At 35.5% G+C, this 131,943-nt stretch overlaps 10 protein-coding genes, 2 long non-coding RNA genes and 1 pseudogene across 30 annotated transcripts; 11 read left to right on the top strand and 2 right to left on the bottom strand.

Annotated features, from left to right (window-relative positions):
- Positions 1 to 35,372: 35,372 nt before the first annotated feature.
- On the top strand, positions 35,373 to 38,063 carry LOC132629246 (uncharacterized). Of its 2 annotated transcripts, none has more exons than XM_060344957.1 (2): positions 35,373 to 37,578; positions 37,697 to 38,063. In XM_060344957.1, exons 1-2 carry the CDS (start codon positions 36,787 to 36,789, stop codon positions 37,715 to 37,717), a joined length of 813 nt encoding a protein of 270 aa, XP_060200940.1. In that variant the 5' UTR covers positions 35,373 to 36,786; the 3' UTR covers positions 37,718 to 38,063. The 2 variants fall into 2 exon arrangements, with proteins under 2 accessions (XP_060200940.1, XP_060200939.1); XM_060344956.1 differs by having other exon boundaries at positions 37,676 to 38,063.
- Positions 38,064 to 44,584: 6,521 nt separating this feature from the next.
- On the bottom strand, positions 44,585 to 46,658 carry LOC132629245 (uncharacterized). The gene is made up of 2 exons (XM_060344955.1): positions 45,931 to 46,658; positions 44,585 to 44,894 (listed from the first exon to the last, which is right to left on the bottom strand). Exons 1-2 carry the CDS (start codon positions 46,058 to 46,060, stop codon positions 44,692 to 44,694), a joined length of 333 nt encoding a protein of 110 aa, XP_060200938.1. The 5' UTR covers positions 46,061 to 46,658; the 3' UTR covers positions 44,585 to 44,691.
- Positions 46,659 to 47,824: 1,166 nt separating this feature from the next.
- On the top strand, positions 47,825 to 51,065 carry LOC132629244 (uncharacterized). Its single transcript, XM_060344954.1, has 3 exons — positions 47,825 to 48,763; positions 49,511 to 50,065; positions 50,703 to 51,065. The coding sequence occupies exons 1-3, from the start codon at positions 47,918 to 47,920 to the stop codon at positions 50,802 to 50,804; spliced, it is 1,503 nt and encodes a 500-aa protein (XP_060200937.1). The 5' UTR covers positions 47,825 to 47,917; the 3' UTR covers positions 50,805 to 51,065.
- A 1,208-nt stretch (positions 51,066 to 52,273) lies between these two features.
- Positions 52,274 to 58,698, top strand: LOC132625960 (protein NEN1-like). Of its 3 annotated transcripts, XM_060340637.1 has the most exons (7): positions 52,274 to 52,819; positions 53,820 to 53,977; positions 54,589 to 54,638; positions 54,941 to 55,004; positions 55,197 to 55,543; positions 56,788 to 57,041; positions 58,560 to 58,698. In XM_060340637.1, exons 1-6 carry the CDS (start codon positions 52,531 to 52,533, stop codon positions 57,026 to 57,028), a joined length of 1,149 nt encoding a protein of 382 aa, XP_060196620.1. In that variant the 5' UTR covers positions 52,274 to 52,530; the 3' UTR covers positions 57,029 to 57,041; positions 58,560 to 58,698. The 3 variants fall into 3 exon arrangements, with proteins under 3 accessions (XP_060196620.1, XP_060196621.1, XP_060196619.1); XM_060340638.1 differs by lacking the exon at positions 58,560 to 58,698 and having other exon boundaries at positions 52,275 to 52,819; positions 54,592 to 54,638; positions 56,788 to 57,343; XM_060340636.1 differs by lacking the exon at positions 58,560 to 58,698 and having other exon boundaries at positions 52,275 to 52,819; positions 56,788 to 57,343.
- Positions 57,477 to 63,742, top strand: LOC132625961 (uncharacterized). Of its 5 annotated transcripts, none has more exons than XM_060340643.1 (8): positions 57,477 to 58,830; positions 59,566 to 59,790; positions 60,142 to 60,226; positions 61,045 to 61,196; positions 61,840 to 61,974; positions 62,156 to 62,187; positions 62,279 to 62,385; positions 63,247 to 63,742. In XM_060340643.1, the coding sequence occupies exons 1-4, from the start codon at positions 58,525 to 58,527 to the stop codon at positions 61,122 to 61,124; spliced, it is 696 nt and encodes a 231-aa protein (XP_060196626.1). In that variant the 5' UTR covers positions 57,477 to 58,524; the 3' UTR covers positions 61,125 to 61,196; positions 61,840 to 61,974; positions 62,156 to 62,187; positions 62,279 to 62,385; positions 63,247 to 63,742. The 5 variants fall into 5 exon arrangements, with proteins under 5 accessions (XP_060196626.1, XP_060196625.1, XP_060196624.1 ...); XM_060340642.1 differs by having other exon boundaries at positions 62,147 to 62,187; XM_060340641.1 differs by having other exon boundaries at positions 61,840 to 62,187.
- A 4,712-nt stretch (positions 63,743 to 68,454) lies between these two features.
- LOC132625957 (protein NEN1-like) lies at positions 68,455 to 73,608 on the top strand. 3 transcript variants are annotated; one of them, XM_060340635.1, is made up of 7 exons: positions 68,455 to 69,012; positions 69,975 to 70,132; positions 70,436 to 70,485; positions 70,789 to 70,852; positions 71,048 to 71,118; positions 71,203 to 71,400; positions 72,902 to 73,608. In XM_060340635.1, the coding sequence occupies exons 1-7, from the start codon at positions 68,718 to 68,720 to the stop codon at positions 73,113 to 73,115; spliced, it is 1,050 nt and encodes a 349-aa protein (XP_060196618.1). In that variant the 5' UTR covers positions 68,455 to 68,717; the 3' UTR covers positions 73,116 to 73,608. The 3 variants fall into 3 exon arrangements, with proteins under 3 accessions (XP_060196618.1, XP_060196616.1, XP_060196617.1); XM_060340633.1 differs by having other exon boundaries at positions 68,460 to 69,012; positions 71,048 to 71,400; XM_060340634.1 differs by having other exon boundaries at positions 68,462 to 69,012; positions 70,439 to 70,485; positions 71,048 to 71,400.
- Positions 73,609 to 74,921: 1,313 nt separating this feature from the next.
- LOC132625958 (uncharacterized) lies at positions 74,922 to 76,274 on the top strand. The gene is made up of 2 exons (XR_009577057.1): positions 74,922 to 75,231; positions 75,980 to 76,274. It is a non-coding gene; the product is annotated as an uncharacterized LOC132625958 (long non-coding RNA).
- Positions 76,275 to 78,373: 2,099 nt separating this feature from the next.
- On the bottom strand, positions 78,374 to 81,243 carry LOC132629243 (uncharacterized). 2 transcript variants are annotated; one of them, XR_009578154.1, is made up of 3 exons: positions 81,158 to 81,243; positions 80,918 to 81,024; positions 78,374 to 78,744 (listed from the first exon to the last, which is right to left on the bottom strand). XR_009578154.1 is itself a non-coding variant. In XM_060344953.1 (2 exons), exons 1-2 carry the CDS (start codon positions 79,903 to 79,905, stop codon positions 78,542 to 78,544), a joined length of 333 nt encoding a protein of 110 aa, XP_060200936.1. In that variant the 5' UTR covers positions 79,906 to 80,122; the 3' UTR covers positions 78,384 to 78,541. The 2 variants fall into 2 exon arrangements, 1 of the variants encoding a protein (XP_060200936.1); XM_060344953.1 differs by lacking the exons at positions 80,918 to 81,024; positions 81,158 to 81,243 and adding an exon at positions 79,776 to 80,122 and having other exon boundaries at positions 78,384 to 78,744.
- A 469-nt stretch (positions 81,244 to 81,712) lies between these two features.
- On the top strand, positions 81,713 to 84,856 carry LOC132629242 (uncharacterized). Its single transcript, XM_060344952.1, has 3 exons — positions 81,713 to 82,585; positions 83,334 to 83,888; positions 84,526 to 84,856. Exons 1-3 carry the CDS (start codon positions 81,740 to 81,742, stop codon positions 84,625 to 84,627), a joined length of 1,503 nt encoding a protein of 500 aa, XP_060200935.1. The 5' UTR covers positions 81,713 to 81,739; the 3' UTR covers positions 84,628 to 84,856.
- Positions 84,857 to 86,363: 1,507 nt separating this feature from the next.
- Positions 86,364 to 91,266, top strand: LOC132625954 (protein NEN2-like; annotated as a pseudogene).
- Positions 91,267 to 91,549: 283 nt separating this feature from the next.
- LOC132625956 (uncharacterized) lies at positions 91,550 to 100,385 on the top strand. Of its 7 annotated transcripts, XR_009577051.1 has the most exons (7): positions 92,767 to 92,907; positions 94,219 to 94,303; positions 94,906 to 94,991; positions 95,122 to 95,273; positions 95,917 to 96,264; positions 96,356 to 96,462; positions 97,324 to 97,819. XR_009577051.1 is itself a non-coding variant. In XM_060340632.1 (4 exons), exons 1-4 carry the CDS (start codon positions 92,602 to 92,604, stop codon positions 99,765 to 99,767), a joined length of 966 nt encoding a protein of 321 aa, XP_060196615.1. In that variant the 5' UTR covers positions 91,550 to 92,601; the 3' UTR covers positions 99,768 to 100,385. The 7 variants fall into 7 exon arrangements, 1 of the variants encoding a protein (XP_060196615.1); XR_009577055.1 differs by lacking the exon at positions 94,906 to 94,991; XR_009577053.1 differs by lacking the exon at positions 94,219 to 94,303 and having other exon boundaries at positions 92,768 to 92,907.
- A 2,140-nt stretch (positions 100,386 to 102,525) lies between these two features.
- LOC132625955 (protein NEN1-like) lies at positions 102,526 to 107,675 on the top strand. Of its 3 annotated transcripts, XM_060340631.1 has the most exons (7): positions 102,526 to 103,083; positions 104,046 to 104,203; positions 104,507 to 104,556; positions 104,860 to 104,923; positions 105,119 to 105,189; positions 105,274 to 105,471; positions 106,972 to 107,675. In XM_060340631.1, exons 1-7 carry the CDS (start codon positions 102,789 to 102,791, stop codon positions 107,183 to 107,185), a joined length of 1,050 nt encoding a protein of 349 aa, XP_060196614.1. In that variant the 5' UTR covers positions 102,526 to 102,788; the 3' UTR covers positions 107,186 to 107,675. The 3 variants fall into 3 exon arrangements, with proteins under 3 accessions (XP_060196614.1, XP_060196611.1, XP_060196612.1); XM_060340628.1 differs by having other exon boundaries at positions 102,531 to 103,083; positions 105,119 to 105,471; XM_060340629.1 differs by having other exon boundaries at positions 102,533 to 103,083; positions 104,510 to 104,556; positions 105,119 to 105,471.
- A 14,701-nt stretch (positions 107,676 to 122,376) lies between these two features.
- LOC132625953 (uncharacterized) lies at positions 122,377 to 124,820 on the top strand. The gene is made up of 2 exons (XR_009577050.1): positions 122,377 to 124,284; positions 124,364 to 124,820. It is a non-coding gene; the product is annotated as an uncharacterized LOC132625953 (long non-coding RNA).
- The last annotated feature ends 7,123 nt before the right edge of the window (positions 124,821 to 131,943 follow it).

The following is a 131,943-nucleotide window of genomic DNA, read 5'->3' as shown; positions in this document are numbered from 1 at the left end:
TGAATCAAAATCCACCATGACTCTGCAGACCCTGAGAATAAGAAAGTGGCAAATTCCACACCACGAGTTTCCTTCATCCCCAACGTAGTCAATATCTTTTCACAACGATCAATGAACTTCTGAGGTTCAATAGAAGTTGGTGAAGCATCAAACTCTAGTGGCTTAAGATCCATGAAATTCTTAAACTCCTTGTATTGCCCTGCAGACTGGACAACCTGTTGAGGGGCCAACTGAGGTGTCTGATTAGCTGCAACATTCAACTAAACTTGAGCTTGTGCTTGTGAAGTAGCCTGAGGACCTGGAACTCCACTATGATTGGGTGCCAATGCTTCTAACACATTCAACAATCTGGTCACCACATCTGCAGGCAAAGCAATCATAGGTGCAGCAGCTGGTGCTGGTGGAGTGTTCTGAACCACTTGTTCCTGCACTTGCTCTGACGTAACTCGGGGCTGACCCCCATTCACAACTTCGGGCTGAGGAGTGGCCTGAGTCCTAGTCTGAGCCCTAGTCTGATGAGTACCAGCTTATCTACCACCGCGAGTAGCACTTTGTCCAGCACCACGTTTAGCAGATGAAGATGCGCGTTTCATAGCCATTTGCGAAATAAATATTACAAGGCTAGACTTGATTCAACTCACCCACAAACGAGGAATGAAAGAAGGGAAAACTTCCTAGATGTTCAGTAGCCTCAAGTTCATAAGTATGGGCGCCTACATACCCATAAACAAGACTCTACTAAACACTACTCCATGACCCGGGACTTAAAGCCTAGGCTCTGATACCAACTTTGTCACGTCCCAAAATATCCCCTGGACGTGATTGGCGCCCAGCACACACCACCGGCCAGGTGAACCATATGGTCATATCTTAACCATTTACGAAAGCACTAAAAGAAAATAAGTGCAGGTCCAAAAACGTTATTAATGATAAAAATGCAAAATAGTCGCCAACCAAATCCATAATCAATTTATGAAAACCAACCAACGCTAAGATAAAAAGAATCTCTAGCCCACATCCCACGCTAAGCCCATGGAGCATCTAACAGAGTTACATGAGTTTGATTATCGGGCATGCAAATCCAAAATAAAAGAAATAACTAGAAATAAACTAGATAAAGCTGAAATGGCTGCCTCCACGAACAATGCGGTGGCTCACCTCAGCAACAGAATCCACTCACGAAATCTTCAATTACCAGCCTCGTTCTCAACGACAGTATCTGCATGGAAATGCAGGTAAGGAGTGAGTTATACATAAATATAACCCAGTAATATCCTCGACCCGCCACTTTAAATACCCCTGGAACAAATGTTAGAAAATACAAACACACAACAAGCACAAAATATTACGCACATGAATATATCATTATATAATAGCAACCAAGTCCCAAACCACTGTTTATCAAGTATATTATATATCTCAACACAATTTACACTAAGGACCCATCATAAATGGCAGTTAAAGAATTAATCAACGCCACGAATCCACGACAACATACACAATGTGCCAAATATGTCGGGAAGCATACACAATGCTAAGGGAAGCATACACAATGCCTCAATAATCAATATAATCAAGAAGCATACACAATGCTAAGGGAAGCATACACAATACCCCAATATCATGGCCCACAGCTATATCATATCACAAAACAATTTATAAAGAGTGTTTTAGATTATTTGAAAATAAAGTATATGCGGCTGGCCTTAAGGACCACCGATTCTGCCAAGCACACGCTCGCCCCAACACATGGACCAGGTAGACAAAACATATTTTTAAAACGGATTTTGAAAAGCAAGTACCCAAAGCTTAAAATCTCACTTACCTCAAATTCACAATTCAAGCACACTTCCCAATAATTCAAAACTGCGTTCTTGAGTCTCCGGATTGCCAAACTACACAAGAACAGATTTAGGTTGGTCCAAACCCTTAGGGTAAACCACTTCTATATTTTTAGAGGTTTAACCGGTTAAAGTCAAATTTTAAAGGATGAAAATGCCCTCTGGTCAATGTGTTCAAAACCCAACAAGACATATGTTTTCGAGAAGGCCTTAACGAGAGGATTCCAACGATATATAGAAATCTAAAATCCGACAATATTTGCCCTTTCAAATCAATGATTTGATTGAAGAACCTTAGAGCTAAACTTTCTCAATTCCTCAAAATATCCCCATGTTTTCACCATGAAGATTCACCCATAATTATGTAATAAACTTAAATAAAAGATTAGAGTCATTACCTTGATGATTTGGGATGAAAGGTCTTATTTTTATACCCTCTTTTCCCTTCTTTTTCTCTCTTTCTTTTCTTTTCTTCTACTGGTTTTTCCCTTCTCTGTTGCTCGTCCTTTTCTTTTTGTTTCTTTCAGGTAGGTGTCACGTCTGATGGCTTAGACCATCAGACTTTTAAAGCCCCTATTTTTTTCCTTTTCCTTTTAGGGCTTGGCCCACTAAATTTCCTCTTTTCAATTTTCTTTTTTTAATACTAATTTCGAATTTCTTTTCTTTTTAATTCCTTTTAGCTAAAATTACCAAATAAACCCTTATTTAAAAATTGGATTATTACATTTTCCACCACTTAAAATAACGTTCGTCCTCGAACAGATCTAGATCATACCTGTCGCGCCAAATAAATGAGGATATTTATCTCGCATATCCGCTTCGGACTCCCAAGTAGTCTCCTCGGTTGGGTGATTACGCCATAACACTTTGACTGAAGCTACCTTCTTCGACCTCAATTGTCGTACTTGCCTATCAAGAATAGATATGGGACCCTCCTCATAAGTCAAATTCTCATCAAGCTCCACATCGTCTGGCTGAATCTTATGTCACGACCCGACTAGGGGGTCGCGACGAGCACCCGGTGCTAGCCCACCCGGGCACCCCCCTTAGCTTACTCTTAGGTGAGCCACATAATTATACATGCATTTCCATTCATTCGTCAAACTAGTCCCATTGGATGACGTTACCATTATATCATAATTGGCGTCTATGCCACATCAATGTACATGGGCCAACGTGGCCGACAAAATGATATACAAAACATAGGCCGACAAGGCCAGACATATCTAAACATATACATGTGACTACGAGCCTCTAAGTGAGTATGACATATCACATGAGCGGGACAGGACCCCGCTATGCCAATAAATATGTACACAAAAGAATGAATACCCAAAAGATATGGCTCCGAAGGAAGTGGAGCTCTGCTATGTAATCTCTGAATAAGCAGCTATGGATCAAGTCTGTCTCCCCGTGCACCTGCGGGCATGACGCAGCGTCCACAAACAAAATGATGTCAGTACGAAGAATGTACTGAGTATGTAAAGCATGATCAACATCGATATATAAGCATAATGAACAACATATGAAATAGCATAGGAGGGGGAGACAATAATACCATCATCATGACACTTACTTTCCTTTCACAGGAACTTTCCATTTCTCATACGTATTTGTATACATACATCCTCATCCGTGTTCCATAATAGTACTCGTACCATACTTGTGCTCGTATTCGTATACATGTCCTTATTCGTATTCATGTACATAGTCTTATCACATTCATATTCATTTTATATACATAGTCATTTCATATACTTATCCTTTAAATAGCATACCCGACCTCTTAGGATCGGTGTTTCATACATTTTTGGCCAACCAAGGCTCAAGGTTACTCATACCTGGCCCTAACAAGGCTTCAGGGTTATCCGTACCATCTGCAGAGGTGTGCGCGCGTTTCGTAATCGTATACATAATTTATACATAGTCATATACATATAATCTACCCGGCGTTATAAGCTCGGGGTTCCATTATAGCCCTTCATAGGCACATATAAGTATAATAGCCCATAGGCACCTTTAGTATCATTATCATTATCATTACTATCATCATCATTATCGTTACTTCTATATCATGGGCTTACTCATCAATTGAGGTGCGTAGTACAATCGTAGTACATATCAAGGGTCGCAAGCTTATGAGCTCGGAATGTCAATCATTTGGAGACAACATACTCATATAGAGGATTTAAGAGTTTGGCCAAAGAACCATGCCTTATGAAAGAAGGGTTAGCCTTACATACCTTTTCGTCGAACTAGTCTACACTTGCACGTACTCCTTTGATGCTCATGTTTCTACCTTCATTAAGGTCACACTATCATTAGCATTAATAATTAGCACACATGGCTAAAGCTAGGGAAAATTGGACCACTATTCCTTCACATCGTAATTCAACTCTTAAACGTCAACAATGCATTCATAATATCATAACAATGGTCATTAGTCATTCACATTATCCACATTATCTAGATTCCTCAATTTGCCTCTAATTCACCCACATTCATGGTCATAACACCCAACTTCGTCCATTCGTCTAAAATGTCTAGTTCATGATCTTAATACCATTTATAACACATTCATATCACAACACAACAACATTCATAATTCAATTCAAACTATTTCTCAAAATGTCACTATTCATCCTTCATGACCTAGTTGACCATATTTTCTACAATCCATGTATTTTAATTCTCCAATACCTTAAACATCAGGTAAATATCATGAAGCTTACCTTAGAAGTTGTAGGAACAAGCCTTAGTTAATGATACTCCACCTTGAGTAAAACCCTAGTTTATCTCCATTTGGATTTCTTGACTTTGAATGATCTTTGATGTTTTTCCTTACTCTTGATTCACTTATTTAATGACGTTGATCCTCAAATATCCTTGAAAACTTGTGTAATAAATGTAGAGAGAAGTTTTAGAGAGAAGTGGTGTAATGTGGAAATGAAATAAAACAAGTGTTGGCCCCTTTAATTAATGAATTGTAAAATCTGTGTTGAGGTGAACAATGGTCGTCCATCATGGTTTACGGCCCGTATTGCAGTTTACGGACCGTCCCTCGCGATCGTCTTTAACCATTTCCAGAACCAGAAGCTTTGGCTGCTTGCATGGTGATTTACGACCATGGTTTACGAGTCGTAAATCACTTTACGGTTCGTCCTCCAGGTCGTATTTTACCATTTCTCGACTGGCAGAAAGTTGAAGCCTTGCATGGCAGTTTACGACCTCCCAGTTTACGGACCGTATACCATTTTACGGTCCGTATTTGCACTTTACGACCACTGGGCAGATTGCAAATCTGCAACTTTTCACATTTCTTAGACTTCTCATTCTAATCACCCACATTCATGCACATGCATTGCTCATCCCACTTTGCCTTATCTTAGCCAACTTTCTCGTCTCACGTCGGACTCCTTTGAATTCTCGCCTAAGGTCATCAAACGCCATTTCTTACTCATGGAACATCATGCACTCGTACTCATTACTAGTTCATTCACTTGCGTACCAACGAAAATTTTTCCGAGGTGTAACATTCTTCCCCGCTTAGGAACATTCGTCCTCGAATGTTAAAGTGTTCGGGAATTCTATAAAATTTTCGTCAGAGTTTCCCCTATAATATGGCACTACCATCCTGCCACAGCAACCCATAATATCGATGCCACACAGGGCCACAACACAATAGCATAAAAATTTGGCCATACACGACCCAAAAGCATAAAAGGAGAACATGCATACCTTATGATCTTGACGTTTCATCTTGGACTTCTTCCAAGGGCAGGATAGATGTGGGTATTTGGATCGCATACTTTCTTCTGCTTCCCATGTCATTTTTTCTCGTTTACTGCTTCTCCCCTTGGTGACGCAAACTTTCCAGGGTGTAACATCCTTCCCCCCTTTAAAAACATTCGTCCTCGAATGTTAAACTCTCGGGGATCTTGTGAAAATATCAGCATAGCTCCCTTTGTGCAATACTTTCAACCTGTCTTGCGGTAAACTAACAGCACAATGCCACACAGGGCCCCCAATTTCCAGTAGAAGAACAGAGATATCAAAACTCACCTCATATATCACACCTCAAGATGTACCTGGTCCTTTAGCGATCTGCCTTGTTATACCTTCTTGTTTATCTTCCCGTTTCATTCTTTAGCTTTCCATCTCAATCATACATGCAATACTCTTACCTTACCCGACATGCATCTTTCGTGCCATTGCTTACCTTTGTCCCGTTCAAAGATTTATGAATGAATTCATCATCACGAGATACATTTAATCAATTCCTCTACTTGTTCTTACACTGACTTACCTCTATGTCAACCGATCCATCATATATATATATATATATATATATATATATTCTGATAACGTAGCCTCAACGAAGTGACTTACCTCTGTGACTTCCCATGTCATCACTCACTTTCTCCCATCGATACTGCGCTTCTGCTGAGATCAAAGGTTAGTATAAGGAATCTCATTTCCTATGACTTGGCTCTATCGCACGATCTTAGATGTGAAAGAAGAGTAACCACCCTAGATGCCCCGTAGCCTCTTGTTTATAAATGTGGCGCACTTCACACCATAAACAGGACTCTACTGGACACGACTTTGCAAACAACCCCTAGGACGAACTGCTCTGATACCACTTTGTCACACCCTAGCAATGGTAGGGCATGACGGGCACCCGACTCTCATCAGAGTCGAGCGAACCCTTAGACATTCGCTCTATCAAAACCTGTCATTTCAAAAACTTTTAAAAACATGAAACTTTTCCAAATAGAGATCATTATCTTTATAATGATTATGAAAACTTTCAATCAATTAAGTACTTTAAACCAATTGAAATCATCTAAAATACATACTCTTTTAAAATCTACAAATGATTCGCCTGACATCATTTTGTCGACATCTCGACAAACATACCACAGGACACTGTCTGCAGAAGTCTCTAAGAAGTGAACTGAACATTATGAGTCAGGACAGGGCCCCAACATACCCATAATCACGTATATCTAGACATGACTCAGCACAGCTCCAGGATGAGGTGGAACTTGCCAATCCCAGCAGATGTCAGAACATCCTAGCTGTATACTCAACCTGCCAAACAATCTGGGGCTGCGGGCATGAACGCAGCGTCCCCAGGCAAAAGGACGTCAGTACGGACAATGTACTGAGTATGTAAGGTGGTAACAAATCATAACCATAACTTGATTTAGGAGAGGAGAAATCACAATCAAACTCAATACATGCAGCCTTCACTGGAAGAAACATAAATGTATACACGAGGTCTCAAAACAATCTTTAAGTAAATAATGCAATCCAACAAACATTCTTTAAGTAAATAAGGCAATCTAACACACATTCTTTAAGTAAATAATGCAATCTAGCACACGTGCCGCTTCCGACATGTTAACAAAATGGTCCCTTCGGACGGCCGCTTCCGGCATAGTAATGATGGCTCCTTCGGGCAGCCGCTTCCGGCTCAATAACAATGATGGCCCCTTCGGGCAGCCGCTTCCGGCTTAATAATGATGGCCCATTCGGGCAGCCGCTTCCGGCTTAATAATGATGATGGCCCTTTCGGGCAGCCGCTTCCGGCTTAATAATAATGATGGCCCCTTCGGGCAGCCGCTTCCGGCTTAATAATGATGATGGCCCCTTCGGGCAGCCGCTTCCGGCTTAATAATGATGGCTCCTTCGGGTAGCCGCTTCCGGCTTAATAATGATGATGGCCCCTTCGGGCAACCGCTTCCGTCTTAATAATAATGATGGCCCCTTCGGGCAGCCGTTTCGGGCTTAATAAAAATGATGGCCCCTTCGGGCAGCCGCTTCCGGCTTAATAATAATGATGGCCCCTTCGGGCAGCCGCTTCCGGCTTAATAATGATGATGGCCCCTTCGGGGTGGTTTTGAAAGTCTAAATAGTAAAATCTCACACCCCCTTCGGAGTGGTTTTGAAAGTTTAAATAGTAAAATCTCGCACCCCCTTCGGAGTGATTTTGAAAGTCTAACTTTATGTTTCTTTTAGTATAAAACTAATTTCCTCGAAATCATTAGTAAAACCATATACACAACTCAACTGGCACCTTATGGGTGTTCCCTTCGGAACAGAATAAGAGTACAATATCAATAAACCCTCACAAGGAACATTTAGACCTTACTCGTCTTGGAATGGAATCATATGGAGTACATATAGAATGAATAGCACAAGAATCATGAATCACATTAGGAACCTATGAATAGAGTTACCCCAAAGTTCATATCATTCATCACTTACATCTAAGACATGCCAAGAGAAAGAAGGGTTAGCCTTACATACCTTGAAGCTTATTTATCGCTCAACTTCTACTTCTCGATCTCGCAAATCTACAATTAAGGGAATTCATACTATCGTTAGGCTCGTTACCAAATGCTTATCCTACGCCTTTAAATTAACTCTTTCTAGGATCTGCCGAAATTTCGGCAGCACCTCCCCTGTTTATATGCCTAGCCCAAAATTACAATTCAGCAACCAATCAACAACAACAATAATACCAACATCAACAACACTATTATTCGTACCAACATATTCCATAAACATCCCACACGACGTTTTTCAACATACAACAACAATATGCAATTTCTTCCGTCCCAATCAAGGAGTATAGTCCCATCAACACACCAACAATGTTAGATAATGTTTTTATATGCATAAATCAGTCCATCCACAAGGCCACAACAGGTTCAAAACAGCCCATAAACACGACAACTACAATACAACACTTTGTGACCTTTTCTCAGTAACTATTTTTATTTTTAAGGCTTGCTAGACCTTCAAATAAACTCAACATAAAAGATGGGGTAAATAACATACCTTATACTTGAAAAAAACTCTGCCACGTCAACCTTTTCCAACACCAAGCTTAAGTAGAAGCAAGAACAATCACTTTTCACGGACTAGTTTGGCGTAATCTTGTCAATTTCTTGATTTATCGGGCTATAATGTTTGGGAGATGTTTTGAGAGAATTCTAGGAACTTTTGGAATGTTAATTTGCTGAAAAAAACAAGTTGATGGGGATATTTATAGCCCCCCTAGGTCGGTTCCACCGACCTTCCCATGTGGGGCCCGCGGATCCACTTAGACAGCTTAGGGTCTTGTTCTTAAAATGACCATAACTTTTGATTCTGACATCGTGTAAGGGCCCACGACCTATGGCTGGAAAACTCTTTCAATTATCTACAACTTTTATTTCTGGGAGTATTTCCAAATTACAAACTTATAATGCCGTTTTTGCCCCTCCAAGTCAGATCATCCGAAAACGTTTCCTTAAATCGTCCTTTTGGAGGGCTTATGTCCATATTTGGCTTATGGGTCCTTCTTAGGACTTGCTCAACTTCACATGTACTACCCGTATATCTCTTCATATGTCTTTTATAATATCCCGACATGTGGGACCCACCTTAACTTATGGTTACGAGGGCTATTATCAGGTAACTTGTTAACTGATTTATTCCATACGATCTCCAAATGTCACATGAATACTCTTATACGCAGATAATACAATCTTCATCCCTAATTCTTGTATAACTCTGCTCTCCCTTGAGCTCATACTAAGCCGCCGACAATCTTGGTGACTCAAACTTTCCAGGGTGTAACATTCTTCCCCCCTTTAAAAACATTCGTCCTCGAATGTTAAACTCTCGGGGATCTTGTGAAAATTTCAGCATAGCTCCCTTTGTTCAATACTTTCAACCTGTCTTGCGGTAAACTAACAGCACAATGCCACACAGGGCCCCCAATTTCTAGTAGAAGAACAGAGATATCAAAACTTACCTCATATATCACACCTCAAGATGTACCTGGTCCTTTAGCGATCTGCCTTGTTATACCTTCTTGTTTATCTTCCCGTTTCATTCTTTAGCTTTCCATCTCAATCATACATGCAATACTCTTACCTTACCCGACATGCATCTTTCGTGCCATTGCTTACCTTTGTCCAGTTCAAAGATTTATGAATGAATTCATCATCACGAGATACATTTAATCAATTCCTCTACTTGTTCTTACACTGACTTACCTCTATGTCAACCGATCCATCATATATATATTCTGATAACGTAGCCTCAACGAAGTGACTTACCTCTGTGACTTCCCATGTCATCACTCACTTTCTCCCGTCGATACTGCGCTTCTGCTGAGATCAAAGGTTAGTATAACGAATCTCATTTCCTATGACTTGGCTCTATCGCACGATCTTAGATGTGAAAGAAGAGTAACCACCCTAGATGCCCCGTAGCCTCCTGTTTATAAATGTGGCGCGCTTTACACCATAAACAGGACTCTACTGGACACGACTTTGTAGACAAACCCTAGGACGAACTGCTCTGATACCACTTTGTCACACCCTAGCAATGGTAGGGCATGACGTGCACCCGACTCTCATCAGAGTCGAGCGAGCCCTTAGACATTCGCTCTATCAAAACCTGTCATTTCAAAAACTTTTAAAAACATGAAACTTTTCCAAATAGAGATCATTATCTTCATAATGATTATGAAAACTTTCAATCAATTAAGTACTTTAAACCAATTGAAATCATCTAAAATACATACTCTTTTAAAATCTACAAATGATTCGCCTGACATCATTTTGTCGGCATCTCGACAAACATACCACAGGACACTGTCTGCAGAAGTCTCTAAGAAGTGAACTGAACATTATGAGTCAGGACAGGGCCCTAACATACCCATAATCACGCATATCTAGACATGACTCAACACAGCTCCAGGATGAGGTGGAACTTGCCAATCCCAGCAGATGTCAGAGCATCCTAGCTGTATACTCAACCTGCCAAACAATCTGGGGCTGCGGGCATGAACGCAGCGTCCCCAGGCAAAAGGACGTCAGTACGGACAATGTACAGAGTATGTAAGGTGGTAACAAATCATAACCATAACTTGATTTAGGAGAGGAGAAATCACAATCAAACTCAATACATGCAGCCTTCGCTGGAAGAAACATGAATGTATACACGAGGTCTCAAAACAATCTTTAAGTAAATAATGCAATCCAACAAACATTCTTTAAGTAAATAATGCAATCTAACACACATTATTTAAGTAAATAATGCAATCTAGCACACGTGCCGCTTCCGACATGTTAACAAAATGGTCCCTTCGGACGGCCGCTTCCGGCATAGTAATGAAGGCTCCTTCGGGCAGCCGCTTCCGGCTCAATAACAATGATGGCCCCTTCGGGCAGCCGCTTCCGGCTTAATAATGATGGCCCCTTCGGGTAGCCGCTTCCGGCTTAATAATGATGATGGCCCCTTCGGGCAACCGCTTCCGTCTTAATAATAATGATGGCCCCTTCGGGCAGCCGCTTCGGGCTTAATAAAAATGATGGCCCCTTCGGGCAGCCGCTTCCGGCTTAATAATAATGATGGCCCCTTCGGGCAGCCGCTTCCGGCTTAATAATGATGATGGCCCCTTCGGGGTGGTTTTGAAAGTCTAAATAGTAAAATCTCACACCCCCTTCGGAGTGGTTTTGAAAGTTTAAATAGTAAAATCTCGCACCCCCTTCGGAGTGATTTTGAAAGTCTAACTTTATGTTTCTTTTAGTATAAAACTAATTTCCTCGAAATCATTAGTAAAACCATATACACAACTCAACTGGCACCTTATGGGTGTTCCCTTCAGAACAGAATAAGAGTACAATATCAATAAACCCTCACAAGGAACATTTAGACCTTACTCGTCTTGGAATGGAATCATATGGAGTACATATAGAATGAATAGCACAAGAATCATGAATCACATTAGGAACCTATGAATAGAGTTACCCCAAAGTTCATATCATTCATCACTTACATCTAAGACATGCCAAGAGAAAGAAGGGTTAGCCTTACATACCTTGAAGCTTATTTATCGCTCAACTTCTACTTCTCGATCTCGCAAATCTACAATTAAGGGAATTCATACTATCGTTAGGCTCGTTACCAAATGCTTATCCTACGCCTTTAAATTAACTCTTTCTAGGATCTGCCGAAATTTCGGCAGCACCTCCCCTGTTTATATGCCTAGCCCAAAATTACAATTCAGCAACCAATCAACAACAACAATAATACCAACATCAACAACACTATTATTCGTACCAACATATTCCATAAACATCCCACACGACGTTTTTCAACATACAACAACAATATGCACTTTCTTCCGTCCCAATCAAGGAGTATAGTCCCAACAACACTCCAACAATGTTAGATACCGTTTTTATATGCATAAATCAGTTCATCCACACGGCCACAACATGTTCAAAACAGCCCATAAACACGACAACTACAATACAACACTTTATGACTTTTTCTCCATAACTATTTTTATTTTTAAGGCTTGCTAGACCTTCAAATAAACTCAACATAAAAGATGGGGTAAATAACATACCTTATACTTGAAAAAAACTCAGCCACGTCAACCTTTTCCAACACCAAGCTTAAGTAGAAGCAAGAACAATCACTTTTCACGGACTAGTTTGGCGTAATCTTGTCAATTTCTTGATTTATCGGGCTATAATGTTTGGTAGATGTTTTGAGAGAATTCTAGGAACTTTTGGAATGTTAAGTTGCTGAAAAAAACAAGTTGATGGGGGTATTTATAGCCCCCCTAGGTCGGTTCCACCGACCTTCCCATGTGGGGCCCGCGGATCCACTTAGGCAGCTTAGGGTCTTGTTCTTAAATTGGCCATAACTTTTGATTCCGACATCGTGTGAGGGCCCACGACCTATGGCTGGAAAGCTCTTTCAATTATCTACAACTTTTATTTCTGGGAGTTTTCCCAAATTACAAACTTATAATGCTGTTTTTTCCCCTCCAAGTCAGATCATCCGAAAACGTTTCCTTAAATCGTCTTTTTGGAGGGCTTATGTCCATATTTGGCTTATGGGTCCTTCTTAGGACTTGCTCAACTTCACATGCACTACCCGTATATCTATTCATATGTCTTTTATAAAATCCCGACATGTGGGCCCCACCTTAACTTATGGTTACGAGGGCTATTAACAGGTAACTTGTTAACTGATTTATTCCATACGATCTCCAAATGTCACGTGAATACTCTTATACGCCGATAATACAATCTTCATCCCTAATTCTTGTATAACTCTGCTCTCCCTTGAGCTCATACTAAGCCGCCGACAATCTTGGTGACGCAAATTTTCCGGGGTGTAACAGTTATTATAAGCAAACTCTGCCAAAGGTAACTCATCGTCCCAATGACCACCAAATCAATCGCGTGAGCTCTAAGCATGTCCTCTAAAATCTGAACAACTCGCTCAGACTGTCCATCAGTTTGTGGATGAAAAGCTGTACTCAACTCGACCTGTGAACCCAACGACTTCTGAAAAGACTTCCAAAACTCAGCAGTAAATTGTGCACCTCGATCAGATATTATATAAATAGGCACACCATGAAGTCGTACTATCTCACGGAGGTAAATATTTGCTAACTACTCTGCGATATGAGTAACTCGAACCGATATAAAATGAGCGGATTTTGTGAGTCTATCCACAATCACCCAGACTGAATCATGTTTCTTGAAAGTATTCGGCAAACGAACTATGAAATCCATCGTAATCCTTTCCCACTTCCACTCTGGGATAATCAAGTTTTGCATTACCCCACCGGGTTTTTGATGTTCATATTTAACCTGCTAACAATTTAAACAACTAGTCACATGTTTCAAAATATCAGCCTTCATACCTTTCCACCAATATAATCCACGCAAGTCTTGACACATGTTTCAAAATATCAGCCTTCATACCTTTCAACAATATTGTTATTTCGTCATCATCCTCATTAATCATCAAGATCCATACACAATTAATGCACCTGAAAATAAACTAAAATATTATCAGTATATTTTCGTGACAGAAAAAACAAAAAAAAATTCTAAATTAAACATCAATGAAAATATATCTAAGACAAAGAAAGTTCCCTTCTCTACGTTCTCTTGTTTTTATATGGAAGAGTTCTATAATGAACCAAAAGCAAATAGTATTAATTTGTAAGAATTGGAATAGTAGTCTAAAACTCCTTTGAATTCTTTGTCGTCCAAACTCCTCTGAATGAATTAGGAACAAGCGAATTTTAAGTAGCAATAAAACTACTTTATTTAGCCAAATATAAACTTAGAAAGTAGAAATTTTAAGGAAGTTATAACGGTGGTTTTCTTTTTACTTTTCCAAAAAATATTAGTCAAAGTGAAAAAGGATTCCAAAATAACGGTGAGTTTCCAAAGCAAAAAAGGACTTCTACGAGTTATTATTTTGCCAAAAATAATAGTGAATTTTCTACTTTTCCAAAAAAAGAAAATAGGTGAAATATTATAAAAATAATCAAATAATAATTGAAGGAAAATAGTAAATAACAATTTTATCTACTATAAAATCTTTTAATGATGGGTAAAAAGTTCAATTAATATTTTTAAAGTCCTTTCATGCAGATTATTCATATGTATGTGTATGAGCTATGCAAATTGGGAATTGAAGAATAAAATTTGTTCCACTGTTTGCTTTTAGTCATAACTGATAGTAGTGAATTACACGTTTTTCTTTCTTTAGAATTTTGGTTGAGGTTTTTCGTGGGCCACACCCGACCTTTTTAGTTGTCCAATGTATAAGTAAACGCTGCTTTAATTATGGCAATGGACTGATTAGTGGTTGAGAATTCTCTTCTGGGGACGAAAAAAAAATATGTTTTGCCCGGAGAAAGAGAGTATTTTTGTTCTTATTCACCAGGCTGCACTTTGACAACACCAGTATACGAATATTAAGGTACTTTCTTTACCGAGTACTGGAATCATTATCCTGAGACGAGTTATTGTTATATATGAATTAGACTAATTATTATGATATATATATATATATATATATATATATATATATATATATATATATATATATATATATATATATATATATATATATATATATATATGTATGGAGATTTAGCCTAAGCTTGAAATAAGGGAAAAATTGGAATTTGACCTATTAATTAGCATCAAGATTGAAATTTGTCTATATATTAATATTCCCGAGTTCATGGGTAATGTGTTCATGAAATCAATTTTGGATTTCGGACCGTTAACCCGAGAGGCGGTTTGAGTTGACGAAGAGTTGACTTTGACCCCGAGGTGTTCTAAATTATAAAATAGTTTTCCTAGACTAATCCGGATCTATTATTTATGTTTTTGAATAGATTGAGGCGATTGGATATTGTTTGAAGAGATTTTGGCCTTTCAAGAAAGTTTGACGTACCAGTTATAACACAAGTGAGGTTTAAACTCTGGGTTTACTTTCTTTTCATAAAAAGCATATGGTTTGTGTTGTATGTATGCATTTAAACCATTTAGTTTCTGTGAGTGAGCAAACATGATTTAAATTGGATAATTTTCTAGTGTCTAAAGTAATGACTGTATGGGTCCTTTAGCGTAATTTCACTTAAATAGATACTTGCTATATATGTAAAGTTTTGAATTGGTATTGATTGGATATTTGTTCCACTTTATCATATCTTCAGAGGGGCATACTCCGACAGGCTCTATTGGATTCAGTTGGAGGTAGATGCTAGAATTATAAGTGACCCGGGTAAGATGTGGGTAAACAATGCCCACTCCGGAAGACGGGGTAAGATATGGACAAATACATACTGTGTCTCGTGAGCATAGATTCAGATTCAGTGTACTTCATGCGTTGCTTGTTTATGCTTCATGATTTCAGCTTCAGCTTCAGTCTTTGTATATATTTAATATACTTGTACTGTTTAATTGCTTTTATGCATTATCAGAGATTTCTAAGACTTGCCCCAGGGGTAAGCTGAGAGTGCGTCGATGATCTTGCTAGGTCTTTTAGACTCATGCTTGTTGACGTTTGTATGTGTGCAGGTGGGGTTAACAACGATCAGGTAGCCGATACCTGATTATTCCAGCATTCTTCAGTCTAGTTCAGTCGAGGTGAGCTACCATTAGATCATGACGGCCTCTTCTTCTTTAGTTGACTTAATGGTATTCCGAGCTGCGTCTCGTACTTTCGTATTCAGACTAGTAGCTCCATGCCTTTGACATCTTATGGGGTTTATGGGCAGATTCAGTATTTGTATTTCGCTTCTGCACTTTTCTTTATATTATGAGACTTTGAATATTATTCGTTTTATCCGTTAATTATACGCATGATTAGCTTAAAGAGTTCGCCTTATAGGTAGAAGCTCATCGGATGCCCTGTCGCAGCCTGCGTATCAGATTTGGGCCGTGACAAATAGAGAAAACAATGAAGAGTTGCATTAATGTGTAGCTCGGTAAAATAATAGCAGGTTTAGGATTTAAACGTCTATTTACATTTATATTAAAATAGAAATTAACAGAAAAAATATTTCCGTATTTATAGCAAAATAAGATGTTGATGGGAAACTGACAACCAAAGGTCTAAAAATCAACTTCCTTAAAGGAATATTTGATCAAATTTTTAATTCCTTTAATACTTCTTTATTTGAATTCAATAGAAATATCAACTTGTACTTTTTGGTTATGTTTAATATAGAATAACATATAGAAAACAAATTATTTCGTAAATTTAGGAATTTACCTAACCGCGCGAAGCACGACATATTTACTAGCTGGTTATAATTACAAGCATTTGTTATGCATGTCAACCAAATATATACTTCTTGTTGTTTAAAATAAGTGTCCAGTTAGTTTTTTCAATTCCCTTGAGAAAACACTAAGGGCTTGTTTGGAAAGCCACCCAAGTAATTGGAATTGGGTGTAATTACACAGCTTGACCTGTTTGTTTGACCAAGTAATTACGTGGTTAGGTGAGAATTAGGTGTAATTGAGAGGGTGTAATTTCACTCTCTAATTCCCAAGAGGGGGTTGAGAATTGAGTGTAATTACACCCTGTAATTACAAGGTTACTTTTTAGTTTCTTTCTTTTTTGTTTTATTTTATTTTTTGTTATTTTAACTTCTTTTTTATTTTTACTTTTAATTTTTTTTTATTTTAAAAACATATATTCTCTTATATAATTTATCTTGCATTTCCTTTCTTCTCATTTACAACTTTTACTTCTTGTGATTCCATGTAATTGCTCGTATTTGTTTTTATTTTTTTATGTTATTCATTTGGCATAACTGTGTTATTATACTAAATTTTTAAACTACACCTCTTAGTATTAGAAAAAACAAGTCCTTGACAAACTTGGTATAGAATGAGTAGTGTTATTAAAGTAGAAGTTCGTTGTGAATGAGGTCATAGACTTATATTTTTCCTTTCTTTTGAATTATATTCACTTAAGTTACGTTGAAACTTACTTGTGTACTGTTGGAATTTGACATAAGAGTATTAAGTTAAACTTTTTTTTTTTTTTTGGATTTTGAATTTAGGTTATATTTTCGATTTTAATTTATTTGCTTTAGTACTATTTACTTGTTATTTCACATTGCATGCTATTTATTTTTCACTTGCAAATGATAAATTTTTGTCCAAACATTTGAATAATGTTATGGCATTATATTTATACCTATATATTTTTTTTCAAACATCCAATCCATGATGTTCTCACAAAAAAGTCTGCTTTTAATTTTTATAATTAATTAAAATTAAAATATTGTTAATTTAAAAAATATATATTAACTATTTTTTACAATATTAGTTATAAATATATGATTATTAATTAATATATTTTCAAGAAACAATGTGTTGTTAAATACATAATTTAATATTATTTATGAGGCACATGTTTCAAAAATTAATTTTAAAATTTGATAATTAAATTTTATTTTTAAATTAAACGGACTGTGTAATTATTCTTGTGCAACCAAACAATACGCTTGTAATTACGTTATGACAGACAAACAGGACATTGTAATTACAATACTGTGTAATTACTAGGCTGTGTAATTACTACCCTAGTAATTACACCAATTCCAATTACAAGGTGGCTTTCCAAACAGACCCTAACTCTTAGAAAAAAAAAATAGGCATTTTAACTAAATTACCCTAATTAATAAGACTCTTGCTTATTTAATGCCTTGAGTAAATATGAGCAAATCTGAAAAAATAAAGTTAATTCCATCTTAATTTTGTTAGTGGACACTTATTTTGAACTAAAATGAAAAGGCTAAGTGGATATTTATTTGGTACGGAGGGAGTAATAAACTTTTTTTTTCCTATTCCGTGTTAGCACTTTGGGAACGGACTTATTTAATTTGTGCTGGGAATTCACGTTGACTTCAACCCCAAAACTCAAATACGAGAATTCTAATAAAAAAACAGCATTTTAAAAGGCAGGTGATACACCCAAATTACACCTTTAATATTAGGAGTAAGCGGTCGTTGTCAAATATAGAATCCAACGAGATTGGGGTTGAATCCCACAGAGAATACAATGAGGAAATATACTTGCTAAGTATAACGCTCGGCTATTAGTCTATATTTCATGGGAGAGGGGAATATAATAATGATTGACTTGAAGTTGGATCATTAATGTCTAAGATTTGTTAAAAAGTGTAAACTATTGGTAAAGGGTCTAAGGTTCTGGTTCCAATGGAAAGTAATGCGCTTGGGTATAAAATCAACTTATTTATATGCGTAGATGTAATAGACCATGGGTTACTAAGTTCTTGCTAGAATGTTGCATATGAGAACACCCATTTAGTCTCAAATAGCTTTCCTATTCCTAGCTCAAGCTATTAGATGGGTGTAAAACCTCAAATTATTGCTATTAACTCTTTTCCTAACTTACACTTTCTTTTCCAAGGAAAATGTAGGTGAATAGGCACAAATAATGTTTGCAGCCATTAAAAGACATTAAAGCTTGAAGAGTTAATAGAAACCATCTTTGACATATAAAATGAAGTGTGAATATGAAACTCAATCACATAACTAACACATTTAGTCCCACAACCTTAGCTAAATGATTTAGCTACTCATCTTCATTAAAAGCAAAGCAAGAGAAAAATAAAAATTCAAAAGCTTATAATGATTAAATGGAAGAAGATGACAAAAGGAGAATAATCTTCTTAAAGGCACCATTAACCAATATTCAATGCTCTCTATATGCTAAAAGACATAATAAAGTGTTGTGTAAGGAATATTCAATAATGTTTCACAAAAACCAAGGACTAATATTTATAGAAGGAAGACAAAAAGTGAAAAAGTGGCTTTTAATAATGTCTTGCGGACCAAGTATGCGGTCGCATCTGGAGTATGCAACCGCATACTCTGCATAATCTCCGCAACTTCAATCTTCAAGATAGTCAATATGCGACCGCAAAATGAGTTTGCGAAGCTGCATAGTCTTCACATCCTTACGCATTTGGCTCCACCCACTGGTCATTCTAAGGCTGAGTATGTGACCGCATAACAGAGTTTGCGGTGCCGCACAGTCTTCACATCCTTGCACATTTAGCTCCACTCACTGGTTATACTGAGGATGGGCATGCGACCGTATACCAGAGTTTGCGGTGTCACATACTGAACGCATATTCAGCCTTTTTCCTTCTTTTTACGCCATTTTGTCCTTTTTGTGCCCTGGACTCAAAAATCTTAAAAACACACAACAACCTAATATAAATACAGAAAAATACTTGTAAATACTCTCAAAAAGGCATCAGTAGTGGATGTACAAAGCCTAAAATCCACAACTTATCAACACCCCTGACTTAACCTTTTGCTTGTCCTTAAGCAAACAACTCAAGAATCACGACTCAGAACTTGCCAACTGGCCTACATGAGATGTACATGACTATCGGTGGGTATCAATAATTAGAATACACACCTAATCATTCTACTATATCCACCCCTTCTTGTTATTTCAAAAATGCACTAACAATGACCTTATGATACTCAAAAGCTTCACATTGTATCTAGAGATTACTCTATTCACATTCACATTCCAATGACTCGCTTGAATGCTCTCATTGCTCATCTAATGTTACAAGACATGTGCCCTCACAAGAAAGAAAGTCCCTTTCACACAAATATCAATCAATATAGAGGGACAAAAGGAGAACACTCGCACTCAAAAAGAATCCCACGTGTCTCAAGTATCAAACCATATGCTTGCCCTTACTTTCTTTCCATACTAGTTCAAAAACAATAGATTGTAGATCACAAAAGACTTTCCGGGTTGTAATGACGGCTTTGGGTTGGGTAGGATACATATTTGGATACAAAAGTGACTTTCCCTTTCTTGGATACTACATTGGCTTGGTTGAGGCCTTTTCTTTGATTCAACATGATTTCAATCTCTTTCCTACCCTTTTCTCCTTAGTCACATCTTTATATTGCCTTCTTTATTGCCAGCCCCTATTTGCACTTATTGGAATGATTTCTCCTAAAAAAAAAACTCCTTTTTTGGTTTCCGTGCAAGGGCAACCTTTTAATTTCTATAAACCACCAATCCACCTCTCATTTCCGTCCAACCTTACTCACATGGCCTCTCACCCCAAACATAGGCTAAAATCCTATTGTTACATCCCGTGTTTTCATGTGTTGGAAAGCATGCGAGTTAAATGACATTAGTAACGGAAGCGAGGTTATCCCTCAATCTTATAGGTGGTTAGGGTGATGATACAAATGTATCGTAAGGATTAGAAGTTAAACCAATCAAAGAAAATAAGTTTCGTTGAGGTTCAAAATTTATTTGAATGAAATACGGTCCAAGCTATAATACCCTATATTTTTGGACTAGAGAAATTGGACCGTCCAACATGAGCAAATTTACCCGAGCCCGGAGGATATGGTCATATTCAAGCATGAAAATTAAGAACCCGGTGTATATAAGGAATGAAGTCCCGAAATGATTTAAGACGAAAAAGTGTGACGATGATGATTGCAAATAATATTTTGTGTGTACCAAAAGGGGGTATGGACTAGTGCTATGTCACATGATCAGGACAATGAGTATATGAAGTGTTTTAAAAATGATTGCTATTTAAGTGAATTGTGATCAAGGAATTAATTAGGTGTGCAATTGGTTAAATATTGTATTATAGTGGGAAAAATGAATTAATTGAAAGTTGAGTAGATAAGTGATAGGTGGCTGATCCACGTGGATCATTAGAATGGTAGCAACAAGTGACTCATGTATTATATATTTGGGTGGCACATTCAGAATATAGGTGTATTGTTGAACTTAATTAAGGAAGTGAACCCCACATTTCATTATGAGAAGATTCCTTTTCATATCTCATTAGAAGTGAGCTAATTCACTTACAAAGGTATTATGTAGTAACTTTTTTTCTCCTTGCGCGAGAGTTAAAGGAAATATAGAGCAACGTGAGATACCATTTTAAGGAAACAACGTATTATTTTACTCAAGGACAATATACGAGTTTTTCTTACCGCTTCAATCTCGTTGTCCCGTTTTGTCGTGTTGTTGGATCCGGACTTTCTTCAAAGCGAATTAAGGTGGAAGAAGAGTAGTTATTGGCATATAAGGTAAGAAATCCTCTCTCATAGACATATTTGAGTTATCCAAATCGTATCTACATTGCTAGATGAAAGGAATACGAAAGTTATATCGGAAATCGGATAAATTGTTGTTATCGTATGGGTTGTTTGGTAGCTGTTTTGGAACTTGTTATTTTGTGTTGTTTTTGTTAATATTGTTGAGAAATTTCGGAATGAAGATGGGGTTTAAAACTATTGTTTAATTGACAAGTCGAGCTTGCTGCTCGTCGCATTATTGTTTGAATTATTGAAACTATTTTTATATTGTTGTGGGGCTGGATCGATGGGATTAATTGTTGATGTTGTTAATATGGTTGTTGATATTGTTGTTGATGATTTGGCCGAGTTGAATTCTCGGGGTTTGTTGAATTTATAAAGGAAATGCTGTCCGAATTTCTATAAATGATGTGCTAGCTTAGGGTTGGATTCCTAAGTACCTATAGCTAATGTTTGGTATCTACTGACATTGTTGTAGATCTTAGGAAGCCCGAGACTTAGGTTTGGATTAGCCTAAGAAGCGGACAAGGTATGGTAAGGCTATTCCCTTTTCTTCTTTTGGCATGGTCTATATGAAACAAACGGACGACGAATGTATAAACTCCAAAGAAGCTCCTATTCTTAGGAATACTAGAATGGCTAATGTTCTTGATTTCCAGAAGCTATTTCATTACGTTCTGATACATGTCTATGATTCCTGAAGTCCTATTTTGATATAATCCATAGTGACATTCGAGAGTGCTTCCGGGTTATTCAAAGAGTTTCAGAAATAATCTTATGAGTCTCACTTGCATTCATTTGCTTCTATATATATGATTATTTCATCGAGTCCCTCACTAGAGGGCCGGGTACGGTATATATATTTACATTTCACTGAGTCTCTTACTAAAGGGCCGGGTGCGGTATATATTTACATTTCACCGAGTCCCTTACTAAAAGGCCGGGTATGGTATATATTTACATTTCACCGAGTCCCTTACTAAAGGACCGGGTACGGTATATATTTACATTACTAGTATTTGCCTTCGGGGCTATTTACATTATTGTTCTCTGCCTTCAGGGCTATTCATATTACAGGTTATTTCTCGTACTTTCATTATGACTTATATGTCATTTTTTATGATTACTGCTGCCTTACATATTCGATACACTGTTCGTACTGATGTCCCTTTTCCTGGGGGCGCTGTGTTTCATGCCACACAACCCTATATTGCTTTGCAGGAAAGTTATACAGGAGCTTGACTATAGGATGTCCCAGGCTATCCGCTGAATTGGTAAACTCCATTCTGTTCGGAGTGATGCCGCGTTGGAGTATTTCCTTATGAGTTGAGTCATACACATTATGGGTATGTTGGGGCCGTGTCCTAACTTAGGTTAGATATCATATCTTACGTTAGAGACTTTTGCAGACAGAGTCATATATGCGGTATGTCAGTCTAGTAAGCGGCTATATAAGTTGATGTATTATTATGCATTACTTTACAGATTTCATATGATTACAAATTTTACTTGATTTGAGAAAAACGAAAAGACTATTTTTGAAAAGCTTTCATTATGCATTTCATTTCATGATTTAGGAGTCCAGTGAGATTATGAGTATAACGAGAACCAGCGGGTTCACTCGGCTCTAAGTAAGGGTCGGGTGCCCATCATGCCCTATCAGGATTGGGGTGTGACAAAGTGGTATTAGAGCAGTTCGTCGTAGGGGTTGTCTGCAAAGTCGTGTCTAGTAGAGTCTTGTTTATAGTGTGTTGCACGCCATATCTATAAATAGGAGGCTACAGGGCATTTAGGATGGTTACTCTTCTTTCATATCTAAGATCGTGCGATAGAGCTAAGCGATATGAAATGAGATTCCTTATACTAACCCTTGATTTCAGCAGAAGAACGGTATCGACAGAAGAAAGTGAGTGATAATAGTGGAAGTTACAGAGGTAAGTCATTTCGTTGAGGCTACGTTATCAGAATATGTATTTATATGATAATGGATTGGTTGTCATAAGGTAAGTCAGTGTAAGTACAACAGAGGAATTGATTAAATGTATCTCTTGATGATAAGTTCAGTTATAAGTTTGTGAACTAAACAAATTGAATGAATCAGTACAAAGGTAAGCAACGGTACGAAAGATGTATGTCGGGTAAGGTATGAATATTGAAGTATGATTGAAATGTAAAGCTGAAGAATGAAAGGGAAAGTAAATAGGAAGGTATAACAGGTCAGAACACTAAAGGATCAGGTACATTTCGAGGTGTGATATATAAGGTAACAGCATGACTGAGACAGGGTTACGAAATACGAAGGGTTATAATGAATGTGAATACATCGGTAAGACAACTTATGTGGTAAGTGTAAGAAGGCTGATCAGAAAGAGTAATGGGTTAAGTATGCTTACTTCACGAGGTTTATTCTATTTTATAAGCAGACTTGCAAATGAGATCAAGAAGTGGCACTCTATAGAGTTGATTATGATCAGGATATAATGAGAACGTAGCAAGAACTTTAATACAAAGTAAGTAAAGTGTAGCGAGGAAACGACTAAAGATGTGAAATGTTCTATATGAATAAAGAGTGAATGCAAGTGTGAAACCAATAAGCGAGCCATGAGGCAGTAGATAAGAAAGCTTATAAGACCTTGTTAGGGGGAAAGTCCAGCATAGAGGTTTCGCAATGACAAAAATGATAGCAAGCAAAAGGAAAAAGGAAGTCAACTTGAAAAAGAAATCAGAGAAAAGTGATATGGCACAGTAGTAACAGTTTGTGATTTGGATAAACGAGATCACGAGTGATATCTTTACTGGATGTAAAAGACCAAGACTACAGAAAGATGAATAACGAAATAAAACGTTGTTAGGAAAAGGATCAGCATAAAAAGAATGAGAGGGGATGATCAGAATGAACAAAATAAGTTTTGGAAGCGAAGAATGGATTGTATAGAAGTAATATATTCTAAAGGACAAGGCCGTATTGAGTTAAAAATAGGGTTCCTTGTGGAATAAAGGATTGATTATAAAACGGGAGGTAATAAGATAAATTGAGGAGGAAAGAATATAAAGGAATAAGTATGGGTATAGAAAGAAAAGGAAATATGTGAAGTATGTGCGCTTAAGAAGTAGTCGTATTATTAGGAAAGGAAGATGCATCTCCTACGAATGTCCTATACCACGACAGAACGAGTAATGTATATAAAGGAACAAGTTGGAAAGAAATATGATTTTACCGTATGACGATAAAGTGATAAAGCAAGGCTATCATCAACGACAAATACGATATGATTGGTTTTGAAATCAATATTGAGTGCAACACAAGAGTAAAAGAGTATGAGGCATAAGGGGCATTAGCTGCGCATGAGACTTAGATCCCTGAAAACAAAGATGGCGAGTTTAAGGGAAAATGCATTTACGGTTACCATAAGTTGATTACGGGAAAGAGAGGAATAACTTGAGATGGGAAGCAAAGGGGAAGATGACGCTATAAGTGAACTCAGAGTTCGAAGAATGGGATAAGTGACATTACATGGATGGTACGGATAGCTAGACATACTACTATTTCGAGTATCCCTATGGGACAGAAGTTGTTAATTGGAGCGGATGTAGACATTGACTCATAATTAATGGTTGAGCTAAGTAAAATACATCCTTCTTTGGATTGCTATATTGGTTGTATTACTTGATTACAAAACTGCAAGATGAGTATGTTAACACTTCACACATGAATTACTGTAGCTATAAATTATGGGAAATGGCATAAATAAGATACAGTAGAATAAGGGAATTGAGGAAAGGGATACATGAATTCAATATTGGAAGTGAGGTAACGGATTTGAGAATGGTATAAGTAAGACCCTTAAGGGGGAAGCAAGTAAGGAAAATACAAGTGTAGAGATTGAAACAATGAATCCTAAGATGTGACAGATATAGACTTTAAAACAAAAAGTGAGAGTTATGCAGAAATGAGACTAATAGCTAGTAAATAAATGAACAAGAATCGAGCGGATATCTGAGACTGTACTAAAACTCATTCGTGAAGACCTCGAACAACATGACATTGAGAGCAAATAACTCAAGGAATATTGTAAAGGATAGCGATGCTATACTGGAATAGAGGCAAAGAAATTGACAGTAAAGTCGTTTGTTAATGATATTGCGATTTATAAATGACAAATAAGAAGGGACATAAAGTTTTCTATAGTAGAATATAAGATGTAATAATCAAGAGACAAATAAAGGAAAGAAAAGAGTATGATGAGATAAGTTATAACATATAGACAAAAGAGTTTTGGTATGTATGGGATACGTAAAATAGAACGAACCAAAGGAAGGGAAGTTTACGATTAAGCTTAGATGTTCATACACGAATCACACAAGAACGGTTATGTAACCTGCAAGTATTTACATGTCGAGAATGAAACCAATTGGGTACTTAAAAATAGGAGTAAGAGGTAAGCAAAAATAGTGTGTTTGTGATACTTCGGGTCAGTTGGGGGAAAATATATGATAAATTGAGTTGAAATGTTGAGTTGGAATTATCATTAAGGACAAATAGGACAATTACTATGAATATGATATAAGTGTATGTTATATGTTTCCTACGACAGCCCTAGGGTGTGTTAGATTACTTATGAATTCGATAGGATCATCGAATAAAGGGGGTTTTACCAGAAGAATATTACGCCTTGGAACTTTCATTTTTGTATCATTGTGGTTACAACGAATTTCCAATAGTTTACCAGAGGATTATGAAGTTCTAAAAAATTATGAAGCCTTTAATGAGTCGACGAGGGACACCTATGACAGGACATCTCGGATTGAATTTATCTAGACTCTACAGATGTGAATCAATACCATTATCATGGTCATATGGAAGAAAGGGAGTGGGAGAGATTTGCAAACCATGTAAGACTTAATACCATTATTGAGCAAGAAAAAGGATCGACGAGTCCAAGTATCAAGGAGGATCATATTAGGAAAGTGACTCACTTATGTCTCTTGAAAGGACATTCCTGAGGAATCAATGGAGTATTGCAACCGAGAGTTATTACTAAGAAGGAAACTCAGTTTCAACTATTCAAAGGGAATGTTATAGATAGTGCATGTCAGGATTAAAATGATGACTCCAAGAAGGAGGTACGCTGCAGACTATACGACCTAAATAAAGAGTGGGAGTAGACCTATAAGAATTAGAAGAGAGAATAAGAGGAACCAATGTGTGATGGTAAACCTAACCAAGGGAAAGATAGCTCCTGTTCTACAGTATTGCTAGAAAGATGACTCTAAAACAAGAAAAAATCGACCTACGCTTCAAACATAGAAGGATATAGTAAGTTGCAGTCAATTATGGAGGTAGCTAAATTATGACCACTTTCTTTGGAAATTCAATAATAACTGATGTCAGGTGGAAAATGGTATTAAATTAAGCAAGGAGAGGCACAACATGATAGGCGAGTTCTAGTAAGAATTGATTCGTTATAAGATCACCATAACCAGTATACTTATACAAGACTAGCTTAACATTCGAGGACGAATGTTCCTAAGGGGGGAAGGATGTTACATCCCGTGTTTTCATGCGTTGGAAAGCGTGTGACTTAAATGACATTAGTAACGGAAGAGAGGTTATCCCTCAATCTTATAGGTGGTTAGGGTGATGGTACAAATGTAACGTAAGGATTAGAAGTTAAACCAATCGAAGGAAATAAGTTTCGTTGAGGTTCAAAATTTATTTGAATGAAATACAGTCCAAGCTATAATACCCTATATTTTTGGACTATAGAAATTGGACCGTCCAACATGAGAAAATTTACCTGAGCCCGGAGGATATGGTCATATTCAAGCATGAAAATTAAGAACTCGATGTATATAAGGAATGAAGTCCCGAAATGATTTAAGACGAAAAAGTGTGACGACGATGATTGCAAACATTATTTTAAAAGGCAGTGTCAAGACTCGCCCCGGGGCTCGCCTCGGGACAGGGCAATGGCAAAACGCCCTGGGGCTAACGTGCGGGGCTTAGTTCCTCTGAGGCTTACGCCCTAAGCGCCCAACCGTACACCCTAAACACGCCTAACGCCCAACGCCCAGGGCTCGCCTAACAGTTCTTACACAAATTATATTTTAAATTCCTTAATTAAAATCATTCACCCTCATAATTGTTTAACAAAATAATGATACTTAATAGTTTTTCATTTATAGAAATAGAAGATTGGGTGTAACTCATATAACAAGTCGTAGTATTGGATATATACTATTTGAGAACATCGTGAGGGTGAATATCACTTAATTTTAAAAAAAAAAACATAGCGGAATTGTACATTTTCACTTGTCATTGGTCATAAGTCCTATGTATCAGAATTATCATATAATTTTATTTTTTGTTCATGCAGAAGTTATGTTTTAATTGTAATATTGATAAATTTTATTGATTATTTGCTTATAGGAAAATAAAATGAATAGTATGATAGTAATAGTGTTTTAAGAAACTATGTTTTTTTTTCGTGTTTGAAAGTTAAAATGTTAGAATTGATTTGCATTTCATAATAGCTTTTATTTCATTGTATTGTTTATACTTGTAAAATTATGTTATATATAATTACAAGTTATAAGCTGTGTATAATGGATTGCTTTGATCATTTTTTTGTGAGGATCAAGCGCGCGCGCGCGCACAGACACACACACACACACACACACACACACACACACACACACACACATATATATATATATATATATATATATATATATATATATATATATATATATATATATATATCATTTATTTACAGTTTTCTTTTATTTTTTTTATGTAATTTTACCTATTTATATTATTGTAATTTTACCCATGGGGCTTACGCCTCGTCGAGGCGTATGTAAAACGCCCCACCTTACGCCCCCGCCTTTTAAAACACTGATTGCAAATAATATTTTGTGTGTACCAAAAGGGGTATGGACTAGTGCTATGTCACATGATCATGACAATGAGTATATGAAGTGTATTAAAAATGATTGCTATTTAAGTGAATTGTGATCAAGAAATTAATTAGGTGTGCAATTGGTTAACTATTATATTATAGTGGGATAAATGATTTAATTGAAAGTTGAGTAGCTAAGTGATAGGTGGCTGATCCACGTGGATCATTAGAATGGCAGCAACAAGTGACTCATGTATTATATATTTGGGTGGCACATTCAGAATATAGGTGTATTGTTGAACCTAATTAAGGAAGTGGACCCCCACATTCCATTATGAGAAGATTCCTTTTCATATCTCATTAGAAGTGAGCTAATTCTTTTACAAAGGTATTATGTAGTAACTTTTTTTTCTCCTTGCGCGAGAGTTAAAGGAAATATACATCAACGTGAGATACAATTTTAAGGAAACAACGTATTAATTTACTCAAGGACAATATACGAGTTTTTCTTACCGCTTCAATCTCGTTGTCCCGTTTTGTCGTGTTGTTAGATCCGAACTTTCTTCAAAGTGAAGTAAGGTGGAAGAAGAGTAGTTCTTAGCATTTAAGGTAAGAAATCCTCTCTCCTAGACATATTTGAGTTATCCAAATCGTATCTACATTGCTAGATGAAAGGAATACGAAAATTATATCGGAAATCGGATAAATTGTTGTTATCGTATGGATTGTTTGGTGGCTGTTTTGGAGCTTGTTATTTTTGTGTTGTTGTTGTTAATATTGTTGAGAAATTTCGGAATGAAGATGGGGTTTAAAACTATTGTTTAATTGACAAGTCGAGCTTGCCGCTCGTCGCATTATTGTTTGAATTATTGAAATTATTTTTATATTGTTGAGGGGCTGGATCGATGGGATTAATTGTTGATGTTGTTAATATGGTTGTTGGTATTGTTGTTGATGATTTGGCCGAGTTGAATTCTCGGGTTTGTTGAATTTATAAAGGAAATGCTGTCCGAATTTCTATAAATGATGTGCTAGCTTAGGGTTGGATTCCTAAGTACCTATAACTAATGTTTGGTATCAACTGACATTGTTGTAGATCTTGGGAAGCCCGAGACTTAGGTTTGGATTAGCTTAAGAAGCGGACAAAGTATGTTAAGGCTATTCCTTTTTCTTGTTTTGGCATGGTCTATATGAAACAAACGTATGACGAACATATAAACTCCAAAGAAGCTCATATTCTTAGGAATACCAGAATGGCTAATGTTCTTGATTTCGAGAAGCTATTTCATTATGTTCTGATACATGTCTATGGTTCCTGAAGTCCTATTTTGATATAATCCATAGTGACATTCGAGGGTGCTTCCAGGTTATTCAAAGAGTTTCGGAAATAATCTTATGAGTCTCACTTGCATTCATTTGCTTATATATATATGATTATTTCACCGAGTCCCTCACTAGAGGGCAGGTACGGTATATATATTTATATTTCACCGAGTCCCTCACTAAAGGGTCGGGTATGGTATATATTTACATTTCACCGAGTCCCTTACTAAAGGGTCGGGTACGGTATATATTTACATTACTAGTCTTTGCCTTCGGGGCTATTTACATTATTGTTCTCTGCCTTCAGGGCTATTCATATTACAGGTTGTTTCTCGTACTTTCATTATGACTTATATGTCATTCCTTATGATTACTGCTGCCTTACATATTCGGTACACTGTTCGTACTGATGTCCCTTTTCCTGGGGGCGCTGTGTTTCATGCCACACAGCCCCATATTACTTTGCAGGAAAGTTATACATGAGCTTGACTATAGGATGTCCCAGGCTATCAGCTGGATTGGTAAACTCCATTCTGTTCGGAGTGATGTCGCGTTGGAGTATTTCCTTATGAGTTGAGTCATACACATTATGGGTATGTCGGGGCCCTGTCCCAAATTAGGTTGGATATCCTATCTTACGTTAGAGACTTTTGCAGACAGAGTCATGTATGCGGTATGTCAGTCTTGTAAGCGGCTATATAAGTCGATGTATCATTATGCATTACTTTACAGATTTCATATGATTGCAGATTTTACTTGATTTGAGAAAAACGAAAAGAATGTTTTTGAAAAGCTTTCATTATGCATTTCATTTCATGATTTAGGAGTCCAGTGAGATCATGAGTATAACGAGAACCAGCAGGTTCGCTCGGCTCTAAGTAAGGGTCGGGTGCCCATCATGCCTTATCAGAACTGGGGTGTGACACCTATGTTGGACTTTTAGAGTTCAGGGAAGGATGAGTTCAAAAGAGATACAAGTAAGAAATGGTATGACTTGTAACTTGAAAACAAGAAAGAGGCTTAAAGGCATAAAAGAGGTAACTCGTGATACATATATGCACAAGGTGTTTTATAAGGACATTCAAAGATTGCCTAAGGTCCTTTCTTCAACCAACGATTCAAGATTTGCTTAGATAGACAAATCGGGCAAGTTCTAGTTGACACAACCAATCACACAAGTTTATTACAAGACGTCACCACTCATGGCACATGCATTGTTCAAAATGAGTCAATAGCTTTTTGAGACAAGATCAATTCATGCATTTCCCAAATGAATATTCAAGAGTCACAAGATGAAGCATATGTTGTCACAATCATCATTTTTCATTAAAAGTAATTTTTTTCGGAGGGGAATGCAATATCATGTAATATTCTAACTGTATTGATACCAAATAAGTCATGCGCACATCCCGACCCTATAAGGCTTAGTTCCCTTAAGAAAGAGCTCAAATATCTATCATTGGAACAAACCGACTCAAAACTTCCTAAAAATACTGGGTTCAAAAGACCATTAGCATCCTCGGGAAAAGAACCATGGCTAAGAAAAGCCAAGGATATAGCTAATACTACAAACAAACGAAACCTGGGCAACAATCACTTTTGACTATTAACAAAATACTGAAACAAAATAAATGCATAGACAAAAACAACCAAAGTATCATATGCGCATCATCATCCCAACAATATCCATCAACAAAATACTAATACTACCCACCCCCAACTAAAAGCATTGCATAGTCCCCAATGCATCAAATATAATCAAAAGAGGTGAGATCTCCCTGTGACGAATCAAGCGTTGGATGGAGCTATAACAGGCTCTGTGGATGGAGTACCGGTCCCAATAGCGGTGGCAACCTCTGAAAAGTCTGGACCCAGGGGCTGTGAAGAAGTCACTCCATCTGCTGGTGGGACCGTCGTATCAGTGCCCTTTCCCTGACGGGACATAAAGTCCATGAGAGAATGCTCTCTAGCGACTTGCAGATCATGTTCAAGCTCCTCATCAGTGCGAGCCACACTATGCTCATGCTGATAAGCAGCTGCTAAGGTAGTCCGGAGCACATCCTCAGAAGCATCAGGAAGGTCCTCAAAGTCTTCCAGCTCCTCATACTCGTCATCTCCCACACCTTCTGGATCAGCTGTAGTCCTAGTGTGGTCAGATGAACTCGCGGCGGTCTCTGGCTCTGTTTGGCCTCTCCCGGCCTTTTCAGAACCCATCGCACCCTCAGTACCCATGGCCTCAAATAATGAAGTACGGGATGCAAAGAAGTCTATCCTCAGCTGAGCGAGATCACTCCTCATACCACGCATATGCTCAGTCTCACCGTCCTCGACTTTCTCCATCCTTTTCTCTAGGTCTACAACACGCTTTTCCAACTGCTTTTGGGACTTAGCTACTGCTTGCAAGATCATTTTTGGGATATTTTGAATGAATTTAGTAACCTTGGAGTCCACCGCGCGCACTGTGCGAGCCACGGTCCAAAAATCAGCCACGGAAGGAGGACGCGTTCCCTGAGGTGGTGAGGCAGCAATATTAGGCGGTGGGGTGCCACTGGCTGTGGATTCCACAGCAGTGCTGGTGGACACAGCCCCAGAACCTGTGCCTGATTGAGTAGGAATGGTACAAGCAGCAGGTCTCGCAAGGTCCTCTAGCTCGGCAGTTGGATCAACTACCTGAGCTCTCGCTCTATTCCTCTACATCTCCGAGGTCTCATCATCCTCTTCTCATAAAATATCTATGAACCCGGTAGTCTGGCACTCTCTGTGAACTCGTTTGAACACGACTACCTGAAACCGTCAGCACAAAGCAGTAATCAAGTAAGGGAATGGGATGGACCTTGAAGTCTGCCATGCTTTGTCCATAATGTGGTAGTACATGATCAGACCCACATTGATGTGTACCCCTGTTATGATACACGCTATCAAAATTGCCTTTTGAATGCCCACCAAAGTCTCATTCTGGGAAGGCCAGAATCTGCTGCTGATGAAGGATAACCAGAATTTTGCCTCAATGTTCAAGTTAGCCTTCGTAATCCCAACCTTCGGGTGTATCCATGGATAAGTGGTACTGGGAGCCGCAATAACCTCATCTAACCAAGCTCGCTGATCCTCTCATGAAATATGGGCACCACCACCCCGGAATTGTGTACCCAGGCAGCAGTACCTTCTTCTTTCCTATAGCCGCCCCCAAACTAGCATAGAACTCACGGATGATTTGTGGCACAAAGGTCCCGGGTGATTCTATGAAAACTATCCAGTTCCTTGTTCTGAGTTGTTCCATGATCCGGGGGAAGTTTTTAGCCAACCCCTTTAAGCTAATTTGCTTTTCTAGGTTGAAGGAGCGTTTGTTGTCATAACGTTCCTTCACCCTTAGGTCTTTGAACCGAAGGCCATCTTTATACTTAATTCTTGCCGCCAGTTGGCACACCAATCTTTCATTGAGTTCTGATGAAGTGCCTATGGCTGGGGTGACAGGCTAAGGTTCAAATGGCGTGGATAAGGGACCCTCAACTGAAGTTGATTGCCTTGGCACCTCAGAGGGCCGCCTCCTTTTTTTATTGGACCTGTTGCTGATGTCTGCTGGGTTTTTTCTGCGCAATTGACTTGCCACGCGTCATACTATACAAGAAACACCCATTAATAAAAAGAAAACGAAAATATTTTTGTGTTTTTGATTAAAGAAAAGCATAAGAAAACAATAAACAATCAACGATACAAGGGAAATTAAAGAAAAATAGGGATGAAACTGGGAGTTTGCAGCCGCAAAGAGAGTATGCGGTGAGATGCAGCGCCGCATCTTGGAAGATGCGACCCCGTACGCAATTTGCGGTCCTGCAACCACGCTGCAAGATAGAACAAATTGAGGCCCTCACTGCCAAATTTGGGCTCTGAGTATGCGGAGCAAGATGCGACTGCATCATGAAGATGCGATCACGAATCTAGACAGCATACTCAGGCTTTTCACCCTTATCACTATTGGCATATCTTGTAGATGTGACAGAGATGAACCTCCGCATACTCAATATGCGGTCGCATCTCCATCGTCATCCCTAACTTCTATTTTTCACATTTTAAGCACAATAACACCCAAATCTTCCCCTAAAGTATGATTAAACTACCCCACAAGTCTAAGAAACCCTTAACAACCCACAAGTTCAATAATTATCCAAGAAAAGCGACACCCCCATAGACACACGAGTTCCTACGCATATGGGATCTAAATCAAGAAATCAACACACAAACTAAGGTGTAAGGATATGCTATACGCTCTTATCATGATCAATCAACACATTTTCACATTAAAATTGAATAGAGCAAGTCATAACTTAGAGATTAGGAGGTGAAAGTGTGTGCACAAACAAATGGTCTCGAATTCCAACCAAAGAAAAAACTTGGGAGGTTTTATATTTTTATTAAATGGGGTTGGTTGGGCGTGAATTACGCTTGAAACCGATGATTAGTGAAAATAGGGGGGGGGGGGGAGTGTGATGTTTGAAATTAAAGAGGGAAAGTGAGACTGAGACGGTCAAAGGAGATTTTATACTTACGCAACTTGTGGTCAGTATATGGTCGCATTCTCAGTTTGCGGTCCCGCAAACTCTCCGCAATTTGTATTACCTGACGTGTCAATCATTTGGCGATGCGAGCCTACATGCGACCGCATGTGAGATATACGGAGCACCATCAGGCCTGCATATTCGACATTTTTGCACAGCTCACTGCCCAATCTTGGGCTGAAGTTTGCAGCTGTAAACTCAGGATGCGGTCCCGCATGTGGGCCGCAACTCCAGTCAACATAAAATTCTCATTTTTCTTGGGTGTTTCACTCCATTTCCTTGCAACATTGCATCCTACACACTTAAACAAAAGTTAAGAAAAGTAAAAATGCAAAATTAAAAACTTGGTTGCCTCCCAAGAAGCGCTTGATTTAATGTCGCGGCACGACGGTATCACCCCTTCATGACTCATTGGGGAAGATGACCTCAATAATCTTTGCTTTATTAGGAGAGCCCAAGTAATGCTTCACCCGTTGCCCATTCACCTTGATTCTATTACCACTTGGGCACACAAGTTCAATTGCTCTATGTGGGAACACTTGGGTGTCTTCAAAAGGTCCCGACCAAATTGACTTCAACTTTTCGGGAAACAACCGGAGTCTTGAATTGAACAACAACACACGATCTCCCGGAGTGAACTCTTTCTTCAAAATCTTCTTGTCATGATGATGCTTCATGCGGGCCTTGTAGAGGGAAGAGCTAACATATGCTCTAAAATGGAATTCATCCAGCTCATTTAGTTAATACAACCTCAACTTTGAGGCATCACCCCAATCTAAATTCAACCTCTTTAAGGCTCACAATGCCTTATGCTCAAACTCTACCGGGAGATAGCAAGCTTTTCCAAACACCAATTGGTAAGGAGACATACCTATTGGTGTCTTGTAAGCCCTCCGATACATCATCCAACTTCCTTGACCAATCGGTCCGATTAGCATTCACGATTTTGGAGAGGATGCTCTTGATCTCCCGATTTGACACCTCCACTTGCCCACTCGTTTGGGGATGATAAGGGGTGGAAACTTTGTGCTTAACTCCATATTTCTCACGAAGAGTCTTGAACCCATTAAGCACCTTTTGCCCTTTTTTTAATAAGATCTGGGCGCGTGTAAATGCGCCTCGCTTATGTGTAATTTTCTTCCATTTAAAATCCACGTGTTATTTTTGTTAAAAAAAAGGTGAATCAAATTAAAGGCCCTACCACTAAACCTAAATCCCCAAACGTTAACTTTACCCACTTTCTCTCTCCCCGACCCCTCTCTCTCTGCCTCTCTGACGGCGATATCTTCACGGTGTCGATAGTGGTTATCGACATCAATTAAAGGTGTTTCTTGAAGAATCTTTCATGTGTAACTGTCTTAACCCATATTATCTCTCTAGATTAGTTCTTAATCGTTTCAAAATGGTTGTTCAAGCTTGTTACGGTTTTAATTTAGATTTTTTGGGGTTTGTTTTTTAGAATATTCCGTCCCTATCTGTTACTATATTTGTTGAGCTTTATCGTAGTGGTTTGTAGGTGATGAGTGGGATTAAAAAGTTAGGGTTTTTAATTTTCAGATTGGGGGTTATGTATTTGAGAAGATATTCCCTGTACCATGTCCGTAAAATATGCTTTAAAAGTGTGCCTTTTATGGACTTTTTGCTGAAACTAGTTCATTTTTGATATTTTTTTCAGGTTTACCCTACTAATTGACCATGGAGGAGATCATATTTACCTACATTCACTACGGTGGGACATTTTTAGGAAATTCTGGCCCTTATTACCGTTCACTTTTTGTGCCAGCCATTAGGTATATCAAGAAAGACTACTATTTTCTAATGGAATTGCTTTATTATACTAGAGAATTGGGTTATTTAACAATTGGTGGGCTTTGTTTTTTTTTTTTACCAAGATGCAAATACTAGAGAATTCCATATCATTCAGTCTGACCAGCATCTACTGGACCTAATAAAAGACTTAAAAAATGAGGACCCCTTTCATGTATATGTTCTTTATTCATTGGACAGTGCCTTAGTTGACACTGATGGGTCCTATAGGTCTTTTACCAGGCCAGAAGTTTCTTTTAGTCAAACTAGGTCATTAAAAGAGGTTGGGGCTATTAATAACTTAGATGAAGAGAGTGTTGGGGCTGCTGCTAATAACCTAGATCAGGAGGGTGTTGGGGTTACTACTGAGTTTGCATATCATGAGGGTGATAGGGCTGCTACTGAGTTTGTAGATCAGGAGGGTGTTGGGGCTGCTAGTGATAACTTAGATGAAGAAGCATTTAATCTAGTAGATGTTAATGTAGAGGGTAATATATCTAATTTTGTGAATAGTGATTCAGATCTAGGAGAAATACCACCAGAAGATGGGTCATATGTAGATGAGGAGTTGAGAGCTATTAGACAAGAAAGAAGAAGTAAAAAAAAAAAAAAAAAAGAGGGCTGCTGCAACTCAAGAAATTGTAGTTGGAAAGGCTGTTGGAATAGATAGAGGGTTTGAGGATAGTAGGAAAAATAAGACTAATAAATATGCTGGGAAATTGGTTGGAGATGAGGAATATATTGATAGCTCTAACTGTTGGAGTGAAGATAGTGAGGAAGAGCTTGATGTGGATGTTGTTAGGGGGATAGATTTTCCTTCTAGAAGGAAAAACAAAAAGTTAGGTATGATGAAGATTGTGAGGTGGCTGTTTTTGAGTTTGAAATGGTCTTTGATGGTGTAACACAATTTAGAAAGGATCTAGCAGACTATGCTGTAGAATATAGGAGGCAGTTGAAGGTAAGACCAAATGAGAGCCATAGGGTGAGGGCTAAGTTTAAAAATACTAAGTGTAAGTGGCAGTTGACAGCTAAACTTGATAGGGACACATGTGATTTTATGGTGATTACCTATCATCCCATTCACAAGTGTATTCCTTTGAACAAAAATAAGATGTGCAATTCTAAGTTACTAGCAATGAAGTTTAAAGACATAATTGTTTCTCAACCTTATATAAGGATATGGGAAATTCAGGAATTGGTAAGGGACAAGCTTGGTCTTTATGTTGGCAAGACTATTTGCTACAAGGCAAAACAGAGGATTATAATAGAAAATATGGGTGACTGGAATATGAAATTTTCCAGATTATGTGACTATGCTGACCTGATCAAGCAAACCAATCCAGGAAGTAGTTGTTCGGTTAAAATTGATGAAGCGACTGAACCAGGGAAAAACTTGTTTGTATACTTCTATGTGTGCTTTCAAGCATTTACGCAAGGCTGGTTGGATGGATGCAAAAAAATAATAAGATTTGATGGTTGTTTTCTCAAAGGAGTTTGTAAGGGTGAGCTGTTGGTAGCTGTGGGAAAGAATGAGAACAACCAAATGTATCCTATTGCCCGGGCAGTGGTGGATCCAGAGACCAGACATAGCTGGAATTGGTTCATAAAGTACTTGATTGTTGATCTGAATTTGGTAAATGGTGAAAGGTTGACTGTAATGACAGATATGCAAAAGGTACCATTTCCCATCCATTTACTTAAAATTTCAGTTTATTACTAACTATTTCAGTATGTTGAACTGTTTCTTTTATACTTTACACATTTTTTTATAGGGACCGATTTCTGTTTTATAGTGCTTCACCAACCAATATTGATATTGGTTAAAAAGCTCGTGGACTGAAATGTCAAGGAAATGATGCAATGACCACATCACAACTATGCCAAATGAGAGCCAACAAGAGAAACCTAAAGGATGCATCAGTAGCAAGCAGATCTTCAGCAAAAGGAAGCTCCAAGAAGTTGTTAATCTAGGAAATTTGTTATGTTTTTTTTGTCTATGTAAACTGCTACATTTAGGGTCTTGAACTAGTGTCTTTAGTTTATGTAAACTGCAGCAGTGCTTTGAGCTGCAATCATTTTGTTTATCTAAACTTATGTATTACTTTGATAATGGGCAATTGTGCTAATGACATTTGCAGTAGTAATCTTGAATTTAACCAACAGTTGTGCATTTGTGGCAATGACATTTTTAGCAGCATTTTGGTAATGGGTAGTTGGGCCAATTGTTGTCAATATGTACAGATTTATATTTAGATTTAGATTTGTGAATATAGGCAGTTATGCCAATTAAGTCAAAAATCACAGTAAATTGAGTCAATGTGATTCAATGTATTCAACCACCAACTAATTGTGTAAAATGACGGTTGAAGTGAGTCAAAGGACAATAAATTCGTTGGTTGAAAGGATTCAATGCATTCACCAACCGAATTGAATAGAGATGGATGAGTTGCCATTTTGCAGCTTCAGTTGGTATGTTTCTTTCCGGATTCATATTTGCAGATTCATTTCTTTTCATTTTAGTTTTGTTTTTATTGAATGTATAATCAAAGATACTCGAGTCAATGAGCAAGCCAATAAATTACACAAAACAAGGCCAACCTAAAATCCAATAACAATAATGTCTTACATTGAATGGTCCTTCATATCCTACGACTAAATCACAAACAAAACTGTTACAAAACAAGGCCTAAGTACTACACTTACTACCAAGATTCAACCAAGATTTCATACAAAACAGACCTAACTACTACACTTACAGCCAACATTCAACCAATATTTCGTACAAAACATGGCCAACTAAACTAAACACTCCTACAATGGCCTAAACCCAACACTTATTAACAATATCATGTTAACTACACAACCCCAAAGACAAATTTTGTAGCTAATATACACAGAAAAATAATCACAAGCCTATTGAATTTGGCTTTAAAACAATCCCTTTCTTGTTTAGTTTCCTTTAATTCTTGTTCAAGCTCTTTAATTTCTGATTTAGTTTTACAACCTCTGGAGAAGGATCAATCCATCTAAAATAACTACATCCACCATTCTCCTACAAACAATGAAACAATTCGAAAATCAGAAAAATACAAGAAAAAATCAATTCGAAATTTTCAAAGTAACTACACTGTTGGAAGTTTGCAAGCAAGAAAATCTTCGACCTGGGTTTGGTGGAGTCCTCGAAGTTCTAAGATAACAATAATCAACACAATTACACATATCATATTCAACGTTATTATTTCCCCCAATCTCTGAATTTTTTGACATCGATGTCACGCCCCGAACCATGGCCTGGGCGAAACACGACACTCGGTGCCATACCGAATGTGACCGAGTGAATCACATGGCTTGCTGAATCATCATGAGGCATACATGAGTGGAAATATAACATGAATGTGATGAGCTTTTTAAAAAAAACATGAGAATCATAACTTTAATAAAATACTGATTTGAAACATGAATGCGGAAATATCGTAACTGAGCTAAAATGGCTATCCGATTCTGAACATCTGACATGACATGTCTGACTAGTCTAGTCTATGAAACCTCTACATGAGTCTGAACATGAAAACATACTCGCTGGGACAAGGCCCCCAGCATACCTTTAAATGCATAACTAATAAATTAAAGGAAACTGACTAAAACCCCGAATGAGATGGGGCTCGCCAATAAGCTGATACGAGCGAATCCTACTGAGCAGATGCGTTGTCCTGTAAATCAGTACCTGCATCGTGAAATGCAGGCCCTCGAGCAATAAAAGGAGACGTCAGCACATTGAATGTACTGGTATGTCAAGCAACTGAATGAAATAACATGGGACATGGAAATAACATAATAGAGACTGAACTTAAACGTGATCATGAACATGAGTACATATACATATATAACATGTGTAAAGTATCGTGAGTAGGGAAAACAGTAAATATAACCAACAACATGGTTTGGTACTTGCGTCCTACCAAAAGAACACTCATACCTTGCCAGGGACATGAGATTTAATAATATTATGAAAGGATCCAATCATTATGAGAGATCGTCCTAAGCATGGGTGGAGCGATCCTCATCCTACGGTGGCTACGTAGTTTCAGGCTGCTTGAAGCCTTCTCGCTAATTAATGCAACTCCCAAAAATATGAACATGAAAAATTAGTGGCACTTCCTGCCCATGGCTTTTCATGAAATCATAACTTGCATGTACATGTATATCATTCGTATTATTCTTGCATGAACTTAATAAACATATATAGCTTTTCTTGAAAATATCATAATAGTTCATAAACTTGCATGTAAGAACCCATCGAATGTAAAGTATGGGTTTTCATAAATTACGGACAGATTCTCAATAATCATAATAATGTATCAAGAACACAATGAAGAATTTATAACAATTTAATACATAATATAACATGAGGCATGGACCTAGGGTTATCATGAACATGGTTAAAAACCCTAGTTTTCGTAAAGCTTCATACTTTATGGAAGGAGAAATGTGGGGAAGAACAATGATATTCCCACACGTAGATAGCAACCCTACATACCTGGTAATGCTCTAAACTTGAAATAAAAATCTGAACTTGAAAGAAGAATTCTAATCCTTGGTCTTGGATTCCTTTAGGTGGGTTTTCTTGAAAAACCTATTTTAAGAACATGAAATTCCTACTTAGAATTCATGGGTAATTGATGGAATTCACTTAGAATGGTCTTAAGGAGCTTACCTTGATGCTTGGAGAAGTTGAGAGGAGAAAAATGTTTGTGTTAGGGCTTGAGAGGAATGAGACTTATGAAATAAAAACTGAATTCCTGTCTTTTAATTGTCTCAGTCGCGGCACTGTTACGGTCCGTAACACTGGACCGTAAGGCGTGTTAAATTTCTAGAGAGGGTTTAAGTTTGTAGGTTGGTTACGGACACGAGATACGAATCGTATCTCGTATTACGGTCCGTAACGATGAACCGTCCTTTATTACGAGACGGTGATTTTTCAAAGCCATACCCGTTACAGTATAAAAGACGGTCCGTAACACATGTTGCAGTCCGTCCCTTAAAGCGTAACGCTGAGTTTCCGAATTCAAATGTATTTTCGATTCCAACACTCTCCTTCTTGGGTTTCTAACCTCCTGAGTCATGAATATGGTTTGGTACGGATTTACGAGGTGTTACAATCGAAAATAATAAAAAAAATATAGAGTTGGGAAAAGAAAGAAACTGGGGGGACTGATTTTTGGTGGAAATGATGAAGATGAAGAAAAACGAAATGGGAGAGAGTCGTGTCGGGAGAGAGAAAGAAAGCACCGTGAGATAGAAAGAGAGAGGACTGATTTAGGGATTTGGGGTTTTTAATTTGGGGAAATAATAACGTTGGGGAAATATTAACATTGGGCGAATGCCACATAAGCAACTAAAATCACCTTCACGCGCCCAAAAAATATGAAGTACAGTCGATGTGCCATGTCGGCAAAAGGTGCTTAATGGGTTCAAATGTGTGCTGATTTAGGTGTCAAATTGGAACAAGCGTCAGTTTAGATGACCATGAAGAATCTCAGGACAAGTTTAGGGGGCTGCTTATGACTTTGACCTTTATTTAAAGTGTGAGTTTTGTGTGTACACATTAGGGCTTGGCCACGCTTTTTCATTAGAAAATGGGTTACATGAGAAGTGGCCTGAAGATAATAGTTACACGTATAATAATTAGGTAGTTGGACTAAATTACGTTAAGCAGATCCCCGAAAGTCATGGGCATTTTGCAGGATTGGCCTTCGCTGGGGGTGGTCTTTAATTTTTGTCCCTCAAATCAGTGGTCTTTAATTTTTGCCCTTCGCTAAAAACCTTTGGTTTAGGGTTCGAATCCCAGTTCAGTCAAAAATTAAAAAAAAAATCGCAAAGCATAAGTTGGGATTCACAGGGCATAAGTTGGGTTTCAAACTCTGTCTTAAGGCAAAAAATAAAATAAAATAAAAAATTGCTAGAATTCTGTAATCCTCTGTCTTAAGGCCTAACTTTGGGAAAAAGTTAGGGCTTAAGGCAAAGGTTTGCCTTAAGGCCTAATTTTGGATAAAAGTTTGCCTTAGCATTAGTTGGGTCCAAATTCTGCCCTGCGAATTCCAACTTATGTCTTGCGATTTTTATTTTTATTTTGACTGAGCCTAGGTTCAAACCCAGGACCTCTGGGTGTTAAGCGAAGGGCAAATATTAAAGACCACCCCGAAAGAAAGGCAATCCGCGCAAACAAATGGAAAGTCGCTAGGCTCTAATTATCTTTATATCTTCATTACAAATTTCATATTTTTGGGCTACATGTCAACCAATTTTTAAAAAACTTGGATTTCCCTTCATGCGGATTGGTCTTTAATTCTTACCCCTCGATTCGCTGGTCTTTAATTTTTTGCCCTACTTCTCATTTAATAAAAATTTGTGGGCTAAAATACCCTTTTCGCACCAGAGATTCTGGGTTCAATCCCCAGCAGAGTCGAAAATAATAATAATAATTTCGCAAGGCATATGTTTCGATGAACCTATCCCTATTCGAGCGAAGTTACATAGAACCTATGCGTTGTCTGGCAAAGGTTCGTGGAAATGAAGTTCTGCCTTAATTTCATAACTATGCCTATAGGCATAAAATCTATGTAGTTCATAGAAACCTTTGTCATGTCCGGCATAGTTTCTATGTAACTACATAGCGAATAGGCATAGTTTCATATGAACATATACCTGCATGTTTTTTTTTACTGAACAGGGGTTCGATTAAAGACCAGCGCCTTTGAAGGACAATCGTGCAAATTGCCTACCAATTTTTAGATGAGATGAAATAGTTCAGATAAAAATGAGCTAAGCCGAAATTTTAGGGGTATTATGCTAGTCTTTAATTTGTCCCTCAAGGCAAACAATTTTTTGCGGGACATAAGTTTATATTTTCGCATCATAATATCTCACATGTTATGCCCCGCGCTTTTATAAAATTTAAGCAACCGCTAGACATAAATTTGATTGCTAAGGCCAAAAATTGAAGACCAACCCATTTGAAGGCAAACCGTGCAATTTCTTCAAATTTTAGATGGGATGAACTAAGCTAATAAATACGAAAAATATCTCATTTAATTTTGTCACCCTCCGTCGCCATTTAAAAGAGTGTCTATTTTCTATATTTATTAAGTTGATAATTCATATAGCAAGTTTATAACCATAAGATTCAAAGGACATTGTAGTACACATTTAAAAGCTATTTCAGCTAATTAAATAGAAAATTAAAAAAAAAAATGAAGGGCCCAACCGGTGACCTCTTGATCTGCAGTCAAATGCTCTACCACTGAGCTATGGACCCTGTTGTCTATCCTTTTTCTACTAATCATTTATAACGGACATTAAACCGATTTTGTTCTTCCTACGATAATCTGGTTCTCTTCACTTTTCTGTTTTTGCTCGCCGACCGGTTTTCTCTCTCTATTTATCTCTTATTGACATAAAGCATTTGTCTCTTCGTCATGGGAGAAGCTAGGAGGATGCAAGAACTCCCTTTTTGTCGTGAAATTATATATAATGTGTATACAGGTCAAATTATCTTATATGTATGCATAGTAAATATTGTATTCTTTTGACTTCTTCATATGTTTACTTCTCTATAATTTTGAATTCACTTAGGGAAAATTCTGGCTTCGTTACTGCTCTCCATATATACAGAATAATAAGCTTATTTTTTGTGGTAATATCTTTCGGGTATTTCAATCATTTTTTATAGGAGAAGTGTTTCTCAACAATTTTTTTTTTGTCAAACATATCAGTTTATTTTCAATTTCAGCACTTTCACCACGTAACTGTTTGTTCCTAAATTTATGAGCTCTAACCTAAAATAAAAGATTCCAGCACTTAGCACTTAATTTCAGCTAATCCAAACGAGCTATTAGATGATTTTCAAAAACTCGTATTTGGGGAGTCAACCTTAGTTGCTTTTTTTTTTTTTTTTTTACCCCTCCACTCAGGAGCTAACCCTTTTTATTTCCTTGGTAACTCAAACCCACAATTTTCGAGTTGGAGATGGAGGATGCTTACATCTGAGCGACCCTGTCAACCTTAATTTTTTCGGTGTTGAAGAAGGGAAAAAAACTTCATCAAGCTTTCGTCGGAGTGAAGATTAATCTATACTAGAGTTTCTATTTCTTTCCAATCTTTTCCTATATCTCTATATATGATATCTATTGATCTTATTATTTGTTTAACTTCGTATTATTTGTGAATTACTTGATTTATTGCTCGGTCGAGACCTCTATAACTTAATTCGTCCTATTACTTGAATTGAACTTGAGGAGAGGGAATTTGTGGGGATTAATTAGTTAAGCAAGGATAACTACACAATTGGGGTCGTTTGGTTGCGGAGCAAATTTATTCCTCTATTAAATTCTACATAGCTTGTACCTTATTTGGTAGCATTTTTTTGGGTATGTATAAAATTCAATACACCAAATACCATATTTGGTTAGCAATTTAGAATCCCCATAATCAATATATGTATAAGTTATGATGAAATCTAAGTATTATTTTATGTAAGATAGAATATAGAATAACTAATACATGAATAATTAAATCCTGCATTATTAATACATAAGCAATACCTGCATAACTCTAACCAGCGACCAAACGAGATTGTTTGAGTGTGTATGTGAGAGAGAGGGGGAGGGGGCATGAGTCAATAATTTCCTTTGATTCCCTTATCTTTATTTATTTATTTATAATTCAACAAGTTACAAAAACAGATTCCAAAATTACCAAAACCATATATTTGAGTAAATAATACAAAATTTTAGTTGTAGTGTTTGAGGGACTTATGTTGGAGGATTCCTTTATAAAGAGCTTGCCAATTCAAAGGCATGGATTCAAAGCTCTTTGGATTACTCCTCCTCTTTGGATTATGATCAACATCTTCACCTTTCTCTAATTGGGGGCCCAACTTCACAACTTCATTGGAAAACTTCACCTTCTTCTTTTGTTGGTGTTTCTCCAATCCTGACATTCAAATATATTCAAAGTTACTTCTCAACTATCAGACATACATATAGGTGGATTCAAAATTTGAATTTTATAAGTTCTTCCTTCTAGCCATTTGAAGTTATTGAATTTTAATATGTATGGCAAGAGGGGTAGCTCAAGTGGTAAGCACCATCCACCTCTAACCTTAAAAGTTGTGAGTTCAAGTCATCAAGAAAGTAAAAAACTTGAAGCTCCTGGCAAGGAGTAAAAAAACCCACTGAATATCAAATGTTACACTTGAAAAATAAGTATATTATCCACGTGAGTAAGATGGAGGGGTAATCGGTAATATGTATATATTAAATGAATTAAGACAAATATAAACTTTGAGCCAAAATTATTGGATACTGTCGAATCTATATTGCAAGCAATACATTCGCCCCTATATGTGCGCAAGTATAATTACGATTTCATCATTTCTTAATATTATTTCCTTCTATTACGTATGAATTCAGAGGCGACTACACCTTTCTACAAAGAATATCCTCCGACAATGCTTCACCTAAAAAAAAACATTATTTATATGATACACTAGCTAAGTTTGAAAACAATACGGAGTAAATAGTAATTCATAACAAATTTCATAAGTGACATTTCATGCTGATTGTCTCTTTCCTACTTCCAATCTCCATCTTTGCCCCCACCCTATCTCGACCAGCCCATCACCCGTATCCCCACCTCCACCCCACCTCATAGTATTTACTTAAATTATATATAAATGTTAATATTGTCTGCTTACATACCCAACACGAAAAAATTATTAAAAGCATGTTTTGTAGGAAAATATCTTCGTACGTATCAAACAAACCCTAAACGTAAAACGAAAAAATTTAAAGTTAAATTGTTTCTAAACATTAAAACGTATCATTCTTTTTTAAACACACTAAAAAGGAATATGCATCACATAAATTAGGACAACAAGGGTATGTTCTAGAGGATTGGTGTGATATTTTAGCAATAAATAAATAATAATAAATAAATAAATAAAAATAAAAAGGGGCCAGATGTTTACTAATTTCAAATTCTATCTTCTCCATGAAATCAGAGAGGAGGTGTTTATGGACTTTCGATGCAAGAAGGACAACACCACCAGAGACTGCAAAAACAGCCATAATTCCAGCTCCCATTGATGAATTCTCCATTTATTTATCTCTTTCAAAAATTCCGTAAAGATATATTATTTCAAAATTCTATTTTGGGAAAAAAAACTCAAAGAAAATTTTCTTTAAAAACTACAAAAGAAAACATTTTCTTGACTTAAAGATGAGGTTATGAGCAAAGCTCATAGGGCAGAAAATTTTCATTTGATGGAATCAAAAAGTTTGGAGCAAAAGGAACAAGGAGATATGAAATTATGGAAGTAATAATAAATACTCTTTTTTCCTTTATCTTCTTCTATATTTTTTATGCCTTTTGTTTTTTATAAGCCATTGACTATTAATTTATGTGATGACCTCAAATGACACAATTATTAACTACCCCTATATTCTGTTGTGGATTCTGAATCTGTTTATAACTAAAATTTAGCTATGTCCTGGAAATTGATTGGTCCCTTAATGTACCAACTATTGACATTTTAAAAAATAAAATTATGGGCAACTTATGTTGTTAAACAATAAAAATTTATCGCCAACTTTTTAACAACGGATTAGCAATTATTACCAAAAAAATCTATTAGCTACAAGATATTTAATTAGCATCGAATTTCCCAACTAATTCCTTTATTTATTTATTTATTGTGATAGCGATGATCTATAATGAGTTTTGTGAAATGATAGTAATGCCAGCGAGAAAACCCTTAATTTTCTTATTTCCTAACAAAATAACATGTAGATAATGACAGGTTAGTTATTTTAGCAAAATCATACAGAGATAAAAATGTATAAAATATATTTTCATTTTATTACTAAAACAATGAAAAATGCAAACAAAAAGGCAAAACGAAAACAATGTAAACCAAAATGTGATTAAGTTTAGTCATCTTTTATGCTTTTCACTATATTCAGCATGTTATGGTCTTCCTTGGGTCCTTTTAACAGTTATTTGAAAATACCCTCAAACAAATTGTAGCGACCATCTTACATAAATAAATAAAAAAGATAACTAGGCACGAAGAATTATGTTCACACAAGGTTCACGGAAGGGCTGCCTACATTCCAAGAGGCTATCTTGCAGCCTTTCCTGACGCAAGAATCATTAATGATTGATTTTACGGTTCGATCCCCTGAAAATAACTTTCATCATTGCTCAAAAATTCCCTCTGCATGTTACGTTAAGAAAATTTGAAAATGAGAAAAAATAAGATAAATTTTACCTCCACTAAGAGGACAACAAATAAAAATTAGGAAAACAAAGCCAAGAAGGGATAAAAATGTCAAATGAAAATGTAGGGTGTAGGATAAGGGTTAGAAACACACCTTATGTTTAATTTAGGTTATAGATTTTTCTCCTGTTAATAGTTAGTGTCACGCCCATCTCATTATAAACATGAGCTAGATCATTTGACCTTATTACGACAAAGATTTTCCAGTGTGCGGACCCTTTTTTATAAGGGAAAATGATCAAATTTACCCTTGAATCACGCAAAATAGTCTAGATTAATTACCCTAAACTTTGGCGTGAACCTTATGTAATTTTTGGTGTGACGACCCTTGTGTAATTTGGATTTATGTCTCACGAGAAGAAACCTTTCATCTATTTCCCACAGTACACAAATTGCTTCTTTTCATGCTCTTCGTGCAAGAAACTAATTAATTTACTTTTACAAAGAAAACTCATGATCACGTTAAATTACCATTCAATTACATGAAGAGTGTGGCACATTCTGCACCAATCATGTGTAATAAGTAATTAAACGTTCACTATGGGTCGTAACATATGATTAGATAATAAGTCTGTCTTAAAAACGTTCTAAAGAAGATTCATATTAGTTAACCTATAGTAGTTGTGTTCTTTGATCATTTTGAAAAAAGCTCAAAATTAACCTAGCTATAGGAAGAATGTCATTAGAAAAAAGTACTAGCATTGATTCCTCAAATAAGGCCATTATCCTAGATATTGAACAAAAAACTTTGTCCAACAACTTGCTCTTGAATGGAATATTATGCAAATCCCTAGTATTTTTAACCCTAATTCTATATCTAGTCTACTTTTTCTTGTCCAATCATCCATGTTGTCAATCATCATCCCTATTATTCTTCAACATCAAGTCATCAAAACAATTCTATTACTCCAATAATAAAACCAATATTAGCCACTTAGTTTTTGGAATTGCTGCCTCATCAAACACATGGGGAGACAAAAGATGGTACATAAATTCTTGGTGGAAGCCAAATATAACTAAGGGATATGTTTTCTTGGATAGAACCCCAAATGAGCACCTACCATGGCCTATTTCCTCACCTCCTTTTAGGATTTCTAGTGACAATTCGCGATATGGGCCTTACAACAAACACAGGATGCCATTCGCGATTAGAATGGTGAGAGTGATTGAGGAGACATTCGCGGAAAACCATGGCCCAGGTATCAGGTGGTACGTTATGGCTGACGATGACACTGTGCTAATGATTGACAATTTGGTCAATGTGCTTTCGAAGTATGATCACACAAAGTACTATTATGTTGGGATGAATTCAGAGTGTATTGTGAGTAATTTTGGGATGTCATTTCAAATGGCATTTGGTGGTGCTGGTTATGCTTTGAGTTATCCTTTAGCACAAGCTGTGGCTAAGAACATGGATACATGTATAAAGAGGTATCCAACTTTGTATGGAAGTGACCACATTTTACAAGCATGTATAGCTGACTTAGGAGTCACCATTACACTAGAAAAACGGTTTCATCAGGTTGGTAATCAAACTCTTTAGCCTTTACCTTATCATGTTAGTTGTTTTTTCATTACTTAAGCTAATATACCACCGGACAGAGTGCCTAGGAGAGATGGATTCTTGATTTGAAATGTATGAACTCATACATCGATCTCAAATTAATACAAAATAATAACTAAGTTTATAATCAGATATATACATTATAGATCCGCATCTGGCCTAGGAAGTAAGGTGAGTTTGGCCTTACTTTACTAATCTTATCGTGTTAGTTTAAAAAGATGAAAGTCAATTTTATTTTTCTAGAGAGCAATGAGATTTTCATATTAGTGTGTTTGGTAAGCCGAAAGTCAATTTCGTGGAAAGAATACTAGTACTTTTCATGAAAAATATTTTCCAAATGTCCGATGGACGAGAGAAAATTATTTTCCAGAAAAATATGTAGTATTCCCTCTATTCCAATGTATATTATATATGCACGTTCCTTTTTGGTCTATGCCAAAAAGAACAATAGTGTCTTTCTATATTTAGAAACAATTTAGTTCTAAACGTCCGATTTTACCCTTAATAAGATGATTTAATTTACAGTTTCACAAATATCTATGATTTATTTTAACTCGTAAATTTTAAAAGTTAAGATAGTTGTACAACAAACTACTTTATCCATCCAAAAGTGAGAGTGAGCTTATTCTCCCTCTAAGTTTGACTCGAAAAAATATTTTTTTTAATAACCGAACACCAGAAAATGACTTCGCCATGTTATTTCAGATCGACTTGCGAGGCGACATATCCGGCTTCTTATCGGCTCATCCTCAATCACCATTCCTATCACTCCATCACCTTGACTTAGTAGCTCCAATTTTCCCTTCAATGAACCGTTACGACGCCGTTAACCATCTAATGAAAGCAGCAAGTGTTGATCAATCTCGACTATTGCAACAAAGTACATGTTACAACAATAGACACAATTGGACATTTTCAGTGTCATGGGGCTATTCAGTGCAAATTTATGACAAAATTCAATCACAAAGTTATCTTGAAAGGCCAATTGAGACATTTGGTGAATGGAGGAAAGGGGCGTGGCCACCTTACATGTTTAATGTAAGAGGATTAAAGAGTAATAAAAATGGAAATTCTTGTGGTCATGAAGTTCCAAATGTTTTGTTCTTTGATAATGTGGAAGGGACTAGGTTGAATCATATTGTTACTACATATGTCAAGAAAAGTCCAAGGGGTTGTGGCTCGAGTGGCAATGATGGTCATTCTATTGATGGGGTCTTGAAAATTCGTGTGTTTTCTCCTATGCATAAGCTTCATGTAGGGGTAAGTATACTCTGCAAATTAATTATTTACTCCATTCTGATTTATGTGGATAATTTGAAACGGTAAAGATTTTAAAAAAAAATTAGACTTTTGAAACTTCTGTGCCTTAAAGATGTCATAATATATTTGTGAGATTATATAACTTTTGAAACTCCAGTCTTACACATTCCGATGGTAGTGTCTCAAAAATTTGTCTTTTCTCCTATGCATAAGCTTCATGTGGAGTAAGTATACTTTGCATATTACTCACAATGTTCCTTATTAGTTCATTAAAAAACGGATGATATATTTCTATATTTGGAAATAATTAACTTTATACTTATGATTTTATTCTTAATATGAAGGTTTTTTTTTTAAGATATATGAATGTTATAACTACATAAATGTTATGGCATTGTATTTAAAACCAAAAAGTTTGAAAATTCTCCGTTTCTATTTTAAACTCCATGACGATTCAAATTATATCATTTAAATTGGAACGGAGGAAGTAATTATACTCTCTCGGTTTCATTTTATACTACGTGATATCTGAGTACTGCATACGGAATCGGAAAAAACAAATATCTGTCACGTATCAGAAGCATTTTTTGAACAGGCAAATTGTTTTATATATATAATCTTTTTGTCTTCTGTGCAGGATGGTAACAGAAGAGAATGTTGTGACATTGTGCAACCTATTGGAATGGATTCGATGGCAATCAAACTTCGGACTTGTATGAAACATGAAATTATTGGCTGAATGAAATAAAATATAGTATATATCATATTATACTGAAGTATGTTTCAATAAGTCTAGCTAGTAGAAATAATGAGACCCATATTTGCAACATTAATACACTTTTGATCCTCCCCATACTTTCGCCTATTTTTTAACGTTGGTTTTGTTCACAGTTTAGTATATGGAATGTTCAATCTGTTGGAGAAAAAGAGTGCTCCTTGTTTTATTCAGTCCAAACATCATTGTAGCTACCAAGAATCTACCTTTAATTTGCTTTTCGGACTAAATCAATTTATTTACACAAGTGATGTTGCAAGGAAAGAAATTTTTGCACTGTTGCATGTGAAAGATGAGGTGATGAACCTCTGGATGTCAAAAAAGAGACAGAAGTTTGAGGGAGGACCAAAAGTGCACTAATATTATAATTGAAATTGAAGTGTTTGATAGGTAAAGGCTGTAAGCTTCCGAGGTACACTACTTCAAGACTAAGCAAAAGAGTCTCTAAAATTCCAAGCTTTTAAAAGCAAAAAAAGATAAAGAGCCCGTTTGGATTGGCTTATAAGTTGCTTATAAGCTGTTTTTAGCTTTTTTGAGTATTTGACTGGTCAACTTAAAGTCATTTTGTGCTTAAAATAAACTTAAAAAAATAATTGGGTTCATTTGACTTATCTTATCTAAAGCAGCTTATAAGCTGAAAACACCTTATAAGTCAAAAAAATAAGTTAGACTATCTTAACTTATTTGTTTTTAGCTTATAAGTTATTTATAGTTTATAGGCGTAAGCTCATCCAAACATGCTCAAAGTTATTATCAGTACATTATGAAATGACAACTATCCAAACAAAGATGTAAGCTTCCGAGGTACACTACTTCAAGACTAAGCAAAAAAGTCTCTAAAATTCCAAGCTGTTAAAAGCAAAACAAGATAAAGTTATTATCAGTACCCTACACTGCCCCACCATGGTTACATAATTACATTATTTCCATAATTCACCAGTATAGTTATATACGCACAGAATTTTTCGCAAGCGATGTTAATATTTTAAAAAGTGAATAAATGAATAAATAATAATGATAAATAGTGTTATTTTTTATACTTATACTAATATTTTCATTTTGCTTATTATTTATACATGCATATCTAGTGCTCTCTCTATTCTAGTCTATGTGAAGCATTCAACGAATGAGTGTCAAAAACAACTGATTTTTTATTTGAATTCAGGTATATATTCTTCATATTTAATATGTATATATATATACACACACACAAAAAAAAAAAAAAAAAATACAAGTCAATATAGCTAATGATTCAAAATATATTTTTAAAAAGTCGAGAAAATCATAGTAAAAGAAAAATGTTCTACTCTTCAAATTGTAATATCACATAAAATTGGATGCGGAAGTAAACAAATTCAACAGGTCACCACTTGAAGCAAGGTATACCCACCCTATATTATGGGTTAAAGCAAGTATACATATTTTGAATTTTAAGTTTATGAGTTTTAAAAATTTGTTGCACGTACTTCAGTTTAAATCTCATCAAATGCACAGGACCTAGACTAAAATAATTGTGTTCTGCCCAATCTGTACCTTACATGCTTTCTCTGCCCCAGCCTATATGCATGCATCTATATATATACACGCTTGGAGTAATATATATCACTACACAACCTTAACACAACAAGAAACTATATTCTCACTGTGTGTTTGTTTGTAAAAAATTGTGAAGCTAAGCTCAGCTGCATTAATGGAGATCATGAATGGACAACATGATGCAATTGTGTTCTTTGACGTGGAGACGACGTACCCAGATCCGGTTCGGATCCTATATGAATTCGGATCCATATATGTATGTCCAAGGAGGTTGATTGAGCTTAATAATACTAGTTATAAGACCCTGATCCGACCCGATGACTTGGATATATTAACGGATCGTTCTTGGAAAAATCTTTCAAAGAAACGCATTACAAGAGAAGACTTAGTTTCTGCCCCTCACTTCTTTAAAGTTGCTGACACTATCTACCATATCCTCCATGGTAAGTAATTAGCATATACAAATAACTCATCATTCTCATGTTTTTTTTTTCTTCCAACTTTTACACAATAGTAACTATAGAATGGGAGTGTCCCTGTATCAGAGTAACGGTAAAATTATCTTCGTATAACCTTTACTTCGTAGGTTCAAGCTTGATATTTGCGTCAGGATAGGCTACCTATATTATACCCCTTGGAATGCGGTCCTAACCCGAATATTCATTTACCATTTTTACACTAGTAACTAGTAATGTAGAAAATATTTTTGTTAGTTTCTCACTCGATGTTTGGCAACTGCTATGAGACCCGACTCATCTGGATTGTGCCGGAAAGTCTCACTTTGAGGGTAAAGTGCTCCCTACCAAAAACAATCACTTCATATCCAGAGCTTAAACTCGAAACCTCTGATTATATATTAATTAAAAAATACTTATCATCCTACCACAACCTTTGAGGTTATATAAAAAAAAATACTTATTATTAAGATTACTCGAATACTGGTAGTAACACCTTATTATTAAGATTACTCGAATACTTGTAGTAACACCTTATAGTGAAGTATAAATTGGTAACTTGGAAATTTGAGCTAATTTTACTTATGGTTACTGAACTCTACTTGTTATAATGATAAAGTCACAGAATTGTTTTTTTATTATCATTGTAAAGTACTGAATTTTACCTATTATAACTGTAACATCATAAAATTATTTTTTTTCACGCTAAAGTCATATTGCACTTAGTATGAATTAATCAGAAAATACAAATTGACTCGAAATGTCAAGTTTTTGGCGTACAATTATGACATTTTACTCACCACGTTAGACCGTTACTACCATAAATTTCACGTTAAAAAAATAAATATTTCACCTTGGAATAATTTTGACTACCCTCTTCATCATTCTCGACCCTAAGTTACATTCGAAAGTGTTGTAATTACACATAAATGTTATGACAAGTCTAATTTTATTTTTGTGACGCTTTTATCTCTATATGTTGAGACAGGGCGAATATGGGCTGGACATAATATTGAGGAATTTGATTGTGCTCGAATTAAAGAGGCATTTGATGGAATTAATAAGCCAGCACCAGAATATAGGCACTTGATTGATTCGCGACATCTGTTAACAAACTGGTTTGGAAAGAGAGCTGGTAACATGACGGTATTTTTTTTATTAGAAAAATTTCAGTAATGTACAATCCAGCATACAAAATTGCACTTGTGTAGCCATATTTTTAAATTACACATGTATTGACACTTTTTGACGGTATACAACATTATACAATAATATACAACTTTATACACCTACTGTATACAATGTATAAACCTTCTATAAAAGTGTATAATAATGTATAAAACTAGTATACAATATTATACAAACTTATACAAGAGTTGTTTATACATGAGAGGGGTTTATAATGTATAAGGGGTGTTTATTGGTTGCACAGTGGTGGAGGAGCTGGTAGCTCGCTCGATATGAAGGAGGAAGGAAAAAACAGAAGGGTGAAAAAGTCCTAGAGGTCAGTGAAACTGACACAAACCGGGAAAGTGGAGCTGGACTCAATACATTTGTTACGGGTCCGTCCAAGCCCATTAGATTTGGTGCAAATCATGTATTACCTTCGTCGGGCACAATTGGATTTCAAGAGCTAAATTTCATAATTTTGATTGTGAAATCAAACATAAAATCCTTAAGTTTTTTAAATAAAATTTATGTATTTGGGAACTACGTAAGAAGTAGGCTGATACTGATTTGAGTGATAATGTTTGTAGCAGTTGGATAGTCTTGCGGCGTATTTTGGATTTGAAGAGCAAGTGCATAGGTAAGTATGGATATTAATTCGTTTATATTGAGGATAATTTGATTGTTATTAGACCATAGTTTTGATATTTTAGTGTAGGACGCGCAGTACTAAAAAATAAGGAATTAGCGACAGACAAATTTTGTAGCCAAACAGCAAAATTTGTAGATAATCCTATTAAGCGACAAAATAGCACGGATTATCAAACAATTTTGTTAGCTACGAGCAATTTAGCGATGGATTAGCAATAAAGTTCGTAGCTAATTCCATTTTTTTTCATAGTAGGGATCAAGTTTGTGACTTCTTAATCTCTGTAATTTCAGGAGTTTAGATGACGTCCGGATGAATCTTAAAGTTGTGAAGCACTGTGGAGCAGTTTTATTCTTGGTAAGTGTAATTATTATTTTGCTCTTATTTTGTTTCAGTTTATATGACGCTATTTTCTCATTAGTTTGTCCCAAAAAATAATGATACAGATCTATATTTGAAATAGTCTAAGTATAAACTTCTCATTTTATCCTTAATGAAAATCTTTACAGCATCACAAATGCTATGATACACAATTCAACTTATTTGCAGGAGTCTATGTTTCCCAAAATACTTCCTCAAACTTCATGGATTTCACCCGACGAAGTTTCTATACCTTCTATGTACGCGATCCCCGCCTCATTTTATGATGGAAACTCGAAAATACGAGTTATGCACCACGACATTGATTTGAAATTGCATTGTAGTCGCCTCAACGTGCAGTCTGAAATCAGCAAGTTCGATGATGCTAGTAGTCGACTCACTTTTGAGGTGGACGCCTCTTCGCTTTTATGTGAAATTCTGAACGAATGTGATGTTCATGCAGAGCAGAGGTACAAGCATTGTGGTGGTAACTCGAAATGGTTTCCTATTGTTCGCAAAAATCAAGTTCGATTGCGGTAAGTTACTAATCTATATGCTCGGACCCTCCAAATATGTTGTCACACCAGTGTCGAGTCGTCCATAAATGTATAGCTTTTGGCGGATTCAACACACATCTGATAGACCGACAGTATATTTGAAGAGTCCCAGTGAAATAGCTTCTAAAAGGAAAGATAACCTCAATCCGGATATCCTAAGAAATCAGTCACATTTTGTTCTTTGTTTTTTTTTTTTTTTTTTTGCAATTGTTTTAGTGAGATATATTACATGTTGCTGATTTTGGTATAGAGTTGCTTTGATATATTTATAATATCAATCAGCTAAGTGAGAAAATGTGCGATATTGTCTCGCGCCGGAATGCCCGGGCTTTGCGATCGGCACCCAACAACCCCCCATATCAAGCGAACCATTCATTAAACATAGTAAATGCACCCTAAACTGAATATAAGTCCAACATAAGGACGTAAATAATCCAAAAATCAGTAACCAAGTAGAGTGCGGAATTCAAAATAGGTATGAACCCGCATTTGGATGAGCATCTAAGAGTCGGGATCACGGAGGTCAATAGAGTTGAGTCCACTCGTGTTCGCGAAGCCCATCTCCCTTTTACAGTTCTGGCCAGCTCTTCACCTTTTGCGATCGCAAGACACCAGATGACAACAAAAAATTTAAAAGTGTCTAAGGTTCCATAATGTGACTAAACTCACTCTAGTCCCTCGCCCCCGGGGTCTCAATTCAAACCATCTCAGTAAGTCCCAAATGGTAATATCAACTTGTACAAGTTGCAAATATTCAAAACGAGGGGTTGAATTGTTGAAGATTGTCCTTCCTCACTTGTGTAGAGACTTAGCTTCAATCTGTTCTTCAGGTTCATAATGTGTCCATCCTAATCACAAATAAAGAAGGTAAATCAAGAATCTGTTGTCATTTTTTTTTCCTTCTTTACTTATGCAGAGACTTGGCCCAATTGACATTTGTCCTCTTTTTTATAACCTTGAAATTTTCTTATTTCTAAAAAAAAGGGAAAGTGAGAGTACAAAGACATAACAAATATGTTGAGACACCAATTAAGGCATTTCATCAAGATTTGGCTTCAGTCTACTATTTTTGTTGAGTCGCCCCTGATGCTTTGGCACCTATATTGTCAGATCCTCCAAAAATATACTATTTTTTGGGGATCCGATACGAGCCCGATGGAACATTATGGGCTTTTATATGTTTTATTTGATCATATTTCACTTTCTATTTGCTTAATGTGCAGCTTGAAGGGTAGAGGGGGAACACAGATTGAAAGACATCAAAATGGATCTTTCACCAACCAAAGAGTTGAGTACAATAACTTTGACTTTGCAGAATTAGATAGATTGATCAGTCCCGGGAACTTTGTGGATGCATATTTCTCGTTGGACACCTATGATTATACGAAGAAAGCAGGAATCGTCTTAGTGGCCGATAAGTTGATTATGCATCAAGTACTTCCTAACGTATTATTCTTAGCTTAAACGGAAAAGTATGGTAAGTTAAAATCCATATAGGCAACCTCAATTTGTTTGGTATTGAGGTGTTGTTGCTGTTATTATTGTTCCCTACCGTATTCTTATGAGCTTAAACGGGAAAATATGATCAACAAGGATTTTCATAGGCGACCTCAATTTGTTTGGAATTGAGGCGTAGTTATTGTTGTTGTTTCGTAATATATTAATCTGGCTTAAATAGTATCTATTATAAAATTGATGTGATGTCCCGTAGAAAGTGAACCTTGCTATGTTTATAAATGTACCAAGTATTAACAAACGGATTGGATGAGTTTGGTTTTATTTGGTTTTTTAAATCAACTTCTCTCTTGTTATACTCTTTTTGTTTTAGTTCATGTGATAAACTTTTCTTTAATTCCATTCAAAAAAAATATCATAGAATTCTAAAGTCAGAAATATTTTAATTTAAATATTCATCCTAACGAGAAGCTTTTATAACCACACAGTTGTTACTTTATGAATGTACCAAGTCTACTATTAACACTTCAATTCCTTCAAGAATAAGCTGAAGAAAATTGGATACAAAGGGATTGATGACTTTGGTTTTATCTGGTTTTTAAAATCAACCTTCTCTCTTGTTATGAAATGTTAGGCAAGTGCACAAATAGCCAAAGTCTGAGACCACTATTTAAGTTATAGCCATCATGCGTAAAAAGTAAAAATTAATAAGTTCAGCAGAATGGACTTCACATATGAAGTTAGACTTTAGCAAATCTAACTTGTCCAAGTAAACTTCAGATATTTTTATCTCAAGTCCAATCTCAAATTTTAAATATTTTTTATCTTAAATTTAGCTTGACAATCTCAAACTAGTGCGATCATACCAGTAACTGAATCTAGATGGTTTGCTAAAATAATAAAATCATCAATGCATAAAACTTAAAACTCCTTCAAATCACGTACATTTGGCACTAGGCTCCAAATCAATATGTAGCTTCCATAATTAATGACTTAGTGTTCTTTTAATTAATTAAAGGAAACCTCACATTCAGTGAAATATAATAAGTGAAAAGGCTTTCTTACTCGCAAATAACAAGTATGATGCAGCTTTCGGTGCGCCACAAAATTACCATTTTTTCCCTTCTCAATTTTAATGCTTGTTATTAGTGTCGTAATCACTGGTTACTGATGAGCCGAAGGTCTTTCGGAAACAGCCTCCCTGTTTTCCGAGATAGGAGTATGGTCTGCGTACACTTTACCCTCCCTAGACCTCACATTGTGGGATTTCACTGGGTATATTGTTGTTGTTGTAATCAGGTTACTGATATTTTATGTGTCAAATCAATTATTTTTGCTTAAAAATAAAAATTTATACGTGTCAAATCATCAGTGTACAAGATAACAAATCAATACACATCATCTATATACATACCATTTAACAATAGAATTAAAAAATTAATTAGAAACTTTGAAAAGCTACGTTTTCCTTAGTTAATTAGTACTCCTATTTATTACTACTAGTTATGGCTGACGATGACACTGTGCTAATGATTGACAGTTTGGTCAACGTGCTTTCGAAGTATGATCACACAAAGTACTATTATGTTGGGATGAATTCAGAGTGCATTGTGAGTAATTTTGGGATGATATTTCAAATGGCGCTTGGTGGTGCTGGTTATGCTTTGAGTTATCCTTTAGCACAAGCTGTGGCTGAGAACATGGATACATGTATAAAGAGGCATCCAACTTTGTATGGAAGTGACCACATTTTACAAGCATGGATAGCTGATTTAGCAGTCACCATTACGCTAGAAAAGGGGTTTCATCAGGTTGGTAATCAAACTCTTTAGACTTTACCTTATCATGTTAGTTGTTTTTTCATTACTTAAGTTAATATACCACTGGACAGAGTGCCTCGGAGAGACGGATTCTTGATTTGAAATGTATGAACTCATACATCGATCTCAAATTGATACAAAACAATAACTAAGTGCATAATCAGATATATACATTATAGATCCGCATCTAGCCTAGGAAGTAAGTTGAGTTGGGCCTTACTTTACTAATCTTATTGGGTTAGTTTAAAAAGATGAAAGTCAATTTTATTTTTCTAGAGAGCAATGATATTTTCATATTAGTGTGTTTGGAGGCATTTTCGCGGAAAGAAATACTTTTCACTAAAAATACTTTTCAAATGTCTCGGTTGGTGAGTGAAAATTATTTTCCAGAAAAATATGTAGTATTCCCTCTATTCCAATGTATATTATATATGCATGTTCCTTTTTGATCTATGCCAAAAAGAATGATAGTGTGTTTCTATATTTAGAAACAATTTAACTCTAAACGTCTCATTTTACCCTTAATAAGATGATTTAATTTACAGTTTCACAAATATCTATGATTTATTTTAAATCATAAATTTTAAAAGTTAAGATAGTTGTATGACAAACTATTTTATCCAGCCAAAAGTGAGAGTGAGCTTATTCTCCCTCTAAGTTTGACTCGAAAAAACATTTTTTTTTAATAACTGAACGCCAAAAAATGACTTTGTCATGTTATTTCAGATTGACTTGCGAGGCGACATATCCAGCTTTTTATCGGCTCATCCTCAATCACCATTCCTATCACTCCATCACCTTGACCTAGTAGCTCCAATTTTCCCTTCAATGAACCGTTACGACGTCGTTAACCATATAATGAAAGCAGCAAGTGTCACTACTAAAAAAATGCTGAAAAGCGACCTACAAAAATCGACCTCAATGAGGTCGGAAAAAAAGCGACCTCATGAGGTTGGTATAAGCTTCCTTTTTATTTTCTTAATTTTTTTTTAGAAAAACCGACCTCACGAGGTGGGTATTTCATAATAAAATTCTGAAAAACTAAATTTTAGAGGTCGGTATTTATTTAAGAAAAAATAAAAACATAAGTTAATTTTGCATATATTTAAATAAATAAATAATTAATTTTAGAAATACCGACCTCGAAAAACAGATATACGATGCCAGTCCCACTCGACCTCAAAACACTTGTCTCCCAAAATCCTCTCTACTTTTTTCCCTTCTTTTCTGCTAAAACTTCTGTCGATTTGTTGTTTGGGTATTCCGAAATTGCTTGTGGTTGATATGATATGCCAAAATAAGATGGCTGGTCGGGCATTACTGCAAGCTGGTCCGCCTGGTACGGGGAAGACAGCTCTTGCCATATCACAAGATGTTGGAAGCAAAGGTGCATTCTTTATACTTAATCAAGTAAAAGTATTTTCATTCATAAACATGGCCAAAGAACGACTGTATACAAGGGATATACCAAAAGATTTATCATGCTTATAATGTTTGAGATTTATTTATCAGCATTGGAATGAAATGGGTTCGGATAGAGTGGAATTCGTGTTCAATGATTCAAATAGCCGAGCCAACTAGTTTAGGGTTGTGGCGCAGTTGATTGATTGAACTTTGATAATGTTTGGGCTGATTGGGTCTGTAAATGTTCCTCGTTTGTTGATATCAAGGTTACTTATAGCATGTTTCGCCAAGTTTCTTGGTAGCTAAATGTGCTTATTTTAAGAAATCGAGGTGTTTGGCAAGCTATTAGAAGAAAACATTAAGTGCTTTTGAGTAGTAGCTAAGAAAATCATTTACTTTATAATCCTTATAAATAGTGGATGACATTTATGCTTTTTACCACTCAACTGTTTGTCTCTTATCCCTTCTCTATAATTTTTTGCTTACTATTGTAATAGAGGTAAGGTCTGCGTACACTCTAGTCTCCCCACTTTGTGGGATTACACTGTGTATGTTATTGTTGTTGTTGTTGTTGTATTGTAATAGAGGAAGACAATGAAGAGCTGTGAGTGCAATGAAGGATAGCAATTTATGGTTGTCAAACATACATAAAGAGGACACCACCAAATAATGTATGCAAATTGTGATTATGAAAGAAAGCCAATGATTAATACTAGCAATGATATCCTAATTGTATCAGTTTCGAACTTCTTGAGCCAATATATGCTTATTCTCTTTCTTCCATGATATATGTGCATGTAGCTGTTGGTGATGTCGTTTACATTGAAGGAAACAGTGGAGCCGTTAAAAGAGTGGGCAGGAGTGATGCTTTTGCCACATAATTTGATCTCGAGGCAGAGAAGTATGTTCCACTTCCTAAAGGAGAGGTTCACAAAAAAAAGGAAATAGTCCAGGTTCGTCTCATTTCTTGTTTTTCTATGGCACAAAATAAAGATTACCCCAGGATTGTATACATGTAACTTATAATTGTGCTTCTTTTCCAAATAGTCAATTTGTTCTATGGCTTAGCCATGAAATACCCTTATTTTGGGTGCTTTAAAAAACATAGTTCGTCTTCATGAGCTCACTTGAACATTTGAAGGGTATGTAAAATTATGTATATCATTTGGAGTAGTGAGGAAACTGATTCCTTAGCTAGATACTGCGATGATCAGGAATTCAGGCTCCTAAATTGTATGGATGTTATCGGAAGAGGTATCGTAGTCCATGGCATTAACAAGTTAGTAGTAGTGGTAGGTTCACAAGCAGTCAAGTACCTGCGGTGGAATAAGATTCTTTTAGGAGGAAATCAGCTGTCTCCTAATTGCAATATGTATTCAGTTGGTTTTGTACATCAGATCTTACTTGTGGATTCATACATGCCATGATTGATTGTTTATGAGATTTTGATCAAATTAATATGCAATTCCAAGTATCTGCATTTATTTATTTTTTGGAAAAATGATATCACTACTTTAATGGCTTTTTGTGAGGGAACAAGGAACATGAAAACAAAGATTTCTGTACCTAATTGCATGCAGTATTGTTTTCCACCAGGATGTTACATTGTATGATCTTGATTCTGCGAATGCATGGCCACAAGGAGGACAAGATATATTGTCCCTTATGGGTCAAATGATGAAATCTAGGAAAACTGAGATTACTGACAAGTTACGGCAAGAGATAAACAAGGTACTTTTGATTCATTGGTGCTATTAGTCCTCAGGATGAGTAAGTTCAAACTCATGCATGTTTATTACTGGCCAATTGGCTATTCTGGATATTTTCATTTAGTGTCTATTTTAACACAATGGTTATTATGGGCTTATTTCACTGCGGTTTGTAAATCGTTATGTTGACAAAGGTGTTGCAGAGCTTGTTCCAGGTGTCTTATTTATAGATGAGGTTCGTTTATATTCATACAATATCCTGTTTTATAATCCATTTAATAACACACCCCACCTCTCGTTAATTAATTGGAAAAAATCTCTAGCAGGTTCATATGCTTGATATGGAATGCTTTTCATACTTGAATCGTGCCTCGGAGAGTTCACTGTCTCCGATTGTGATTTTTGCCACTAACAGAGGCATTTGTACTGTCAGGTATGAATGTCTATGAAAAATCAAGATTTAAAAATCATCAAGTTGGAAATTTTCCATTATACTGATTTCTTTATTCTAGGGCTTTTTAAAATTTACGTTCTGGCTACATTTTATCATATATTAAACAATTGCTTGTTGAGTGAAGTGCTTATTAATTATTCCATGATGCTTCTGATGTTTGCAAAATTTATTTTGTGCCAGTAGAATGATAAAGGAAATACAGGACAAATTGTCACTTTTCTATATCAAATATGCTTAAAATGGGGCATGTAATTGTAGATTTTAAACTGCTAAAAATATGAGATGCATGGAAGTTGGAACATTATTATTGCGATATGCGCCATAACGTCATGCTCCATAAGGCCATCAATTATAGTATTAGTCATTCTAGATATGGATTATGGATACAGCAGCAACTATCCTAAAGAAGACAGAATATAAGCCATAATTTTTGCAAGTTCCTTCTCCTAGGTAGTAGCTAACCTCCTCAGTTTTGCAGCTTGTGCTAAGGTTGAAGGTTTGAAATATATGTGAAAGCATAATCAATTTCTCCATATAATTAACTTACCTAATGACATGATCAGTTTTATTTACCATAAAAAAGAGAAAACTATTCACGTGTCCTCTTAAAGACTCCGCATTCTATCATGAAAATTGTAGGTTGAGATTACACAAAAGTGGAAGTAGATAAGATAAATGTAACGGGGTTCATTCAAGATGCCAAAAAATGAATATATATGAAGGACATAATGTAAAGTCGCATTCTTTTTTTTCATTCTTTCTGCTTCCTTGTTCTTTTAAATTCAGTTGATTTTTCTTGGCAACATTAACAGTTGATTTTCCTTGTTCTTTTATATTCAGAATCAATTTCAACAATCACCGGAGGAGTTACGCCGTAGTCTGCTACCTGGCGGCTGGCACAAAGCTTACAGCAAAAGGATGAATTGTGGATTGTGACTGTTGGTGGCGCCACTAGGTTTGGCACAGCTTACGCCACAAGAACACCATCTTGTAGATGAACCCACTAGTGGTGATGATGATGGGGAGCACATGTCAAACACACAATGACATGGTTGGATTTTAAAGTATTTTACTAACTTATGAAATTTTTGGTGGATTTGTAAAAATGCAAGTGGTTGGTGGATGTTTTTGAATGTTGAAGTACTTTAATTTGTAGACTAACTTAATGTAGACTAGTTTAATGTTTTGTGGATGTTTGAAAAGGTTGAAGTAGTTTAATGTCTTTTGTGAATGTTTGAATTACGTTTTGATTCAACTTTGAAGTAGTTTCGAGTTGAATTTGATGTAGTGCGGGATGTAGCATGTTTTTATAGTATGTGTTTGTGGATTGTTGGCAGCTTTTTGAGTTGGTTTTAGCTAAATATAGAATTGCTTTTTTATTTTTGGTAGGTGGGTAGCTGCAAAAGCATCAAAATGGTGCCCTTTTTTCTGCAGAAAACCGACCTTACGAGGTCGGTCATCTTAATTTCATTTTTCAGATTTTTAAGAAACCGACCTCATGAAGTCGACTGTGTTCATACTGTTTTCCAGATTTTAAAGAAACCGACCACATGAGGTCGGTAAATAAATTACATTTTGCAGAAACCGACCTCATGAGGTCGGTTCTTAATTATCATTATTCATAAATTTATAATTACCGACTTCATGTGGTCGGTTTACTTGAGAAAAATTATATATTAACGTAATTTTCCGACTACGTGTGGTCGATAAAGTTAAATAACAAAAATTATTTTGGACAAAACCGACCTCATGAGGTCGGTAGCACAAAAAATAAATTTCAATATACTGACCACTTGAGGTCAGTAACTTCAAAAAATAAATGAAAAAATAATATAATTTACCGACCTCACGAGTTCGTTAATATACTGACCTCATGAGGTCGGTATATTAATTTTCTTTCTTTTTTTTTTAGGGGGGGGGGGGGGGGGGGGGGCTGTGTAAAATCATACCTACCGCATGAGGTCGGTTTTTTGCCACCTCATGAGGTCGGCAATAATTTGCGACCAGCCCATACTCGACCTACTGTTGAGGTCGGTTTTGAGGTCGCATTTTTTCCAAAACCGACCTCGTGAGGTCGCGAATATCGATTTTTTTATCGTTTTTTAGCATTTTTTTTAGTAGTGTGTTGATCAATCTCGACTATTGCAACAAAGTACATGTTACAACAATAGACACAATTGGACATTTTCAGTGTCATGGGGCTATTCAGTGCAAATTTATGACAAAATTCAATCACAAAGTTATCTTGAAAGGCCAATTGAGACATTTGGTGAATGGAGGAAAGGGGCGTGGCCACCTTACATGTTTAATGTAAGAGGATTAAAGAGTAATAAAAATGGAAATTCTTGTGGTCATGAAGTTCCAAATGTTTTGTTCTTTGATAATGTGGAAGGGACTAGGTTGAATCATATTGTTACTACATATGTCAAGAAAAGTCCAAGGGGTTGTGGCTCGAGTGGCAATGATGGTCATTCTATTGATGGGGTCTTGAAAATTCGTGTGTTTTCTCCTATGCATAAGCTTCATGTAGGGGTAAGTATACGCTGCAAATTAATTATTTACTCCATTCTGATTTATGTGGATAATTTGAAACGGTAAAGATTTTAAAAAAAAATTAGACTTTTGAAACTTCTGTGCCTTAAAGATGTCATAATATATTTGTGAGATCATATAACTTTTGAAACTCCAGTCTTACACATTCCGATGGTAGTGTCTCAAAAATTTGTGTCTTTTCTCCTATGCATAAGCTTCATGTGGAGTAAGTATACTTTGCATATTACTCACAATGTTCCTTATTAGTTCATTAAAAAAAATGATATATTTCTATATTTGGAAATAATTAAATTTACCCTTACGATTTTATTCTTAATATGAAGTTTTTTTTTTTTTTTTTTTTTTTTTTTTTGTAGATATACGAATGTTATAACTAGATAAATGTTATGGCATTGTATTTAAAATCAAAAAGTTTGAAAATTCTCCGTTTTTATTTTAAATTCCATGACGATTCAAATTATATCATTTAAATTGTAACGGAAGAAGTAATTATACTCTCTCGGTTTCATTTTATACTACGTGATATCTTAGTACTGCATACGGAATCGGAAAAAAAAAATAGCTGTCACGTATCAGAAGCATTCTTTGAACCTGCAAATTGTTTTGTATATATAATCTTTTTGTCTTCTGTACAGGATGGTAACAGAAGAGAATGTTGTGACATTGTGCAACCTATTGGAATGGATTCGATGGCAATCAAACTTCGGATTTGCATGAAACATGAAATTATTGGCTGAATGAAATAAAATATAGAGCCCGTTTGCATTGGCTTATAAGTTGCTTATAAGCTATTTTCAAATTTTTTGAGTGTTTGGCTGGTCAGTTTAAAGTCATTTTGTGCTTAAAATAAGTCCAACTAATTATAAGCTGCTTATCTAAAGCAGCTTATAAGCTGCTTTTTTTAAGCTCATCCAAACAGGCTCATAGTATATATCATATTATACTGCAGTATGTTTCAATAAGTCTAGCTAGTAGAAATAATGAGACCCCATATTTGCAACATTAATAAACTTTTGATCCTCCCCAAAGCTCCGCCTATTTTTTAACGTTGATTTTGTTCACAGTTTAGTGTATGGAATGTTCAATCGTCTTTTTTTTTTCCTTTTTTTTTTTTTTTTTTTTTTAAGTAGAAGCAATAACTCCATGTGAGAAAAGGTGAGAAAAAGAGCGCTCCTTGTTTTATTCAGTCCAAACATCATTGTAGCTACCAAGAATCTACCTTTAATTTGCTTTTCGGACTAAATCAATTTATTGTAGACAAGTGATGTTGCAAGGAAAGAAGTTTTTGTACTGTTGCATGTGAAAGATGAGGTGATGAACCTCTGGATGTCAATAAAGAGACAGAAGATTGAGGGAAGACCAAAAGTGCACTAATATTATAAATATGGAGAACTATATTTAGTACTCCATATGAAAAAGTAAGAATGACTTTGAGTCCACACCCAAAGATAAGGGACAATTTTAAGCTATTTCTCTAATAATTTCAGACGAGCTAGCTTACACTAAGAAATATAAGAAACACTTTCTGTGTTTAATACAAATACATTATATTGATTAAAATTGAAGTGTTCAATAGGTAAAGGCTGAGTTATTCTAATGAAAATTAATGATAATGTTAAGGGAATGTCTATTATCTGGACAAAAAATATTTTTAAAGTATTGACTTGAATAGTTGAAACTCAATCTAAAAATATTTTGGCTTATACTCTTAATTACTAATGTAATCTTCATTATATAGACAAATCTTCTTATCCATCATCCTATTTAATTGTGGAATCAGACCTGCTATTAATATTGGGATCTCCGTTTGTAGGGTGGAGTACTGGAGTCCACATACATTTCTAAATCCACCATTTCACATATTAGTTCCGGGGTACATGTTACTTTTTACAACAATATGTTTACTATTCTTTGAATAATAATTATCCAAAAAAGGAGCACTAAAAAAGAGATAGTACTGAGAAGATTAAAGTTATAAAGGCCAACACAAAAGAAAAAAAGAAAAAAGAAAGAAAGGACAACACATATACCCAATAAATTTAAGAAGCTTCTCCACTAAGATTGTATTTTTCTCTATTGCTCTTTTTAGTTCAAATTTTGATTCTCTAACTTTCTTTGCATTCAAATTAAATAAGAAGAAAAAAAGTAAAAGAAGAGCTTTTAAGGAGCAAAAGAAAAAGGAAATTTTGACTAAAGAAAGTGTTTTGTACGGAGGATAATATCTCGAAAAGTATTTTTATAAAATGTTTTTCATAATAACATATATTCATCTAATTTCTCAAAATAGCTTTCCTGGCAATAGAAGTGAAGTTATTTTCCGAAATTCACCCATCCCATCTAACTGAAATGGGTATTTTCGATGATTAGTCACCAGATTTATTGAAGAGAGTACGAGCGGCTCGATTACGAGGCCAATAAAGCAATCGCTTGGGGCCTTAATTTTTTTGGAGCCCCATTTTTTATTTAAAGATGTTTTTATATATAAATTGTTGTCTCAAGAGAGAAGTTTTTCAAAACTAAAATTGATAAAATCTTATCCAAGATCAACAATGTCTCAACATAGACTGCTATATTATCAATTGAAAAAGAATTGTTAATACAAATCGATTATGAAACAATAATTAATGATTTCACATCTAAAAAAGCTAGAAAAGTGGACTTTATATATATATATATATATATGACGATCTTTTCTTAAAAAAAATTAGGATCTCCATTCGAAATTTAACTTTAGACCCCCAATGTTGTAGAGACAGTCAAATATTAAAATAATAAGAAAATTATTCATAAAAATATATTATAATATTAGGATATGATACATTATGAAATGAAAACTATCCAAACAAAGATGCAAGCTTCCGAGGTACACTACTTCAACACCAAGCAAAAGAATCTCTCAAATTCCAAGCTGTTAAAAGCAAAAAATGATAAAGTTACTATCAGTACCCTACACTGCCCCACCATGGATACATTATTTCCATAATTCACCAGTATAGTTATATACGCAGTGACGAGTGCAGAATTTTTCACAAGCGATGTTAATATTTAAAGAAAGTGAATAAATGAATAAATAATAACGATAAATAGTGTCATTTTTCATATTTATACCAAATATTTTCATTTTGCTTATTATCTATACATGCATATTTGGTGCTCTCTCTATTCCGGTCTATGTGAAGCATTCGACGAACGAGTGTCAAAACAACTAATTTATTATTTGAATTCAGGTATATATTCTTCATATTTAATACGTGTATATATATACACACACATAAAAACTACATAAAGAATACTACAAGTCAGTATAGCTAATGATTCAAAAAATATTTTTAAAAAAATCGAGAAAATCATAGTAAAAGAAAAATGTTCGACTGTCCAAATTGCAATATCACATAAAATTGGATGCGGAAGTAAAAAAATTAGGTCACCACTTGAAGCAAGGTATACCCACCCTATATTTTGGGTTGAAGCAAGTAAATGTATTTTGAATTTTAAGTTTAGGAGTTCCAAAAATTTGTTGTATGTCCATATTCAGTTTAAGTCTCATCAAATGTACAGGACCTAGACTAAAATAATTGTGTTCTGCCCAATCTGTACCTTACATGCTTTCTCTGCCCCCTAGCCTATATGCATGCATCTATATATATACACACTCGGAGTAATATATATCACTACACAACCTTAACACAACAAGAAACTATATTCTCGCTGTGTGTGTGTGAGTGTAAAACATTGTGAAGCTAAGCTCAGCTGTATTAATGGAGATCATGAACATAGATGGACAACATGATGCAATTGTGTTCTTTGACGTGGAGACGACGTGCCCAGATCCGTTTCGGATCCTATATGAATTCGGATCCATATATGTATGTCCAAGGAGGTTGATTGAGCTTAATAATACTAGTTATAAGACCCTGATCCGACCCGATGACTTGGATATATTAACGGATCGTTCTTGGAAAAATCTTTCAGAGAAAGGCATTACAAGAGAAGACTTAGTTTCTGCCCCTCACTTCTCTAAAGTTGCTGACACTATCTACCATATCCTCCATGGTAAGTAATTAGCATATAAAAAAAACTCATCATTCTCATGTTTTTTTATTTTTTCCAACTTTTACACACTAGTAACTATAGAATGGGAGTGTCCCTATATCAGAGTAACGGTAAAATTATCTTCATATAATCCTTACTTTGTAGGTTCAAGCTTGATATTTGCATCAGGATAGGCTACCCATATTATACTCCTTGGAATGCGGTCCTACCCCGAATACTGATGTACCCTTTTTACACTAGTAACTATAGTAATGTAGAAAATGTTTTTGTTAGTTTCTCACTCGATGTTTGGCACCCGCTATGAGGGCCCGACTAATTTGGATTCGTGCCCGAAAGTCTCACTCTGAGGGTAAAGTGCTCTCTACCAAAAGCAATCACTTCATATCCAGGGCATAAACTCGAGACTTTCAATTATGAATTAATTAAATGATACTTATCATCCTACCACAATCTTTGATGTTATGTGAAAAAATACTTAGTATATAAGATTACTCGTATAATTGTTATAACACTTTATAGTGAAGTATAAATTGGTAACTTGGAAATTGAGTTAATTTTACTTATGGCTACTGAACTCTACTTGTTATAATGATAAAGTCGCAGAATTATTTTTATTATCAAAGTACTGAATTTTACTTATTATAACTGTAACATCATAAAATTATTTTTTGTCACATTGAAGTCATATTGAACTGAGTATGAATTAATCAGAAAATACAAATTGACTCGAAATGTCAATTTTTTGGCGTACAATTATGACACTTTACTCACCACGTTAGCGCGTTACCACTATAAATTTCACGTCAGAAAATAAATATTTCACCTTGGAATAATTTTGACTACCCTCTTCATCATTCTCGATCCTAAGTTACATTCGAAAGTGTTGTAATTGCATATGTAAATGTTATGAGAAGTCTAATTTTATTCTTGTGTGACGCTTGTATCTCTATATATTGAGACAGATCGAATATGGGCTGGACATAATATTGAGGACTTTGATTGTGCTCGAATTAAAGAGGCGTTTGATGGAATTAATAAGCCAGCACCAGAATATAGGCACTTGATTGATTCACAACATTTGTTAACGGGCTGGTTTGGAAAGAGAGCTGGTAACATGAAGGTATTTTTTTATTTCCTTTGATGACTCTGAATCAAGGGGTGTAGCCTAGAGGTCAGTGAAACTGAAACAAACCGGGAAAGTAAAGGTGGACTCGATACATTTGTTACGGGTCCGTCCGAGCCCATTAGATTTGGTGCAAATCATGTATTACCTTTGTCTGCACAATCGGATTTCGAAATTTTTATTTCTTAATTTTGATCGTGAAATCAGACATAAAATCTTTAAGTTTTTTTAATAAAATTTATATATTTGGGAACTACGTAAGAATTAGGCTGATACTAATTTGTGTGATAATGTCTGTAGCAGTTGGATAGTCTTGCAGCTTATTTTGGATCTAAAAAGCAAGTGCATAGGTAAGTATGAATATTAATTCGTTTGTATTAAGGATAAGTTGATTGTTATTAGACCATAGTTTGATATTTTTAGTGGAGGCCGCGTAGTACTATAAAACTAGGAATTAACGACAGACAAATGTTGTAACTAAACAGCAAAATCTGTCGATAATCCTATTTAGCGACAAAATAGCATGCATTATCAAACAATTTTGTTAGCTACGAGCATTTTTAGCGGCGGATTAGCGACAAAGTTCGTAACTAATTCCAGTTTTTTTCATAGTATGGATCAAGTTTGTGACTTCTTTATCTCTGTAATTTCAGGAGTTTGGATGATGTCCGGATGAATCTTGAAGTTGTCAAGCACTGTGGAGCTGTTTTATTCTTGGTAAGTGTAATTATTATTTTGCTCATATTTTGTTTCAGTTTATATGACGCAATTTTCTTATTTGTTTGTCCCAAAAAAAAGAATGATACATCTCTATATTTGAAACAGTCTAACTATAAATTTCTCATTTTATCCTTAATGAAAAGCTTTTAAAGCATCACAAATGCTATGATACACAATTCAACTTATTTGCAGGAGTCTATGTGTCCCGAGATTCTTCCTCAAACTTCATGGATTTCACCCGATGAAGTTTCTATATATTCTACGTACGCCATCCCTGCCTCCTTTTACGATGGAAACCCGAAAATACGTATTATGCACCACGACATTGATTTGAAGTTGCATTGCAGTCGCCTCAAAGTGCGATTTGGAATCAGGAAGTTCGATAATGCTAATCGTCGACTCACTTTCGTGGTGGATGCCTCTTCGCTTCTATGTGAAATTCTTGACAAATGTGATGTTCATGCGGAGCAGTTGTACAAGGATTTTGGTGGTAACTCGGAATGGTTGCCTGTTGTTCACAGAGTTTATCAAAGCATTCGATTGCGGTAAGTTACTAATCTATATGCTCGGACCCTCCAAATATGTTGTCACGCTAGTGTCGAGTCATCCAAAAATGTATAGCTTTTGGAGGATTCGACACACATCTGACAGACTGATAGTATATTTGAAGAGTCCAAGTGAAATAACTTCTAATCAGGAAAGATAACCTCAATCCAGATATCCCAGAAAATCAGTCACCTTTTTTCTTTGTTTTCTGCAATTGTTTTAGTGAGATATATTACATGTTGCTGATTTTGATATAGAACTGCTTTGATATATTTATAATAGTATCAATCAGCTAAGTGAGAAAATGTTGATACTGTCACGTGCCGGAACCCCAGACTTTGCGACTGGCACCCAACCAGGGGCGGATCTACACCCTATTGAGGGTGTTCACCCGAACACCCTCAGCAAAAAAGTACACTGTATATATAAAGAATTTTTATATGTTTTATGTACATATATAGATTTTTAACACCTTGACCACAAGAGTAAGGGTTGGTTCAGTGATTTAGGGAGTTTAAAATTCACCTTGGGGTTCCAAGTTCAAGCCTCGGGCACTACATTTTTATTTTTCAAACCCTCTCAGAGAATATCCTAGATCCTCCACTGCACCCAACAACCCCCATATCGAGCGAACAATTCATTAAACATAGTAAATGCACCCTAAACAGGATATAAGTCGAACATAAAGACGTAAATAATCCAAAAGTCAATTACCAAGTACAATGCAGAATTCAAAATAGGTATGAACCCGCATTTGGATGAGCATCTAAGAGTTGCGATCATGGAAGTCAATAGAGTTGACTCCACTCGTGTTTGTGAAGCCCATCTCCCTTTTACGGTTCAGGCCAGCTCTCCACCTTTTGCGATTGCAAGACATCAGATGACAACAAAAAATTTAAAACTGTCTAAGATTCCAAAATGTGACGAAACTCACTCAAGCCCCTCACCCCCCCCCCCCCCCCGGTCTGAATTCAAATCATCTTAGTAAGTCCGAAATGGTAATATCATCTTGTACAAGTCGCAAATATTCAAAAAGAGGGGTTGAATTGTTGCAGATTTTCCTACCTCACTTATGTAGAGGCCTAGCTTCAATCTATTCTTCAGGTTCATAAGGTGTCCATCCTAATCATAAATAAAGAAAGTCCATCAAGAATCTGTTGCTCATTTTTTTCCTTCTTTACTTATGCAGAGACTTGACTCAATTGTCATTTGTCCTCTTTATTATATCCTTGAAATTTTCTTATTTCTGAAAAAAGGGAAAGTAAAAGTACAAATATGTAACGAATATGTTGAGCAACCAATTAAGGCATTTCGTCAAGATTTGGATTTAGTTTACTATTTTTGTTGAGTCGCCCCTGATGCTTTAGGCACCTGTATTGTCAGATCCTCCAAAACTATATTACTAATTTTTTGGGGATCCGATATGAGCCTGATGGAACATTATAGGCTTTTATGTGTTTTATTTGATCATATTTCACTTTCTATTTGCTTAATGTGCAGCTTGAAGGCTAGAGGGGAAACACATATAGAGAGACATCAAAATGGATCTTTCACCAACCAAAGAGTTGAGTCCAGTAACTTTGACTCTGCAGAATTAGAGAGATTGATCATTCCTGGGAACTTTGTGGATGCATATCTCTCTTTGGACACCTTTGATTATATGGAGAAAGCAGGAATCCGCTTAGTGGCTGATAAGTTGATTATACATCACTAGAACTTCTTAACGTATTATTCTGAGCTTAAACGGGAAAACATGGTCAGTAAGGATTATATAGTTGATTCTAACTTGTTTAGGATTGAAGCATAATTATTAGTATTGTTGTTGTTGTTGTTGTTGTTGTTGTTGTTGTTGTTGTTGGTATTGTTGTTGTTCTTTCGTATAATCCTGAGCTTAAGCAGAAAAATATGGTAAGTTAGGATTCATATAGGGACCTCAATTTCTTTGGTATTGAGATGTAGTTGTTGTTATTATTGTTTTCTACCGTATTATTTTGAGCTTAAACAGAAAAATATGATCAACAAGGATTCATAGAAGCAACCTTGGTTGTCTGGAATTGAGGAGTAGCTATTGTTGTTGTTTCGTAATTTATTATTCTGGCTTAAATAGTGTCCATTGTAAAGTTGATATGATGTCCTGTAGAAAGTGTACCTTGCTATTTTATGAATGTAACAAGTATTAACAAAGGGATTCGATAAGTTTGGTTTAATCTGGTTTTTAAAATCAGCTTCTCTTTTGTTACACTCTTTCTGTTTTAGTTCAGGTGATTCCTAATTTTATTCCTTAAAAAAAAAAGAAATTGTTACATCCCGTATTTTCATGTGTTGGAAAGGGTGCGAGTTAAATGATATTAGTAACGAAAATGAGGTTATCCTCCCAAGTTTGTGGGTGGTTGTAGTAATGATACGGATGTGTTATAAATATTTGAAGTTAAACAAATCTAAGAAAATAAGTTTTGTCGAGGTTCGAAATTTATTTGATGAAATACGGTCCAAGCTATAATATCCCGTATTTTTGGACTAGAAAAATTTAATCGTCCAATATGAGCAAAATTTACACGAGCACGGAGGATTTGATCATATTCAAGTATGCAAATTAAGAACTCGGTGTATAAGAGGATGAAGTCCCGAAATGATTTAAGACGGTAAAAAGTGACATCGATGATTGGAAATAATATTTTATGTGTGGCAAAAGAGGCCATGAACTAGTGACATATCATAGGAGCATAAAATGTGTATATAAGGTGTGCTAAAAAAATGATTACTATTTAAGTGAACTGAGAGCAAGAGACTAGTTATGTGGATAAATTAAAAGTGGCCGAAGGTAGCGTGAAACAAAAATGATTAGTCAAAATATTTGGATGATGCTAAGAGGACAACATTTATATGCGGGTCCCACAAAGGGATAATCATTATAGATAATATTGGACAAGGACATATGTTTGGTCCAAGGGCAGTACGTGTTTCATTCTTATACAATTACAGGAAGTTGCATAATTCACCAAATGCTACGTTAAATAATAGTAATGAGTGTCATGTGTCCTTGTCATGTGAATTAGACAAAAGTGGCATGAAGTGTTATGGGTGAGTCATAAAGCACATAAAGTGCATGGGGATACGTTTAAGGCCAAGGAAGTAAATGCCTTTTTGCATTTACAATTGCTGCACATTACTTTCTACTTGGAGAATTCCCATTTTTACATTGCTTTCATTTTTGCTTCTTAAGAAACGTACCAGCACCCCTAAATTAAACCATTCTCTCTTAGCTAATCATTTTGTTTCTTAAGAAAATTAGCATTAACCATGGCTGCCAAGCTCACGGCCATGGCAGTCCACAATAAGGCTCAATATTTTGATAGCAAAATAAAATAAAATAAATAAATAAATAAATAATCTCCGAGGTGTTCTAAGTGTTTGAGGGAGCAGCAAGATCAGAAGTTAAAGTTGAAGAAGATGAAATGGGCAAATTGTGCAAGTTATTGGAAGATCTGTCCTAATTATATTTGAGGTAAGACTTCTTCTTTTGTCATGAAATTAGAGTTAATGATGTTGTAGTGGAAAAATTAAATTGTATTAAGTGGAATTAGAAGGAAGAAAATTGCATGATTAAGTGTTGGTATTGTTGTTGTTGGTATTTTTATTGATGTTTGGCTAAGTTGGAATTTCGAGGATTGTTAAGTTTACAGGGGAAATGCTGCCCGAATTTTGTTAAGTTTCATTCGTACTTGGATTGGTTAGTAAGTGATGTGGATAATCTAACCGTGGCCTATGTTATCTTAATTTTAGACCTGCGAGCTCGAGAAGTAGACGTTGGACATTAGATAGAGTTCAAGGTATGTGAGGCTAGTCCTTTCTTTCTATGGCATGAATCTTATAGCTTGACTCTCTTTTTATCCATGAGTTTCCTTAAGTTCCGAAAAATACGAGTCTATGTCCATAATTAGACACACAAGGTAATGAGTAAAGTATAGAAATCCCAATACTCATGTTGTGATGATCCTATGATGTTAATGATGTTATTTATTGCTTACACTCACCTTATATGCTAATTCCTTCAAGGTGAGGCAGGATGTCAATGAATGTTCCATAATGACGTCGGAAGCCACCGACTTTACGTCACTCCGATATAGTTATGGCTTTTGATTGGGCTCTTATGCATGCTTTATTTATATACGTATGTATTTTCTCACACCGCGCCGCGCTATAGTCGGCCGGGCAGGAACGTAGATGTGCACACCACTATAGTGGGCAGCTTATACCCCGGACGCGGGAGGCCTGGACGCAGGCTATGATTATCACACCGCTCCTACCTGGACGGGCAGCTTATACATTATCACACCGTACCTATATGGACGGGCAGCTTATATGTGTATACATACATGGTAATGATTATGAGTAAGTGAGCATGCATTATTTCAGTTATTTTTGATAGCCAGTACAGATTGCCCTTTCTTGATGCCTCCTTATCTCATTGATGCCTTCATATTTCATTGATATATTGCTATTGTTTATGCCTCTCATACTCAGTACAATATTCGTACTGACGTCCGTTTTCTTCGAACGCTGTGTTCATGCCCACAGGTAGACAGGGAGGTGAGCTTGATCCAGATTCTTAGTAGCTGTCAGCTGATTGAGAGCACTCCATTGTTCGGAGGTGCTTATGTTTATTCTTTTGGCTCCTTTATGTATTTCGCGCACGACGGAGTCTTGTTCCGTCTATATGTATAATATGTCAGTAGAGGCTCGTAGATGCGCAGTGTGGGTTAGATGGTCTCACAAGATTACTATGTTATATTTGTATATGTTATTTTGATGGCCTAAGGGGCACATGTATAATAAAATCATTTGTGTTGTCAAATGAAAAATGGTTGTCTTATGATTATGAGATTATGAATGATAAAGAAATGTAAAATGGTTATGACGAGTGAGGAAACGAGCGGTGCTCGGTGGTTAGTCCCGGGTACCCATCGCGGCCCTAGTCGGGTCGTGACAGAAATAATTCTACAGTCGGAAATATTTTACTTTAAACATTTACCCTAATGAAAAGCTTTTATAATCACACAACATTTATGTCATGTTTGATTATATGGAGAAAGCATGAATTGCCTTAGTGGCAGACAAATTGATTACAAATTAGAAGTTTTTACAACCACAATATTATTACTTTATGAATGTACCAAGTATTTAGAAGAAGAAAAAGTACTAAGTATACTAATAACACCTCAATTCCTAAGAAAAATGCTTAAAGCTAGGGAATCTGTGGAGCATGAGATCTGGTGGGAAATTAAAGCAGGATCATCTACTGTGTGGTATGAGAATTGGACAAAACTCGGAGCATTACATTATGTGATCCCAGTTGAATATCCAATCAATGAGGAATTAGAGGAAGTTGCAGAATTAATAGAGGAAGGAAGGTGGAAGACAGAATTACTGCAACAGAACTTCCCAGCAGATATAGTGGAACATATTGAATCAGATATTCATATTGAGAAATTACATGGATACTGGGACAAGCCATGGTGGATGCCTACAAGTTCAGGAAAATTCACAGTAAATAGTGCTTGGAATCTATTGAGGCATAGGGAAGCAGAACAACAAGATTACAAGTACATGTGGATTAAAGGGATACCTTTTAAGGTATCATTTTTCCTTTGGAGATTATGGAAGCTTAAACTTCCAACTGATGAACAGTTGCAAAGAATGAGGATTGCTTTGGTTTCTAGATGTTATTGTTGTCTCATTCCAAAATAGGAAACAATGCAACATCTGTTTGTAGCTGGTAACTTTGCACAAGAAGTTTGGAGAGTTTTCATGAATGCAGCAGGGATAAAAATGAATCTAGTACAGATTCATCAAGTTATTAGAGAATGGTGGAATGCAGTGGAGTCAAGCTAAAGCCAATACTGCAGGCAGTCCCAGCTATGGTTACTTAGGAATTGTGGAAGAGAAGGAACACTATCAGACATGGGGGTAATGTTAGTTTTAAGAGGGTGATTCATAAAGTTAACAACAACCTGTATTATCTGGCTAAACTGAGATATCCATGGTTAAAACATTTACCCTTCATATGGCCAGATATGGTGAATTTTCTGGGTGGATACAAGCCTATTTTAATCACAAGGACAGTGTACTGGGACTTTCCTAATGAAATGTGCTATAAATGCAATACTGATAGAGCATCTAGAGGGAATCCTGGACCTAGTTCTTATGGATTCTATGTGAGAAATTGGATAGGGGAGTTGGTGTTTGCACAATGCCAGAAGATAGAGGAAACCACATATGTAGTGGCTGAAGCAAGGGCAATGATGGAAGGTTTATCTTTCTGTGTCAACAAGAATATTCAACCCTTACTATTGGAAACATATTCAATGCTGCTGAAAAATGTGGTGGAGAGAAATTGGGAGGCACTATGGTGTATTGCTTCAATGGTGGACAGAATAAGAGCTTTAAAGGAAAATTATAATGTGACAGTGCACTATGTTCTTAGAGAGGGAAACACTGTGGCGGATTATTTAACTAACCTAGCTTTTGATTTTGCAAGTACATCAAGATTCAATAGTTTTTCTGAAATGCCTAGTGCAGGAAAGAAATTGCGTAACATGGATAAATATCATACACCCAGTCTCATAATAAAGCCAGCAAAGAATAAACAACATCAAGGAAGTTCACAAGTGATTATGTAACTCAAATATTGATATGGCTTCAATGGTGGTATTAGGCCAAGGCTCATTCCATTGAAGTTGTATTAATATGAGAGCTACAAAATTACTCTGCCATCTGTAATCATCAGCTACAACATTCAGAAATTAACATATATGTGTATGATCTGAACACTAAGCACATATAGATCTACAAGAAATTACCCATAATTTTATGTAAGATAGAATATAGAATAACTAATACATGAATAATTAAATCTTACATTACTAATACATAATTAATACCTGCATAACTCTAACCAGCAACCAAACGAGATTGTTTTGTGTGTGAGAGAGAGAGGGGGAGGGGGAGGGGGCATGAGTCAATAATTTCCTTTGATTCCCTTATCTTTATTTATTTATTTATTTATTTATAATTCAACAAGTTACAAAAACATATTCCAAAATTACCAAAACCATATATTTGAGTAAATAATACAAAATTTTAGTTGTAGTGTTTGAGGGACTTATGTTGGAGGATTCCTTTATAAAGAGCTTGCCAATTCAAAGGCATGGATTCAAAGCTCTTTGGATTACTCCTCCTCTTTGGATTATGATCAACATCTTCACCTTTCTCTAATTGGGGGCCCAACTTCACAACTTCATTGGAAAACTTCACCTTCTTCTTTTGTTGGTGTTTCTCCAATCCTGACATTCAAATATATTCAAAGTTACTTTTCAACTATCAGACATACATATAGGTGGATTCAAAATTTGGATTTTATAAGTTCTTCCTTCTAGCCATTTGAAGTTATTGAATTTTAATATGTATGGCAAGAGGGGTAGCTCAAGTGGTAATCACTATCCACCTCTAACCTTAAAAGTTGTGGGTTCAAGTCATCAAGAAAGTAAAAAACTTGGAGCTCCTGGCAAGGAGTAAAAAAACCCACTGAATATCAAATGTTACACTTGAAAAATAAGTATATTATCCACGTGAGTAAGATGGAGGGGTAATTGGTAATATGTATATATTAAATGAATTAAGACAAATATAAACTTTGAGCCAAAATTATTGGATACTGTCCGATCTATATTGCAAGCAATACATTCGCCCCTATATGTGCGCAAGCATAATTACGATTTCATCATTTCTCAATATTATTTCCTTCTATTACGTATGAATTCAGAGGCGACTACACCTCTCTACAAAGAATATCCTCCGACAATGCTTCACCTAAAAAAACCATTATTTATATGATACACTAGCTAAGTTTGAAAATAATACAGAGTAAATAGTAATTCAGAACAAATTTCATAAGTGACATTTCATACTGATTGTCTCTTTCCTACTTCCAATCCCCATCTTTGCCCCCACCCTATGTCGACCACCCCATCACCCGTATCCCCACCTCCACCCCACCTCATAGTATTTGCCTAAATTATATATAAATGTTAATATTGTCTGCTTACATACCAAACACGAAAAAATTATTAAAAGCATGTTTTGTAGGAAAATATCTTCGTACGTATCAAACAAACCCTAAACGTAAAACGAAAAAATTTAAAGTTAAATTATTTCTAAACATTAAAACGTATCATTCTTTTTTAAACACACTAAAAAGGAATATGCATCACATAAATTAGGACAACAAGGGTATGTTCTAGAGGATTGGTGTGATATTTTAGCAATAAATAAATAATAATAAATAAATAAAAATAAAAAGGGGCCAGATGTTTACTAATTTCAAATTCTATCTTCTCCATGAAATCAGAAAGGAGGTGTTTATGGACTTTCGATGCAAGAAGGACAACACCACCAGAGACTGCAAAAACAGCCATAATTCCAGCTCCCATTGATGAATTCTCCATTTATTTATCTCTTTCAAAAATTCCGTAAAGATATATTATTTCAAAATTCTATTTTGGGAAAAAAAACTCAAAGAAAATTTTCTTTAAAAACTACAAAAGAAAACATTTTCTTGACTTAAAGATGAGGTTATGAGCAAAGCTCATAGGGCAGAAAATTTTCATTTGATGGAATCAAAAAGTTTGGAGCAAAAGGAACAAGGAGATATGAAATTATGGAAGTAATAATAAATACTCTTTTTTCCTTTATCTACTTCTATATTTTTTATGCCTTTTGTTTTTTATAAGCCATTGACTATTAATTTATGTGATGACCTCAAATGACACAATTATTAACTACCCCTATATTCTGTTGTGGATTCTGAATCTGTTTATAACTAAAATTTAGCTATGTCCTGGAAATTGATTGGTCCCTTAATGTACCAACTATTGACATTTTAAAAAATAAAATTATGGGCAACTTATGCTGTTAAACAATAAAAATTTATCGCCAACTTTTTAACAATGGATTAGCAATTATTACCAAAAAAAATCTATTAGCTGCAGGATATTTAATTAGCATCGAATTTCACAACTAATTCCTTTATTTATTTATTTTTTGTGATAGCGATGATCTGTAATGAGTTTTGTGAAATGATAGTAATGCCAGCGAGAAAACCCTTAATTTTCTTATGTCCTAACAAAATAACATGTAGATAATGAAAGGTTAGTTATTTTAGCAAAATCATACAGAGATAAAAATGTATAAAATATATTTTCATTTTATTACTAAAACAATGAAAAATGCAAACAAAAAGGCATAACGAAAACAATGTAAACGAAAATGTGATTAAGTTTAGTCATCTTTTATGCTTTTCACTATATTCAGTATGTTATGGTCTTCCTTGGGTCCTTTTAACAGTTATTTGAAAATACCCTCAAAAAAATTGTAGCGACTATCTTACATAAATAAATAAAAAAGATAACTAGGCACGAAGAATTATGTTCACACAAGGTTCACGGAAGGGCTGCCTACATTCCAAGAGGCTATCTTGCAGCCTTTCCTGACGCAAGAATCATTAATGATTGATTTTACGGCTCGATCCCCTGAAAATAACTTTCATCATTGCTCCAAAATTTCCTCTGCATGTTACGTTAAGATGGAAATTTTACCTCCACTAAGAGGTCAACAAATAAAAATTAGGAAAACAAAGCCAAGAAGGGATAAAAATGTCAAATGAAAATGTAGGGCGTAGGATAAGGGTTAGAAACACACCTTATGTTTAATTTAGGTTATAGATTTTTCTCCCGTTAATAGTTAGTGTCACGCCCATCTCATTATAAACATGAGCTAGATCATTTGACCTTATTACGACAAAGATTTTACAGTGTGCGGACCCTTTTTTATAAGGGAAAATGATCAAATTTACCCTTGAATCGCGCAAAATAGTCTAGATTAATTACACTAAACTTTGGCGTGAACCTTATGTAATTTTTGGTGTGACGACCCTTGTGTAATTTGGATTTATGTCTCACGAGAAGAAACCTTTCATCTATTTCCCACAGTACACAAATTGCTTCTTTTCATGCTCTTCGTGCAAGAAACTAATTAATTTACTTTTACAAAGAAAACTCATGATCACGTTAATTTACCATTCAATTACATGAAGAGTGTGGCACATTCTGCACCAATCATGTGTAATAAGTAATTAAACGTTCACTATGGGTCGTAACATATGATTAGATAATAAGTCTGTCTTAAAAACGTTCTAAAGAAGATTCATATTAGTTAACCTATAGTAGTTGTGTTCTTTGATCATTTTGAAAAAAGCTCAAAATTAACCTAGCTATAGGAAAAATGTCATTAGAAAAAAGTACTAGCATTGATTCCTCAAATAAGGCCATTATCCTAGATATTGAACAAAAAACTTTGTCCAACAACTTGCTCTTGAATGGAATATTATGCAAATCCCTAGTATTTTTAACCCTAATTCTATATCTAGTCTACTTTTTCTTGTCCAATCATCCATGTTGTCAATCATCATCCCTATTATTCTTCAACATCAAGTCATCAAAACAATTCTATTACTCCAATAATAAAACCAATATTAGCCACTTAGTTTTTGGAATTGCTGCCTCATCAAACACATGGGGAGACAAAAGATGGTACATAACTTCTTGGTGGAAGCCAAATATAACTAGGGGATATGTTTTCTTGGATAGAACCCCAAATGAGCACCTACCATGGCCTATTTCCTCACCTCCTTTTAGGATTTCTAGTGACAATTCGCGATACGCGCCTTACAACAAACACAGGATGCCATTCGCGATTAGAATGGTGAGAGTGATTGAGGAGACATTCGCGGAAAACCATGGCCCGGGTATCAGGTGGTACGTTATGGTTGACGATGACACTGTGCTAATGATTGACAATTTGGTCAACGTGCTTTCGAAGTATGATCACACAAAGTACTATTATGTTGGGATGAATTCAGAGTGTATTGTGAGTAATTTTGGGATGTCATTTCAAATGGCATTTGGTGGTGCTGGTTATGCTTTGAGTTATCCTTTAGCACAAGCTGTGGCTAAGAACATGGATACATGTATAAAGAGGTATCCAACTTTGTATGGAAGTGACCACATTTTACAAGCATGTATAGCTGATTTAGGAGTCACCATTACACTAGAAAAAGGGTTTCATCAGGTTGGTAATCAAACTCTTTAGCCTTTACCTTATCATGTTAGTTGTTTTTTCATTACTTAAGTTAATATACCACCGGACAGAGTGCCTAGGAGAGATGGGTTCTTGATTTGAAATGTATGAACTCATACATCGATCTCAAATTAATACAAAATAATAACTAAGCTCATAATCAGATATATACATTATAGATCCGCATCTGGCCTAGGAAGTAAGATGAGTTTGGCCTTACTTTACTAATCTTATCGTGTTAGTTTAAAAAGATGAAAGTCAATTTTATTTTTCTAGAGAGCAATGAGATTTTCATATTAGTGTGTTTGGTAAGGCGAAAGTCAATTTCGTGGAAACAATACTAGTATTTTTCAGGAAAAATACTTTCCAAATGTCCGGTGGGCGAGAGAAAATTATTTTCCAGAAAAATATGTAGTATTCCCTCTATTCCAATGTATATTATATATGCACGTTCCTTTTTGGTCTATGCCAAAAAGAACAATAGTGTCTTTCTATATTTAGAAATAATTTAGTTCTAAATGTCTGATTTTACCCTTAATAAGATGATTTAATTTACAGTTTCACAAATATCTATGATTTATTTTAACTCGTAAATTTTAAAAGTTAAGATAGTTGTACAACAAACTACTTTATCCATCCAAAAGTGAGAGTGAGCTTATTCTCCCTCTAAGTTTGACTCGAAAAAACATTTTTTTTTAATAATCGAACACCAGAAAATGACTTCGTCATGTTATTTCAGATCGACTTGCGAGGCGACATATCCGGCTTTTTATCGGCTCATCCTCAATCACCATTCCTATCACTCCATCACCTTGACTTAGTAGCTCCAATTTTCCCTTCAATGAACCGTTACGACGCCGTTAACCATCTAATGAAAGCAGCAAGTGTTGATCAATCTCGACTATTGCAACAAAGTACATGTTACAACAATAGACACAATTGGACATTTTCAGTGTCATGGGGCTATTCAGTGCAAATTTATGACAAAATTCAATCACAAAGTTATCTTGAAAGGCCAATTGAGACATTTGGTGAATGGAGGAAAGGGGCGTGGCCACCTTACATGTTTAATGTAAGAGGATTAAAGAGTAATAAAAATGGAAATTCTTGTGGTCATGAAGTTCCAAATGTTTTGTTCTTTGATAATGTGGAAGGGACTAGGTTGAATCATATTGTTACTACATATGTCAAGAAAAGTCCAAGGGGTTGTGGCTCGAGTGGCAATGATGGTCATTCTATTGATGGGGTCTTGAAAATTCGTGTGTTTTCTCCTATGCATAAGCTTCATGTAGGGGTAAGTATACTCTGCAAATTAATTATTTACTCCATTCTGATTTATGTGGATAATTTGAAACGGTAAAGATTTTTAAAAAAAATTAGACTTTTGAAACTTCTGTGCCTTAAAGATGTCATAATATATTTGTGAGATCATATAACTTTTGAAACTCCAGTCTTACACATTCCGATGGTAGTGTCTCAAAAATTTGTCTTTTCTCCTATGCATAAGCTTCATGTGGAGTAAGTATACTTTGCATATTACTCACAATGTTCCTTATTAGTTCATTAAAAAACGGATGATATATTTCTATATTTGGAAATAATTAACTTTACACTTATAATTTTATTCTTAATATGAAGGTTTTTTTTTTAAGATATATGAATGTTATAACTATATAAATGTTATGGCATTGTATTTAAAACCAAAAAGTTTGAAAATTCTCCGTTTCTATTTTAAATTCCATGACGATTCAAATTATATCATTTAAATTGGAACGGAGGAAGTAATTATACTCTCTCGGTTTCATTTTATACTACGTGATATCTGAGTACTGCATACGGAATCGGAAAAAACAAATATCTGTCACGTATCAGAAGCATTCTTTGAACATGCAAATTGTTTTATATATATAATCTTTTTGTCTTCTGTGCAGGATGGTAACAGAAGAGAATGTTGTGACATTGTGCAACCTATTGGAATGGATTCGATGGCAATCAAACTTCGGACTTGTATGAAACATGAAATTATTGGCTGAATGAAATAAAATATAGTATATATCATATTATACTGAAGTATGTTTCAATAAGTCTAGCTAGTAGAAATAATGAGACCCATATTTGCAACATTAATACACTTTTGATCCTCCCCATACTTTCGCCTATTTTTTAACGTTGGTTTTGTTCACAGTTTAGTATATGGAATGTTCAATCTGTTGGAGAAAAAGAGTGCTCCTTGTTTTATTCAGTCCAAACATCATTGTAGCTACCAAGACTCTACCTTTAATTTGCTTTTCGGACTAAATCAATTTATTTACACAAGTGATGTTGCAAGGAAAGAAATTTTTGCACTGTTGCATGTGAAAGATGAGGTGATGAACCTCTGGATGTCAAAAAAGAGACAGAAGTTTGAGGGAGGACCAAAAGTGCACTAATATTATAATTGAAATTGAAGTGTTTGATAGGTAAAGGCTGTAAGCTTCCGAGGTACACTACTTCAAGACTAAGCAAAAGAGTCTCTAAAATTCCAAGCTTTTAAAAGCAAAAAAAGATAAAGAGCCCGTTTGGATTGGCTTATAAGTTGCTTATAAGCTGTTTTCAGCTTTTTTGAGTATTTGGCTGGTCAACTTAAAGTCATTTTGTGCTTAAAATAAGCTCAAAAAAATAATTTGGCTCATTTAACTTATCTTATCTAAAGCAGCTTATAAGCTGAAAACACCTTATAAGTCAAAAAAATAAGTTAGACTATTCTAACTTATTTTTTTTAGCTTATAAGTTATTTACAGTTTATAGGCATAGAGCCCGTTTGGATTGGCTTATAAGTTGCTTATAAGCTGTTTTTAGCTTTTTTGAGTGTTTGGCTGGCCAGCTTAAAGTCATTTTGTGCTTAAAATAAGCTAAAAAAATAATTGGGCCCATTTGACTTAGCTTATCTAAAGCAGCTTATAAGCTGAAAACACCTTATAAGCCAAAAAAAATAAGTTAGACTACCCCACCTTATTTTTTTTAGCTTATAAGCTGTTTTCAGCTTATAGGCATAAGCCCATCCAAACAGGCTCATAAGCTCATCCAAACATGCTCAAAGTTATTATCAGTACATTATGAAATGACAACTATCCAAACAAAGATGCAAGCTTCCGAGGTACACTACTTCAAGACTAAGCAAAAAAGTCTCTAAAATTCCAAGCTGTTAAAAGCAAAACAAGATAAAGTTATTATCAGTACCCTACACTGCCCCACCATGGTTACATTATTTCCATAATTCACCAGTATAGTTATATACGCACAGAAATTTTCGCAAGCGATGTTAATATTTTAAAAAGTGAATAAATGAATAAATAATAATGATAAATAGTGTCATTTTTTATACTTATACTAATATTTTCATTTTGCTTATTATTTATACATGCATATCTAGTGCTCTCTCTATTCTAGTCTATGTGAAGCATTCAACGAATGAGTGTCAAAAACAACTGATTTTTTATTTGAATTCAGGTATATATTCTTCATATTTAATATGTATATATATATACACACACAAAAAAAAAAAAATACAAGTCAATATAGCTAATGATTCAAAATATATTTTTAAAAAGTCGAGAAAATCATAGTAAAAGAAAAATGTTCTACTCTTCAAATTGTAATATCACATAAAATTGGATGCGGAAGTAAACAAATTCAACAGGTCACCACTTGAAGCAAGGTATACCCACCCTATATTATGGGTTAAAGCAAATTTTAAGTTTATGAGTTTTAAAAATTTGTTGCACGTACTTCAGTTTAAATCTCATCAAATGCACAGGACCTAGACTAAAATAATTGTGTTCTGCCCAATCTGTACCTTACATGCTTTCTCTGCCCAAGCTTATATGCATGCATCTATATATATACTCGCTTGGAGTAATATATATCACTACACAACCTTAACACAACAAGAAACTATATTCTCACTGTGTGTTTGTTTGTAAAAAATTGTGAAGCTAAGCTCAGCTGCATTAATGGAGATCATGAATGAACAACATGATGCAATTGTGTTCTTTGACGTGGAGACGACGTACCCAGATCCGGTTCGGATCCTATATGAATTCGGATCCATATATGTATGTCCAAGGAGGTTGATTGAGCTTAATAATACTAGTTATAAGACCCTGATCTGACCCGATGACTTGGATATATTAACGGATCGTTCTTGGAAAAATCTTTCAAAGAAACGCATTACAAGAGAAGACTTAGTTTCTGCCCCTCACTTCTCTAAAGTTGCTGACACTATCTACCATATCCTCCATGGTAAGTAATTAGCATATACAAAAAACTCATCATTCTCATGTTTTTTTTTTCTTCCAACTTTTACACAATAGTAACTATAGAATGGGAGTGTCCCTGTATCAGAGTAACGGTAAAATTATCTTCGTATAACCTTTACTTCGTAGGTTCAAGCTTGATATTTGCGTCAGGATAGGCTACCTATATTATACCCCTTGGAATGCGGTCCTAACCCGAATACTCATTTACCATTTTTACACTAGTAACTAGTAATGTAGAAAATATTTTTGTTAGTTTCTCACTCGATGTTTGGAAACTGCTATGAGACCCGACTCATCTGGATCGTGCCGGAAAGTCTCACTTTGAGGGTAAAGTGCTCCCTACCAAAAACAATCACTTCATATCCAGGGCTTAAACTCGAAACCTCTGATTATATATTAATTAAAAAATACTTATCATCCTACCACAACCTTTGAGGTTATATAAAAAAAAATACTTACTCGAATACTGGTAGTAACACCTTATTATTAAGATTACTCGAATACTGGTAGTAACACCTTATTATTAAGATTACTCGAATACTTGTAGTAACACCTTATAGTGAAGTATAAATTGGTAACTTGGAAATTTGAGCTAATTTTGCTTATGGTTACTGAACTCTACTTGTTATAATGATAAAGTCACAGAATTGTTTTTTTATTATCATTGTAAAGTACTGAATTTTACCTATTATAACTTTAACATCATAAAATTATTATTTTTCACGCTAAAGTCATATTGCACTTAGTATGAATTAATCAGAAAATACAAATTGACTCGAAATGTCAAGTTTTTGGCGTACAATTATGACATTTTACTCACCACGTTAGACCGTTACTACCATAAATTTCACGTTAAAAAAATAAATATTTCACCTTGGAATAATTTTGACTACCCTCTTCATCATTCTCGACCCTAAGTTACATTCGAAAGTGTTGTAATTACACATAAATGTTATGACAAGTCTAATTTTATTTTTGTGACGCTTTTATCTCTATATGTTGAGACAGGGCGAATATGGGCTGGACATAATATTGAGGAATTTGATTGTGCTCGAATTAAAGAGGCATTTGATGGAATTAATAAGCCAGCACCAGAATATAGGCACTTGATTGATTCACGACATCTGTTAACAAACTGGTTTGGAAAGAGAGCTGGTAACATGAAGGTATTTTTTTTATTGGAAAAATTTCAGTAATGTACAATCCAGCATACAAAATTGCACTTGTGTAGCCATATTTTTAAATTACACATGTATTGACACTTTTTGACGGTATACAACATTATACAATAATATACAACTTTATACACCTACTGTATACAATGTATAAACCTTCTATAAAAGTGTATAATAATGTATAAAACTAGTATACAATATTATACAAACTTATACAAGAGTTGTTTATACATGAGAGGGGTTTATAATGTATAAGGGGTGTTTATTGGTTGCACAGTGGTGGAGGAGCTGGTAGCTCGCTCGATATGAAGGAGGAAGGAAAAAACAGAAGGGTGAAAAAGTCCTAGAGGTCAGTGAAACTGAAACAAACCGGGAAAGTGGAGCTGGACTCAATACATTTGTTACGGGTCCGTCCAAGCCCATTAGATTTGGTACAAATCATGTATTACCTTCGTCGGGCACAATTGGATTTCAAGAGCTAAATTTCATAATTTTGATTGTGAAATCAAACATAAAATCCTTAAGTTTTTTAAATAAAATTTATGTATTTGGGAACTACGTAAGAAGTAGGTTGATACTGATTTGAGTGATAATGTTTGTAGCAGTTGGATAGTCTTGCGGCGTATTTTGGATTTGAAGAGCAAGTGCATAGGTAAGTATGGATATTAATTCGTTTATATTGAGGATAATTTGATTGTTATTAGACCATAGTTTTGATATTTTAGTGTAGGACGCGCAGTACTAAAAAATAAGGAATTAGCGACAGACAAATTTTGTAGCCAAACAGTAAAATTTGTAGATAATCCTATTAAGCGACAAAATAGCACGGATTATCAAACAATTTTGTTAGCTACGAGCAATTTAGCGATGGATTAGCAATAAAGTTCGTAGCTAATTCCATTTTTTTTCATAGTAGGGATCAAGTTTGTGACTTCTTAATCTCTGTAATTTCAGGAGTTTAGATGACGTCCGGATGAATCTTAAAGTTGTCAAGCACTATGGAGCAGTTTTATTCTTGGTAAGTGTAATTATTATTTTGCTCTTATTTTGTTTCAGTTTATATGACGCTATTTTCTCATTAGTTTGTCCCAAAAAATAATGATACAGATCTATATTTGAAATAGTCTAACTATAAACTTCTCATTTTATCCTTAATGAAAATCTTTACAGCATCACAAATGCTATGATACACAATTCAACTTATTTGCAGGAGTCTATGTTTCCCAAAATACTTCCTCAAACTTCATGGATTTCACCCGACGAAGTTTCTATACCTTCTATGTACGCGATCCCCGCCTCATTTTATGATGGAAACTCGAAAATACGAGTTATGCACCACGACATTGATTTGAAATTGCATTGTAGTCGCCTCAACGTGCAGTCTGAAATCAGCAAGTTCGATGATGCTAGTAGTCGACTCACTTTTGAGGTGGACGCCTCTTCGCTTTTATGTGAAATTCTGAACGAATGTGATGTTCATGCAGAGCAGAGGTACAAGCATTGTGGTGGTAACTCGAAATGGTTTCCTATTGTTCGCAAAAATCAAGTTCGATTGCGGTAAGTTACTAATCTATATGCTCGGACCCTCCAAATATGTTGTCACACCAGTGTCGAGTCGTCCATAAATGTATAGCTTTTGGCGGATTCAACACACATCTGATAGACCGACAGTATATTTGAAGAGTCCCAGTGAAATAGCTTCTAAAAGGAAAGATAACCTCAATCCGGATATCCTAAGAAATCAGTCACATTTTGTTCTTTTTTTTTTTTTTTTTTTGCAATTGTTTTAGTGAGATATATTACATGTTGCTGATTTTGGTATAGAATTGCTTTGATATATTTATAATATCAATCAGCTAAGTGAGAAAATGTGCGATATTGTCTCGCGCCGGAATGCCCGGGCTTTGCGATCGGCACCCAACAACCCCCCATATCAAGCGAACCATTCATTAAACATAGTAAATGCACCCTAAACTGAATATAAGTCCAACATAAGGACGTAAATAATCCAAAAATCAGTAACCAAGTAGAGTGCGGAATTCAAAATAGGTATGAACCCGCATTTGGATGAGCATCTAAGAGTCGGGATCAAGGAGGTCAATAGAGTTGAGTCCACTCGTGTTCGCGAAGCCCATCTCCCTTTTACAGTTCAGGCCAGCTCTTCACCTTTTGCGATCGCAAGACACCAGATGACAACAAAAAATTTAAAAGTGTCTAAGGTTCCATAATGTGACTAAACTCACTCTAGTCCCTCGCCCCCGGGGTCTCAATTCAAACCATCTCAGTAAGTCCCAAATGGTAATATCAACTTGTACAAGTTGCAAATATTCAAAACGAGGGGTTGAATTGTTGAAGATTGTCCTTCCTCACTTGTGTAGAGACTTAGCTTCAATCTGTTCTTCAGGTTCATAATGTGTCCATCCTAATCAAAAATAAAGAAGGTAAATCAAGAATCTGTTGTCATTTTTTTTTCCTTCTTTACTTATGCAGAGACTTGGCCCAATTGACATTTGTCCTCTTTTTTATAACCTTGAAATTTTCTTATTTCTAAAAAAAAGGGAAAGTGAGAGTACAAAGACATAACAAATATGTTGAGCCACCAATTAAGGCATTTCATCAAGATTTGGCTTCAGTCTACTATTTTTGTTGAGTCGCCCCTGATGCTTTGGCACCTATATTGTCAGATCCTCCAAAAATATACTATTTTTTGGGGATCCGATACGAGCCCGATGGAACATTATGGGCTTTTATATGTTTTATTTGATCATATTTCACTTTCTATTTGCTTAATGTGCAGCTTGAAGGGTAGAGGGGGAACACAGATTGAAAGACATCAAAATGGATCTTTCACCAACCAAAGAGTTGAGTACAATAACTTTGACTTTGCAGAATTAGATAGATTGATCAGTCCCAGGAACTTTGTGGATGCATATTTCTCGTTGGACACCTATGATTATACCAAGAAAGCAGGAATCGTCTTAGTGGCCGATAAGTTGATTATGCATCAAGTACTTCCTAACGTATTATTCTTAGCTTAAACGGAAAAGTATGGTAAGTTAAAATCCATATAGGCAACCTCAATTTGTTTGGTATTGAGGCGTTGTTGTTGTTATTATTGTTCCCTACCGTATTCTTATGAGCTTAAACGGGAAAATATGATCAACAAGGATTTTCATAGGCGACCTCAATTTGTTTGGAATTGAGGCGTAGTTATTATTGTTGTTTCGTAATATATTAATCTGGCTTAAATAGTATCTATTATAAAATTGATGTGATGTCCCGTAGAAAGTGAACCTTGCTATGTTTATAAATGTACCAAGTATTAACAAACGGATTGGATGAGTTTGGTTTTATTTGGTTTTTTAAATCAACTTCTCTCTTGTTATACTCTTTTTGTTTTAGTTCATGTGATAAACTTTCCTTTAATTCCATTCAAAAAAAATATCACAGAATTCTAAAGTCAGAAATATTTTAATTTAAATATTCATCCTAATGAGAAGCTTTTATAACCACACAATTATTACTTTATGAATGTACCAAGTCTACTATTAACACTTCAATTCCTTCAAGAATAAGCTGAAGAAAATTGGATACAAAGGGATTGATGACTTTGGTTTTATCTGGTTTTTAAAATCAACCTTCTCTCTTGTTATGAAATGTTAGGCAAGTGCACAAATAGCCAAAGTCTGAGACCACTATTTAAGTTACAGCCATCATGCGTAAAAAGTAAAAATTAATAAGTTCAGCAGAACGGACTTCACATATGAAGTTAGACTTTAGCAAATCTAACTTGTCCAAGTAAACTTCAGATATTTTTATCTCAAGTCCAATCTCAAATTTTAAATATTTTTTATCTTAAATTTAGCTTGACAATCTCAAACTAGTGCGATCATACCAGTAACTGAATCTAGATGGTTTGCTAAAATAATAAAACCATCAATGCATAAAACTTAAAACTCCTTCAAATCACGTACATTTGGCACTAGGCTCCAAATCAATATGTAGCTTCCATAATTAATGACTTAGTGTTCTTTTAATTAATTAAAGGAAACCTCACATTCAGTGAAATATAATAAGTGAAAAGGCTTTCTTACTCGCAAATAACAAGTATGATGCAGCTTTCGGTGCGCCACAAAATTACCATTTTTTCCCTTCTCAATTTTAATGCTTGTTATTAGTGTCGTAATCACTGGTTACTGATGAGCCGAGGGTCTTTCGGAAACAGCCTCCCTGTTTTCCGAGATAGGGGTATGGTCTGCGTACACTTTACCCTCCCTAGACCTCACATTGTGGGATTTCACTGGGTATATTGTTGTTGTTGTAATCAGGTTACTGATATTTTATGTGTCAAATCAATTATTTTTGCTTAAAAATAAAAATTTATACGTGTCAAATCATCAGTGTACAAGATAACAAATCAATACACATCATCTATATACATACCATTTAACAATAGAATTAAAAAATTAATTAGAAACTTTGAAAAGCTACGTTTTCCTTAGTTAATTAGTACTCCTATTTATTAGTACTAGTTATGGCTGACGATGACACTGTGCTAATGATTGACAGTTTGGTCAACGTGCTTTCGAAGTATGATCACACAAAGTACTATTATGTTGGGATGAATTCAGAGTGCATTGTGAGTAATTTTGGGATGATATTTCAAATGGCGCTTGGTGGTGCTGGTTATGCTTTGAGTTATCCTTTAGCACAAGCTGTGGCTGAGAACATGGATACATGTATAAAGAGGCATCCAACTTTGTATGGAAGTGACCACATTTTACAAGCATGGATAGCTGATTTAGCAGTCACCATTACACTAGAAAAGGGGTTTCATCAGGTTGGTAATCAAACTCTTTAGACTTTACCTTATCATGTTAGTTGTTTTTTCATTACTTAAGTTAATATACCACTGGACAGAGTGCCTCGGAGAGACGGATTCTTGATTTGAAATGTATGAACTCATACATCGATCTCAAATTGATACAAAACAATAACTAAGTGCATAATCAGATATATACATTATAGATCCGCATCTAGCCTAGGAAGTAAGTTGAGTTGGGCCTTACTTTACTAATCTTATTGGGTTAGTTTAAAAAGATGAAAGTCAATTTTATTTTTCTAGAGAGCAATGATATTTTCATATTAGTGTGTTTGGAGGCATTTTCGCGGAAAGAAATACTTTTCACTAAAAATACTTTTCAAATGTCTCGGTTGGTGAGTGAAAATTATTTTCCAGAAAAATATGTAGTATTCCCTCTATTCCAATGTATATTATATATGCATGTTCCTTTTTGATCTATGCCAAAAAGAATGATAGTGTGTTTCTATATTTAGAAACAATTTAACTCTAAACGTCTCATTTTACCCTTAATAAGATGATTTAATTTACAGTTTCACAAATATCTATGATTTATTTTAAATCATAAATTTTAAAAGTTAAGATAGTTGTATGACAAACTATTTTATCCAGCCAAAAGTGAGAGTGAGCTTATTCTCCCTCTAAGTTTGACTCGAAAAAACATTTTTTTTTAATAACTGAACGCCAAAAAATGACTTTGTCATGTTATTTCAGATTGACTTGCGAGGCGACATATCCAGCTTTTTATCGGCTCATCCTCAATCACCATTCCTATCACTCCATCACCTTGACCTAGTAGCTCCAATTTTCCCTTCAATGAACCGTTACGACGTCGTTAACCATATAATGAAAGCAGCAAGTGTCACTACTAAAAAAATGCTGAAAAGCGACCTACAAAAATCGACCTCAATGAGGTCGGAAAAAAAGCGACCTCATGAGGTTGGTATAAGCTTCCTTTTTATTTTCTTAATTTTTTTTTAGAAAAACCGACCTCACGAGGTGGGTATTTCATAATAAAATTCTGAAAAACTAAATTTTAGAGGTCGGTATTTATTTAAGAAAAAATAAAAACATAAGTTAATTTTGCATATATTTAAATAAATAAATAATTAATTTTAGAAATACCGACCTCGAAAAACAGATATACGATGCCAGTCCCACTCGACCTCAAAACACTTGTCTCCCAAAATCCTCTCTACTTTTTTCCCTTCTTTTCTGCTAAAACTTCTGTCGATTTGTTGTTTGGGTATTCCGAAATTGCTTGTGGTTGATATGATATGCCAAAATAAGATGGCTGGTCGGGCATTACTGCAAGTTGGTCCGCCTGGTACGGGGAAGACAGCTCTTGCCATATCACAAGATGTTGGAAGCAAAGGTGCATTCTTTATACTTAATCAAGTAAAAGTATTTTCATTCATAAACATGGCCAAAGAACGACTGTATACAAGGGATATACCAAAAGATTTATCATGCTTATAATGTTTGAGATTTATTTATCAGCATTGGAATGAAATGGGTTCGGATAGAGTGGAATTCGTGTTCAATGATTCAAATAGCCGAGCCAACTAGTTTAGGGTTGTGGCGCAGTTGATTGATTGAACTTTGATAATGTTTGGGCTGATTGGGTCTGTAAATGTTCCTCGTTTGTTGATATCAAGGTTACTTATAGCATGTTTCGCCAAGTTTCTTGGTAGCTAAATGTGCTTATTTTAAGAAATCGAGGTGTTTGGCAAGCTATTAGAAGAAAACATTAAGTGCTTTTGAGTAGTAGCTAAGAAAATCATTTACTTTATAATCCTTATAAATAGTGGATGACATTTATGCTTTTTACCACTCAACTGTTTGTCTCTTATCCCTTCTCTATAATTTTTTGCTTACTATTGTAATAGAGGTAAGGTCTGCGTACACTCTAGTCTCCCCACTTTGTGGGATTACACTGTGTATGTTATTGTTGTTGTTGTTGTTGTATTGTAATAGAGGAAGACAATGAAGAGCTGTGAGTGCAATGAAGGATAGCAATTTATGGTTGTCAAACATACATAAAGAGGACACCACCAAATAATGTATGCAAATTGTGATTATGAAAGAAAGCCAATGATTAATACTAGCAATGATATCCTAATTGTATCAGTTTCGAACTTCTTGAGCCAATATATGCTTATTCTCTTTCTTCCATGATATATGTGCATGTAGCTGTTGGTGATGTCGTTTACATTGAAGGAAACAGTGGAGCCGTTAAAAGAGTGGGCAGGAGTGATGCTTTTGCCACATAATTTGATCTCGAGGCAGAGAAGTATGTTCCACTTCCTAAAGGAGAGGTTCACAAAAAAAAGGAAATAGTCCAGGTTCGTCTCATTTCTTGTTTTTCTATGGCACAAAATAAAGATTACCCCAGGATTGTATACATGTAACTTATAATTGTGCTTCTTTTCCAAATAGTCAATTTGTTCTATGGCTTAGCCATGAAATACCCTTATTTTGGGTGCTTTAAAAAACATAGTTCGTCTTCATGAGCTCACTTGAACATTTGAAGGGTATGTAAAATTATGTATATCATTTGGAGTAGTGAGGAAACTGATTCCTTAGCTAGATACTGCGATGATCAGGAATTCAGGCTCCTAAATTGTATGGATGTTATCGGAAGAGGTATCGTAGTCCATGGCATTAACAAGTTAGTAGTAGTGGTAGGTTCACAAGCAGTCAAGTACCTGCGGTGGAATAAGATTCTTTTAGGAGGAAATCAGCTGTCTCCTAATTGCAATATGTATTCAGTTGGTTTTCTACATCAGATCTTACTTGTGGATCCATACATGCCATGATTGATTGTTTATGAGATTTTGATCAAATTAATATGCAATTCCAAGTATCTGCATTTATTTATTTTTTGGAAAAATGATATCACTACTTTAATGGCTTTTTGTGAGGGAACAAGGAACATGAAAACAAAGATTTCTGTACCTAATTGCATGCAGTATTGTTTTCCACCAGGATGTTACATTGTATGATCTTGATTCTGCGAATGCATGGCCACAAGGAGGACAAGATATATTGTCCCTTATGGGTCAAATGATGAAATCTAGGAAAACTGAGATTACTGACAAGTTACGGCAAGAGATAAACAAGGTACTTTTGATTCATTGGTGCTATTAGTCCTCAGGATGAGTAAGTTCAAACTCATGCATGTTTATTACTGGCCAATTGGCTATTCTGGATATTTTCATTTAGTGTCTATTTTAACACAATGGTTATTATGGGCTTATTTCACTGCGGTTTGTAAATCGTTATGTTGACAAAGGTGTTGCAGAGCTTGTTCCAGGTGTCTTATTTATGGATGAGGTTCGTTTATATTCATACAATATCCTGTTTTATAATCCATTTAATAACACACCCCACCTCTCGTTAATTAATTGGAAAAAATCTCTAGCAGGTTCATATGCTTGATATGGAATGCTTTTCATACTTGAATCGTGCCTCGGAGAGTTCACTGTCTCCGATTGTGATTTTTGCCACTAACAGAGGCATTTGTACTGTCAGGTATGAATGTCTATGAAAAATCAAGATTTAAAAATCATCAAGTTGGAAATTTTCCATTATACTGATTTCTTTATTCTAGGGCTTTTTAAAATTTACGTTCTGGCTACATTTTATCATATATTAAACAATTGCTTGTTGAGTGAAGTGCTTATTAATTATTCCATGATGCTTCTGATGTTTGCAAAATTTATTTTGTGCCAGTAGAATGATAAAGGAAATACAGGACAAATTGTCACTTTTCTATATCAAATATGCTTAAAATGGGGCATGTAATTGTAGATTTTAAACTGCTAAAAATATGAGATGCATGGAAGTTGGAACATTATTATTGCGATATGCGCCATAACGTCATGCTCCATAAGGCCATCAATTATAGTATTAGTCATTCTAGATATGGATTATGGATACAGCAGCAACTATCCTAAAGAAGACAGAATATAAGCCATAATTTTTGCAAGTTCCTTCTCCTAGGTAGTAGCTAACCTCCTCAGTTTTGCAGCTTGTGCTAAGGTTGAAGGTTTGAAATATATGTGAAAGCATAATCAATTTCTCCATATAATTAACTTACCTAATGACATGATCAGTTTTATTTACCATAAAAAAGAGAAAACTATTCACGTGTCCTCTTAAAGACTCCGCATTCTATCATGAAAATTGTAGGTTGAGATTACACAAAAGTGGAAGTAGATAAGATAAATGTAACGGGGTTCATTCAAGATGCCAAAAAATGAATATATATGAAGGACATAATGTAAAGTCGCATTCTTTTTTTTCATTCTTTCTGCTTCCTTGTTCTTTTAAATTCAGTTGATTTTTCTTGGCAACATTAACAGTTGATTTTCCTTGTTCTTTTATATTCAGAATCAATTTCAACAATCACCGGAGGAGTTACGCCGTAGTCTGCTACCTGGCGGCTGGCACAAAGCTTACAGCAAAAGGATGAATTGTGGATTGTGACTGTTGGTGGCGCCACTAGGTTTGGCACAGCTTACGCCACAAGAACACCATCTTGTAGATGAACCCACTAGTGGTGATGATGATGGGGAGCACATGTCAAACACACAATGACATGGTTGGATTTTAAAGTATTTTACTAACTTATGAAATTTTTGGTGGATTTGTAAAAATGCAAGTGGTTGGTGGATGTTTTTGAATGTTGAAGTACTTTAATTTGTAGACTAACTTAATGTAGACTAGTTTAATGTTTTGTGGATGTTTGAAAAGGTTGAAGTAGTTTAATGTCTTTTGTGAATGTTTGAATTACGTTTTGATTCAACTTTGAAGTAGTTTCGAGTTGAATTTGATGTAGTGCGGGATGTAGCATGTTTTTATAGTATGTGTTTGTGGATTGTTGGCAGCTTTTTGAGTTGGTTTTAGCTAAATATAGAATTGCTTTTTTATTTTTGGTAGGTGGGTAGCTGCAAAAGCATCAAAATGGTGCCCTTTTTTCTGCAGAAAACCGACCTTACGAGGTCGGTCATCTTAATTTCATTTTTCAGATTTTTAAGAAACCGACCTCATGAAGTCGACTGTGTTCATACTGTTTTCCAGATTTTAAAGAAACCGACCACATGAGGTCGGTAAATAAATTACATTTTGCAGAAACCGACCTCATGAGGTCGGTTCTTAATTATCATTATTCATAAATTTATAATTACCGACTTCATGTGGTCGGTTTACTTGAGAAAAATTATATATTAACGTAATTTTCCGACTACGTGTGGTCGATAAAGTTAAATAACAAAAATTATTTTGGACAAAACCGACCTCATGAGGTCGGTAGCACAAAAAATAAATTTCAATATACTGACCACTTGAGGTCAGTAACTTCAAAAAATAAATGAAAAAATAATATAATTTACCGACCTCACGAGTTCGTTAATATACTGACCTCATGAGGTCGGTATATTAATTTTCTTTCTTTTTTTTTTAGGGGGGGGGGGGGGGGGGGGGCTGTGTAAAATCATACCTACCGCATGAGGTCGGTTTTTTGCCACCTCATGAGGTCGGCAATAATTTGCGACCAGCCCATACTCGACCTACTGTTGAGGTCGGTTTTGAGGTCGCATTTTTTCCAAAACCGACCTCGTGAGGTCGCGAATATCGATTTTTTTATCGTTTTTTAGCATTTTTTTTAGTAGTGTGTTGATCAATCTCGACTATTGCAACAAAGTACATGTTACAACAATAGACACAATTGGACATTTTCAGTGTCATGGGGCTATTCAGTGCAAATTTATGACAAAATTCAATCACAAAGTTATCTTGAAAGGCCAATTGAGACATTTGGTGAATGGAGGAAAGGGGCGTGGCCACCTTACATGTTTAATGTAAGAGGATTAAAGAGTAATAAAAATGGAAATTCTTGTGGTCATGAAGTTCCAAATGTTTTGTTCTTTGATAATGTGGAAGGGACTAGGTTGAATCATATTGTTACTACATATGTCAAGAAAAGTCCAAGGGGTTGTGGCTCGAGTGGCAATGATGGTCATTCTATTGATGGGGTCTTGAAAATTCGTGTGTTTTCTCCTATGCATAAGCTTCATGTAGGGGTAAGTATACGCTGCAAATTAATTATTTACTCCATTCTGATTTATGTGGATAATTTGAAACGGTAAAGATTTTAAAAAAAAATTAGACTTTTGAAACTTCTGTGCCTTAAAGATGTCATAATATATTTGTGAGATCATATAACTTTTGAAACTCCAGTCTTACACATTCCGATGGTAGTGTCTCAAAAATTTGTGTCTTTTCTCCTATGCATAAGCTTCATGTGGAGTAAGTATACTTTGCATATTACTCACAATGTTCCTTATTAGTTCATTAAAAAAAATGATATATTTCTATATTTGGAAATAATTAAATTTACCCTTACGATTTTATTCTTAATATGAAGTTTTTTTTTTTTTTTTTTTTTTTTGTAGATATACGAATGTTATAACTAGATAAATGTTATGGCATTGTATTTAAAATCAAAAAGTTTGAAAATTCTCCGTTTTTATTTTAAATTCCATGACGATTCAAATTATATCATTTAAATTGTAACGGAAGAAGTAATTATACTCTCTCGGTTTCATTTTATACTACGTGATATCTTAGTACTGCATACGGAATCGGAAAAAAAAAATAGCTGTCACGTATCAGAAGCATTCTTTGAACCTGCAAATTGTTTTGTATATATAATCTTTTTGTCTTCTGTACAGGATGGTAACAGAAGAGAATGTTGTGACATTGTGCAACCTATTGGAATGGATTCGATGGCAATCAAACTTCGGATTTGCATGAAACATGAAATTATTGGCTGAATGAAATAAAATATAGAGCCCGTTTGCATTGGCTTATAAGTTGCTTATAAGCTATTTTCAAATTTTTTGAGTGTTTGGCTGGTCAGTTTAAAGTCATTTTGTGCTTAAAATAAGTCCAACTAATTATAAGCTGCTTATCTAAAGCAGCTTATAAGCTGCTTTTTTTAAGCTCATCCAAACAGGCTCATAGTATATATCATATTATACTGCAGTATGTTTCAATAAGTCTAGCTAGTAGAAATAATGAGACCCCATATTTGCAACATTAATAAACTTTTGATCCTCCCCAAAGCTCCGCCTATTTTTTAACGTTGATTTTGTTCACAGTTTAGTGTATGGAATGTTCAATCGTCTTTTTTTTTTCCTTTTTTTTTTTTTTTTTTTTTTAAGTAGAAGCAATAACTCCATGTGAGAAAAGGTGAGAAAAAGAGCGCTCCTTGTTTTATTCAGTCCAAACATCATTGTAGCTACCAAGAATCTACCTTTAATTTGCTTTTCGGACTAAATCAATTTATTGTAGACAAGTGATGTTGCAAGGAAAGAAGTTTTTGTACTGTTGCATGTGAAAGATGAGGTGATGAACCTCTGGATGTCAATAAAGAGACAGAAGATTGAGGGAAGACCAAAAGTGCACTAATATTATAAATATGGAGAACTATATTTAGTACTCCATATGAAAAAGTAAGAATGACTTTGAGTCCACACCCAAAGATAAGGGACAATTTTAAGCTATTTCTCTAACAATTTCAGACGAGCTAGCTTACACTAAGAAATATAAGAAACACTTTCTGTGTTTAATACAAATACATTATATTGATTAAAATTGAAGTGTTCAATAGGTAAAGGCTGAGTTATTCTAATGAAAATTAATGATAATGTTAAGGGAATGTCTATTATCTGGACAAAAAATATTTTTAAAGTATTGACTTGAATAGTTGAAACTCAATCTAAAAATATTTTGGCTTATACTCTTAATTACTAATGTAATCTTCATTATATAGACAAATCTTCTTATCCATCATCCTATTTAATTGTGGAATCAGACCTGCTATTAATATTGGGATCTCCGTTTGTAGGGTGGAGTACTGGAGTCCACATACATTTCTAAATCCACCATTTCACATATTAGTTCCGGGGTACATGTTACTTTTTACAACAATATGTTTACTATTCTTTGAATAATAATTATCCAAAAAAGGAGCACTAAAAAAGAGATAGTACTGAGAAGATTAAAGTTATAAAGGCCAACACAAAAGAAAAAAAGAAAAAAGAAAGAAAGGACAACACATATACCCAATAAATTTAAGAAGCTTCTCCACTAAGATTGTATTTTTCTCTATTGCTCTTTTTAGTTCAAATTTTGATTCTCTAACTTTCTTTGCATTCAAATTAAATAAGAAGAAAAAAAGTAAAAGAAGAGCTTTTAAGGAGCAAAAGAAAAAGGAAATTTTGACTAAAGAAAGTGTTTTGTACGGAGGATAATATCTCGAAAAGTATTTTTATAAAATGTTTTTCATAATAACATATATTCATCTAATTTCTCAAAATAGCTTTCCTGGCAATAGAAGTGAAGTTATTTTCCGAAATTCACCCATCCCATCTAACTGAAATGGGTATTTTCGATGATTAGTCACCAGATTTATTGAAGAGAGTACGAGCGGCTCGATTACGAGGCCAATAAAGCAATCGCTTGGGGCCTTAATTTTTTTGGAGCCCCATTTTTTATTTAAAGATGTTTTTATATATAAATTGTTGTCTCAAGAGAGAAGTTTTTCAAAACTAAAATTGATAAAATCTTATCCAAGATCAACAATGTCTCAACATAGACTGCTATATTATCAATTGAAAAAGAATTGTTAATACAAATCGATTATGAAACAATAATTAATGATTTCACATCTAAAAAAGCTAGAAAAGTGGACTTTATATATATATATATATATATGACGATCTTTTCTTAAAAAAAATTAGGATCTCCATTCGAAATTTAACTTTAGACCCCCAATGTTGTAGAGACAGTCAAATATTAAAATAATAAGAAAATTATTCATAAAAATATATTATAATATTAGGATATGATACATTATGAAATGAAAACTATCCAAACAAAGATGCAAGCTTCCGAGGTACACTACTTCAACACCAAGCAAAAGAATCTCTCAAATTCCAAGCTGTTAAAAGCAAAAAATGATAAAGTTACTATCAGTACCCTACACTGCCCCACCATGGATACATTATTTCCATAATTCACCAGTATAGTTATATACGCAGTGACGAGTGCAGAATTTTTCACAAGCGATGTTAATATTTAAAGAAAGTGAATAAATGAATAAATAATAACGATAAATAGTGTCATTTTTCATATTTATACCAAATATTTTCATTTTGCTTATTATCTATACATGCATATTTGGTGCTCTCTCTATTCCGGTCTATGTGAAGCATTCGACGAACGAGTGTCAAAACAACTAATTTATTATTTGAATTCAGGTATATATTCTTCATATTTAATACGTGTATATATATACACACACATAAAAACTACATAAAGAATACTACAAGTCAGTATAGCTAATGATTCAAAAAATATTTTTAAAAAAATCGAGAAAATCATAGTAAAAGAAAAATGTTCGACTGTCCAAATTGCAATATCACATAAAATTGGATGCGGAAGTAAAAAAATTAGGTCACCACTTGAAGCAAGGTATACCCACCCTATATTTTGGGTTGAAGCAAGTAAATGTATTTTGAATTTTAAGTTTAGGAGTTCCAAAAATTTGTTGTATGTCCATATTCAGTTTAAGTCTCATCAAATGTACAGGACCTAGACTAAAATAATTGTGTTCTGCCCAATCTGTACCTTACATGCTTTCTCTGCCCCCTAGCCTATATGCATGCATCTATATATATACACACTCGGAGTAATATATATCACTACACAACCTTAACACAACAAGAAACTATATTCTCGCTGTGTGTGTGTGAGTGTAAAACATTGTGAAGCTAAGCTCAGCTGTATTAATGGAGATCATGAACATAGATGGACAACATGATGCAATTGTGTTCTTTGACGTGGAGACGACGTGCCCAGATCCGTTTCGGATCCTATATGAATTCGGATCCATATATGTATGTCCAAGGAGGTTGATTGAGCTTAATAATACTAGTTATAAGACCCTGATCCGACCCGATGACTTGGATATATTAACGGATCGTTCTTGGAAAAATCTTTCAGAGAAAGGCATTACAAGAGAAGACTTAGTTTCTGCCCCTCACTTCTCTAAAGTTGCTGACACTATCTACCATATCCTCCATGGTAAGTAATTAGCATATAAAAAAAACTCATCATTCTCATGTTTTTTTATTTTTTCCAACTTTTACACACTAGTAACTATAGAATGGGAGTGTCCCTATATCAGAGTAACGGTAAAATTATCTTCATATAATCCTTACTTTGTAGGTTCAAGCTTGATATTTGCATCAGGATAGGCTACCCATATTATACTCCTTGGAATGCGGTCCTACCCCGAATACTGATGTACCCTTTTTACACTAGTAACTATAGTAATGTAGAAAATGTTTTTGTTAGTTTCTCACTCGATGTTTGGCACCCGCTATGAGGGCCCGACTAATTTGGATTCGTGCCCGAAAGTCTCACTCTGAGGGTAAAGTGCTCTCTACCAAAAGCAATCACTTCATATCCAGGGCATAAACTCGAGACTTTCAATTATGAATTAATTAAATGATACTTATCATCCTATCACAATCTTTGATGTTATGTGAAAAAATACTTAGTATATAAGATTACTCGTATAATTGTTATAACACTTTATAGTGAAGTATAAATTGGTAACTTGGAAATTGAGTTAATTTTACTTATGGCTACTGAACTCTACTTGTTATAATGATAAAGTCGCAGAATTATTTTTATTATCAAAGTACTGAATTTTACTTATTATAACTGTAACATCATAAAATTATTTTTTGTCACATTAAAGTCATATTGAACTGAGTATGAATTAATCAGAAAATACAAATTGACTCGAAATGTCAATTTTTTGGCGTACAATTATGACACTTTACTCACCACGTTAGCGCGTTACCACTATAAATTTCACGTCAGAAAATAAATATTTCACCTTGGAATAATTTTGACTACCCTCTTCATCATTCTCGATCCTAAGTTACATTCGAAAGTGTTGTAATTGCATATGTAAATGTTATGAGAAGTCTAATTTTATTCTTGTGTGACGCTTGTATCTCTATATATTGAGACAGATCGAATATGGGCTGGACATAATATTGAGGACTTTGATTGTGCTCGAATTAAAGAGGCGTTTGATGGAATTAATAAGCCAGCACCAGAATATAGGCACTTGATTGATTCACAACATTTGTTAACGGGCTGGTTTGGAAAGAGAGCTGGTAACATGAAGGTATTTTTTTATTTCCTTTGATGACTCTGAATCAAGGGGTGTAGCCTAGAGGTCAGTGAAACTGAAACAAACCGGGAAAGTAAAGGTGGACTCGATACATTTGTTACGGGTCCGTCCGAGCCCATTAGATTTGGTGCAAATCATGTATTACCTTTGTCTGCACAATCGGATTTCGAAATTTTTATTTCTTAATTTTGATCGTGAAATCAGACATAAAATCTTTAAGTTTTTTTAATAAAATTTATATATTTGGGAACTACGTAAGAATTAGGCTGATACTAATTTGTGTGATAATGTCTGTAGCAGTTGGATAGTCTTGCAGCTTATTTTGGATCTAAAAAGCAAGTGCATAGGTAAGTATGAATATTAATTCGTTTGTATTAAGGATAAGTTGATTGTTATTAGACCATAGTTTGATATTTTTAGTGGAGGCCGCGTAGTACTATAAAACTAGGAATTAACGACAGACAAATGTTGTAACTAAACAGCAAAATCTGTCGATAATCCTATTTAGCGACAAAATAGCATGCATTATCAAACAATTTTGTTAGCTACGAGCATTTTTAGCGGCGGATTAGCGACAAAGTTCGTAACTAATTCCAGTTTTTTTCATAGTATGGATCAAGTTTGTGACTTCTTTATCTCTGTAATTTCAGGAGTTTGGATGATGTCCGGATGAATCTTGAAGTTGTCAAGCACTGTGGAGCTGTTTTATTCTTGGTAAGTGTAATTATTATTTTGCTCATATTTTGTTTCAGTTTATATGACGCAATTTTCTTATTTGTTTGTCCCAAAAAAAAGAATGATACATCTCTATATTTGAAACAGTCTAACTATAAATTTCTCATTTTATCCTTAATGAAAAGCTTTTAAAGCATCACAAATGCTATGATACACAATTCAACTTATTTGCAGGAGTCTATGTGTCCCGAGATTCTTCCTCAAACTTCATGGATTTCACCCGATGAAGTTTCTATATATTCTACGTACGCCATCCCTGCCTCCTTTTACGATGGAAACCCGAAAATACGTATTATGCACCACGACATTGATTTGAAGTTGCATTGCAGTCGCCTCAAAGTGCGATTTGGAATCAGGAAGTTCGATAATGCTAATCGTCGACTCACTTTCGTGGTGGATGCCTCTTCGCTTCTATGTGAAATTCTTGACAAATGTGATGTTCATGCGGAGCAGTTGTACAAGGATTTTGGTGGTAACTCGGAATGGTTGCCTGTTGTTCACAGAGTTTATCAAAGCATTCGATTGCGGTAAGTTACTAATCTATATGCTCGGACCCTCCAAATATGTTGTCACGCCAGTGTCGAGTCATCCAAAAATGTATAGCTTTTGGAGGATTCGACACACATCTGACAGACTGATAGTATATTTGAAGAGTCCAAGTGAAATAACTTCTAATCAGGAAAGATAACCTCAATCCAGATATCCCAGAAAATCAGTCACCTTTTTTCTTTGTTTTCTGCAATTGTTTTAGTGAGATATATTACATGTTGCTGATTTTGATATAGAACTGCTTTGATATATTTATAATAGTATCAATCAGCTAAGTGAGAAAATGTTGATACTGTCACGTGCCGGAACCCCAGACTTTGCGACTGGCACCCAACCAGGGGCGGATCTACACCCTATTGAGGGTGTTCACCCGAACACCCTCAGCAAAAAAGTACACTGTATATATAAAGAATTTTTATATGTTTTATGTACATATATAGATTTTTAACACCTTGACCACAAGAGTAAGGGTTGGTTCAGTGATTTAGGGAGTTTAAAATTCACCTTGGGGTTCCAAGTTCAAGCCTCGGGCACTACATTTTTATTTTTCAAACCCTCTCAGAGAATATCCTAGATCCTCCACTGCACCCAACAACCCCCATATCGAGCGAACAATTCATTAAACATAGTAAATGCACCCTAAACAGGATATAAGTCGAACATAAAGACGTAAATAATCCAAAAGTCAATTACCAAGTACAATGCAGAATTCAAAATAGGTATGAACCCGCATTTGGATGAGCATCTAAGAGTTGCGATCATGGAAGTCAATAGAGTTGACTCCACTCGTGTTTGTGAAGCCCATCTCCCTTTTACGGTTCAGGCCATCTCTCCACCTTTTGCGATTGCAAGACATCAGATGACAACAAAAAATTTAAAACTGTCTAAGATTCCAAAATGTGACGAAACTCACTCAAGCCCCTCACCCCCCCCCCCCCCCGGTCTGAATTCAAATCATCTTAGTAAGTCCGAAATGGTAATATCATCTTGTACAAGTCGCAAATATTCAAAAAGAGGGGTTGAATTGTTGCAGATTTTCCTACCTCACTTATGTAGAGGCCTAGCTTCAATCTATTCTTCAGGTTCATAAGGTGTCCATCCTAATCATAAATAAAGAAAGTCCATCAAGAATCTGTTGCTCATTTTTTTCCTTCTTTACTTATGCAGAGACTTGACTCAATTGTCATTTGTCCTCTTTATTATATCCTTGAAATTTTCTTATTTCTGAAAAAAGGGAAAGTAAAAGTACAAATATGTAACGAATATGTTGAGCAACCAATTAAGGCATTTCGTCAAGATTTGGATTTAGTTTACTATTTTTGTTGAGTCGCCCCTGATGCTTTAGGCACCTGTATTGTCAGATCCTCCAAAACTATATTACTAATTTTTTGGGGATCCGATATGAGCCTGATGGAACATTATAGGCTTTTATGTGTTTTATTTGATCATATTTCACTTTCTATTTGCTTAATGTGCAGCTTGAAGGCTAGAGGGGAAACACATATAGAGAGACATCAAAATGGATCTTTCACCAACCAAAGAGTTGAGTCCAGTAACTTTGACTCTGCAGAATTAGAGAGATTGATCATTCCTGGGAACTTTGTGGATGCATATCTCTCTTTGGACACCTTTGATTATATGGAGAAAGCAGGAATCCGCTTAGTGGCTGATAAGTTGATTATACATCACTAGAACTTCTTAACGTATTATTCTGAGCTTAAACGGGAAAACATGGTCAGTCAGGATTATATAGTTGATTCTAACTTGTTTAGGATTGAAGCATAATTATTAGTATTGTTGTTGTTGTTGTTGTTGTTGTTGTTGTTGTTGTTGGTATTGTTGTTGTTCTTTCGTATAATCCTGAGCTTAAGCAGAAAAATATGGTAAGTTAGGATTCATATAGGGACCTCAATTTCTTTGGTATTGAGATGTAGTTGTTGTTATTATTGTTTTCTACCATATTATTTTGAGCTTAAACAGAAAAATATGATCAACAAGGATTCATAGAAGCAACCTTGGTTGTCTGGAATTGAGGAGTAGCTATTGTTGTTGTTTCGTAATTTATTATTCTGGCTTAAATAGTGTCCATTGTAAAGTTGATATGATGTCCTGTAGAAAGTGTACCTTGCTATTTTATGAATGTAACAAGTATTAACAAAGGGATTCGATAAGTTTGGTTTAATCTGGTTTTTAAAATCAGCTTCTCTTTTGTTACACTCTTTCTGTTTTAGTTCAGGTGATTCCTAATTTTATTCCTTAAAAAAAAAAAGAAATAATTCTACAGTCGGAAATATTTTACTTTAAACATTTACCCTAATGAAAAGCTTTTATAATCACACAACATTTATGTCATGTTTGATTATATGGAGAAAGCATGAATTGCCTTAGTGGCAGACAAATTGATTACAAATTAGAAGTTTTTACAACCACAATATTATTACTTTATGAATGTACCAAGTATTTAGAAGAAGAAAAAGTACTAAGTATACTAATAACACCTCAATTCCTAAGAAAAATGCTTAAAGCTAGGGAATCTGTGGAGCATGAGATCTGGTGGGAAATTAAAGCAGGATCATCTACTGTGTGGTATGAGAATTGGACAAAACTCGGAGCATTACATTATGTGATCCCAGTTGAATATCCAATCAATGAGGAATTAGAGGAAGTTGCAGAATTAATAGAGGAAGGAAGGTGGAAGACAGAATTACTGCAACAGAACTTCCCAGCAGATATAGTGGAACATATTGAATCAGATATTCATATTGAGAAATTACATGGATACTGGGACAAGCCATGGTGGATGCCTACAAGTTCAGGAAAATTCACAGTAAATAGTGCTTGGAATCTATTGAGGCATAGGGAAGCAGAACAACAAGATTACAAGTACATGTGGATTAAAGGGATACCTTTTAAGGTATCATTTTTCCTTTGGAGATTATGGAAGCTTAAACTTCCAACTGATGAACAGTTGCAAAGAATGAGGATTGCTTTGGTTTCTAGATGTTATTGTTGTCTCATTCCAAAATAGGAAACAATGCAACATCTGTTTGTAGCTGGTAACTTTGCACAAGAAGTTTGGAGAGTTTTCATGAATGCAGCAGGGATAAAAATGAATCTAGTACAGATTCATCAAGTTATTAGAGAATGGTGGAATGCAGTGGAGTCAAGCTAAAGCCAATACTGCAGGCAGTCCCAGCTATGGTTACTTAGGAATTGTGGAAGAGAAGGAACACTATCAGACATGGGGGTAATGTTAGTTTTAAGAGGGTGATTCATAAAGTTAACAACAACCTGTATTATCTGGCTAAACTGAGATATCCATGGTTAAAACATTTACCCTTCATATGGCCAGATATGGTGAATTTTCTGGGTGGATACAAGCCTATTTTAATCACAAGGACAGTGTACTGGGACTTTCCTAATGAAATGTGCTATAAATGCAATACTGATAGAGCATCTAGAGGGAATCCTGGACCTAGTTCTTATGGATTCTATGTGAGAAATTGGATAGGGGAGTTGGTGTTTGCACAATGCCAGAAGATAGAGGAAACCACATATGTAGTGGCTGAAGCAAGGGCAATGATGGAAGGTTTATCTTTCTGTGTCAACAAGAATATTCAACCCTTACTATTGGAAACATATTCAATGCTGCTGAAAAATGTGGTGGAGAGAAATTGGGAGGCACTATGGTGTATTGCTTCAATGGTGGACAGAATAAGAGCTTTAAAGGAAAATTATAATGTGACAGTGCACTATGTTCTTAGAGAGGGAAACACTGTGGCGGATTATTTAACTAACCTAGCTTTTGATTTTGCAAGTACATCAAGATTCAATAGTTTTTCTGAAATGCCTAGTGCAGGAAAGAAATTGCGTAACATGGATAAATATCATACACCCAGTCTCATAATAAAGCCAGCAAAGAATAAACAACATCAAGGAAGTTCACAAGTGATTATGTAACTCAAATATTGATATGGCTTCAATGGTGGTATTAGGCCAAGGCTCATTCCATTGAAGTTGTATTAATATGAGAGCTACAAAATTACTCTGCCATCTGTAATCATCAGCTACAACATTCAGAAATTAACATATATGTGTATGATCTGAACACTAAGCACATATAGATCTACAAGAAATTACCCATAATTTTACTTTCAGATCGCTAATTGGGGTACAAGGACTGAAGTCGATTTCTTCATTTTCCTACTAGAATCCTCACCTCTAGCTGGCACGAACAGATCTAAGCTAGGTAACGTCAATGGGCAAGGATTCGTTTCTTCTGAGTTGTTTACTCCATAGATCCTCACTGCATCAGGTGAGAGGTATTAGGTGCAATAAAAGTGAAACTATACCAAAAAAAGCGAATCTTACCTTTGAGTTCAGCTCTGCCTGATCTCGTCTCGTGCAGCTCCTTCAAACTAGTGGTACCTCCTATGATCTCGATTTTCGCTGAAGGCTGGATGCAGTAAAGTCAGACAGAAACTAGTGGTGGCGGTCGGCATAGAGTGATTTAGGAAACAACATTGGATATCTGCTTTTGTTTATTTTACTTTTTTTATTCTTTGTTTGCTTTTTCCTTCTTTAAATCTCTTATTTATTTATTTATTATTCTAATAAAATATTACCCACTAAGTTTTGCTTTGTGGTATTCAAAATAAAAATAAAAACCTCAATTGCTTCAACAATAAGCTGATGAAAATTGGATACAAAGGAATTGGATGAGTTTGGTTTTATCTGATTTTTAAAATCAACTTCTCTCTTGTTATGAAATGTTGGGACAAGTGCACAAATAGCCAAGTTTGAGACCGTCATTTGAGTTATAACCATCGTGTGTAAAAATTACTAAGATCAGTGGAACGAACTTCAGACATATGAAGTTAGGCTTTATCAAATCTAATTTGTGCAAGTAAACTTCAAATATTTTTATCTTAAGTCCAATCTCAAACTTCAAATATTTTTATTTAAAATTTGGCTTGACAACATCAAACTAGTGTGATCATACCAGTAACTAATTCTAGATGGTTTGCTAAAATAAGAAAATCGTCAATGCATAATGTTTACCCCTAAAAATATAACAATTAAATTTGTACGCGGTTTAAAGGATACGTGGTTTAATTTGTTGTTAACGTGATGATATATGAAATAACAATCAGTTGCAACTAAAGAATAAGAATTGAAACAGCCTGTGAATTGTTATCTTCCACTGTGGATTGCCCAATGCGAAGCTCTCTTGCCTCTTAACCAGAATGAACAAGTATATAACTTTCACTTTGAATAACGAATGTTACAGAGTTTTTTTACCAAAAAAGTAGAATCCTCTCTAACAAATGAGGCTCTACCCCTATTTATATTACAAAGGCAAAACCCTAATGCTTCCCCTAAATAAGGTAAAAATCTATTTATATGTCACGCCCCGAACCATGGCCTGGAGGTAACACGGCACTCGGTGCCTGACTGCATGTAACCGAGCGAACCACATGACTTGCTGAATCATCATGATGCATAACATAAGCGGAATATAACGTGAATGCATGATGATCCTTTATAAAACGTAGTAAGTCATAATACTTAATAAAGTACTTGTTTAAACATAAGTGAGCCAAAATGGCTATACGACTCCAAATGTCTGACATGACTTAACTGACTTGTCTAGTCTATGAAACCTCTATCATGAGTCTGACTGGAAAACATATTTACTGGGATAAGGCCCGCAGCATACCTTTAGATGCATAATTAATCATAAAATAAAAGTTGACAAAACCCCGAATGAGATGGGGCTCACCAATAAGCTGATACGAATGTTGTCCTACTGAGCAGATGTGTCGTCCTGTATATCAGTACCTGCATCGTGAAATGCAGGCCCCCGGGCAATAAAAAAGGGACGTCAGCACATTGAATGTACTGGTATGTAAAGCAAACGGAAGAAACAACATGGGACATGGAATAACATGATACGAACTGAAACTGAAAACTTGGACATGAACATGAGCATGAGCATGAGTACATATATATATAACATGAGTAAAACATGATAAGTAGGGAGAGCATTTCATAAACCGACATATCATATCATATCACCACGTGGGTACGTGGAGTCTGGTACCTCGCCGGACCAGCAGAGCCCCTATACCTTGCCAGGGTATAAGGTAATAACGTACCTGATGGAACCATTCAGTGTGAAATTAAGGTATCGTCCTAACTGGGCGGAGCGATCCTTGTCCTATGGTGGCTACATAGTTTCAGGCTATCTGAGCCTTCTCGGTAATTCGTGCAACTCCCAAAAACATGAACATAATATAGTTGGCAATAAAGCAAATGACTTTCGTGAATTTACTTGTACTTGTCTTGAAATCATGATTTCGCGAAATAACTTGTAAACATGTTTTCATGAAATAGCTTGTAAACATGTACTTGATCATGAGAAATACAATAGTTCATAATCATATATTTGTAATTGACTTGAAAACATGCTTGTAATTTGTAAAATAAAATTATACAATTTCATATGAACATAATGAGAACACATGAGGAAGAATTCATGATTCATAGATTAAGCTAGGATTCCTAATGTCCGTAGTGGAAGATTAGGAATACAATAACGAACATAAATACGAAATTCATGTACATACATACATAATTACGGGCTACCAATATGTTGGGTTTAATGCCCTAGGATTTGAACTTCATAGAGTTTACGAAACGGATCATGGGGAAGAACGTAGAGATTCCCACATGTGGATGGAAGTTCTGCATACCTTACTTCCCGCTTTTGAGCGTATCACAATGTCTTTCAATCCCTTCAACTTCAATCTATAGCAATACAAGCCATAGGGATTCTATATTAGCAACAATGTCCATGTTTTGTTCATCTAAGCATTTTATCAAACACTTAGTGGGCATGAAGCTCTATAACCCTCATTAATGGTGTTTTCTTCACCCAATCCCCATTCTATTACTTCTAGCTAATTCTACAATATCAATTAGATGTAATTAACATCATTCTTCATCAACCATATGAATACAACAATCCCAAGTCAACAATCCAACAACTCTAGCATAGTTCATATAATTCTTTTCATCAAACCCAATTATTACTCTTCTAAGAATTCATCAATTCACAACCATAAATGATTAGGGAGTAGAAACATTACCTTTCAAGAGTAGTAATCACGAAATCAACACCCCCAAGTTCGATCCTTAGCTTAGAATGACGGCAACAACTTGTACTATACTTTATCCTTCACGAGCTTCGGGATTCGGGGCCTTAAACTTGGTTGATTTTTTTTCTACTTTCTCTCTCTAATTTCCCCTCTCTCTCACTTCCTCTCTCTAAAATCTGAATTTATGGGGAAAATGGGGCTGCTAGGGTTACATTTCCCTTATATACCAAGGGGAAATGGGTTTGACCCAACTTGAAAACGGGTTGGGACCTTTCTGTCTTAAAACGTCCATATATCCCTATCCCGATGTCGCCTGTGAACCCACAACCTATGGTTAGAAAGGTATTTCAATTATCTACAACTTTCGTTCTTTGCATTTTCCCAAATTCCCAAGTTATAATAGGGTTATGGCCTCCCGAAGTCAGGTGACCCGAAACGTACATACGGACCAAGATACGGTCACTGTTACGGTCCCGTAACACGAGGTACGGACCGTAACTTGGTACCGTACCTTGGTGAAAATTTCCAGTGAGGTTCTGGAAATTTTCAGTACGTTACGGTCCACTGTTACGGCCCGTAACACGTGTTACGGCCCGTAACACGTGTTACGGTCCGTAACGTCACCGTTACGCTGGCAGAATTTCCAGCGAACAGGCTTCAGTAAAATGGGCATAACTCTTTGCACAGATGTCCGTTTGACCCCCGTAAGATATCGTTGGAAAGATATTTCAAAGGGCTACAACTTTCATCAAGGAAGTTTTCTCAAATTCCCAACGGATTTTCATGAAATTTTACTGGAAGGCAGACGTATCAAAAACTTAGCCGATTCTATAGGATTTCAAGTGCCTTACTATTAGCCATATTGAGACGATCATATCTCCTTGCTTCGATCTCTGATTGGCTTGGTCCTTATATCGTTAGAAAGGTATTTCTACGTACTACAACTTCATTGATAGTACCTTCCAAAATTCCAAACCGATCAAGGAGTTATTGCTGCCCGAACTAGGCCTATCAACCATTTTCGCAAAACGTTCAAACCTTCAATGTTTCCACTAGAACTCAAATAATATGAGCTTAAACTCAGTTCCAAGATGTGGGGTGTTACATTATATTTACTGCAGCTGGCGGCACCAACGGTCCGGACGTACCGAACGGCGGGATTCGTGGAGAGAAATTTAGCCCGTCGCGAATTCCTCGTGATAACACTAACTAGCGTCTCCTCGGCTGTAGCACAATGGACGGCGAATTTGGTGGCAGCATATCCGGCCTGTCACGGATTTCTCGTGTGAGGCTAACTGGCGTCATCTCGGCTCTCCAGACTGACCTCATCTCGGACCTCATGTCTCCGTGTCATCGAACCCGGACCAATGTATCAATTAGACATCTATGTTCCCAATTTACCCCGATATTTAGCAGGTGACTCAATTTCTTCCCAGTCCAAACCCTTTCACGTTCGATGCACTGTCCGTGTATAAGGTCTAGACCCTCAAAAATTTTCCCGAGGTTAGTAATAGTTCTTTTTCCACCACGGGAACCATTGCGAGTCTAAAATCTACCACGAAGTCTGCCAGAATTTGAGACTTTATGGTCGTTCGGAGTTTATACTCTATGTCATAATCACTAATTTCTACTGCCTATTTTGCCAACCTACCAAACAATTCGGGCATATGCATGACATTTTTCAAAGGATATGTGGTTACTACGCATATAGCATGACATTGAAAATAAGGCTTCAGTTTTCTAGATGCGTTTATCAAAGCTAGGGCTAATTTTTCTAAGTTTGGATATCGGGTTTCTGCATTCTACTAACGTGGTAAATTGGGAATTGCGTATCTTCTTCTTCTCGAACCAAAACACCACTTACCATGACTTCGGACACTGCCGGGCACAAAAACAGTTGTTAATCTGCATTCGATGTGTGCAGCAAAGGTGGGCTCGACAAATATTGCTTGAGTTCTTCCAGAGCTCACTGGCACTTCGGTGTCTATATGAAGTCATTCTTCTTTTTCAGTAGTGAAAAGCGATGACTTTTATTTGAAGATTGAGAGATAAGCCAGCTCAAAGTTGCAATCCTCCCGGTCAACTTTGCACCGCATTCACATTATCAACTATTTCGATATCTTCGATGGCTTTGATTTTGTCCGTGTTGATTTTTATTCCTCGGTTTGACACCATGAAGCCCAAGAGCTTGCTCGAGCCTACCCCGAATGTAACAGCCCGGGCCACCGCATGTAGAAATTGTCCGCTTTGGAGCCTTCACCCCTCACGGTTTTAAAACGCGTCTACGTGGGAGAGGTATCCAAGTACTTATAAAGCACTTTTTGTTCTCTTCCCCAACCGATGTGGGATTTGCCTAAGGCAAGCCTTACACTCACCCCCCTCCCCCCCATTGGGACTCAGCGTCCTCGTTGAGGTTTTCCCCACCACCGGGTTTGCCCCAGCACCGGCTCTGATACCAACTGTAACAGCCCAGGCCACCGCATGTAGAAATTGTCTTCTTTGGAGCATTTACCCCTTACGGTTTTAAAATGCGTCTACAAGGGAGAGGTATCCGAGCACTTATAAAACACTCTTCGTTCTCCTCCCCAACCGATGTGGGATTCGCCTAACCGATGTGGGACTTGGCTAAGGCAAGCCTTACACCGAAGGTACATTTTTCTGGATTCAGCTTCATGTTATATTTGCAGAGTATGTTGAAGATTTCCTGTAAATGCTTCAAATGGTCCTCTGTCTCCAAGGACTTAACTAGCATGTCATCAATATAAACTTCCATTGTTTTCGCTATTTGTTCTTCGAACATCTGGTTAACTAGGTGTTGATAAGTTGCTCCAGCATTTTTTAGTCCGAACAGCATTACCTTGTAACAATATGTGCCATATCGGGTTACAAAAGAAGTTTTCTCTTGGTCCTCCGCTTCCATCCAAATCTGGTTGTAACTGGAGTAAGTGTCAAGAAAACTTAACATTTCATGCCCTTCTGTTGCGTCAATCATTCCATCAATGTGAGGTAAAGGAAATGAATCCTTCGGGCACGCTTTATTTAAATCTTTGTAATCTACACACATTTTGAATTTATTGCCTTTGTTAGGCACAACTACTACGTTAGCTAACCACCTCCCGAATGGAACCTATTTTTAAAAGGTTGGTTACCTCCTCTTTGACAAACTTATGCTTAACTTCAGCCATCGATCTTCTTTTCTACTTCACCAGGGAAAGTTTTGATCCATACTTAGTTTGTGAGTTGTCACATCCGGTGGGATACTTGTCATGTCTAAATGGGACCATGCAAAACAATCGGCATTAGCTTGAAGAAATTTAATTAATTTACGCATGAGCTCCGGGGTTAACCCCGTGCCCACGTATACCTTTTTGTCTGGCATATGTATGAACAATACGACTTGCTCTAATTCTTTCATGGTTGATTTGGTTGCGTCTGAATCATCCAGCAGCACGAACGATCTGGGAACCCTGAAGTCCTCTTCCTCAAAGTTCGCCAATCCTTCGTCTCTCTTTGTGCCAATTGTTTCCAAGCCCCGTGGTTGCTACTTAGCGTCTTTGCCTTTGACTACCTTGTCAACATCTTTCAACGATGGTGCCTTTGGTACAGGAGCTCCTTTTTCAACCGCGAACATTTCACTTGCCGACGGTTGCTCCCCATGAACCATCTTCACCCTCTCTGGGGTTAGGAATTTCAACATTTGGTGCAGCGTCGAGGGCACTACCCTCATATCATGTACCCATGGTCTACCCAACAAGGCATTGTACCTCTTCTCTTTCAATGACGTAAAACTTCGTCTGTTGAACCGTTTCGACGGTATTCACTGGTAGGGTAATTTCTCCCTTTTTAGTTTCGCACGCCATATTGAATCCATTAAGGACCCGTACTGATAGCACGATCTTATCTAATAGTCCCATCTGCCGAACTACCTGGATCAATCAAAATACGTTTAACCTGTGATTTATTAATAAGGATAGATATTACCACTGCATTACTGTGGGGTTGCATGATGCCTTACGGGTCTTCATCACTGAAGGAAATGGATCCCTCTGATACGTAGTCCCGAGTTTTTTTTTCTCGAGTGATTGAGACTTTTATCCTCTTCATTATCGGACCCCGGGGAGTTTTAGCCCACCGATGATCATGTTGATCACATGTTGTGGCTCTACTGGCTCAACTTGCTTGTCTGTATCTCTGTTTTTGTAATTTCCTTTAGCCCGGTTGCTTAGAAACTCGCGCAAGTGCCCGTTTTTCAGTAGTTGGGCCACTTCGTCTCTCAGTTGCCGACAGTCCTCCGTTCTATGGCCATGAGTACCATGGTATTCGCATACCACATTTCGATCCATTTGGGCAGGATCGGACCGAAGCGGCCTCGACCACCTCGCGTCTTTAATACGGCCAATAGCCGAAACGATGCCAGCGGTATCCACATTGAAAGTTTACTCGATAACTTTGGGATTTCTCTGCTGGTAGATGTCCTGCCGGTATCACTTCTAAATTGTAACCCTCAGCTTCCCGAACTGTGCTTATTACGCCTGTTATTCCTGATCAAGTGATGACAAGGGCCATTTCTTCCCTTGTCTGACCTGAAGCTCGACCTCTCCAGAGGTCTATACGGTTGGTATCTATCCTTGGATGACTTTGGCTCTGTATCCATCACACTTTTTGACCTATCTGCATTTTTACCTCAGTTCGTCGTTCCTGGTGGCAGTTCGATTTAATCATCCTCCACCCAAATTTTGGACTCGTAGCTGTTATGGACGTCAACCTATGTCATTGCCTCGTATTCTAACAGGTTCTCCTTCAGTTTGAATGAAGCACCAGACCTCCGGGGGTTAAGGCCCTTGGAAAAGGCTTGGGCTGCCCATTCTTCTGGAACCAAGGGTAACAGCATCCGTTCCTTTAGGAAACTCAACACAAACTCTCGGAGAAACTCATTGTCCTTTTAGGCGATCCTGAATATGTCCGCCTTCCTTGCTTGGACCTTCTGAGCTCCAGCATATGCCGTTATAAAAGTATCTGCAAGCATTTCAAACGAGTTAATAGAATGTTTAGGAATCATATCATACCACGTCATTTCCCCTTTGGACAATGTCTCGCCTAATTTCTTCAGCATCATTGACTCTATTTCGTCCTCCTCGAGAGCATTGCCTTCTATGGCACAGGCGAAAGAAGTCATGTGCTCATGTGGACCCGTCGTTCCGTTGTACTTAGAAATGTCTGGCATCTTGAACCTCTTCGAGATTAACTTCAAGGCCACACTCAGGGGATAACACCTTTGACAGTATCATTTGGAATCCGACCCTTTCAAAACCAACGGAGCCCCGAGAATTTGGTCCACTTGAGAATTGTATGTTTCTACCATTTTCTCGTTTGTATCGATTCATTTGGCCAACTCCTCAAGTATCTTCATGACCTCGGTCGACCTGTCAAAAATCAATCTGTTGTGATTGTTAGTCGCCTGATTTCCCCTCGGGCCGGTCCACTGGCCCGATTTGGTTCCTTCGCATTGACTCTATTGTCCTTCTTTTAGAGTTAGGAAATAGCCGCCTGCTGTTCCTGCAACATTTCAAATATCAAGCGTAAGTCAATTTTCTCTCCCGCATCACCTAGTGTCTTTCTCACAGATGCCCGAGGTGAAATCACAAGGTTATTGCTGCTGAACGGATCAACGGGCTGGTTGTCGTCTATGTTCTAGTCGACAGAGTCATTTTTATTGACAGCAGTTGGATCAACGGGGTGAACGCCATTTAGATCTTGGGGCAAATTGTTGACTGGTACCCCGTTGTTGTTGTTGTTTTCGTCGTGTTGACGCTAACTGGCGTCTCTTTGGTTGTAGCATAACGGACGGCGGATTTGGTAGTGGGATATCCGGCCTGTCACGGATTTCTCGTGTTGAGGCTAATTGGCGTCATCTCGGCTCCCCGGACTGACCTCATCTCGGACCTCACTGTCTCTGTATCATCGAACCCGGACCGATGTCCCAACTCGACATCCATGTTTCCAATTTACCGCGACCTTTAGCCGGACTGACTCAGTTTCATCACAGCGGTTTTTACCGTATACACATAAAACTTAAACTCTTTCAAATCACGTACATTTGGCACTAGGCTCCAAATGTTGATTCGATAAATATGTGGCTTCCATAATTAATGACTTAGTTTTCTTTTAATTAATTAGAGCTAACCTCACATTCAATGAAATATAATAAGTGAAAATGCTTTCTTACTCGCAAATAACAAGTATGATGCAGCTTTCGGTGCGCCACAAAAATACTTTTTTTTTTCCTTCTCAATTTTAATGCTTGTTATTAGTGTTGTAATCACTGCTTACTTACTGATATTTTATGTGTCAAATCAATTATTGTTGCTTAATAAATAAAAATTTATACGTGTCAAATCATCAGTTGATATACAAGATAACAAATTAATACACGTCATCTATATACATCTCATTTAACAATAGAATTAAAAAATTAATTAGAAGCTTTGAAAAGCTACGTTTTCCTTAGTTAATTAGTACTCCTATTTATTACTAGTAGTAAAGTAAAGTAAAGTAAAGGTTCCCTAAAGTCTTATGTCACGTAACAAATAGAATACGTTTTTAATTTAAAAATGAAACCACCAAAAAATAATGAAATATAACCATTGCCATAAACGGTAAGCCAAAGTTCTGAAATATTTTTTTTTTAAAAATAATAATAATGCTGAAGATGATCAACATCAGCAGTAGGTCAAAATAATGGACTTTTAGTTAGCGTCAGAGTTTTGGCAGTTAATGTATTAAAAAGAAGATTATCAATGAAATCATGAAAATCTAGATTTTTTAAGACATTTAAAAAAATCCAGTTTTTCATATTTAAAAAAAAAAACATTTTTTCCATTTTTTTTTTTAAAATCCATGTTTCAGATTTGTGTTTTTTTTTAAATACGTGTTTTAAAAATATCAAATTTTCAATTTTTTTAAATATCCATTTTTCATTTTTTTTAAAGAAAATTTAGTTTTTCAACTTTTTAAAAAAAATTGCCACGTGAGCGAAAGAATTAAAAAAAAATAGAAAACAAATAAATATATGTGTGACAAGGAGAGTGTATGTCACTCTCTCATGAGAGAGTAGATATTCAATTTCAGGGTGGTGACTATTCCGTTTTAAAAAAGTTCAGGGAAGTAATAAGACACCTGAAAAAGTAAGGTATATTATACTTAAATGTCACTAAATCCTTAAACCTTTTGTGTTTAGATTAATGTCTTTTTCGTTCTTTTAATGGGATAGCAAGCCTCCTAAAACATAAAATCAACGGCCAAACATAAGTGAACTCGTTACATATATTTTCAAAAGATCATAAATGACCCTCAACTAGTAGTTTTCCCACCATTTCTTTGACATTAAACATTTAATTTTCACGACCATTAGTTTTTCCATATTTTGATTCATACGACTTCTCTAGGAAAGGGTTTTGTTATTATGCGTTAGGTTAAGCTATATTTTATTTAATAATAGGTCAAATTTTGTTAAGGTGTGCTTTTCATATGAGTAAACTAACATTGTCGTGTTACTTTAAAACTAACATTATCATTATCACAAGGATTAGGAAATATTCTTTCTTTTCCCCTTTTCTAATGGGAAAACAATTTGCAGCACTACGGCCCTTTACTTATAATAATCTCTTTCAATTGTCAAAGGTCAACAAAATAATAACAAAAAGCAAATGGTATTTATATTTTCTATTAAAAGCATGTGTAATTCCTCATTTTATTGTTTACTTTTTTCTAGAAAATTGTAGGAGGTTTTTTTTTTTAATCCTTTTTTTTGGGGGGGCATTCTTCTTGTCTGGTGGATGCAGCATTTGGAAATCAGATTCATTTGAATGTAATGTTTTCGATACGAGATAAAAATTTATTAAATTTTTAACAACCAGCAAGTTTGAACTGAGAATTTAACAATACAATAAATTTAATGTTAAATCTTAAAGGTTAAACTCATAAAATTTAAATTAGCTTATCACTTCTTATGGTCGGAGGTTTATCGGAAACAGTCTCTGTATTCCGAAAGATAGAAATAAAGTTTGCGTACATTTTACCTTCCCCATACTTCACTTATAAGATTGCACTGATATGTTATTGTTGTTGCTGCTTATCTCTTCTTGTACACATCAGTCCCTTAGTTTTGGCCTCAACAAACAAAGTTCAATCATTGTCTATAATTATAAAGCACCTTCCAAATCCATCAACTGATTTTGTCTGGTAATTTTTACATTAACAAGTGTCAAAAAAGTACTAACACGAAAAAAGAAAAAACTAGTTGATCACTTTCTCTGAACTCGAACTAAAATGTTTTCATTTGACTTTGCAAATAGTCTCAACATTCTACATTATGTCTTGTCAAGTTATCTACTTATATTAATTTAATTACATCGCCAGCAAAAAAGATTGGTGACTTAGATTAAAAATCCAAATATCTTTAACAATTACTAACAAATATCACATTACCGTGCATATGGAAATAAGACAACTTAAATTTGAGGGAACATTTTTTCAAATTCTTCATAACAGCGTCATTTCTGGATATTTCTTAACTGCTATAGAACATATAAAACAACATAACATAACATGAAATTGATTTCACAAAAAAACATAATTATATGAATAAACTATATAATTTATGGTTTATTCATTTCTTCTTTTAGTTCATGCATGTATAACCCTAAAACAACATGGAGGGACCAGAAATTTTAGTTCATTATCTTCCTCTGGGAACACCTTGAACTTTCTCACGTATCCTTGTCCCCTAATTAGATATACCCTCCCCAACTCCCTATATAGGTGGTGGGATATATATAAAAAAAATATTTGCATTTAAATTTGTATTTACATCAAAATAAATAATATATATCATGTGTTTATATATATAAAAAAATCACTTGATTACGATTAATTAATATATATTCTCAAATCTTACTTTATTAACTTACTTAATCATGATATGTGTGTTGATATAATCTGGTGTAAATATATATGCGACACAAGTAAATTTACTTTTTTTCTTCATGTTTTAGCCCTCTGGTATCTCAAACTCATAGGGACGACTAATTTTAGTTCACGCCAGGTAGGTCCAATATAAAAAATAAAGTGTTTTCTATCAAAGAAGTTTCCATTCTCAAAACTCAAATCAAGAATTTCAACTGAATGATGGCGGGATCCCAACTATCTCATCACATACTTCCAACCAACATTGTTACTTGTTCCGTTTTAATTTATATGAACAAGTTTGGATGAGCATAAAGTTTAAGTAAAAACAAGAACCTTTAAATATGTGATCTTAAACATGTTATGATATTTGTGTGGCTATAAAATCACTATTAAAGGTGAAATTGAAAATCTCAGGTTAAATTACTTTCTGATATATAAATGCGTCCGCCTTTTCTAATAGACAAAATGAAAATGATATCAATAGTTAGGTATGACCTAGTGATCAATGAAGTCCTGATTGAGAGTTAGGAGGTCTGAGATTCAAATTCCAACGAAGGAAAAGATGTTAAGTGAGTTCACTCAACTCTCCAAACAATATGCATAGAGTTATCCAATATCTATACTAGTAAAAGTAGCAAATAGCTCATAAAATTAATCGAAAGGCGCCTAGAACACATATTATTAAAAAAAAATACTAATAATGGCACGTAAAATGAAATTGAAAATGATTATATAAAAACAAGCCTTTTTTTTCTGTCATTATCTTAAACAAATTTGTGATAAAAAATGCTTCCTCCCTCCATTATCCATACACCTCATTCCTTTAATTAACATATCTTTATAAATTTCAGACCAAGTCTCCCTTTTCCCACCCTTCAAATCTCCTTCTTTTACTCTCCTCCACATATTCACTCTTCCCATCCCAATCAATTATTTTCAACATATTTGTCTAAAACCATTAATATAGTTTCTGAAAAAACATTTTTGTTATTATTTTACTGTTAGAAGAAGGGGAAGAAAACCAAAGGAGTAGGAGAAAGAGAAGCTTAAGCTCACATACATTTAACTAACCAAAAGAAAGAGAGTTTCAAATTATTATTTTTCCATATATTTATATTTTGCCTACTTATATTTGATTTTAAACTTCTGCCTACAAATGCCTCTCCACCACCCACCCACCCACCCTGTTCAAACCTGAGAACATCTTATTTGGTGGGGTGGGGTTCTTTAACTTTCCGGCGTGGGGTTGCTTGCTTAATTCTCCGGCAAGTGGCTGCTTCAAATTCCGACAAAAGGGTTTTTTCTTGATTTTCCGGCGAGGGATTGCTTAATTTTTCGGCGAAGGGGATTCTTGATTTTCCGGCTAGGGGAATTATTATTTTTTGAAATAGTTTTGGGGGGAAATTTTTGTTTTTGATCGGATTAATACAACAACAACACACCGAGTGAAATCCTAGGGGAAAATAGAGTGTACACAGACTTTATCTTAGGCGTTTTTGGTAGACCCTCGGACAAGCAATTCGATCGGATTAATACTACAACAACGTAGAAATCCCACAAAGTAAAACTTGGGGGAGAAAAGAGTGTACGCAAACCTTACCCAGGTTGCTTCTGGCATACAGAGAACAAGCAAATCAATTCGGGTTAAATGACAAAACAAATAGTGCTCCGTGCACCATCATCACTCTCCGTTGATCGCCGCCGGCAACCTCTATTATCCGGACAAGATTCCTCATCCCGAGGAGGTGTCCGGAAAGCGGCGAGGTTCGCGGAGGTTGCCGGGGGGACGGCGGCGGAATGCGCCGCCGTTTGTTGCTGCTGCCCATGTGGGCTCGTCAACCTCCTCGTCCTCGCCGTATACAAACTTCCGGCAGGACTCTGCCGGAAGGCGTTACGGCGAAAACGTAGGCGAAGGATGATGAAGAAAGGGCTATTGCAACCGAAAGAATCGGAGCTTTCGATACACCCTATCGGTGGTGGCGCCGCCACAATGGCGGTGGTTGACGGTGGAAGTAGCTTGGAATCCGATAAGGATGTGGTGGCACTTGAAAAGGAAATGTGGAGTAAATTTTATGGTGCTGGATTTTGGAGAAGTCCTTCTCAAAGGAGTGATATGTAATAATATAACGGTTAAATAACTGTAAAAATGAAAAATTGAAAAGAAAACAGAATTAAAAAATTCGTATCTGAAAAAAGGAGAACAAAAAGGAAATATTACTCAGATTCTATGTATATTCTACCCTTGTATTTACTGGTGAATTTTTGGTTTCTTGATCAAGATGCTATTTTTATAGTGTTCGATGGATTACTTTATAAATATTGAGCCAGTGAAGGATCAAAATGTTCTTCTTCTTCTTCTCTACTATAACTCTTGATTTCTTAATCTAGTTGAAATGGAAGAAAACGTTTTTTCTGATTCTCCATTTGATGTTTAATATAAAAAACGTTTTTTCTGATTCTCCATTTGATGTTTAATATATGTGTTAAGGCTCGACTAATTCGGATTACTCTTTTCGTATCGCTAGAGACATTTAACCCCACTTTGCTATCTTAAATTACTTGCACTTTCGTATTCTCAGTATGGGTAGCATTGAGTGTTTACAAGTAGCACGGTTTTTAATGTTGAATAACGGACAAAATGTTTCATTCATTAGTAGTTTAATGGTTAGTTTCTCTTTCTTACGTTTGCTAGTAATATTTTTTTTTATTTTTCTTTCGTTGTTTAATATCTGCTTTGCTGAAGGCATTAAGGAGGAAACGCCGGTGAAGGATGATGAAGAAAGGGCTAACGCAACCTAAAGAATCGGAGCTTTCAATACACCCTATTGGTGGCGGCGCCGCCACAATTGCGGTGGTTGACGGCGGAAGTAGCTGAGAATCTGATAAGGATGTGGTGGCTCTTGAGAAGGAAATGTGGAGTAAATTTTATGGTGCTGGATTTTGGAGAAGTCCTTCTCAAAGGAGTGATATGTAATAAAATAACGGTAAATAACTGTAAAAAATAAATGTTAAAAGAAAAAAATTATCTGAAAAAAGGAGAGCAAAAAGGAAATATCATTCAAATTCTATGTATATTCAACCCTTATATTTACTGGTGAATTTTTAGTTTCTTGAAGATGCTATTTTTATAGAGTTAGAAGGATTACTTTATGAATATTAAGCCAGTGGAAAATGCAAATCTTCTTTTTCTTCTTCTCTATTACTCCTGATTTCTTCATCTAATGCCGAATGAGAACTAAACGTTTTTTTGTGATTTTTCATTTGATGTTCGATATCTATGTTGGATCCAGAGGCGGACCCAGGATTTTGAGTTCGGGGGTGCTGGACCCAAGAATTTTGAGTTCGGGGGTGCTCTATTAACAATTTATATCTGTTTCCTTTATATTTTCTATACAATTATACACTCCGTGATTAAGTTTAATGGGTGCCGGAGCACCCAAACTTTACACATGGGTCCGCCCGTGGTTGGATCTCACAATTCAAATTCAACACCTTTTATTACGAAAGGAGTATAGTCAAACTTCTCTAGATGTTTTAATTGCTATTGCGAACTGCTGTTCTAAAACTATATAAATAGCATAGCATAAAAAATTGATTAAAAAAAAAACTGATCATTATAATGAATTATTAAGATGATTGGTATAAAGACGTCGGGCTTAATAATTATGAGCACTTTGTGATTACTCTTTAGCATATTTCTCTGGTTCCCCATTTAAAGAGGCCTCCTGAAAAGGTTTCTTTATCATATCTTTTTCTCATCATCTTTCTCTTTCTCAGTGTAATATAATTTTCTTACTCTCTTCGATCCAAAAAAATTATTTTTTTTTGACTTGACATAAAATTTAAAAAATAAATGAAAATTTTTGAAATGTGTGGTTTAAAATAAATTTTAGATAATTGTGTGGTCATAAATCATCTCATAAAATTAAATTATTTTTAAATATGAAAAAAGAATAATCCTTTTGGGATAAATTAAAAAGTAAAGGAAAATAATATTTTTGAAACGGAAAAAGGAATATATATATGACTCAACCATTTTAGAAAGCTATTGTCATACGTCAATCAATGACGTGAAAGTGGCTTTTTTCCTGTGTAATATCGCAATCAAGATACATGTGAATTTTTTTCTCTTAAAGATTGATGCCTTTTGCGTAGAGAAGTACGGAAGAAAACTCTAGAGACAGTATGATATATGGTAAGTAATTAATAAAAGATTTCTAGATGCTGATTAAGATGTTTAAAGTGTAGAGAAGAGAATGACTATTTATAGAGTTACAACTTACAAGTAATCATTAGTAATAGGTAAAAGGGTCAAATATATTCCTCTATTTTAGTTTATTGATTAATTTTGCTCTTCGTTAGTTAAATTAATCAAATATACCTCTTCCATTATAAGTTGAAGCTAAATATACCCCTACAGTTAGCAAAATTTCAAAGATATCCTCATTTCTAACATATTTTCACATAAACAAGTTTAGTCATTGAAATTTGGTGAATAGACGTCATATGGCATTTAACTTATTATATGTGGTGCCTACGTGGCAATTTTTTTAAAAATAATCTGGAAAATTAATTTTTCTAAAAACAAATCTATTAAAATGGCTTTTATTAAAAATCTGATTTTTATTTTATTTTATAAACCAGTTTCTTAAAACAAATCTCGAAAATTGGATTTTTTTTATTAAAAAATCTGGAAAATGATTTTTTTTTAAGATCAGTTTTTCAGCTTTTAAAAAAAATTAGGACACTTTTTTATAAAAAATAAATAAATCATTTTCCAGATTTTTTAACAAAAATATCCAATTTTTGAGAATATATTTTTTAAAAAATGGGTTTTATTAAAACAAAAAAGTTTCAGATTTTTAATAAAAGCCATTTTTTTCTAGATTTATTTTTTTTAAAATCAATTTTCTAGTTTTTTTTTTTTAAATTGCCGCGTAGGTGCCCCCATAGAATAAGTTGAATGACATGTGGCGTCCATGTCACCCAATTCCAATGACTAGACTTGCTTATGTGAAAATATGTTAGAAATGAGAGGTCTTTTTGAAACTTTGCTAACAGTAGGAGTATATTTGACTACTTTAACTAACGGAAGACAAATTTAGTCAATAAACTAAAGTAGAGGGATATATTTGACCCTTTTCCTTAGTAATATAGTCTATGTCTTAGGGATCTCATCTTTCTCAAGGAAATCAAATAAATTGAGACAAATTGAATCGCTTCACCTTTTATGACGTATATATATGCTTTGCTAATTAGTTGAGTTATTAGTAGTTTGAATATCTGATGGTTATATAAATAGAGAGATAAATTAAATTAAAACTCTGAGATAAATTAAATTAAAACTCTCCTTTTCTCCATAATGGGTTTTACTTTGTGCTTTCATTGAAAATCTCATCAATTAAATAATAAAAAACCGTCTGCTTCTCCCTTTCTCTCCTATACTCTCTTTAAACCTAGAGAGAAGAAAGGAGGACTGAATCTTGCAAATTTGTTAGTCTCGTGTCTGCTCTTTTTTTTTTTTTTTTAGAAAAATTAGATTTCTTGTAAACCACACATGGTCAAAGCTAGATCTTTTCCTTTTTATATATTTTTTTTCAGATCAAAATAATAATCCTTTGGTTACTTTCCCAACAATCAAGCTAAGTGGATTCTAGTTGTTATTTATGGATGCAAGAGAATGTATGAAACATTGTGAAGATAATGCTAACAGTTGTTTTGCCTTGACATTTTACAAAACTAGGCAAAGAATGAATGCAGTCCAGTGGTTCAATTCCCTGAAATTATTATTTTTTTTATTTATTTTTCACCCCAATGTTCGGTGCTGATCACTTTAGGCTCGACTAATTTTTAACATAGGTTTTGAATTCGAAACCTGAAAATGACGATCACCTTTGATAAGAAATATTTTACATTCAAAAGAGGACTTCCCAGCGCTCAATGGTCGACGAATTACATATGACGTCCATGATATTTAATTCTTTGTTGAATTATTGCAAGATTAATTTAAATATACCATTTTCTTCAAAGTTTCAACATAAACTTAAATATCCAACAAATGACATTTTTTCATTTCCCACCTAGGGTGTAGCTTTGTGCTGGAAAGTATCATTTTGGGGAGTAAAACGCTCCATACTAAATGTGATTTCTTTGAGCTCGAATTCAAGACTTTTAGTTAAGAACAGGGACTAATATATATCCAACAAATTACATTTTTTTCATTCTCAAGTACATATACTGAATCTTAGCACTGGAAGTTAAAGCCTTTTATTTTCCAAAAAGACTAAAGTAAATTTTCTGAAGCCTTATTCAATTTAGGATAGTAAAGTGGTGTTATTGTTGTTGTAGTACTTCGTGCATGTATTGACTTGTCACCATCCAGAGTCCAGACCTGCACATGTTGTTAGTCCAGGTGGTTTCAGAAACAAAACATTAATTTTACTGAGATTTGTCCAAAATTATTATTTATGGTCCCCATTTTGTTCGAGTTTTCCCCTACTTCCTTGCCTTGTTAGAGAGCGTTTTATTCTCTATGTGAGTTTTTACAGTGCTAATTTGGATCTACTCGGGTCCCAATATGGATATTGGACACTGAGTGGGAAATATCAACGTCAAGTAAAGGAGTTGATGTCAACGGGGTGGGGGAGTCTCAGTCTATGCATCAACGCCTGCTTGACTAGCTCAACCCTATTATTTAAGGAATGCAATGGAAAACCAGGGTCCGGTGCAAACAATATTGTTTAATAAGTTGAAAAAGAAAAATATATATTTACCATCAAAAGTTATAGCGGAATGGTCAATAGTCGTCACCCATAATCAGGGCCGTCTCAACAAGATTGGGGGCCTAAAAGCAAGCTTTACAGAGAGTCCCTATTTTTATTTATTTTTTAAAAAGAAAGATCGTCATACATATTTTTATTAGAAGTCAACTATTCTAGCTTTTTTTTAAATGCGAAGTCATTAATTACTATTTTAGAATCGTCAAGAACAATGCAAAGTTGTTAACAATTTTTCCACATCAATTTGTTCTAAAAAAAAATTCAACCGATAATATAGCTAATCAATCACGTGACTTAAAAAAAATCTTCTCTGTTTATATAAAAATTGTGTGCTCCCTCTATCTCAATTTATGTGACACAATTGATCAGATTTCGAGAGTCAAACTTCTTTGTATTTATCGTGAATTTGGACATACAATCTTTAATTTTTTTTTTTGAAAAACAATTTACATATTTAGAAATTACATAAAGTACTATAAATTACAATAAATTTTCAAACAAAATTAGCCATAAAACTTAATAAAAAATGAGGCCCCAAAAGTTTGGGGGTCCAAAACCATTGCCTATGTAACTTTGGCCTTGAGCCGGCCCTGCCCTTAACCAAAGGTTTCGAGTTCAAGTTGTGGGAATATAATCATCTTTGATAGAGAGTATTTTACCTTCCTAAAGTAGAACTTCCCTTCACGAATCCTAATTAATTGACTCCCAAGCGAATACAGACAACTAGGTGAAAAACCAAAAGAAAACAAGATCAACATTTTGTCACCAAGCAAATGCCATTAATCCAGCTGTATTTTGTTCAATTCACCAGTCTCACATGGAAAAGGACATTGAAATGACTATAGGGTGGATAAGGGGAAAAAATTTGTGGAGGCCAGTTTTTTGCTCCTTGCGTCTGAGTAAAAGTATATAAAGCTGAATAAAAGCTTAAGTTTTTGTTTGGAAACTAGCTAAGTAGCTAGGGAAAGGAACAAAAATAAAGGGAAATTAAATGAGGAAAAAAGAAAGAAAAACACAAAATTCATCACTCTTTTAATATGCATTCTGATATGAATTGATTGATACTTTTAAAAAAAAAAATCATTTCAAGTTAAGTTGAAAAAAATATTTTAAAAGTTAAAATCGTGTTTGAACATGAAAATGGGCAATTCGCAGGATTGCCCTTCCTTTGGGGTGGTCTTTATTTGGCGCCCCTCAAATTGTTGGTCTTTAATTTTTGCCCTTCGCGTTGCAATTCTAAGCTTCACATAAAAATCATGAGGTTCTGGGTTCGAACCTCCGCTCAAGCATAAGATTAAAAAATATTTTCGCAATGCAAGGCAAAAGCAAGGCTTGGACGCATGTTTGCCTATACCGGCATAACCTTGTTAAAAAATAACTAAAGTTATGCCGTTACCGGCATAACTATAAATTCCGCCTTATAAGTCAAAGTTTATGCCTTAGGAAAAGTTCCGCCTTAGGGGCATACTTTTAGTTATGCCTTAAACTAAAAATATGTCCCATAAGGCGGAACTTTTCCTTAAGGTATAACTAAAAGTTTGCCTTTTAAGGCAAAGACTATTACTTAAGGAAATGTTATGCCTTATGTGGCATACTTTTAGTCATGTCTTAACTAAAAGTCTACGCCATAAGGCATAATTAAACTATGTCTTAAGGAAAAATTATGCCTTATGAGGCAGACTTTTAGTTAAAGGCATAACTAAAAGTTTGTCCATAAGGCATCGTTATGCCGGTACCGGCATAACTTTAGTTATTTTTAACAAGGTTATGCCGGTACAAACAGACACGCGTCCATACCTTGCATTGCGAAAATATTTTTTAATTTTATGCTTGAACGGGGGTCTGAACTCAGAATCTCAAATATAAAACTTAAAGACCGCAAATATGAGGGGCAATATATAAAGACCACCCCAAAGGAAGGGCAATCCGCGCAAGTTTTTGAATTTCTACAACCCACTTACCACTGGGCCTTAAAAGCCCATTCCAATAATATCATTTCATCCCAAAGCTTCCAATTCCACATTGATCACACCAGGACAAACAACATGTAATTGTTGAACTACCAAATCTACAATTTTATGTTTTCTCTAAGAAGATATCACATAACTAATTAATTTTAGTGTATGCAGACATTGTTTTTTTGGTTAACAACAACAAAATAAATAAATAAATAAATTCAATCCATGAAAGAATTAAATTCAAATAAAGCCAAGATAAATCCACAACGAGTTATAGGTACAAGAAGAAGAGAACATCTTAAAAAAAAAAAGTTCTCACAAATGTTACAATTCCTATTTGTAATCCTTGAATCTTAAAATGGGTGGTTTCTTCTCTTCCAATACTTCAATTGCCTTTTAGGTGTAAACTTTTTTCTTCAAAGTCTTCAACTTTTCAATTTTCTTCCTCTTACTGATCATTTTGCTTCTCTTTTTTGCATGTTCTTTTGACAAGGAAAGAAAACTGCAGATGTCTGTATAAATGTTTATACTGAAGACATATGTTTCTCATCCTATCAGTCTCATGCTTCAATTGAATTATACTATATTTGCCTCCCAACAGAGCTAATATAAAACGGCTTTAACCAACCAAAATCAGCTCATAGACTAGGAATCTTGTCCAACTGCTACATATAAACTTATCAACATCATTGGAAGTGCACACCTCTGACTTGCATAAAACTTGAAAAGATCAAATATCTCCACTCCTCAACTTCCAAAATATTCATACCATGCAAACAGCAAGATTTGCTAAAATTCATAGTTGAGAAAATTCCACTATCCATTGGATGTCACTTTTTCCCCTCAATCAGTCAGAATAACTTTCAAAATTCAAGTTTAAAAAGATTTTACCATCTATTCAGAATCACCATTTTAACCATAAGTAAAAGCAATTTAGTTAGGAAGAATAGATCATTAAATTTTCTGATGGAAGATTCAGTCTGTCACGACCAAAACCGATGAGTCGCGACGAGTGCCTGACCACTATTGACCAAGCACCCCTATACTTGTACTTGAATTTTACTTAAAGATAGGGTGGCCCATTCACGACTTATAACTGAATTATACTGACTCATACCATAACAACACCAAGAGATATGCATCAAGAACTATCAACCATCTATGCATATATATATACTGAAAAGAACAGTGCAAGCCGACTAGGCTGCTCCATATGCTGTACACAAAAAGAATGGGAGCCGACAAGGTTACATCACGTACCAACTACATACAACTGTCTACAGGCCTCTAATGAAACAGAAAGTTGTAGAAAGGATGGGACAGGGCCCCGGCATACCCATATACATGCATATACATCTCAAAATATCATACCAAAATGGATCGCAGCTCCGGATCAAATGGAGCTCACCGACTACAGCTGAGGGGAAGTCCTACTGAGCTGGATCGTCTCTTTGTCTACCTGAACCTGCGGGCATGAACGCAGCCCCCCGAGCAATAGAGGAGTCAGTATGGACAATGTACTGAGTATGTAAGACATAAGAGTAACATATACATAAAAATCATGAAAGGAATCTGAAACTCATAAG

The sequence above is a fragment of the Lycium barbarum genome, chromosome 2 (genome assembly GCF_019175385.1).
Source record: "Lycium barbarum isolate Lr01 chromosome 2, ASM1917538v2, whole genome shotgun sequence".
Lineage (NCBI taxonomy): Eukaryota > Viridiplantae > Streptophyta > Magnoliopsida > Solanales > Solanaceae > Lycium > Lycium barbarum.
The sequence above is the reverse complement of the archived record's forward strand: the minus strand, read 5'-3'. Positions and strand labels throughout refer to the sequence as shown.

Excerpts from the sequence above, each read along its gene's own strand:
- LOC132629246 (XM_060344957.1), top strand. The coding sequence starts at position 36,787 with ATGGTCTTTGATGGTGTAACACAATTTAGAAAGGATCTAGCAGACTAT. Across the intron at positions 37,579-37,696 it reads TAATGACAGATATGCAAAAG|TGCTTCACCAACCAATATTG; the intron begins GTACCATTTCCC and ends TCTGTTTTATAG.
- LOC132629245 (XM_060344955.1), bottom strand. The coding sequence starts at position 46,060 with ATGGAGAATTCATCAATGGGAGCTGGAATTATGGCTGTTTTTGCAGTC. Across the intron at positions 44,895-45,930 it reads GAAGATAGAATTTGAAATTA|GATTGGAGAAACACCAACAA; the intron begins GTAAACATCTGG and ends TTTGAATGTCAG.
- LOC132629244 (XM_060344954.1), top strand. The coding sequence starts at position 47,918 with ATGTCATTAGAAAAAAGTACTAGCATTGATTCCTCAAATAAGGCCATT. Across the intron at positions 48,764-49,510 it reads TAGAAAAACGGTTTCATCAG|ATCGACTTGCGAGGCGACAT; the intron begins GTTGGTAATCAA and ends ATGTTATTTCAG. Across the intron at positions 50,066-50,702 it reads TGCATAAGCTTCATGTAGGG|GATGGTAACAGAAGAGAATG; the intron begins GTAAGTATACTC and ends TCTTCTGTGCAG.
- LOC132625960 (XM_060340637.1), top strand. The coding sequence starts at position 52,531 with ATGGAGATCATGAATGGACAACATGATGCAATTGTGTTCTTTGACGTG. Across the intron at positions 54,639-54,940 it reads TTTGAAGAGCAAGTGCATAG|GAGTTTAGATGACGTCCGGA; the intron begins GTAAGTATGGAT and ends CTGTAATTTCAG. Across the intron at positions 55,005-55,196 it reads GTGGAGCAGTTTTATTCTTG|GAGTCTATGTTTCCCAAAAT; the intron begins GTAAGTGTAATT and ends ACTTATTTGCAG.
- LOC132625961 (XM_060340639.1), top strand. The coding sequence starts at position 58,525 with ATGGCTGACGATGACACTGTGCTAATGATTGACAGTTTGGTCAACGTG. Across the intron at positions 58,831-59,565 it reads TAGAAAAGGGGTTTCATCAG|ATTGACTTGCGAGGCGACAT; the intron begins GTTGGTAATCAA and ends ATGTTATTTCAG. Across the intron at positions 59,791-60,141 it reads AAAAAAAGCGACCTCATGAG|ATGGCTGGTCGGGCATTACT; the intron begins GTTGGTATAAGC and ends TGCCAAAATAAG.
- LOC132625957 (XM_060340633.1), top strand. The coding sequence starts at position 68,718 with ATGGAGATCATGAACATAGATGGACAACATGATGCAATTGTGTTCTTT. Across the intron at positions 70,853-71,047 it reads GTGGAGCTGTTTTATTCTTG|GAGTCTATGTGTCCCGAGAT; the intron begins GTAAGTGTAATT and ends ACTTATTTGCAG. Across the intron at positions 71,401-72,901 it reads TATCAAAGCATTCGATTGCG|CTTGAAGGCTAGAGGGGAAA; the intron begins GTAAGTTACTAA and ends CTTAATGTGCAG.
- LOC132629243 (XM_060344953.1), bottom strand. The coding sequence starts at position 79,905 with ATGGAGAATTCATCAATGGGAGCTGGAATTATGGCTGTTTTTGCAGTC. Across the intron at positions 78,745-79,775 it reads GAAGATAGAATTTGAAATTA|GATTGGAGAAACACCAACAA; the intron begins GTAAACATCTGG and ends TTTGAATGTCAG.
- LOC132629242 (XM_060344952.1), top strand. The coding sequence starts at position 81,740 with ATGTCATTAGAAAAAAGTACTAGCATTGATTCCTCAAATAAGGCCATT. Across the intron at positions 82,586-83,333 it reads TAGAAAAAGGGTTTCATCAG|ATCGACTTGCGAGGCGACAT; the intron begins GTTGGTAATCAA and ends ATGTTATTTCAG. Across the intron at positions 83,889-84,525 it reads TGCATAAGCTTCATGTAGGG|GATGGTAACAGAAGAGAATG; the intron begins GTAAGTATACTC and ends TCTTCTGTGCAG.
- LOC132625956 (XM_060340632.1), top strand. The coding sequence starts at position 92,602 with ATGGCTGACGATGACACTGTGCTAATGATTGACAGTTTGGTCAACGTG. Across the intron at positions 93,790-98,603 it reads ATATAATGAAAGCAGCAAGT|TGTGTTGATCAATCTCGACT; the intron begins GTCACTACTAAA and ends TTTTTTTAGTAG. Across the intron at positions 99,015-99,665 it reads TGCATAAGCTTCATGTAGGG|GATGGTAACAGAAGAGAATG; the intron begins GTAAGTATACGC and ends TCTTCTGTACAG.
- LOC132625955 (XM_060340628.1), top strand. The coding sequence starts at position 102,789 with ATGGAGATCATGAACATAGATGGACAACATGATGCAATTGTGTTCTTT. Across the intron at positions 104,204-104,506 it reads AGAGAGCTGGTAACATGAAG|CAGTTGGATAGTCTTGCAGC; the intron begins GTATTTTTTTAT and ends TAATGTCTGTAG. Across the intron at positions 104,924-105,118 it reads GTGGAGCTGTTTTATTCTTG|GAGTCTATGTGTCCCGAGAT; the intron begins GTAAGTGTAATT and ends ACTTATTTGCAG.